This window comes from Pseudorca crassidens, chromosome 4 (genome assembly GCF_039906515.1).
Source record: "Pseudorca crassidens isolate mPseCra1 chromosome 4, mPseCra1.hap1, whole genome shotgun sequence".
NCBI lineage: Eukaryota > Metazoa > Chordata > Mammalia > Artiodactyla > Delphinidae > Pseudorca > Pseudorca crassidens.
Genome location: NC_090299.1, coordinates 119266396 through 119392124, shown reverse-complemented (window position 1 = coordinate 119392124; position 125729 = coordinate 119266396). Strand labels below are relative to the sequence as shown.

Below are 125729 nucleotides of genomic sequence, written 5' to 3'. Positions count from 1 at the left end.
TTTGCAGAAGGTAGTGGGGAGGCTGGGGAATATTAGGTAAAAGGAAAGTTACTGATGAGGGCACAACGAAGTACTGCACACTAGGCTTTTCATTGGTTGGCAGAGAATATTTATTATGATTACATCATATGCAGAGTATAAGACTCCCATCAGGCTCAGCTGCACTACATCCCTGAGAAGAGGGCAGGTTATCCTGCCTCCCTTGAAAGCTGTTTCCCCATTTGTAGGTTGGGGACAGAAACAATACTTTACACTTAGAGTATCTCTAGCCTAATAACCAGAAATTCAGTAAATATTTCAAATGAGAATGCATGGAAAGTACATACTACCCATGAAGTACTTCAGTTTTGATTGGCATTATTTTCACTATTTTGATTAATATTTTCTTGTATTATTTTATTTTATGCCAGGAAAATAGATATTTAAAAACACATAAGAGGGCTTCCCTGGTGGCGCAGTGGTTGAGAGTTCGCCTGCCGATGCAGGGGACACGGGTTCATGCCCCGGTCCGGGAAGATTCCACATGCCGCGGAGCAGCTAGGCCCGTGAGCCATGGCCGCTGAGCCTGCGCATCCGGAGCCTGTGCTCCGCAACGGGAGAGGCCACAACAGTGAGAGGCCCGCGTACTGCAAAAAAAAAAAAAAAAACAACAGCAATAACACATAAGAACACTGAGGGGATAATCAGCCATCATCCTACCACTTAGATAAATCAAGATTCATGCTCTCAACTGTGTGCTTTCAGAAGTTTGTATATATCCACATCTTTATTTTTTTATATGACAGGTGATAAATGGCAGTATATTTTACATACAGTTTCATAATCTGCTTCCCTCTACTTAACATTATATAAAATGGTGTCCTTCACAATCATAAAGTTGTTTCTCTAATAGGAAATACAATTTTTTAAAAAGGGAGTGTATATTGTTTAAAATATGTAGAGGATAAAAAAGGAAGTCCACCAATGCCCCCAAATAATCTCTGTTAATGCATTAATTTAAACCTTTTTTTTTTTTTGCTGCATATATTGTACATTCACAACATAAATACTAGTGTATTTACACATTGTCACGTGAGCATCGAGTAGCACCTAAGTGTTCTTAGTGTTGGGGAAACTGAAGTAAACAAAACCAAGTCCTTGCTCGCCTAGAGCAGCACAGATGAAAAACAAAAACATAAATCTCCTGCATATATGCATGGGACAAAACTGTTTTAACATATTTTTTTAATATCTGACCCAATAAAGTGTCAGGTGATGACAGCTGATAAAAAGAAAAATCAGAATGAAAATTGGTCCAACCACCTTGAAAACCAGTTTGGTTCTTTCTACTTAAGCTGAGTATGCACCTACACAACCCTTCAGCTCAGCAATTCCACTCCTGTTATTTATGTTTAGAAATGTGTCCATTTGTGCAAGGAAGCACATAGCAACACAATTCCCAATAGGGGAAATCTGGAAACAACCCAAGGGCTTTCAGCAACAGAATGAACTAATGAACAGCAGTACAGGCATGCAATGGACTACTATTCACCAAGAAAAGGGATCTGAAAAACAGAAAAATAAGGATGAATTCCCCACCTGTCATATTGAGCTGAAGAGTCCAGAAATACAATAACATACTGTGTATGGCTCCCCTCATATGAAGATCAAAACCAGGCCAAACCAGTGCATGGTTTAGCAGCAGGTGGCGGTTATCTTTGGGGAGGAGAGTGGAGGCAGTGATGGAGAGTGGCCAGGAGGGGAAAGGGAGCAGGTACTGTTTAAATGGTAGGCTTTGTAGGTGGTTACAGGGCTGTGTTTGCTTTGTAATCATTCTCAGGTGATGCAAAACGATGGATGTGTGTGTCTTTATGTATGTACGGTCTACACCCATAAATGTTTACTTAAAAATAGAAACTGTTTCTATTCTGTCTCCATAGGTGAGCCAGGGAATCTGCATTTGCAGCAAGCATTTTGGTGACCCCCAGCCAAGGGAAACGGTGATAACAGGGATGTGCAGTAAGAGGAAACTGAGTTCAGACCCTGGTCACTCACTGGCTGTGTGACCACAGACGTGCATCATGGTGGGGTCCCAAGTAGCCTTCCTTCCAGCCCCACCTCCAAACTGCACAATGTCCCCTGTCCTCTGCCTTGTCCCAGTGACCCTAGGTGTGGCCAGTGTGGAGTGGACTCTGGAACAAGACTCTGGGTTTGAGTTTGGGCTCTGCCAGTTATCAGCTGTAAGCTTGGGAGCACGGGTGAGCTCACCCCGCTGTGCCTCGATTTCATGCTCTGTGAAGTGAGTTGGTGGTAGAACCTACCTCCTCGGGTACTTGAGACTCAAACAAGAAGTGAGAAGACAGAAAGTGCTGTGTCAGTGACTCTTGTCATGAGGACGATTATAATTGCACCTGAAGCAGGTAAATGTCAGTCTATGCTCTGAATCTCAGATGTGAAGAGCGTGGTTCCTGTGAGAGTGGATCTGACACTGGCTCTGCCACTTACCAGCTGTGCTCCTACAGTGCACCAGGCCCATGTTCACACAGTTGTGCTCAGGCCAGGAGTGTGAACACCAGTTTGCCTTACTGGTGGCTGTAATGGTTTCCAACTCTGGTGAGAGAAAGAGCTCTCTCATGATTGAGGGGCTCAGGACACTCCTTGTCATCCCCTCTGTAGTCAGGATGGAGGGGTGACTGGATCTGATCCTGGCTTGTGCATTTTTAAATAAATTTGTCTATGGAAGTCTCACATACATCAAAAAAGTGTAGAATTCATTAGCGTACAGCTTGATGTATTGTCACAAAGAGAAAGCAGGTCTGAAATAAGAAGCCAGGTATTAAAAAACAGGCATTGCCAACAATCTCCCCTCACAAGCCCCCAGTCTGGGGTCAGGATACTTATCCTAATAACGGTAAAGGAGATGAGTTTTTAAAGCAGAGGTGTAATGAGATCAATTTTTTTTTGAAAAGTGCATTCCAGAGAACAGAATGATGACAGGGACTGAAGAGGACCCAGCAAATGGGCCATTTAGGATAATAGAGAAGTGGCCCTGGTGAGAGCTGCTGCCACCCTGATTTGGGAGAGAGAAATGGAGTTGAGGAAAAGTGGTGTGGGCCATTGGGTGTGGAGATATTATTCACTGAAATAGGTAATCCCGTGATTACCTACCTCCTAAGAGGCTAGGAGGGGTAATTAATTCAATGTAAGACAGAGTGAAGTGTTGGCAATTGGGGAAGAGGCATCTAGAAATGGCCAAATGACATTTGGACACAAGACTTTCAGGTAGATCCACCTGAACTACACCTAGAGATTGAGGAACCTTTAGGACACAGCTGGTAACTGTGGCCTCCCCAGTGAGGGGGAGCACATAGAAAGTGTTTGTAAATCAGTTTTAAATTTCAGCATGTGTCAGAATCACTCAGAGATCTTACTGACACATGCATAACTCAGAAAATGTGGGTTTGGTCCCAGACTACTCCAAGAACAGGACTATCACAAAATAGTGAGTCATGTAAGTGTTTTGGTTTCCCAATGTGTATCAAAAGTATGTTTACACTGTACTGTAGTCTATCATGTGTGCAATAGCATTTTGTCTGAAAAACAATGTAATGCCTTAATTAAAAAAATTTTTATTGCCATGCTAACAACCATCATATGAACCTTCAGTGGGTGATAGTAGTAACTTCAAAGATCACTCATCACAGATGACCATTCAAATATAATAATGATGAAAAACTGACATATTGTGAGAATTACCAAAATGTGGCACAGAGGCATGAAGTGAGCAAACGCTGCTGGAAAGATGGCACCAACAGCCCTGCTCGATGCAGGGTACCACCATCCCTCCATTTGTAAATAAGTCACAGGGTGATGAAAGGAGGAAGGCCTGTACACAGACTGCTGAGCCACCCCTGCATGTTCTGACACAGTAGATCCCAGGTGGGACCCAGGAAGCTGCATTTTTAACCATCTCCCAGGTGATGCTGATGATGTTGGTCTGGGAACCACACATTCAGAACAACTAGAGGGCGCTGCGAAGGGACCACATACAGCCTTCTGGATTCTCTAGGTACCTCGTTTGCCACTTCTTCCAGTCACTAGATTTTTACCAAAGAAATGAATCAATAGCACATGTTTTTCAAAAATAAACAAAAGAGACCTAATGGAGCTTAAAAGCTTTTGCAAAACAAAGGGAACTACAAACAAGATGAAAAGACAACCCTCAGAATGGGAAAAAAATATTTGCAAATGAATCAACAGACAAAAGATTAATCTCCAAAATATATAAACAGCTCATGCAGCTCAATAGTAAAAAACAAACAACTCAATCAAAAAATGGGCAGAAGACCTAAATAGACATTTCTCCGAAGAAGACATACAGATGGCCAAGAAGCACATGAAAATCTGCTCAACATCACTAATCATTAGAGAAATGCAAATCAAAACTACAATGAGGTATCACCTCACACCAGTTAGAATGGGCATCATCAGAAAATCTACAAACAACAAATGCTGGAGAGGGTGTGGAGAAAAGGGAACCCTCTTGCACTGTTGGTGGGAATGTAAATTGATACAGCCACTATGGGGAACAGTATGAAGATTCCCTAAAAAACTAAAAATCGAATTACCATATGACCCAGCAATCCCACTACTGGGCATATACCCAGAGAAAACCATAATTCAAAAAGACCCATACACCCAAGTGCTCACTGGAGCACTATTTACAGTAGCCAGGTCATGGAAGCAACCTAAATGCCCATCGACAGATGGATGGATAAAGAAGATGTGATACATATATACAATGGAATATTACTCAGCCATAAAAAGGAACGAAATTGGGTCATTTGTAGAGACGTGGATGAATCTAGTGACTGTCATACAGAGTGAAGTAAGTCAGAAAGAGAAAAACAAATATCATATATTAAGGCATATATGTGGAATCTAGAAAAATGGTACAGGTGAAGCAGTCTGCAGGGCAGAAATTGAGACACAGATGTAGAGAACAAACGTATGGACAACAAGGGGGGAAGCAGCGGGGGGTGGGGGTGGGGGTGGGGGTGTGATGAATTGGGAGATTGGGACTGACATGTATACACTGATGCGTATAAAATGTATGACTAATAAGAACCTGCTGTATAAAAAAATAAATTAAATAAAATTCAAAAAAATTCAAAAAAAAGAAAAGCAAGATGTGGAAAAGTGTGAATAATACAACCCTGTTTCTATAAAACTAACAACAATAAAAATATTTCATATACATGTAAAAAAAAAAATCCATTGGATTTGGCAATTAGTGGATTAACAACGTCATTCTGAAAGTGGTCTTGATAGAGCCAGATGAAGGTGACGTGTCCATGAAGGAGAGTGGCTATTAATCAATGTGATATTGACTATAGATATCAACATTATGATTTTTTTTAAAGTATAAAAAATAGTACATGTTTTTGACAAAATTCAATTAACAATCAAGTTAAGAAGAAAAACGGGAATTTCATTTGAGCCAAACTGAGAATTATAACCTGGGTTCTAAACTTTAATATTTTGAAATAATGATAGATTCAAGGAACTTTTAAAGATAGTACAGAGGGGTCCCATGGACCCACTGTCTACGTTCCCATGTTTCTTAACAATATTATATGAAAACCAAGAATTTGATATTGGTCAAATGAGTACATACAGTTCTGTGACACTTATGACATGCAGATTCATGTAGCCACCACCAAATAGAGAACTATTCCATCCCTATGAAGTCTTATAGTCACAGCCATCACACTCCCACATCATACCAAAACCATGACACCTGTTTTTGGTAAAGTAGTATTTCAGAGTAACATTAAAAGTTCATGACCCCTCATCTATAAGTATTTCATTATGTATTTCCTAAGAACAGAATACTTTCTTATGTAGCTAAAGTGTAATTTTAGAATTCAAGATGGTTAACTATGATATTACTCTTGTCCAATAAATAGTGCGTATTCAAAATTTCCCTTTTGTCCCATACTATCCACTTTACAGCAGTTTTCCTGCCTATCTAGAATCAAAGCTTAAGATCATGAATTTCTCTTAGTTGTTTCTTTAGTCTCTTTTAATGTAAAACACTCCCCCATAATTTCTTTTTCAGTGTCATTCTTGTTTATGCAGTGTTTAAGACCATTGAATGTTCCATGGTTTCAATTTTGGTGATTATTTCCCTGTGATTAGATTTGGGTAATGGTGTGGGGGGCAGAACTGTTCCATATGTGCTGTTTTTCTTCCCATCGCAGGCCATCAATTTATCCATTCATTGGTCAGGAGGTGTTCTCTAGTCTCTACATTGTAAAGCACTTATTTTGTCTCTCTACACATGAACTATAATTCTCAGAGTGATATTTTGAGATTGTGTGAATATATTATTTCCCATGAAATTTTACCTTACAGTGTTTGCAGTCATTGATGATTCTTGCCTGAAATAATTATTATATTGTGATTGCCAGTCTAGGAAATTTTGAAATTAAAAGCTTTTCTCCCCAGTGGAGAGATTACTTGCTTGAACCTGTGGTTAGTTACTTGTAGAAGAAAGTCATTAATGTTAAATCTGGGTGGGCTAATTTGTGATAGAGCTACAAGCAGTGAATCTCCCTTGCCCTTGAAGTTGAGGTAGGTACAGGGGACTGAACATGACTTCGGTGGCTGTCATCAGTATGGCAGTCCAGTGAAACATAAAACTGTTCAATCTGCTATCGCTGGGGGAGGATATCCACTTCTCACTGGGTCTTGAGCTTGAGCAGGCCTTGCCAGAGGGAGCATTCTTATCCACCACTTCTGTTCTCAACTCAGTGGAGTTCGTGACTGCCTTGGTACAGCCACAAGAGGTGTCTAGCTACCCCCATCTGTGTGGATAACTGGAAAGATCCAGTAACCATCAACTGTGGGCACAACTTCTGTCACTCATGCATCAACATGGCTTGGAAGGACCTAGGTGATACCTTCCCCAGCTCAGTCATTTGACTGAAATTGCTAATTTACTCCAGATCAGAAGGAGCACGTGGAAGGGGCAGAAAGAGAGTTCTGTGTGTGAGAAGCACAATCAGTTTCTGACCCTTTTTATGGAAGGATCTAGAGGTTTTATGTACACAGTGCAGTTTCTTCATTCAACAATGGAAACACTACATTTGCCCCATTAAGAAAGCTGCCTCTTATCACAAGAAAATTCTACAGTGTACCGTTGAGCCCTTGAAGAGTGATATGGAACAAGTTGAAAAAGTGATAACTCTGCAAGCCAGCCAATCAGTTGAACAGAGGAAGCAGGTTAAATATAGGAGAGAAGAAATAAATTCTGAATGTGAGCAAATTTAGACTGTTTCTACAGAATCAGCAAGAGGATATTCCCAAGCAGATGGAAGATGAAGAGATGGACATTTTAACAAAACTCTATGAAAATTTTGTAACATTTACAGATCATGCTTCCACATTGAAACATCTGCTGAGGGAGGTAGTGGGTAAGTGTGTGCAGTCAGAACTGGAATTACTGAGACAGGTTAAGAGTATCCAGTGCAAGTATCAAATCCTGAAATGCTCTGAGCATTTTCATTCCAATTAAACAAGTATGGATTTAACCTTCCTCTACAATATTCTGGCATTGATAGAATTACCAAGCCATTTCTAGTAGATGTGATTTTAGACCTTGAAACAGCACATCCTCAACTTATTGTCTCCGAGGATGGAAAAATTGTGCAATATGGAAAGAGAAAGCCAAACTTTTTATTACCCAAGTAGATTTTATCTCTGTCCTGCTGTCCCATGTTGTAATAGATTTCATTCTGGCAGACATTACTGCGAGATAGAAGCGGGAAAAAAGACTGTGCCGAGATTATTTTCCTAGGAACTGGCGAAATCACCCAGTAGTTGAGGGTCCCATCTAGGCAGATGGGTGGTATGTTTAGAGAACTTATGTTGTGTCAAGTCCTAAGAGAAACCATCCTGTCCATGGTAGAACCCAGTAAGATTGGTATTTTTCTGAACTATGTGTTGGGTGAGGTTTCCTTCTACAATTAGAATGATAGATTTTTTCCCTATACTTTTTTTTTTAATCTTTATTGGAGTATAATTGCTTTCCAATGTTGTGTTAGTTTCTGCTGTATAACAAAGTGAATCAGCTATATGTATACATATATCCCCATATCTCCTCCCTCTTGCATCTCCCTCCCACCCTCCCTATCCCACCCCTCTAGGTGGCCACAAAGCACCAAGCTGATCTCCCTGTGCGATGCGGCTGCTTCCCACTAGCTATCTATTTTACATTTGGCAGTGTGTATATGTCCATGCCACTCTCTCACTTCATCCCAGCTTACCCTTCCCCCTCCCTGTGTCCTCAAGTCCATTCTCTATGTCTGCGTCTTTATTCCTGTCCTGCCCCTAGGTTGTTCAGAACAGTTTTTCCCCTTTTTTTTAGATTCCATATATATGTGTTAGCATATGCTATTTCTTTTTCTCTTTCTGACGTACTTCACTCTGTATGACAGACTCTAGGTCCATCCACCTCACTACAAATAACTCAATTTCGTTTCTTTTTATGGCTGAGTAATATTCCGCTATATATATGGGCCACATCTTCTTTATCCATTCATCTGTCAATGAACATTTAGGGTGCTTCCATTTCGTGGCTATTGTAAATAGTGCTGCAATGAACATTGTGGTACATGACTCTTTTTGAATTATGGTTGAAAAAGTACTTTAAATATCAATGGACTAAAAGGTCTGATCAAAAGACATACAGTGGCAGATTGGAAAATAAAACAAGAATCTACAACATGCTGTCTACAAGAGACCTACTTTAGGGCAAAAGACACACATATTTTGGAAGTGAGGGGATGGAAAAAATATTTCATCCAAATGGAAATTACAAGAAAGTAGTGGTATCAATACACATGCCAGACAAAATAGACTTTAAAACAAAAGCCAGAAATATAGATGAAGTAGGACTCTATATAATGGTAAAAGAGTCAATACCTTAAGAGGCTATCAAACTCTATAAATATATGCACCCTGTATAGGAGCACCTAAATACATAAAACAAACACTAACAGACAGAGAAGGAGAAATTGACAGGAATATGGTAAGAGTCAGAGACTTTAACAGTCCAATGACACCAATGGACACATCTTCCAGGCAGAAAATCAATATGGCAACAGAAATCCTAAATGACACAATAAGACAGCTAGACTTAATTGATACATACAGGATGCCACATCCGAAGAAAACCCAGAATACACATTATTTCAAATGCATATGGAATATTCTCTAGGATAGACCACAGTCTAGGACACAAAACAAAGCCTTAACAAATTTAAGAGGGTAGAAATTATTTCAAGCATCTTTTCTGACCTCAGTGGCATGAAATTAGAAATCAACCACAGAAAGAGAAATGAGAAAAAAATGAATACATGGGGACTAAACAACAGGCAACTAAAAAGCTATTGGGTCAACTATGAAATCAAATAGAAAATTAAAAAATACCTTGAGCCAAACAGCAATGGAAACATAACCATATAAATGCTATGGGAAGCAGCAAAATCAGTTCTAAGCAGGAAGTCTATAGCCATACAGAACTTCCTCAAAAAACAAGAAGCACTCCACATGAACAACCTAACCTACCACCTGTAAGAATTAGAGAAAGGACAAACAAAACTGAAAGTCAGAAAAAGGAAGGAAATAATAAAGATGAGAGATGAAATAAATAAAATAGAGATTAATAAAAACAATATAGAAAATTAATAAAACCAAGAGCTGCTTTTTTGGAAGGATAAACACAATTGACAAACCTCTGGCTAGGTTCACCAAGAAGAAAAGAGACAGGATCCATTAAACAAAATAAGCAACGAAAGAGAAGAAATAATAACGGATATTGCAGAAATAAAAAATACCATAAGAAAATATTATGAACAGTTATATGTCAATAAAATGGACAACCTAGAAGAAATCGGCCAGTTTTTAGAAAATACAGCATGGCAAAATGAATCAAGAAGAAACAGATAATTTGAACAGACAGATCACTAGAAATAAAATAAAATTTATAGGAAAAAGAAACTCCCTGCAAACAAAAGTCCAGGACCAGATGGCTTCACTGGGGAAATGTATCAAGTCTACAAAGAATAATTTATACCGATCCTTCACAAACTCTGTAAAAATACTGAAAAGGAGGCAACACTCTCAAAGACATTTTATAAAGCCACCAGCACCCTGATACCAAAAGGAGACAAAGATACCCCCCAAAAATACAATTATAGGTGAATATCTTAGATGAATACAGATGCCAGAATTCTCAACAAAATATTAGCAAACCAAATCCAAGAGCACATAAAAAAGATTATACCAGCAAGCCCACCCCTGGGCATATATTAGGAGAAAACCATAATTTGAAAAGATACATGCACCCCAATGTTCATTACAGCACTGTTTACAATAACCAGGACATGGAAGCAACCTAAATGTCCATCAACAGAGGAATGGATAAAGAGGATGTGGTACATATATATAATGGAATATTACTCAGCCATAAAAAAGAACAAAATAAAGCCATTTGCAGCAACATGGATTGACCTAAAGATTGACATGATGAGAGAAAGACAAATATCATATGATATTTTTTTTTGCTTTTTGTGCATATTCCACTTATATGTGGAATCTAAAAAAAGTGTACAAATGAACTTATCTACAAAACAGAAGTAGAGATACAGATATAGAAAACAAACTTATGGTTTCCAGGGGCTACGGGGGGAGGGATAAATTGGGAGAATGGGATTGACATATACATGCTACCGTATATAAAATAGATAACTAATAAAGACCTACTGTATAGCGCAGGGAACTCTACTCAATGCTTTGTAATGGCCTATATGGGAAAAGAATCTAGGAAATAGTGGGTGTGTGTGTATGTATAACTGATTCACTTTGCTGTATACCTGAATCTAATACAGCACTGTAAATCAACTATAATCCAATAAAAATTTTAAAAAAGAAAGATCATTCAAGATGACCAAGTAGAATTCATCCTAAGTTCACAAGGATGGTTTAACATACACAAATCAATCAATGTGATAAACCACATCAACAAAAGATAAAAACCACCTGACCATCTCAATAGATGCCGAAAAAACATTTAATAAATTTAACATCCCTGCATGACAAAAACTCTCACCAAAGTGGGTATAGAGGGGATATATATCAACATAATTTAAACCATTTATGACCAACGACCAACATAATACTCAACAGTGAAAAGCTGAAAGATTGCTTGCTAAATTCTGGAAAAAGACAAGGATGCTCAATCTCATCACCTCTATTCAACAGAGTATTGGACCTCCTAGTCATAGCATTCAGACAAGAAAAATAAATAAAATGTATGCAAATTGGAAGGAAAGAGGTAATATTGTCAGTATATGCCATTATCATGATATTCTATATAGAAAATCCTAAAGACTCCATGCAAAAACTATTAGAACTGTTAAATGAATTGAGCAAGGTAGCAAGATACAAGATTAACATACAGAAATTTGTTGAATTTCTTTACATTAACAGTGAAATATCAAAAAGAGAAAGTTAAAAAAAAATCACATTGAGGGCTTCCCTGGTGGCACAGTGGTTAAGAGTCCGCCTGCCGATGCAGGGGACACGAGCTCTTGCCCCGGTCCGGGAAGATCCCACCTACCGCGGAGCGGCTAGGCCCGTGAGCCACGGCCGCTGAGCCTGTGCGTCCAGAGCCTGTGCTCTGCAACGGGAGAGGCCACAACAGTGAGAGGCCTGCGTACCAAAACAAAAAAAAATCACATTGAAAAAAAAAAGAAACCCCTCAGAATAAACCTAAGCAAGGAGGTGAAATACTTACATGCTGAGAAGTATAAAACACTGATAAAGGAAATTGAAGATGATTCAAGGAAATAGAAAGATATCCCATGCTCTTGGAAGAATTAATATAGTTAAAATGGTCATACTTCCCAAAGCAATCTACAGATTTAATGTGATCCTTATCAAATGACCCATGACATTTTTCACAGAGCAAGAACAAAGAATCCTAAAATTTATATGGGACCTCAAAAGGCCCAGAATTACCAAGCAAGTCTTAAAAAAAAAGAAGAAAAGTACCCTACAAATTTCAGAGGACTACTACAAAGCTTTAGGAATCAAAACAGCATAGTATTGACACAAAAACAGACATATGGATCAATGGAACAGAATACAGGGCCCAGAAATAAACCCACACACCTACAGTCCATTAATTTTAAAAAGTAGGCAAGAATATACAATGGAGAAAAGACTGTCCCTTCAGCAAGTGATGTTGGGAAAGGTGGACCACTGTATGTAAATCAATAAAGTTTGAACACTCCCTCACACCATACACAAAAATAAAATTTCTTAAAGACATAGATATAAGACATGACAGCAGAAAACTCCTAGAACAGGGCAAAACATCCTCTGACAGAAATCACTGCAATGTTTTCTTAGATCAGCCTCCCAAGGCAAAAAAAAAAAAGCAAAAATAAACAAATGGGACCTAATCAAACTTACATGCTTCTGCACAGAAAAGAAAACCATAAATAAAATGAAAAGACAACCTATGGACTGGGAGAAAATATTTGCAAATGATGCAACCAACAAGGGCTTAATTTCCAAAATATACAAAGAGTTCAAACAACTCAACATGGACAAAATAAACAACCCAATCAAAAAATGTGCAGAGGACTTAAATAGACATTTTTCCAAAGAAGACATCCAGATGGCCAACGAGCACATGAAAAGATGCCCAATGTGGCTAATTATTGGAGAAAAGCAATCAAAACATCAATGAGGTATCACCTCCCACTGGTCAGAATGGCCATCATCAAAAAGTCTACAAATAATAGATGCTGGAGAGAGTGTGGAGAAAAGGGAACCCTTCTACACTGTTCATGGGAACGTAAATTGGTTCAGCCACAATGGAAAACAGTATGGAGGTTGCTTAGAAAGTATAGCATTACCATATGAACCAGCAATCCCAATCCTGGGCATATATCTGGAAAAGAGGAAAACTCTAATTCGAACAGATATGTGCACCACAATGTTCATAGCAGCACTACTTACAATAGCAAAGACATGGAAGCAACCTAAATGTCCATCAACAGAAGAATGGATAAAGAAGATGTGGTACATATATACAATGGAATATTACTCCATAGAAAAGAATAAAATAGAAAGAATATTATAGAATTAAATAGCCATAGAAAAGAATAAAATAATGCCATCTGCAGCAACATGGATGGGCCTAGAGATTGTCATGCTGAGTGAAGTAAGTAAGATGGAGAAAGGCAAATATCATATGATGTCACTTACATGTGAAATCTAAAATATAGTAAAAATGAACTTATATACAAAAGAGAAACCGACTCACAGAAATAGAAAACTCATGGTTACCAAACAGGAGAGGAGGGAGGGATAAATTAGGAGTGTGGGAGTAACAGTTACATCCCACCCTACATAAAATAAATAAACAAAAGGATTTACTCTATAGTACAGTATATATACATACATACACTACTGAATCAGTTCGCTTTACATCTGAAACTAATACAATACTGTGAATCAACTATACTTCAAAAAAGACAAATTAGATATTTTGTGATAGAATTTTCTGGAAGAATCAATAGTGTGAAGTGGTTTTTTTCCTTTCTTTTGTTTTGTTTTTGGTAAATATTACATTTTCAAGGAATTTGTAATAGATTTCCAAACTTTTCACAGGAGAAATGGGGAATTGCAAGTTCAGCATTATAATTTTAGAAAACATAGGCTGAAACATCCTGCATTATGGTAGTTGAAAAATAAAAATGAATATACCCTGCCTGTGGGGATCAGAATATCTGAAAAATAAACTTGGATTATACAGTATCCTAAGGACCATTATGGTCAACCCAGTGAGGCAAAACTCAAGCCACACAAAATTTGATTCTGCTGTCAAAACTGCTAACGCCACAAACACACCAAGAGGGTGTAAAATGGTTTATTTGCACTCACTGAAGCTTCATGTGGAGTCAGGGAAGCCACCGGTCCAAAAATGGCTTGAGAGAAGGGGAAAAAGCCACTAGCTTGGAGGTTTTTGCTGGTTTGGAAGAGCTCCTCTGCAGGCAGGGCCTTCCTGGGTTAGAACCACCCTAAGCCTAGTCAAGGTCAAGCTGCCCTGACCATTTGCCCAGATATGGGGCAGAGGTGAAGCCAGAGGGGGAGGATTAAAAAGACATCAGCAGGGCTTCCCTGGTGGCGCAGTGGTTGGGAGTCCGCCTGCCGATGCAGGGGGCGCGGGTTCGTGCCCCGGTCTGGGAGGATCCCACGTGCCGCGAAGTGGCTGGGTCCGTGAGCCGTGGCCGCTGGGCCTGCACGTCCGGGGCCTGTGCTCCGCAGTGGGAGGGGCCGCAGCGGTGAGAAGCCCGCGTACCGCAAAAAAAAAAAAAAAAAAAAGACATCAGCAGTCAGACATCAAAGATGGACTCAGACTCTTTATTGCAAGGACTTTCCCTGAACACAGGAAGAAAGTAGAACACACAGAATGTCTTCCAAGGGGGCTCAGCACTCATCTTCAACTAGACTTATTGTAAGGGATTTGGAAGAAGGTCCAATAGAGAAATAGGGCATAAGTCTTTCTGTAAATATGTCACTGAATGTATATAAATGAGATCTATCATTCAAATTGTAAAAAGAAACTTCCCCCAACTCATAGTCCAGAAAAACACCAAACCAACAGGTGTATCCTGAATTCCGTATGCCATGAGTAGTACCCCAGAGCTGAATTCGCCAGCAGCCATTGCTTGGGGATGGTGATGATGGAGCATTTCTGGGGAAAGTTTCTTTACACATACCTAAGGACCATTCACCCAGGCCTTTTTCTTTTACCTGCCAAAAATGCCTGCCAGCGTCAAATCCCTCAGAACTCAGGACTTCTAGGTGAGAAGTAAATGCCTCGGGATTAAGAACACAGTTTGGTTCCATCCCTCGAAATGTTGCCATTTTCCTGTCCTGTGAGATGATGAGACTGTGGTGAGCAGTTTCAGGATTAAATGTCAAGTCTACGTGAAATGTGCCGATCATTTTGTGGAGGCCAAAATATTGTTGGGGGAGAGTGAAAACCTCCTCCTTTAAATCATAAGAAAAGCCTGCTGGACTCTCTAAGTTTTCATATGTGCTATGGATCCTTTCAATGTCTATCAGTAAATCCAGGTCAGGCTGCAAACACTTCTCAGTTATTTCATCAAGCAGACTTTGCAACGTGGGTCCGTGGTTTGATATTTGGTTTTTTTCTTCAATTATTTTATCTTGAACACGCTTCTCTTCATTTAGTAACCTAACATGAACTAGATCGTGCTCCATTCCCAAGAAATGCTTAAAGTGTACAACTTCAGAGTACAATTAATTCCTTTGATTCTCCACCTCCCACATCAAGTCAGATGATTTGGAGATTTGCATCTCTAATGCCTTTTCAAGCATCTTCAAGCTGCTTTGTCAGGGGCTCAATGTGGGCTTTGATCCTCCTCCTGGGAGAGGGTGCAGCCTGCTCCATGGGTGCCAGGGGGTGACCACGGTGGTCAGAGGAGACCCTGCACTGGGGACACAGCAGCTCCGGGTCCTTCTCACAGAAGAGGCTCAGAACATGCCTGTGCTTCTCACACGGGGGTTTGTCTTTCTGCCATTTCCTCATGTCCTCCGTGTTGGGAAGGTTCCTCACACAATCAATCATGAGACATAACTGAGTGTTCTTCCTGATGCCCTTGTCAGGGCAGGGCTGGAGGCAGACAGGACAGGGGAAGATGTCGTGGAGACCCTTCCAGCACTGCTGGATGCAGGGGTAACAAGGAGTTGTGCCCAGTCAGTGGTCACTGCATCTCTCAGGTAATCCAGGCAGATGGGGCAGCTGGCCTCTGCTTGGAGCTGTGCCAGGGAAGATGCCAGGGCCATTGTGCAGGGAGGGTTTCTGTCTGAGGAGACTCCCTTCAGAGAAACCTGGCTCTCCAGGGATGGGGACAAATGAGAACCACCTGGCCCTTCAGCCTTCTCTCGGCTCCTTCACGGCTGCCAGTAGGTTTGCCAGGATCTGCAGGGAGCTGTGGCCACTCAGGCCTATTTCTACCTCTTCCCTTCAACCCTACAGCAGCTGCCAGGAGGACTGAGAGCCCCAGTCAGTCTCTGCTTCCTTTGGCACTTCTGTCCCTTTTACTTAATGGGCTGAAATCAAGCTTGCTAGGTGGTCCTCTTCTTCACAGAGAGCCACTGCTCCCAGTAGTGACGAAAATCAACAGCACAGGGACACAATCGGCAAAATCCAGGTGTGGGCAACTCTATGGCACAACTCACCAGGCTCCTTCAAGAAAATAGTAACAAGAGGGAAAAGAATGTATATTACAGAAATAAAGAGCATGTATATAATCAACAATATTTGACAAGGCTTTTTTTCTTAATTGAAATACATACATCCAAACAAAAAGACAATTGTAGTCAGTTGGGACTGTGGACATGTGATAATTTTTTAAAGGTTATTAATGAAAAGACATCCTATACTTGAAAGACACAGAGTACACTATTTACATTGAAAACTCTATGATATGCAGGATTTGCTTCCCAGTGATGAGGAGCAGGGTTGGCTGGGGGCATCACTCACTGGATGTGTACGTGGGATGTTGTGGGCTGAACTGTGTGCCCCCCATGGTCCATAAGTTGAAGCTTAACTCCCAGTACATCAGAATGGGACCCTATATGGTAATAAAGTCTGTAATGTGCTGATTAAGGTAAAATGAGGCTGCTGGGGAGAGGCCCTTATGCAACATTGACAGATGTCCTTAGAAGGGGAAAAGACATCAGGGATGGGCACCCACAGAGGAAAGGCCATGTGAGGTCACAGCCAGGAGGAGGCCACCTGGGAGAGAGGCCTCAGGAGAAAGTGAACCTGCCAGGACTTTGATATTCAACTTCCAGCCTCCAGAACTGGGAAAATGAGTTTCTGTTGTTGAAGTCACTCCAACAGTGTGTGGTGTTTTGTTTTGTCAACACTTGGAAAGGATACATTGGGTTTGTTCTACTATTTTCCCATTAAATTACAAGCATAACTTGTTCTATGTAAAAACTCTTTTCACAAGGCTGACCAGTGTTCTCAGTGTGCTCCTGCCCCAGCCAGACCAGCCAGCTTTTCTCTTCTTTCTTTGAGCCACAACTCTCCCTCATCCTCCATCCTAAAATGTCCACACCCCTTCAGTCTCTGTATCCAAGGGGAAAGTTAGAGATTACAGCAGACTCAGAAGACGTACCAACCTGGGAATGTAATTTGGTGTAGCCAATATACAAAACAGTATGGAGGTTCCTCAAAAAAACTAAAAATAGGGCTTCCCTGGTGGCGCAGTGGTTGAGAGTCCGCCTGCCAATGCAGGGGACACGGGTTCGTGCCCCGGTCCGGGAAGATCCCACATGCCGTGGAGCAGCTGGACCCGAGAGCCATGGCCACTAAGCCTGCGCGTCCGGAGCCTGTGCTCCACAACAGGAGAGGCCACAACAGTGAGAGGCCCGCGTACTGCAAAAAAAAAACAAACTAAAAATAGAATTACCATATGACCTAGCAATCTCACTTCTGGGCATATAGCTGGACAAAACTATAATCCAAAACGACACATGCACCCTTATGTTCATTACAGCACTATTCACAATAGACAAGACATGGAAACAACTTAAATGTCCATCAACAGAGGAACGGATTAAGAAGATATGGTATATATATACAATGGAATTCTACTCAGCCATTAAAAAGAATGAAATAATGCCATTTGCAGTAACATGGATGGAACTAGAGATTATCATACTAAGTCAGAAAGAGAAAGACTAATGCCATATGATACCATTTATATATATAACAGAAGACATGGTACAAATTAACCTATCTATGAAACAGAAACAGACTCACAGACATAGAGAACAGACTTGTGGTTGGAAAAGGGAAGGGGAGGGAGATGGACAGAATGGGAGTTTGGGGTTAGCAGATGCAAACTATTATACATAGGATGGATAAACAACAAGGTCCTACTGTATAACACAGGGAACTGATATAAACCATAATGGAAAAAAAATGTATATGTATATATAATATGAATCACTTTGCTATACAGCAGAAATTAACAAAACATTGTAAATCAACCGTACTTCAATAAAAAAAAAAAAAGATGTACCACCATTACAAGTAATTGACCTGAGCTAGCTGCAAGTTCAAATACATGAAAATAATACTATCATTCTAAGACAGGAAGACACAGACATTTTGGAAAAGGACCTGGGAACAGCCTTGGGCACAACAGGCATTGCAGGTTAAAGAACAAAGTCCCTGGGGCCTGAGTCCCAAAAGAAGAAAAAAAAAAAAAGAAAAAGAAACAGGGCTTAAAAGGTTAACCTTATCTCTGTTACACTAAAACAGATTTCACACAGTTGATTACAATATCAAAGGAAACTGTGTGTATATGTCCTTATGATAGCCAGCAATTATTTATCTTCCATAAAGTAACAACACAGGCACATACATAAAACCTTAACTAGGGAGCCCATATGTTGAGAAGAAAACGGAACAGCTGAGAGCAGGGTGCTTGACACACAGCAGGTCCCAAACCCACACCTGCCCCCCACCCCCAGCCACAGGAGCCCCTGGGACTTGCCCACACCTCCCGCAGGTGAGAGGCAGATGTCAGGTCACATCCACACCCACAGCTGAAGCTTCCTTCCTCCCTATTCTCCTCTGAATCCACAGAATTTTCCACTCTGCCAGCCAGAGAGTCTGTTCCAAATGAATGGAATGAGAACCTCCTGCCCTCTAGGACCTCCCAGACGACCCCAACTTGGCCCTTCTCCACCAGGGTGGGGTCACACAGTGTCCCCTGAGTAGCTTGTTTGTCCCTGCTCAGGCCCACCTGAGACTCTGTCCCCAAGTCCATGCTCGCCTGCTCACGCTTCTCAGTCTTGGCTCTGTGCTGGGGGAGCTGCTCTGTATCCTCAAGGCCTTTGTGGGTATCCTGGCTCCACCCACTGGGACTCTTGGCTTCTTCCCCACAGAGCAGAAGGTCTTCCTCAATCCAGGTCTGGATCCAAGTCTGAAAGCATGAAACAGCCCACCTTCTCTGTTCATTGCTGGGGTCAGAATCTGGCCCCTTGGGCCTCTATAAGCCTGTAGTGAGGTTCCTTCCCTTCATCCCAATGGACAGATTGCAGATGCAATTCGCCTGGGGGGATTACAGGCTGCTGATGACACCTCCCATCTTCCTCTCTGATTGCATCTTCTGTCCAGGGCATGGAAGACACTCTTACCTTAATCCCCTCTCTCTAATCCCATCAATGATCTAGTTTCTGGATCTATGGAAAGTCCTTACTTTTGTTTTTCTCAGGTGAAATTGTTGAACATTCTTGGCCTGTCCCTTCACAGGTTGCTTCAATTCTGTCTACCCCTTAAAGGAGGTGTTTCCAGACTTTGTCCTCTTTCTGTTTTCTAGATTTCCAAAGCCTTTCTCAACCTCTCAGGCCCTAAAGGCAGCAGAGAAGATCTCAGGACCCTGCACAGTCTAAATGGATTTCTTTACCACACATGACCCTCACAACAATAATGGCTCCCAACTGAAAGATGAGAAAATTGAGGGCCAGAGAGGTCATAGAAGGAGAGTGAGATCGCAGCCCAGGTGAGTTCTACTCAGAATCCCAAAGCCTAGACGCCTACTATCCTGCCCTACACAAGGGCAGTGAAGAGCCCTGACACTTCTCTCCCCTGGGCCTGAGCCTAAACGTGCAGGCTGCCCCTGCCCCTGCCCCTGCCTCTGGAAACCTGGGACCATTCCGAATCCCACAGGACCTGCCCCCTCACTACCTCCACAAGCATCCTACACTTTATGCTTTCAGTAGTGAGACAGCTCACAGTTGAGGATGACATTTTCTGGAAAAGTTTAGGGCAGCTTCTTATCCTCTCACCTGAATTCTCCATCATGTGTGGGCTGAGACAAATGTTGTGTTGCTTCCAGTCTGTCCTCCTAGGAGACTCTACCTCCACAAAGAAGGGACTGTTGAATTATATTCTGAGTTGATATCAAAGGAAACATTCAAATACTTCCTGTAACTAATGTAACCCCTCTTTTGATTCATGACTTTTGATATAGAAGGGTGATTTTGTTTTAAATTTATGCTAATTTTTAGTGAAATTTATTTTCTTCACAATATATATTTGATGATTTTTGAATGATAAATTCATGGATCAGTGTGGTTGTATGTTTTCCTATAGAACATTGAACTATAGTGAATATAATTTAATATTTCAGTGATTTAGAAGTGCCCTGAAGATATTTGAATTGCAAGAGCTCTGCATTTTGAAATTTTATCTGTGAGAAACTTTTCAAAGCATACCAATAGTTGTGGTAGTAAACCTATTCTGCTATTCTGGTATGAGAACTGCTATCAATAAAAATGTATTAATATGGTTTTTAAAAAAAGAAGGCACTGTATCTCTCATGTCAGCATTCCATGCATTCAACAGGGCTAGTGTGGGAATTTAATAGAAAGTGATTTTAAATGGTTTGTCAGGAAATATATAGTTTTCCTCACATAAACACTGCACTGTGTATACTGGAAATCAGCTGGAATTCATTATTCATTCAGTACAGTATTTTGCTACTCAACCAGGAAAAATAAAATCAAACACCTAAAATGAAACATAGTGATATTGGTAAATATCTGCCTATCGTAGACAACCAAACGCAAGTGACTTCTGGATCCTGAAGTCCAATATATGTGTGGTCCTGTAAAAACAAATATCAGTCCTGTATTTCAGTAATTTAAATCAATACCCTACTCCAAATGCACTTGAAAGATTCATGTATGATACACATAGATACACAAGCATAGCAGTAAAAGTAGCCATCTAGCAGTCATAGCAACAAAAAGCAACACTTCATATTTTGCCAGGATGCATAAGTATATAAAAAATTTTGTCAAGTGCAGTAGTGTGTGTGCCTGGGTGAGGGAGATTAGGAGTAGGAGGTGAAGATAAAGGGAAAAAGTAAAAATGAAGAGATTACTCTTGCGTAAAGTAATAATGACAGTATACAATGAACTGCAGAAACCCCCAAAACACCTACCAAACAAAAATAAAACAAGCAAGTACATTCAATGAGGATAAATAAATTCCCTGAGTAGCGAAAGCCATGGGAATAATACATTATCCATAGTGAGTGGTAAATTACTTTGTTAACCTAATATCTTTAGAAAATTTTTATTAATTAATCAAATATTGAAGTTTGCATATTTTTAAAAATTCAAATGGTGCAGAAATATATGGGATCAATTTTTCCTCTACCCTCCACATCCTCCACTCCACTAACCCATCTCTTAAAACACAATTTCATCACTCTCTTCAGTGTCAGCTTCTGTTGCCTTTTCATGTATGTTTCTGCCTCATTATTTTTTTGTTTTTATATATTTAGAGACATATGTAACACTTTTCAAGAAATATTCATGTAAAATATGGAAAAAGACAAGGATGCCTACTCTCACCACGTGCATTCAACATAGTATCGGAAGTCCTAGCCACAGCAATCAGATAAGGGAAAGAAATAAAATGTATCCAAATTGGAAGGGTAAGGTAAAATTGTCATCATATACAGATGACATAATCTCTATATAGAAAACCCGAAAGACTCCACGTAAAAAATACTAGAACTGACAATCAAATTCAGCAAGGTAGAAGGGCACAAGGTTAATATACAGAAATTAGTTGCATTTCTTTACACTAACAATGGAATATCAGAAAGGGTAAGTTTAAAAATCCCTTTTAAAATTGCACCAAAAAGAATAAAATACTTAGGAATCAACCTGACCAAGGAGGTGAAAGCCTTATATGCTGAGAACTATAAAGCATTGATAAAGAAAATTGAAGATGATTTGAGGAAATGGAAAAGCGTCCCATGCTCTTGGATTGGAAGAATTTAATATTGTTAAGATGGCCATACTACCCAAAGCAATCTACGGATTTAATGTAATTTCTATCAAAAATGTCGACCCAGGACTTTTTTTTTTTTTTTTTTTTGTGGTACGCAGGCCTCTCATTGTTGTGGCCTCTCCCGTTGCGGAGCACAGGCTCTGGATGTGCAGGCTCAGCGGCCATGGCTCACGGGCCCAGCTGCTCTGCAGCATGTGGGATCCTCCCGGACCGGGGCACGAACCCATGTCCCCTGCATCGGCAGGTGGACTCTCAACCACTGCACCACCAGGGAAGCCCCAACCCAGGACATTTTTCACAGAACTAGAACAAATAATCCAAAAATGTACATACAACCATGAAAGACCCAGAATTGCCAAAGGAATATTGAGGAAAAAGAACAAAGCTGGAGTCATAACCCTTCCAGATTTCAAAGGGATACTACAAAGCTACAGTAATCAAAACAGGGTAGTATTGGAACAAAAAAACATGCATCGATGGAACAGAATAGAGAGCCCAGAAATAAACCCACACCTGAAGTCAATTAATCAAAGGAGGCAAGAGTATATATACAATGAAGAAAAATATGTCTTTTCAGCCAGTGGTGTTGGAAATGCTGGACAGCTGCATGTAAATCAATGAAGTTAGAACACTCCCTCACACCATGCACAAACATAAACTCAAAATGCCTTAAAGGCTTAAATATAAGACATGACCCCATAAAACTCCTAGAAGAGAGCACAGGCAAAACATTCTCTGACATAAATTGTAGCAATGTTTTCTTAGGTCAGTCTCCCAAGGCAGTAGAAATAAAAGCAAAACAAAACAAATGGGACTGAATCAAACTCATATACTTTTGCACAGCAAAGAAACCATTTTTAAAAAAGACAACTTATATAAATATTGAGAGGAAATACTTGCAAACAATGAGACCCACAAGTGCTTAATTCCCAAAATATTCAAACAGCTCATACAACTTAAAAACAAAAACCAAACAACCCAATCAAAAAATGTGTAGAACACCTAAATAGACTTTTCTCCAAAGAAGATATTCAGATGGCCAATAGGCACATGGAAAGATGCTCAACATCCATGATTCTCAGAGAAATGCAAATAAAAACTACAGTGAGGTCTCATCTCACACCAGTGAGAATGGCCATCAATAAAATGTCTACAAATAGTAACTGCTGGAAAGAATGTGGAGAAAAGGGAACCTGCCTACACTGTTGGTGGGAATGTCAATTGGTGCAACCACTATGGAAAACACTATGGAGGTTCCTTAAAAAAAACTAAAAATAGAGTTACCGTATGAACTAGCAATCCCACTCTTGGGGATATATCCAGAGAAAACTCTAATTTGAAAGGATACATGCACCCCAATGTTCATAATAGCACTATTTACAATAGTTAAGACATGGAAGCAACCTAAATGTCCATCAACAGTTGAATGGATAAAGAAGATGTGGTAATATATATGCAATGAAATATTACTCAACTATAAAAAAGACTGAATTATTGCCATTTTTTGCACACATGGATAGACTTAGAAATTACCATATTAAGTGAAGTAAATAAGAAAGAGAAAGACAAATACTGTATGAAATAACTTACATGTGGAATTTTAAAAACTAATACAAATTAACTTATTTACAAAACAGAAAGATTCACAGACATAGAAAACAAACTTATGGAGAGGGGAGCTTCAAGATGGCAGAGGAGTAAGACGTGGAGATCACCTTCCTCCCCACAAATACATCAAAAATACATCTACATGTGGAACAACTCCTACAGAACACCTACTGAATGCTGGCAGAAGAACTCAGACTTCCCAAAAGGCAAGGAACTCCTCACATACCTGGGTAGAGCAAAAGGAAAAAGGAAAAAAAAAGAGAGAGAGAGAGAGAGAGATAAAGGAATCAGGATGGAACCTTTACCTCTGGGAGGGAGCTGTGAAGGAGGAAAATTTTCCACAAACTAGGAATTCCTCTCACTGGTGGGGATGGAAGGGAGCTTCGGAGCCCCAGAGGAAAGTGCAGCAACAGGGGTGCCAACGGAAAGCAGAGAGAATGCTGCACAGAGGATCAGTGCTGACCAGCACTCCCCAGCCTGAGAGGCTTGTCAGCTCACCTTCCAGGGCAGGTGGGGGCTGGGTGCTGAGGCTTGGGCTTTGGAGGTCAAATCCCAGGGAGAGGACTGGGGTTGGCTGCGTGAACACAGCCTGAGGGGGCTAGTGCACCACAACTAGTCAGGAGGGAGTCCAGGAAAAAGCCTGGGCCTGCTGGAGAGGCAAGAGATGATTGTTGCGGGGTGCTTGAGGAGAGGAGCTTACTGCTCCATGCGGTCACAGATGGCAGGGCACCTCCTACATGAGCTCCAGAGGTGGGCACAAGTCGCGGCTGTTATCTTGGACCAGAGAGGTGGGTGATGGCTGCCACTGCAGCCACCAAGTGTCCTGTGCGCAAGCGCAGGTCACTGGCCACACCTTCCTGGGAGACTGCAGTCTGCCACTGCCAAGGGTCCTGCTATCTGAGTCCAACTACCCCAGGAGAATACACAGCATGCCTCGGGACTTGCAACTTTACGCCGGCCTCTGCTGCTTCCCGCACTCCCCACACATCTCAATTGTGACTGCCATATCTCTCCCTCTCCCTGGCCTGCGAGAGGAAATGAGCCTTAATCAGTGCTGCTTTAGCCCCCTTTGCCTGGGTGGGGAAGACACCTGGCCCAGGCAGAGACAGGGCCAAAACCAAAACTGAAACCCAGGGCAGTGTGACCAAAGGAAAATCTCTCCATGCAGCTGCAAAAGCAGCAGATTAAATCCCCACAATCAGCTTGGTAAACCCTGCATCTGTGAAATATATGAATAGACAATGAGTGTTCCCACAATCAAGGCTGTGGACTTTGGGGACAGCTGTAGACTTTGGAGTCAAGTGCATAAAGGAGTAAGGTCAGATCAGAGGCTGAGCAGGCCCCAGAGTGTCCACAGCAGGTCCAGACACCAACCTAGAAGTATTGGAAGATTTCCTGGGGAGGTGAGGATTGGTGGCTCACTGTGCGGGCAAGGGCACTGACAGCTGAGGCCACAGGAAAATACCACTACTATTACTACTATAAATATTTTTTTCCATTTAGTCCTATTGTTGTTTCTTTTTTTATTATTCTTTTAATTTTATGTTTTTATTTACTTTTTCTTTTCTTTTTATGCTTTTATTTTTAATACACTTTTATCTTATTTTTTCCTATTTCCACTGTACTTTTTCATTATATTGTGTTTTTTCCTTTTTTTTTCTAACATTTTTATTGGAGTATAATTGCTTTACAATGGTGTGTTAGTTTCTGCTTTATAACAAAGTGAATCACCTATAGGTATACATGTATCCCCATATCCCCTCTCTCTTGTGTCTCCCTCCCACTCTCCCTATGCCACTCCTCTAGATGGTCACAAAGCACTGAGAGGATCTCCCTGTGCTATGCAGCTGCTTCCCACTAGATATCTATTTTACATCTGGTAGTGTATATATGTCCCTGCCACTCTCTCACTTTGTCCCAGCTTACCCTTCCCCCTCCCCAGATCCTCAAGTCCATTCTGTACTAGGTCTGTGTCTTTATTCCCATCTTGACCCTAGGTTCTTCATGACCTTTTTTTTTTTTTTTTAGATTCCATATATATGTGTTAGCATATGGTATTTGTTTTTCTCTTTCTGACTTCACTCTGTATGACAGACTCTAGGTCCATCCAACTCACTACAAATAAATGAATTTCATTTCTTTTTTATGGCTGAGTAATATTCCATTGTATATACGTGCCACTTCTTCTTTATCCATTCATCTGTTGATAGACACTTAGGTTGCTTCCATGTCCTGGCTATTGTAAATAGAGCTGCAATGAACATTTTGGTACATGATTTTTTTTTGAATTATGCTTTTCTCAGGGTATATGCGCAGTAGTGGGATTGCTCGGTTGTATGGTAGTACTATTTTTAGTTTTTTAAGGAACCTCCATACTGTTCTCCATAATGGCTATAACAATTTACATTCCCACCAACACTGCAAGAGGTTTCCCTTATCTCCACACCCTCTGCAGCATTTATTGTTTCTAGATTTTTTTGATGATGGCCATTCTGACTGGTGTGAGATGATATCTCATTGTAGTTTTGATTTGCATTTCTCTAAAGATTAATGATGTTGAGCATTCTTTCATGTGTTTGCTGGCAATCTGTATATCTTCTTCGGAGAAATGTCTATTTAGGTCTTCTGCCCATTTATGGATTGGATTGTTTGTGTTTTTGATACTGAGCTGCATGAGCAGCTTGTAAATTTTGGAGATTAATCCTTTGTCAGTTGCTTCATTTGCAAATATTTTCTGCCATTCTGAGGGTTGTCTTTTCATCCTGTTTAAGGTTTCCTTTGCTGTGCAAAAGCTTTTAAATTTCATTAGGTCCCATCTGTTTACTTTTGGGGTTTTTTCCATTTCTGTAGGAGGTGAGTCAAAAAGGATCTTGCTGGGCTTCCCTGGTGGCACAGTGGTGAGAGTCCGCCTGCCAATGCAGGGGACACGGGTTCGTGCCCCGGTCCAGGAAGATCCCACATGCCACGGAGCGGCTAAGCCTGTGAGCCATGGCCGCTGAGTCAGTGCGTCTGGAGCCTGTACTCGGCAAAGGCAGAGGCCACAATAGTGAGAGGCCCGCGTACAGCAAAAAGAAAAAACAAAGAAAAAAGGATCTTGCTGTGATTTATGTCATAGAGAGTTCTGCCTATGTTTTCCTCTAAGAGTTTGATAGTGTCTGCCCTTACATTTAGGTCTTTAATCCATTTTGAGTTTACTTTTGTGTATGGTGTTAGGGAGTGTTCTAATTTCATCCTTTTACCTGTAGCTGTCCAATTTTCCCAGCACCACTTATTGAAAAGACTGTCTTATCTCCACTGTATATTCTTGCCTTCTTTATCAAAGATAAGGTGACCATATGTGTGTGGGTTTATCTCTGTGTTTTCTATCATGTTCCATTGATCTATATTTCTGTTTTTGTGCCAGTACCATACTGTCTCGATTGCTGTAGCTTTGTAGTATAGTCTGAAGTCAGGGAGCCTGATTCCTCCAGCTCCGTTTTTTCTCTCAAGATTGCTTTGGCAATTCAGGGTCTTTTGTGTTTCCATACAAATTGTGAAATTTTTCGTTCTAATTCTGTGAAAAATGCCATTGGTAGCTTGACAGGGATTGCACTGAACTGCAGATTGCTTTGGGTAATATAGTCATTTTCACAATGTTGATTCTTCCAATCCAAGAACATGGTATATATCTCCATCTATTTGTATCATCTTTAATTTCTTTCATCAGTGTCTTATAATTTTCTGCATACAGGTTTTTTGTCTCCCTCGGTAGGTTTATTCCTAGATATTTTATTCTTTTTGTTGCAATGGTAAATGGGAGTGTTTCCTTAATTTCTCTTTCAGATGTTTCATCATTGTATGAATGCAAGAGATTTCTGTGCATTAATTTTGTATCCTGCTACTTTACCAAATTCATTGATTAGCTCTAGTAGTTTTCTGGTAGCGTCTTTAGGATTCTCTATGTATAGTATCATGTCATCTGCAAACAGAGACAGCTTTACTTCTTTTCTGATTTGCATTCCTTTTATTTCTTTTTCTTCTCTGATTGCTTGGCTAAAACTTCCAAAACTATGTTGAATGATAGTGGTGAGAGTTGGCAAACTTGTCTTGTTCCTGATCTTAGTGGAAATGGTTTCAGTTCTTCACCATTGAGGACGATGTTGGCTGTGGATTTGTCATATATGGCCGTTATTATGTTGAGGTAAGTTCCGTCTATGCCTACTTTCCGGAGGGTTTTTATCATAAATGGGTGTTGAGTTTTGTTGAAAGCTTTCTCTGCAACTATTGAGATGATCATATGGTTTTTCTCCTTCAATTTGTTAATATGGTGTATCACATAGATTAATTTGCGTATATTGAGGCATCCTTGCATTCATGGGATAAACCTCATTTGGCCATTGTGTATGATCCGTTTAATGTGCTGTTGGATTCTGTTTGCTAGTATTTTGTTGAGGATTTTTGCATCTATGTTCATCAGTGATATTGACCTGTAGTTTTCTTTCTTTGTGACATTTTTTTCTGGTTTTGTTATCAGGGTGATACGGGCCTCATAGAATGAGTTTGGGAGTGGTCCTCCGTCTGCTATATTTTGGAAGTGTTTAATAAAGATAGGTGTTAGCTCTTCTCTAAATGTTTGATAGAATACACCTGTGAAGCCATCTGGTCCTGGGTTTTTGTTTGTTGGAAGATTTTTAATCACATTTTCACTTTCAGTGCTTGTGATTGGTCTGTTCATATATTCTGTTTCTTACTGGTTCACTCTCAGAAGCTTGTGCATTTCTAAGAATTTCTCCATTTCTTCCAGGTTGTCCATTTATTGGCATATAGTTGCTTATACTAGCCTCCCATGATCCTTTGTATTTCTGCAGTGTCAGTTGTTACTTCTCCTTTTTCATTTCTAATTCTATTGATTTGAGTCTTCTCCCTGTTTTTCATGATATGTCTGGCTAATGGTTTATCAATTTTGTTTATCTTCTCAAAGAAACAGCTTTTAGTTGTATTTATCTTTGCTATCGTTTCCTTCATTTTTTTCATTTATTTCTGGTCTGATCTTTATGATTTCTTTCCTTCTTCTAACTTTGGGGTTTTTGTTCTTCTTCCTCTAATTGCTTTAGGTTTAAAGTTAGGTTGTTTATTTGAGATGTTTCTTGTTTCTTAAGGTAAGATTGTACTGCTATAAACTTCCATTTAGAACTGCTTTTGCTGCATCCAATAGGTTTTGGGTCATCGTGTTTTCATTCTCATTTGTTTCTAGGTATTTTCTGATTTCCACATTGATTTCTTCAGTGATCTCTTGGTTATTAAGTAGTGTAATGTTTAGCCTCCATGTGTTTGTATCTTTTATAGATTTTTTCCTATAATTGATATCTAGTCTCATAACGTTGTGGCCAGAAAAGATACTTGATATGATTTCAATTTTCTTAAATTTACCAAGGCTTGATTTGTGCCCCAAGATATGATCTATCCTGGACTATGTTCCATGAGCACGTGAGAAGAAAGTGTATTCTGTTGTTTTTGGATGTAACGTCCTATAATATCAATTAAGTCCATCTTGTTTAACGTATCATTTAAAGCTTGTGTTTCCTTATTTATTTTCATTTTGGATGATCTGTCCATTGGTGAAAGTGGGCTGCAAAAATGTCCTACTATAATTGTGTTACTGTCGATTTCCCCTTTTATGGCTGTTGGTATTTGCCTTATGTACTGAGGTGCTCCTATGTTGGGTGCATAAATATTTACAATTGTTATATCTTCTTCTTGGATTTATCCCTTTATCATTATATAGTGTCCTACTTTGTCCCTTGTAATAGTCTATGTTTTAAAGTCTATTTTGTCTGATATGAGAATTGCTACTCCAGCTTTCTTTTGGTTTCCATTTGCATGGAATATCTTCTTCCATCCCCTCACTTTCAGTCTATATGTGTCCCTAGGTCTGAAGTGGGTCTCTTATAGACAGCATATATAAAGGTCTTGTATTTTTATCCATTCAGCCAGTCTATATCTTTTGATTGGAGCATTTAATCCATAAGAAAATGGTAATCAGAACACACATATCGATACCTACCTTAAATGTAAATGGATTAAATGCTCCAACCAAAAGACATAGACTGGCTGAATGGATACAAAACCAAGACCTGTATATATGTTGTCTACAAGAGACCCACTTCAGACCTAGGGACACATACAGACTGAAAGTGAGGAGATAGAAAAAGATATTCCATGCAAATGGAAATTAAAAGAAAGATGGAGTGGCAATTCTCATATCAGACAAAACAGACTTTAAAATAAAGATTATTACAAGTGAGAAAGAAGGACACTACATAATGATCAAGGGATCAACCCAAGAAGGAGATATAACAATTGTAAATATTTATGTACCCAACATACGAGGACCTCAATACATAAGGGAAATGCTAACAACCATAAAAGGGAAAATCGACAATAACACAATCATAGTAGGAGACTTTAACACCCCACTTTCACCAATGGACAGGGCATCCAAAATGAATATAAATAAGGAAACACAAGCTTTAAATGATACATTAAACAAGATGGACTTAATTGATATTTATAGGACATTCCATCCAAAAACAACAGAATACACTTTCTTCTCACATGCTCATGGAACATTCTTCAGGATAGATCATACCTTGGGGCACAAATCAAGCCTTGGAAAATTTAAGAAAATTGAAATCGTATCAAGTATCTCTTCTGAACACAAGACTATGAGACTACATATCAATTATAGGAAAAAATCTGTAAAACATACAAACACATGGAGGCTAAACAATACACTACTAAATAACCAAGAGATCACTGAAGAAATCAAAGAGGAAATCCAAAAATACCTGAAAACAAATGACAATGAAATTAAGATGACCAAAAACCTATGGGATGCAGCAAACACGGTTCTAAGAGGGAAGTTTATACCAATACAATCCTATCTCAAGAAACAAGAAATATCTCAAATAAACAACCTAACCTTACATCTAAAACAATTAGAGAAAGAAGAACAAAAAACCCCCAAAGTTAGCAGAAGGAAACAAATCATAAAGATCAGATCAGAAATAAATGAAAAACAAATAAAGGAAACAATAACAAAGATCAATAACACTAAAAGCTGGTTCTTTGAGACCATAAACAAAACTGATAAACCATTAGCCAGATTCATTTAGACAAAAACTGTGTAGACTCAAATCAATAGAATTAGAAGTGAAAAAAGAGTAGTAAAAACTGACACTGCAGAAATACAAAGGATCATGAGCGACTACTACAAGCAATTATATGCCAATAAAATGGACAACCTGGAAGAAATGGACAAATTCTTAGACAAACACAACCTTCCGAGACTGAACCAGGAAGAAATAGAAAGTATAAACAGACCAATCACAAGCACTGAAATTGAGACTATGATTAAAAATCTTCAAACAAACAAAAGCTCAAAACCAGTTGACTTCACAGGTGAATTCTATCAAACATTTAGAGAAGAGCTAACACCTATCCTTCTCAAACTCTTCCAAAATATACCAGAGGGAGGAACTCTCCCCAAGTCATTCTACATGGCCACCATCACCCTGTTACCAAAGCCAGACATACCTGTCACAAAGAAAGAAAACTACAGGCCAATATCACTGGTGAACATAGATGCAAAAATCCCCAACAAAATACTAGCAAACAGAATCCAACAGCACATTAAAAGGATCATACACCATGATCAAGTGGAGTTTATCCCAGGAATGCAAGGATTCTTCAATATACACAAATCAATCAATGTGATAAACCATATTAACAAATTGAAGGAGAAAAACCATATGATCATCTCAATAGTTGCAGAGAAATCTTTCAACAAAATTCAACACCGATTTATGATAAAAACCCTGCAGAAAGTAGGCATAGAGGGAACTTTCCTCAACATAACAAAGGCCATATATGACAAACCCACAGCCAACATTGTCCTCAGTGGTGAAAATCTGAAAGCATTTCCACTAATATCAGGAAGAAGACAAGCTTGCCCAATCTCACCACTCTTATTCAACATAGTTTTGGAAGTTTTAGCCACAGCAATCAGACAAGAGAAGGAATCCAAATCGGAAAAGAAGAAGTTAAGCTGTCACTGTTTGCAGATGACATGATAGTATACATGGAGAATCCTAAAGATGCTACCAGAAAACTACTAGAGCTAATCAATGAATTTGGTAAAGTAGCAGGATACAAAATTAATGCACTGAAATCCCTGGCATTCCTATAAACTAATGATGAAAAATCTGAAAGTGAAATCAAGAAAAGACTCCCATTTACCATTGCAACAAAAAGAATAAAATATCTAGGAATAAACCTACCTAAGGAGACAAAAGACCTGTATGTAGAAAATTATAAGACACTGATGAGAGATATTAAAGATGATACAAATAATGGAGAGATATATCATGTTCTTGGATTGGAAGAATCAACATTGTGAAAATGACTCTACTACCCAATGCAACCTACAGATTCAATGCAATCCTTATCAAACTACTACTGGCATTTTTCACAGAACTAGAACAAAAAATTTCACAATTTGTATGGAACCACAGAAGACCCCGAATAGCCAAAGCAATCTTGAGAATGAAAAACGGAGGTGGAGGAATCAGGCTCCCTGACTTCAGACTACACTACAAAGCTACAGTAATCGAGACAGTATGGTTCTGGCACAAAAACAGAAATATAGATCAATGGAAAAGGATAGAAAGCCCAGAGATAAACCCACACACATATGGTCACCTTATCTTTGATAAAGGAGGCAGAATGAACAGTGGAGAAAGGACAGCCTCTTCAATAAGCAGTGCTGGGAGAACTGGACAGGTACATGTAAAAGTATGAGATTAGATCACTCCCTAACACCATACAGAAAAATAAGCTCAAAATGGATTAGAGACCTAAATGTAAGCCCAGAAACTATCAAACTCTTAGAGGAAAACATAGGCAGAACACTCTATGACATAAATCACAGCAAGATCCTTTCTGACCCACCTCCTAGAGTAATGGAAATAAAAACAAAAATAAACAAATGGGACCTAATGAAACTTCAAAGCTTTGCACAGCAAAGGAAACCATAAACAAGACCAAAAGACAGCCCTCAGAATGGGAGAACATATTTGCAAATGAAGCAACTGACAAAGGATTAATCTCCAAAATTTACAAGCAGCTCATGCAGCTCAATAACAAAAAAACAAACAACCCAATCCAAAAATGGGCAGAAGACCTAAACAGACATTTCTCCAAAGAAGATATACACATTGCCAGCAAACACATGAAAGAATGCTCAACATCATTAATCATTAGAGAAATGCAAATCAAAACTACAATGAGATATCATCTCACACCAGTCAGAATGGCCATCATGAAAAAAATCTAGAAACAATAAATGCTGGAGAGGGTGTGGAGAAAAGGGAACACTCTTGCACTGCTCGTGGGAATGTGAATTGGTATAGCCACTATGGAGAACAGTATGGAGGTTCCTTAGAAAACTACAAATAGAACTACCATATGACCCAGCCATCCCACTATTTGGCATATACCCTGAGAAAACCATAATTCAAAAAGAATCATATACCAAAATATTCATTGCAGCTCTATTTACAATAGCCCAGAGATGGAAACAACCTAAGTGTCCATCATCGGATGAATAGATAAAGAAGATGTAGCATATATATACAATGGAATATTAGCCATAAAAAGAAATGAAATTGAGCTATTTGTAATGAGGTGGGTAGACCTAGAGTCTGTCATACAGAGTGAAGTAAGTCAGAAAGAGAAAGACAAATACCGTATGCTAACACATATATATGGAATTTAAGAAAAAAAGATGTCATGAAGAACCTAGGGGTAAGACAGGAATAGAGACACAGACCTACTAGAGAACCTACTTGAGGATATGGGGAGGGGGAAGTGTAAGCTGTGACAAAGCGAGAGAGAGGCATGGACATATATACACTACCAAACATAAAGTAGATAGCTAGTGGGAAGCAGCCGCATAGCACAGGGAGATCAGCTTGGTGCTCTGTGACCACCTGGAGGGGTGGCATAGGGTGGGTGGGAGGGAGGGAGACACAAGAGGGAAGAGATATGAGAACATATGTATATGTATAACTGATTCACTTTGTTATAAAGCAGAAACTAACACACAATTGTAAAGCAATTATACTCCAATAAAGATTTAAAAAAATAAAAAACCTACATAAATAAATCCAAAACAATTTAACAAAATGGCAATAAGAACATAAATATCAATAATTACCTTGAATGTAAACAGATTAAATGCTCCAATCAGAAGACACAGACAAACTGAATGGATACAAAAGTAAGATAGATATAGATATAGATATAGATAGATAGATAGATAGATAGATAGATATAGATAGATATATTTGTTGTCTACAAGAGACCCAATTCAGATCTAGAGACACATACAGACTGAAAGTGAGGGTATGGAAAAAGGTATTCCATGCAAATGGAAATCCAAAGAAAGTTGGAGTAGCAATACTCATATCAGACAAAATATACTTTAAAATAAAGACTGTTACCAGAGACAAAGAAGGATGCTACATAATGATCAAGGGATCAATCAAAGAAGAATATATAACAATTTTAAATACATATGTAGCCAACATAGAAGCACCTCAATATACAAGGCAGATATTAACAGACATAAAAGGAAAACTTGACAGTAACACGATAATAGTGGGATATTTTAGCACCCTACTTTCATCAATGGATATGTCATCCAGACAGAAAATCCATAAGGAAACACAGGCCTTAAATGCCACATTAGATCAGATGCAATTAATTGATATTTATAGAGCTTTCCATCTGAAAGCAGCAAAATATTCATTCCATTCAATTGCACATGGAACATTCTCCAGGATAGATCACATGCTGGGCCTCAAAGCAAAGCTCAGTAATATATATATTTTTAAATGAAATCATACCAATTATTTTTTCCAACCACTATGAGATTAGAAATCAACTATAAGAAAAAAAACCCTGCAAAACACATTGAGGCTAAAAAATATGCTACTAAACAACTGATGACTCCCTGAAGAAGTCAAAGATGAAATCAAAAAATACTTAGAGAGCCTGAAGCAAGATGGTGGAGTAGAAGGATGTGCTCTCACTCCCTCTTGTGAGAACACCAGAATCACAACTAGCTGCTGGACAATCATCAACAGGAAGACACTGGAACTCACCAACAAAGATACCCCACATCCAAAGACAAAGGAGAAACCACAATGAGACACTAGCAGGGGCACAATCACAGCAAAATCAAATCCCATAACTACTGGGTGGGTGACTCATAGACTGGAGAACACTTATACCACAGAAGTCCACCCACTGGAGTGAAGGTTGAGCCCCACGTCAGGCTTCCCAACCTCTGGGTCTGGCAACAGGAGGAGGAATTCCTAGATAATCAGATTTTGAAGGCTAGTGGGATTTGATTGCAGGATTTCGACATGACTTGGGAAAACAGAGACTCCACTCTTGGAGGGCACACACAAAGTAGTGTGTGCATTGGGACCCAGGGGAAGGAGCAGTGAACCCAGGGGAGACTGAACCAGATCTACCTTCTAGTATTGGAGGGTCTGCTACAGAGGCGGGGGATGGCTGTGGCTCACCGTGGAGACAAGAACACTGGCAGCAGAAGTTCTGGGAAGTACTCCTTGGCGTGAACCCTCCCAGAGTCTGCCATTAACCCTACCAAACAGCCCAGGTAGGCTCCAGTGTTGGGTTGCCTCAGGCCAAACAACCAACAGGGAGGGAACCCAGCCCCACCCATCAGCAGTCAAGCAGAGTAAAGTTTTACTGAGCTCTGCCTACCAGAGCAACACCCAGCTCTAGCCACCACCAGTCCCTCCCATCAGGAAACCTGCACAACCTCTTAGATAGCCTCATCCACCAAGGGCCGAGTGCAGAAACAAGAAGAACTACAATCCTGTAGCCTGTGGAACAAAAAACACATTCACAGAAAGATAGACAAGACGAAAAGGCAAAGGGCTATGTACCAGATGAAGGAACAAGATAAAACCCAAGAAAAACAACTAAATGAAGTGGAGATAGGCAACCTTCCAGAAAAAGAATTCAGAATAATGATAGTGAAAATGATCCAGGACCTCGGAAAAAGGATGGAGGCAAAGATCGAGAAGATGCAAGAAATGTTTAACAAAGACCTAGAAGAATTAAAGAACAAACAAACAGAGATGAACAATACAATAACTGAAATGAAAACTACACTAGAAGGAATCAATAGCAGAATAACTGAGGCAGAAGAACGGATAAGTGACCTGGAAGACAGAATGGTGGAATTCACTGCTGCAGAACAGAATAAAGAAAAAAGAATGAAGAGAAATGAAGACAGCCTAAGAAACCTCTGGGACAACATTAAACGCAACAACATTCACATTACAAGGGTCCCAGAAGGAGAAGAGAGAGAGAAAGGACCCGAGAAAATATTTGAAGAGATTATAGTCAAAAACTTCCCTAACATGGGAAAGGAAATAGCTACCCAAGCCCAGGAAATGCAGAGAGTCCCATACAGGATAAACCCAAGGAGAAAAACACTGAGACACATAGTAATCAAATTGGCAAAAATTAAAGACAAAGAAAAATTATTGAAAGCAGGAAGGGAAAAATGACAATATACACGGAAACTCCCATAAGGTTAACAGCTGATTTCTCAGCAGAAACTCGACAAGCAAGAAGGGAGTGGCATGATATATTTAAAGTGATGAAAGGGAAGAACCTACAACCAAGATTACTCTACCCTCCAAGGATCTCATTCAGATTCGATGGAGAAATCAAAAGCTTTATAGACAAGCAAAAGCTAAGAGAATTCAGCACCACCAAACCAGCTCTACAACAAATGCTAAAGGAACTTCTCTAAGTGGCAAACACAAGAGAAGACAAGAACCTACAAAAACAAACCCAAAACAATTAAGAAAATGGTCATAGGAACATACATATTGATAATTACCTTAAACGTGAAAGGATTAAATGCTCCAACCAAAAGACACAAGCTTGCTGAATGGATACAAAAACAAGACCCATATATATGCTGTCTACAAGAGACCCACTTCAGACCTAGGGACACAGACAGACTGAAAGTGAGGGGATGGAAAAAGATATTCCATGCAAATGGAAATCAGATGAAAGGTGGAGTAGCAATACTCATATCAGATAAAATAGATTTTAAAATAAAGAATGTTACAAGACACAAGGAAGGACACTACATAATGATCAAGGGATCAATCCAAGAAGAAGATATAACAATTATAAAGATATATACACCCAACTTAGGAGCACCTCAATATATAAGGCAACTGCTAACAGCTATGAAAGAGGAAATCGACAGTAACACAATAATAGTGGGGGACTTTAACACCTCACTTACACCAGTGGACAGATCATCCAAAATGAAAATAAATAAGAAAACAGAAGCTTTTAATGACACAATAGACCAGACAGATTTAATTGATATTTATAGGACATTCCATCCAAAAACAGCAGATTACACTTTCTTCTCAAGTGCGCACAGAACATTCTCCAGGATAGATCACATCTTGGGTCTATCAATCAAGCCTCAGTAAATTTAAGAAAATTGAAATCATATCAAGCATCTTTTCTGACCACAACACTATGATATTAGAAATGAAACACAGGGGAAAAAACTTAAAAACACAAACACATGGTGGCTAACACTACATTACTAAATAACCAAGATATCACTGAAGAAATCGAAGAGGAAATCAAAAAATACCTAGAGACAAATGACAATGAAAACACGACAATCCAAAATCTATGGGATGCAGCAACAGCAGTTCTAAGAGGGAAGTTCATACCTATACAAGCCTACCTCAAGAAACAAGAAAAATCTCCAATAAATAATCTAACCTTACACCTAAAGGAACTAGAGGAAGAAACACAAACAAAACCAAAAGTTAGCTGAAGGAAAGAAATCATAAAAATCAGAGCAGAAATAAATGAAATAGAAAGAAAGAAAACAATAGCAAAGGTCAATAAAACTAAAAGCTGGTTCTTTGAGAAGATAAACAAAATTGATAAACCATTAGCCAGACTCATCAAGAAAAAGAGGGAGAGGACTTAAATCAATAAAATTACAAATGAAAAAGGAGAAGTTACAACAGACACCACAGAAATACAAAGCATCCTAAGAGACTACTACAAGCAACTCTATGGCAATAAAATGGACAACCTGGAAGAAATGGATGAATTCTTAGAGAGGTATAACCTTCCAAGACTGAACCAGGAAGAAATAGAAAATATGAACAGACCAATCACAAGTAATGAAATTGAAACTGTGATTAAAAATCTTCCAACAAACAAACGTCCAGGACAAGATGGCTTCACAGGTAAATTCTATCAAACATTTAGAGAAGAGCTAAAACCCATCCTTCTCAAACTTTTCCAAAAAATTGTAGAGGAAGAAACACTCCCAAACTCATTTTATAAAGCCACCATCACCATGATACCAAAACCAGACAAAGATACTACAAAAAAAGAAAATTACAGAGCAATATCACTGATGAATATAGATGCAAAAGTCCTCAACAAAATACTAGCAAACAGAATCCAAGAACACATTAAAAGGATCATACACCATGATCAAGTGGGATTTATCCCAGGGATGCAAGGATTCTTCAATATACACAAATCAGTCAATGTGATACACCATATTAACAAATTGAAGAATAAAAACCATATGATCATCTCAATAGATGCAGAAAAAGCTTTTGACAAAATTCAACACCCATTTATGATAAAAACTCTCCAGAAAGTGGACATAGAGGGAACCTACCTCAACATAATAAAGACCATATATGACAAACACACAGCAAACATCATTCTCAATGGTGAAAAACCTGAAAGCATTTCCTCTGAGATCAGGAACAAGACAAGGATGTCCACTCTCACCGCTATTATTCAACATAGTTTTGGAAGTCCTAGCCTTGGCAATCAGAGAAGAAAAAGAAATAAAAGGAATACAAATTGGAAAAGAAGAAGTAAAACTGTCACTGTTTGCAGATGACATGATACTATACATAAAGAATCCTAAAGATGCCACCAGACAACTACTAGAGCTAATCAATGAATTTGGTAAAGTAGCAGGATACAAAATTAATGCACAGAAATCTCTTGCATTCCTATACACTAATGATGAAAAATCTGAAAGAGAAATTAAGGAAACACTCCCATTTACCATTGCAACAAAAAGAATAAAATACCTAGGAATAAACCTACCTAGGGAGACAAAAGACTTGTATGCAGAAAACTATAAGACACTGATGAAAGAAATTAAAGATAATACCAACAGATGGGGAGATATACCATGTTCTTGGATTGGAAGAATCAATATTGTGAAAATGACTATATTACCCAAAGCAATCTACAGATTCAATGCAATCCCTATCAAATTACCAATGGCATTTTTTATGGAACTAGAACAAAAAATCTTAAAATTTGTATGGAGATACAAAATACCCCAAATAGCCAAAGCAGTCTTGAGGGGAAAAAAAGGAGCTGGAGGAATCAGGCTCCCTGACTTCAGACTATACTACAAGCTACAGTAATCAAGGCAATATGGTACTGGCACAAAAACAGAAACAGATCAATGGAACAAGATAGAAAGCCCAGAGGTAAACCCATGCACCTATGGTCAACTAATCTCTGACAAAGGAGGCAAGGATATACAATGGAGAAAAGACAGTCTCTTCAATAAGTGGTACTGGGAAAACTGGACAGCTACATGTAAAAGAATGAAATTAGAACACTCCCTAACACCATACACAAAAATAAACTCAAAATGGATTGGAGACCTAAATGTAAGACTGGACACTATAAAACTCTTAGAGGAAAACATAGGAAGAACATAAATCACAGCAAGATCTTTTTTGACCCACCTCTTAGAGAAATGGAAATAAAAACAAAAATAAACAAATGAGACCTAATGAAACGTAAAAGCTTTTGCACAGCAAAGGAAACCATAAATAAGATGAAAAGACAGCCCTCAGAATGGGAGACAATATTTCCAAATGAATCAACGGACAAAGGATTAATCTCCAAAATATATAAGCAACTCATGCAGCTCAATATTAAAAAAACAAACAACCCAATACAAAAATGGGTAGAAGGCCTAAATAGACATTTCTCCAAAGAAGACATACAGATGGCCAAGAAGCACATGAAAAGTTGCTCAACACCACTAATTATTAGAGAAATGCAAATCAAAACTACAGTGAGATATCACCTCAAACCAGTTAGAATGGGATTCATCAGAAAATCTAGAAACAAGAAATGCTGGAGAGGGTGTGGAGAAAAGGGAACCCTCTTGCACTGTTGGTGGGAATGTAAACTCATACAGCCACTATGGAGAACAGTACGGAGGTTCCTTAAAAAACTAAAAATCGAATTACCATGTGATCCAGCAATCCCACTACTATGCATATACCCAGGGAAAACCACAATTCAAAAAGACACATGCACCCCAATGTTCATTGCAGCACTATTTACAGTAGTCAGGTCATGGAATCAACCTAAATGCCCATTGACAGATGAATGAATAAAGAAGATGTAGCACATATATACAATGGAATATTACTCAACCATAAAAAGGAACGAAATTGGGTCATTTGTTAAGACGTGGATGGATCTAGAGACTGTCATACAGAGTGAAGTAAGTCAGAAAGAGGAAAACAAATATCATATATTAATGCATATATGTGGAACCTAGAAAAATGGAACAGATGAACCGGTTTTCAGGGCAGAAATTGAGACACAGATGTAGAGAACAAATGTATGGACACCAAGGGGGGAGGCATGGGGGCGTGGGGATTGTGGTGTGATAAATTGGGCGATTGGGATTGACATGTATACCCTGATGTGTATAAAATTGATGAGTAATAAGAACCTGCTGTATTAAAAAAATAGAAAGAAACTATTTATCAGGTTTATAGACACGTGTGCAATTAAAAAAAAACACTACTGTTACCTTGAAAAAAGAAGAAAGAAACCTAGAGACCAAAAAAAAACCCCAAAAACATGACAATCCAAACTTATGGGATTCAGTAAAAGCAGTTTTATGAGGGACATTTTAATCAATACAAGCTTACCTCAAGCAACAAGAAAAATCTCAACTAAACAACCTAACCTTAAAACTAAAGCAACAAGAAAAACAACATCAAATGAAACACAAAGTTAGTAGAAGGAAAGAAATCACAAAGATCAGTGCAGAACTAAATGAAATAGAGATGAAGAAAACAATAGAAAAGAGCAGTGAAACTAAAGCTGGTTCTTTCAAAAAATGAACAAATTGGAAAAAATTAAGCCAGACTCACCAGGACAAAAAGGGCAAATCAATAAAGTGAGAAATAAAAAAGGAGAAGTTACAAACAACACCACAGAAATTCAAAGGACCACAAGAGACTACCACAAGCAAATATAAGTCAATGAAATAGACAATCTAGAAGAAATGGACAATTACTTAGAAATAAGCAGTCACTCAAGACTGAACCAGGAAGAAATAGCTAATATGAACAGGCCAATTACAAGTACTGAAATTGAAACTGTGATTTTAAAACTCCCACCAGTGTTCCTGGTTTTAGGCTTTCTCCTGTTTCTCAGAGGATTTATCAATTATGCAAAAGTCCGGAAGATGCCAGAAACTTTCTCAAATCTCCCCAGGACCAGAGTTCTCTTTATTTATTAAAGATGTTTTCTGGCAGAGGCCTTCCTGCATTTATGAATTCTCTCCCAAGAAGCAAGAGAACACCTGCAGGAAGTGAATCAAGAGGTGGAACACAGAGGAATAATCACCTGCTTTAAAAAAATAAAGTACTGTTGACAAAGATCATTTCTCTCTATTTGTTCCTAGATGTAAAATTTTAATAGTTAATGCAAAATTCTGTAATCATTGAATCATTAGTGGTTAATGTTTGAAAAAGCTCTCGCAATCAAGTCTGTGATGTACTAATAATGCCTTATCTATTTGTAGTCATTTTAAATAGCATGAGCCTTGTCCCTGTAGTCAGTAGGGGGCGATCTTGCTTTATTCATCCTCCATCTCAAAATGAATTTGGAATTAAATATTTTAGTGTAAGATATGTACAATGCTGGCCATTTAAAAAAGGGGTTTTCTCAAAAGTATAACTTTTGTTATGACTGCATTTCTGCACATAATCCATTTTGCTGTTAAAATTAATCTAGAAATTTATTTAATTGTACTGTGAACACCTAGAAACAAAATCATAGTGCAAAATACATTTAAGGTGTGGTCAAGAATATGTTCTTAATTGGTAAATGATAAGCATTAATTTTTTATAGTCTGTATTCTAATTTTGCTGTACCTTATTCTGTTGTGTACCTAAGGGATTGTAAAGGTGTTATCACTGTATAAAATAGAAAGGACAAGGACAAATGCAGCATAATTACTAATAAAATGCAATTGGTGATACTTTCTGTGAAAAAAATAAAAAATAAAAAAAAAATAAAACTCCCACCAAACAAAAATGCAAGACCAAATGGCTTCACAGGTGAATTCTATCAAACATCTAAAGAAGAGTTAACACTTATCCTTCTGAAACCATTCCAAAATATTGCAGAGGAAGGAAAAATTCTGAATTCATTCTATTAGGCTATTGTCACTCTTTTACCAAAACCAAAGATACCACACACAAAAAAAGAAAATCACAGGCTAATATCACTGATCATCATAGATGCAGGAATCCTCAACAAAATGTTACCAAACCAAATCCAACAATGCATTTAAAGGATCATACAGCATGATGAATGGGGTATATTGTATGGATGCAACGGCTTTTCAATACCTGCAAATCAATCAGTGAGTTATACCACATTAACAAATTGAAGAATAAAAACCATATGATCACCTCAAAAGATGTAGAAAAAGCTTTTGATAAAATTCAACATCTATTTATGATTAAAAATTCTCCAGAGGGGCTTCCCTGGTGGCGCAGTGGTTGAGAGTCCGCCTGCCGATGCAGGGGCCGTGGGTTCATGCCCTGGTCCGGGAAGATCCCACATGTCGCGGAGCGGCTGGGCCCGTGAGCCATGGCCGCTGAGCCTGCACGTCCGGAGCCTGTGTTCCGCAACAGGACAGGCCACGGCAGTGAGAGGCCCACGTACCGCCAAAAAAAAAAAAAAAAAAAAAATTCTCCAGAAAGTGGGAATAGAGAGAACACAACTCAACATAATAAAGGCTATAATATGACAAACCTACATCATACTCAGTGGTGAAAAGCTGAAAGCATTTCCTCTAAGATCAGGAACAAGGCAAGGATGTCCATTCTTGCAACTTTTATTCAACATTGTTTTGAAATTCCTAGCCACAGCAATCAGAGAAGAAATAAAAAGGGGAGGGGGGTATCCAAACTGGAAAAGAAGAAGTAAAACTGTCACTGTTTTCAGATGACATGATACTATACATAGACAATCCTAAAGATGCTACCAGAAAACTACTACAGCTTGTCAATGAATTTGGTAGAGTTGCAGTATACAAAACTAATAAACAGAAATCTGCTGCAATCCTATACACTAACACAAAATAGCAGAAAGAGAAATTAAGGAAACAATCCCATTTAGCATCACATCAAAAAGAATAAAATACCTAGGAGTAAACCTACCTAAGGAGGCAAAAAAACTGTACTCTGAAAACTATAAGACACTGATGAAAGAAATTGATGATGGCACAACAGATGGAAGGATATACCATGTCTTGGGTTGGAAGTATCATTATTGTCAAAATGACTATACTACCCAAAGCAGTCTACAGATTCAATACAATCCCTATCAAATTACCAATGGCATTTTTCACAGAACTGAAACAAAAAATCTTAAATTTTTATGGAGATACATAAGACATAGAATAGCCAAAGCAATCTTGAGAAAGAAAAATGGAGCTGGAAGAATCAGGCTTCCTAACTTCAGACTATACTACCAAGCTATAGTCATCAAAACAGTATGGTATGGGCACAAAAATAGAAATATAGATCAATAGAACAGGATAGAAAGCCCGTAGATAAACCCACTTACCTATGGTCAACTAATCTATGACAAAGGAGGCAAGACTATACAATGGAGAAAATACAGGATCTTCAATAAATGGTGCTTGGAAAACTGGACAGTTACATGTGAAAAATGAAATTAGAACATTCTTTAACCTCATACATGAAAATAAACTCAAAATGGATTAAAGACCTAAAAGACCAGATCCCAATGTAAATTGGTACAGCCACTATGGAGAACAGTATGGAGGTTCCTTATAAAAGTAAAAACAGAGCTACCATATGATCCAGCAATCCAACTCCTGGGCATATATCTGGAAAATATCATAGTTCAAAAGGATACAAGCACCCTAATGTTCATAGCAGCATTGTTTACAATTGCCAAGACTTGGAATCAACCTAAATGTCCATCGACAGATGAAAGGATAAAGTTGTGGTACATATATAAGTGGAATATTACTTAGCCATTAACAAGAATGAAATAATGCCATTTGCAGCAACATGGATGGACTTGGAGATTATCATACTTAGTGAAGTAAGTCAGACAGAGAAAGACAAATATCATATGATATTGCTAACATGCAGAATCTAATAAAAAATGATACAATTGAACTTATTTACAAAATAGAAAGAGACTCACAGACTTAGAGAATGAAATTATGGTTACTAGGGGGGAAAGGTATGGAGGAGGGATAGATTGGAAGTTTGGGACTGACACGTACCCACAGCTGTATTTAAAATACATAACCAACAAATACCTACTGTATAGCACACAGAACTCTGCTCAATAACCTGTAATAACCTAAATGAAAAAAGAATTTGTAAAAGAATAGATACTGGTATATGTACAACTGAATCACTTTGCTGTATACCTGAAACTAACACAATATTGTAAAAAATAAAATAACATAAAATAAACAACAAGGTCCTGCTGCATAGCACAGGGAACTATATTCAATATCCTGGATTAAACCATAATGCAAAAGTATATGGAAAAGAATATATATATACATATATATATATGTGTATGTGTGTGTGTGTGTGTATATACACACATACACGTATGTGTCTGTGTGTGTATATATATATATGTTTTTGATGTACACCAGAAACTAAAAAAACCTTATCAATCAACTATACTTCAATAAACAATACAAAATAAAAAACAAAGCAATGCAGTTTTTGTCCTGTTTCAGTGTGGATGACTGAGAGAGGGTAAGGCTGTTCTTTTCATCTGGACCACAAATTCCTGTTCTGCAGAATTGTGCACGGAGTGGTGTGTAGCACCATCTGCTGGAAAGTTTTTGTACAACCAAAATACATGAATAGATGTTAAATAACGCAGGGTGTTCAGTGCTTCAGTGGCCACTGCAGCTTGTGTCCAGGATCACGGAGCTGAATGTTTCTAGCTCTAGATCTATCCAGGAGCAGTCTCTGCACATATAGGCTAATGCCAGTTCCATCTTTTAAACCACAATTGAGAGCACAAGTGCTCTCCAATCTAACACATCACCCTTTTTGTTCACAAAACTTAGGGTCTTAGAAATTGTCCCCTACTCACAAAAGCATTTCATTTTGGGGGGTCAACTGTGAGCAACAGCCTAAAAGGAAAGTGCTGCATTCATGATGGGAAAAGAAAGTTTTTAGTGAAAGGGTATCATTTCTGGTACATCAGCACAGTTTAGACCTTGTACACTTATGTGTATCAAACATCCATAAAAACATTACCAGAATTCTCTATTGTAGGAAGAATTGTCTCCCATTAAAAAATGTGGAAAGGGAGACTTACAGTGGTGACTTATTCGGGGCCACCGGGAGGGAATATCACTTCTCTGGGCTGTGACAACAGCCTGTCTCTTTCAAAATACTTAGAGATCTGTACTTTTTACTCCTCCTTGACATGCTCATTCCTGATTTGAGAATACTCTCCCAGAAAACTGTCCAAAAATAATAAAATCATGATTCATAAGGTTTCCATGCAAGGAGAATTTATCAAATGGAAAGATTAGTGATGTCACGTGCAGGGGAAGCAGAATGAGCTTGAGCTTTGGGGTGATCTCTGCTCTCTGCCAAATAAATATAAGACAAAAGGCACATTGATGTTGTTAATAGTAAGTGTAGATGTATATTCTCCTAGTAACAGGCACAAAACAGTTACTCTATATATGATATTAGCATTAGATCAATGCTTCCCACAAAAAGGAAATGCATAAGCATTAGTAGATTACAAAAACTCACAGTACAAGGAGACCTTGGTAATTCTGGGCCCCAAAATCTTACTTCTAGTTTTTTGTTTTAGGTATGTCATCCTCTATAGACTCATGGAAGTGCCTAGATATTTTACTCGATCTGTGCACATCATATGGTGAAAGTTTTTCCCAACGTTCCATTTTGAGGAGGGAGAGTGGGAGCAAAGATGGGAAGGAGATTGTTCTGCATAATTTAATCACATATCTTTATGAGTTTATCATACAAAATAACTTATACATTATGGATGAGTATAATTTTTTTTAATGACTGTATCTGAGTCTGTTCCAACTCTCCATTTCACTTAATTCCATGAGTTGATCTCTCAAGGATCATACACTCCTATTTTCCCACACGCTTTTTAAAAAATAATTTCAACCCTACAGAAAAATGAAAAGAATAGTAAACTTAATACCTATATACCTATCCCTCCCATTGTCCAATGAACATGCTGTCCACATTGTATTATTTCTCTCCACATATCCCTTTTGTTTAATTGTTAAATAGCTCTGCTAAAGCATTTGGAAGTAAGTTTCAGACACCTACTAAATACTGAAGTTTTAACATCCTAAAAATGAGAATGTCTTCTATAGAATCACAATATCATTATTGTAATGAAGGAATATGATTTTAATTCGAACAAAATATTCATTTCTCTATTTGTTCAAAGCCATCTTTAAATTAATTTTCCAATTCATCTCATTAATGTTCATACACTGTCATTTTGCTTCAGGCTTCTTATAATCTAGATAAATTCTGCTGACTCTTTTTACAAATACGTTTATTGAGGTATAATTGACAAACAATAATGTGCACATTAAGGTGCACAATTTCACGGGGGCTGACATATATATAATGAATGAAATTACCGGCATCATCAAGGCAATGAAAACACCCATCCACCCCCGACAATATCTTCAATGTAGAACACTGCTCCTGTCCCTCCCCCTCTTTGTCTTTCATGACATTGACTTTTGTGAAAGCTTCAAGCCAGTTGTCCAGTGCAGTGTCCTCATTCTAGATTTGCCTGTTTCCTCATGGTTTGATTCTGATTGAACATTTTTGTCCAGGACATCACACGGGCAATGTAGAGTTCCTCCCACTGCATCCCATTAGGGGATATAGAACGTCACTTTGGGCACTTGGTTCAAATGGTGTCCTCGGATGCCTCCATGATAAAGGTCCCTTTCCTCTTCATCATCTCAAGTGGTCTGTGGCCTGATACCATATTTCCTAACAACAAACCCAAAGGCATTGACTGGAAGTGATGATTGTTGCTGGCTCAGTGGTGGCATCGTGAGTAGCAGATGGTGGTTCTCTAATTCTGCACGCCTACACTTCACTGCTGGCATCTTCTCTAAGGAAGACCTTTCCTTCCCTGACTCCCCCTCTGGCCTTTTTAAAGGTACCCCTTGGACTCATGAATTCTTTTTTCTCCGTCCGATGTGTATAACCCATTATCTTTCTAGTTGAGGTCCCGACTGCTCTGTGTTGGGTCTGTCGAGCTCTTTGCCCTGCCTCTGCCTCCTTCTGCTTGGTCCTCCCTAGTCTTCCAGAACATCCCTGCTGTCAGACACAAGAGCCTTCAGGGTCATCTTCTTCTTTCCTGAGACCAGACCTAGAACCAACCATTTCTCCACAACATCTTGCTTGCATTTATTGGTGAGTGACATTGGAAAATCAAGATCTAGGGGAGTAAACCTTTTTGAATGTCTGATGTAAAATACTTGAGGGTGTACATGTTAAGAACTATGAAGGACTATTATCTATTACCTGAGACTTACCTTATTTTTGAGCTAAAAAGTTAGCCTGCTCCTATCTCCTGGATGCTGGCCGAAGATGAGACACAAAACACTTTCTTATTCAAGGCACGGCAACCAGCATGTTCTCCATGTTAGCATCAGTTCCTCACGTCCCTCCATCCGTGGAGTGGACCCAGATGGATGCTGTGCACACACCAAATTTGCAGCACAGCCAAGGAACCTCCAGCCCAGTTCATCCTGAGCTTCTGTACTGGGCTGCAGGCAAACCTGCACAGTCTGTCCCTCAAAGGGGGGCATCATTTTTATCATGTTGTACAGCATTCACTCTTCCTCTGCCCAGGAGGGCGATTCTATGTTGATTTTCCAAAGCAGTTCCTCATGCAAGCATCCATGAAAAGACAGTCCAGAACCAAAAAGCAGTCCATGCCTCTGCTCACAGGATGTGCAGAAACCCAAAAGACTCATAGAGAAAATTGTCCTAATATTAAACAGCCAAGAAGAAGGGTTACAATAGGAACTAAGACTATTCTTTGACCTTGGAAACCTGGGTCTTTGATGAGGTTATTATGAATAATTTTGGGAAGTGGGAGGTGGAGGTGTGGAGAAGGTACAGGGAGGACCCCTCTTCAAGCAGGGTCTGCACAGGGTCTTCAAGTATGCTCTCCAGACCAGCAACATCAGGACCATGCAGACATTTATTAAAAATCCGGATCCTTGAGCCCCACCTCCAGCCTACTGAATTAGAAATTCATCGGGTTGGGTGGGGAGTCCAGAAATCAATCTACGTTACAAAAGCTGACCAGGTGATCTTGGTGCACCCTAACATCTGAGAACCATTCATCTGGAAGTTGCATTTGAAGGAAACTAGGATATGTCCCCGTAAAAGTTGTGATTTTGACATAAAAATTATTTTGAGCCAAAGGCAACTAAGAAGCAGCAAACTCAGAAAAACTCCCTTTTTCTGCCTAGAGGTGGGATATAAGTTCTTCTTTTAGTGGAGGCAGATGCTTATCAGCCCGGAGAGGGCACCAGAGGAACTTGCGAACAAACCTCACCATTAATTCTCTTTCGTGGATTTAACTTCCCGCATTTGGCCACCCTTGAAAGCCTAAATCTGCTTCCCAAGCCCTCTTTCTTGCCTACAAATGCACTACCTTTGTTGAAGCTGCTTTATAAACTGGGATTCTAAGCCACCATTTGGGGTTCCTTTTCCTTTAGGTTCGTTCAGCTAGAGGGGTGTTGCTGACTTAATTCACTGTTTTCCTCGTGCTAATTTTTCTGTCTGAGACTCTCAGCTAAAATTAAAGTTGGGTAGAGGATGTATTTTGCCTGGCCCACACATTCAAAGCAAACAATTCTTCCTCACCCTACTGGATAATTCCATCCCCATAAGATGATGAAGGGAATTTGTCACATACAGCACAGGAGAATCCTGGGTTAAAAGAGGAAGTTTTCTGGGTTTTAGTGACAGGATCAGCACTGAAAGTGTAAATTCTCTGCCTGAAAATTGAATATTTGAAAACGGAGTTGTTTTTTAGAGTTAAAAGCAGGAAATGACGGCACATCAGAGAACTCATTGACTGTCAGGTGTCAGCCACTCTGAAGACTTCAACTACATGATCTTTTTTAAAGGGTCTCAAATCAGTGTTTATAGCTTAAACCTCTTCCCTAAATATCAAACCAGTAAAATCAAGTGCAAACTAGATATTTCTATTTCTTCATGGACCAAACACACATTGTGTTCAATCTGAACTCGCTTCCCGTTCAATCCTGCCCTGGCCCAGTGCTTGCTATTTCAGAGGCTGAAGCTCTGGCCTTCCTCTCCATATCCCATCGTTTACTAATCTTGTGGGTCCACTTCTCACCTCATTCCACCACGTGGCTTCGGGACACCACAGTTTCTAGCAAGAGCCCCCTAAGGATCCAACCTGGCAGCTGCATCTTTCCCACCTCATCCACCCAAGTCTAAGAAGCAGCCAGGGAGATCTTTTCAAAAGCATCTGCTGCTCCTGGGGTCCCTCTGCTTGAAATCTGCCAGCAGGTTCCACTCTTCTCAGGGTCAAAACCCAAAATTCCTAACAGGGCTCCAGGCCAACTGTCCCTTGCCTCACTCACTGGCTTCAGGAAGTCATTCTCTGTGCCCTCATTTCAGGAAGAAATGCCACCATAACTTCTCAGTTTGCTAAAGCCCATGGACCTGTGAGAGGAAACATCAGACCTCTGAATTTGCTTCTAACCACACTCTAGGCCCCACAGAAAGAGTCCCCAGGGTCCCCCAAGTAGCCGGATCTCTTAGCAAAACTCCCTGCCTGGTGCTCCTGTTTTGTTCTAATGGTGGGCTCCCTGCGTGATTTACCTTCTGTGTCTTTTTTGGGCCTCCTGTGTCTCTGCTGGTAAGTTGCAGTGGATGCTCTTCACTCCTTCTCCCAACAGCCCTGAGTGCTGGCAGCTTCTTCACCCATAGTGAGAACTCTCCTGGGTGCAGGTGCCTCTCGTGCTGGTCTAAGAGAGACCATAGAGAGTCTGGGCAGTGTACATCCAAGCTGCACTTGACAAAGTTCCCAAGGAGGTTCCAATTGAAAACAGGTGTGAGGATCCCTGGCTGTAGCCTCAGTAAAGATTGGTTTTATGTGATTGGAATGTGGGTAGCAGGGAAGCAGAAGGATAAGAATAATGATTGTGGGCATCTGAGTGACAACATCTGTAAAGTATTTTAATTCTAAAATAAATCCAGTGTTTTACGTGAATATACTCACAATATTTAGAGAACAATTTCCAAATGACAACCAAAACCTTTTTTTAAAAAGGTGAACGTCTTTGACAAATAGTTATTGAGCATAATTTCTCAGCTAGTTGGTGTACTAGACTTTTAAGACACCGTGACCAAGGAAAAAGCAGTCACAGAATGTCCAGTCTCATAGGTGGGAAAGGGGTGAAACAACCACCAGATTCATGAGTCAGCGTGAGGTGCTGGCAGGGAGTATACCCTGGCATCCTAAAGACACTACCTTTGCCAGGAAATCGAGGAAAGACTCCCTGGAGAATTGATGCATGGTAGGAGGAGGGTAACAGGACAGATTTCTGGTTGAGATCTAACCAGAGTTATCACTCTGACTGCAGAGGGGGATCAATGGAGAGGTCCCAGTGGAGTCTGGGGAGGAGCCATGGTTGGGTAGCCAAGTGTGAGGGAGGCTGCAAAGTTACACCTCCCTGAGCAAAAGTTGCAGAAGGTGGTGGGGATCTCGGGGAATATTAAGTAAAACAAAAGTTACTGATGAGGGAACAGCAAAGAAGTGCTGAGCACTGGGTTGAGGTTTATTGGTTGGCAGAGAACATTTATTATGATCATTCATATGCAGATTACATGACTCCCATCAGGCTTAGCTGCATTACATCTCTGAGAAAAGGGCAGGTTATCCTGTATCCCTTGAAAGCCATTTCCCCATTTGTAAGCTGGGGACAGAAACAGTACTTTACACTTAGAGTAACTCTAGCCTAATAACCAGAAATTCAGTAAATATTTTAAATGAGAATACATGTAAGGTACATACTATCCATGAAGTACTTCATTTTTGATTGGCATGATTTTCAATCTTTTGAGTAATATTTTTTCTAGTATCATTTTATGTAATGTCAGGAGAAGAACTATGCTAAAACACATAAAAAACACTAACAGGGGGAATAATCAGGCATCATCCTCCCCTTAGATAAATCAGGATTTATATTCTCAACTGTGTGTTTCCAGAAAATTTATATATCCACATATTTATATTTTTATGTGACAGATGATTTAGCATAAATGGTAGTATATTTTACAAATAGTTCCTTAAATCTGTCCATTTAACATTAGAAATGTGTCCTTCACTGTCATAAAATTACTTCTCTAGCAAGAAATACAATTTTTTAAAAAAGAGTAATATATATTGTTTATAAAATGTAAAGGGCAGAAAAGGAAGTCCACCCATGCCCCCAAATAATCTCTGTTAATCGTTTAGAACTTTTTGTACTATATATACTGTACACTCACCACATCATTACTAGTGTATTTAAACATCCTAACATGAGCACCAAATAGCAGCTAAGTGTTCCTAGCATTGGGAAAACTTCAGTGAACAAAACCAAGTCTCTGCTCTCCTAGAGTATCAAAGATGGAAAACAAAAACATAAATCTCCTGCATATATGCACATGAGAAAAACGTTTTAACATATTTCTAACATCTGGCTCAATACAAACATAATGTGTCAGGTGATGACAGCTATATAAAGGAAAATCAGCATGGAAATAGTCCAGACCCCTTTGGAAACCTGTTTGGCTCTTGATACTAAAGCTGAGTATGCATATATGCTCCCCTATGGCTCAGAAATTCCACTCTTGTTATCTATCTTTCAGAATGTGGTCATGTATGCAAGGATGCTCATAGGAGCACAATTCCCAAGGGGAAATCTGGAAACAACCCAAGAGATTTCAACAACAGAATGGACTAATGAACAGTAGTACAGGCATACGATGGAATACTATTCACCAAGAAAAAGGAATGAAAAACAGAAAAATAAGGATGAATTCTCGATCCATCATATTGACATGAAGAACCCAGAATTAAAATAGAATAGTGTATGCCTCCCCTTATATGAAGATCAAAACCAGGCCAAACCAGCGAATCTTTTAGCAGCAGGTGGCGGTTATCTTTGGGGAGGAGCGTGGAGGCAGTGATGGAGAGTGGCCAGGAGGGGAAAGGGAGCAGGTACTGTTCTATTTGTGGGCTTGGTGGCTTATGGGACTATGTTCACTTTGCAATCATTCTCAGGATATGTAAAATGATGGGTGCATGTCTTTATGTATGTATGGTCTACATCCATAAATGTTTACTTAAAAAAAGAAACTGCTTCTGTTCTGTCTCCATAGGTGAGCCAGGGAATCTGCATTTGCAACAAGCATTTTGGTGACCCCCAGCCAAGGGAAACGGTGATAACAGAGATATGCAGTAAGAGGAAACTGAGTTCAGACCCCTGGTCACTCACTGACTAGTTGTGTGACCACAGACGTGCGTCATGGTGGGGTCTCAAGTAGCCTTCCTTCCAGCCCCACCTCCAAGCTGCACAATGTCCCCTGCCCTCTGCCATGTCCCAGTGACCCTAGGTGTGGTCAGTGTGGAGTGGACTCTGGAACAAGACTCTGCGTTTGAGTCCGGGCTCTGCCATTTATCAGCTGTAAGCTTGGGAGCACGGGTTAGCTCACACCCCTGTGCCTCAATTTCATTCTCTGTGAAGTGAGTTGGTGGCAGAACCTAACTCCTCGGGTACTTGAGACTCAAGCAAGCAGTGAGAAGACAGAAAGAGCTATGTCAGTGACTCTTGTAGTGAGGACGATTATAATTGCACCTGAAGCACATACCCATTAGCCTCTACTGTGAGTCTCAGATCTGAAGAGTGTGGTTCCTGTGAGAGTGGATCTGACACTGGCTCAGCCACTTACCAGCTGTGCCCCTACTGTGTGCCAGCCCCATGTTCACACAGCTGTGCTCAGGCCAGGAGTCTGAACACCTGTTTGCCTTACTGTAGTAACTGCAGTGGTTTCCGGCTCTGGTGAGAGAAAGGGCTCTCTCATGATCTAGGGGTTCAGGAAAATACAAACTCCTTGTCATCGGGATGGAGGGGTGACTGGGTCTGATGCTGGCATGTGCTTTTTAAATGAATTTGTCAATAGAAGTCTCACACATATCAGGAAATTTGCAAAATTCTTTAGTGTCTTATCACAAAGGGAATGCAGGTCTGAAACAAGATCTCATCTGTAAAAACAAAAGGCATTGCCAGCAATCTCCCCCCACAAACCCTAATCTAGGGGCAGGATCATACCCTAATAACAGTAAAAGAGATGAGTTTTTTAAGCAGAGGTGTAATGAGATCAATTTTTTTTGGAAAAGTGAATGCCAGAGAACAGAATGATGACAGGGATGGCAGATGACCCAGTGAATGGGCCACTTAGGAGAATAGAGCAGTGGCCCAGGTGAGAGCTGCTGCTGCCCTGGTTTGGGAGAGAGAAATGGAGTTGAGGAAAAGTGGTGTGGGCCATTGGGTGTGGAGATATTATTTACTGAAATAGGCATTCCTGTGAGTAACAGGCTGAGTGCAGGGGATGGATTCAATGTAAGAGAGTGAAGTGTTGGCAGTCTGGGAAGAGGCATCTAGAAGTGGCCAAATGGCATCTGGACACAAGGCTTTCAGGTAGATCCACCTGAGCTAAAGCTAGAGATTGAAGAGCCTTCAGGACACAGCTGGTAACTGTGGCCTCCCCAGTGAGGGGGAGCACATAGAAAGTGTTTCTAGATCAGTTTTAAATTTCAACATGTGTCAGAATCACTGGGAGAGTTTACTGACACAGGCATAGATCAGAGATATTGTGGGCCTGGTTACAGGCTACCTCAAGAAAAAAAAAAAGAAAACAACTATGACAAAATAGTGAGTCATGTGAGTGTTTTGGTTTCCAAGTGTGTATCAAAGGTATGTTTACACTATACTGTCATCTATTATGTGTGCAATAGCATTTTGTCTAAAAAACAATGTAATGCCTTAATTAAAAGACTTTATTGCTAAAAAAAATGCTAACCCTCATCTGCGCCTTCAGCAGGTTGTAGTAGTAACTTCAAAGATCACTGATCACAGTTCAAATTTAATAGTGATGAAAAACTCTGACATATTGTGACAGTTACCAAAATGTGGCACAGATACAGGAAGTGAGCAAATGCTGCTGGAAAAATGGCACCAATAGCCTTGCTCCATGCAGGGTTGCCACCACCCCTCCATTTGTAAATAGGTCATAGCGTGATGAAAGGAGAAAGGCCTGTACACAGACTGCTGAGCCACCCCTGCAGGTTCTGACTCAGTAGATCCCAGGTGGGAACCTGGAAGCTGCATTTCTAACCAGCTCCCAGGTGACGCACATGATGTTGGTCTGGGAACCACACATTCAGACCCACTAGAGGGCGCTGCAAAGGGGCCACATATAGGTTTCTGGATTCTCTAGGTACCTCATCTGTCACTTCTTCCAGCTACTAGATTTTTACCAAAGAAACAAATCAATAGTACGTGTTGTCCACAAAAATTCAATTAACAATGACATTAAGAAGGGAATTTCAGGGGCTTCCCTGGTGGCGCAGTGGTTGAGAGTCTGCCTGCCAATGCAGGGGACACGGGTTCGTGCCCCGGTCTGGGAAGATCCCACATGCCACAGAGCGGCTGGGCCCAGAGCCTGTGCTCCACAATGGGAAAGGCCGCAGCAGTGAGAGGCCCATGTACCGCCAAAAAAAAAAAAAAGAAGGGAATTTCATTCAAGCCAAACTGAGGAATATAACCTAAGTTCCACCTGTTAGAAGTTGAAGGCATAGTCATGTACGTGTTTGAGACACAGGATCGTCCATCAAAATAACATATGGATATGTTACATAAAGTTCACCAAGGTAAGCACGTACAAAGTGAGCAGCAAGGTCCATGACTCCCTACGGAGCTGGGAAAGAAGGCTATTCTTTTAATAAATCACATTGCTAGCATCAAAGAAAGGGGAAAATATTGATATTTATGTTCAAGCAGGTTCTCCCATCTTTTAGGAGCTGTGGGTTATGTGTGATGCAGAGGCACCCTGCACATTAGGGAGAGAGGGAGAAGGCCCAAAGGGACAGAGAGAGTGAATTTTAGGTTTAAATTTTCTTTTCCTGCCTTAAAATATAAATTTTATTCTATCGATATTGAACATAGTAGGTGAGTCATTGCTTACCAGTGTTCACATAATTATAAATACATTTTTTCTTCATTCTTCAGGATAAGTTCCCTCACTTAGTTTGGCTCTAAAGCCCTCCCAGCAGTTCATTCCCTTGGACATTTTGGGGGCACAATCGATATTTCCACACTAGTGAGGGGCAGACCTTAGTTGGAGCTCCCCAGCCTGAAAGAACTGATGTAAACAGTCAAGTGTTCAACTTTGATGGCCTCATCTGGAATAAATGCCTGAGTTACAGTCATTAAATCCAACTCCCTACATTCAAACTTTCACTCGCTCCTCAAGGTTTCAGTCCTGCCTTTCTACTCAGACGGTTCCTCATGGTGATTCTGTTTCCAACACCATTGATACTTTCATGACCTGAGGGCTCAGGAACTGGACTTCGTCAACCAGTCGCAGGTGCTCTTTCAATAGCTGTATCTGCTTTGTTTTCCTCTTCCTGGCTGCTCTGTGGCTGTGGTCCCTGGGGTTCTGCCCTTGACTCCCTCTCACTTTCCACCAGCGTCTCTCCACCTGTGTTCTGGTCCCACAGACTGCTATGCAACAGAGCACATTCATTTCTCATCCCTGCCCAGTGAACCTCAGAACTGGGGAGGCTGGAGAGAGAAATGCCCACCCCTGCCCCCCATGAATGGGAGCTGGCCTGGCACCCTCACCTAGGTCTTGCTGTTCTCCTGATGAGCGTAAACAACTTCACAGAACAGCAACATCATCCGACAGGGCCACTCTGTGACTTTGATCAACAAGACAAACACAAGACTACTCTTGAAGCAGGTCTGGACACAGACAAAACATGAACATTGTTCAAACCACAAAAAAGACCCAACATCCAGGACAGGACCCACCTCTCTTCGCTAATAGGAGTGACGGCTATTTGCCCATCACATCTTCAGCCTCAGTCTAGTCTTCCCTCCTTCTGCATGAGGTTTATGAAGATACCCTGTCACAGAATGAATCCCCTACTGGCAATATCCTATCAGAGCAATGTCCTTCTTCCTTAGCCTTTTCCTAAACCCCATAACACAACACCACCAAAATAACACTCCCTCCCTGAAATGCTAGAGGGTTCCCCATGGTGTGTCCTCCCTTGCTGAGAGTAGTGAGCCCAGGTGCTAAATAAAAGTGGTTCCCGTCCCTTTGGCTTGAGAGTGTTGACAGGGACAGAGGAGAGATAGATCTTGTGGGGAGAGAAGGAAGAGCCAGGTTCCCTCAGTGTAGGGGGTGCACTGGGGGAGGTGGGCTCATAGTTATGAAAAACAAGATTCTCATGTGTCCAGAATCGCTGCTCTCAAGCCACGACTCCAGCTCAGCTCCATGTGCTGAGTGGCAGGACTGGGTCTACGGGGAGGAAAACATGGGACTCATCTCAGGTGCACAATTTAAGGGGTGCCAAAACACACAGGGATCAAGACCAATACTACTTTAAGTATTTTTAAAAGTTAAAACTAGGGCTTCCCTGGTGGCGCAGTGGTTGAGAGTCCGCCTGCCGATACAGGGGACACAGGTTCGTGCCCCGGTCCGGGAGGATCCCGTATGCCGTGGAGCGGCTGGTCCCGTGAGCCATGGCCGCTGGGCCTGCGCGTCCGGAGCCTGTGCTCCGCAACGGGAGAGGCCACAACAGTGAGAGGCCCGCGTACAGCAAAAAAAAAAAATTCAAAATTAATGCAAGAAATCCATGATGAACAAAATGTCAAAATCTTAAAGATAGGATATGTATTACTGATTTTTCCTTCATAAACAATTTCTTGCCAAATTCATGCATAACTAATTCATGTATTACTAATGCCTGCTATATTTTGTCATATTTGATTCAATATTTTATATTAAGAAAAAAATTAGTGTTACAGATAATTTTGAGGTACCCCAGAATCATTCTTCATTTTCATTCTTCATGTGGCTCAAGTTAGTTTGTACCTTTCAGTATACTTCAAAATTAATTATTATGAAAACTTTCAAAGATACAGAGAAGCAGACACAATTGCATTAAAAAATATTACCATCAACCCACATTCAACATTTATCAAAATTTTGTTGATTCATCTTTTTTCTTCCCTTTATGGTTGCTTTCATACTTGTATACATCATACCTCACTAAAAATGTGGACATTTTTTACTAAAACCTTTATAATACCTAGAAAACAAGCCACAACTCCGTGATATCATTTAATACTTTATAGTCAAAATTCCCCAACTGCCTCATAAATGTCTTTTGTTATGTTGGTTTATTCAAATGTGGATCCAAAGAAGTTTCATGTTTCACATTTAGGATTTTTTTTTTCATTTTCAACACTATTCTTTTTTTTTTTTTTAATGCCAGCATTGACTCATTGACCTGTACAATTTCCCACATTCAAGTGTTGTTTCTTTTAAGGTCATTAACATATTCCTCCTCTACTCCCTACATTTACCATAAAGTGAAAGGATGCTACAAATGCTCATCCAATTCAGATTCAATGTTTTGTGGTTAGATGATTTATAGGTGATGCAGAGTAGCTCAAAAAAACATCAAATAATTGTACACATAATGTGTAGTTGCTCCCGTTTAGTGATGCTATGATTGATCAGTAGGTTAAGGTGCCAAAGCCTTGGTGCTCAAGTGTAAAGTCCCCACCAGAGGGTCTACCAGCTCAGTAAGGAGATGCTGAAAAAGTCTTAAACACTGAAAGAAAGAAAACTGTCATTATTTGCAAAAGATAAAACTGTCTGTTACGAAACTCGAAGAACCTGAAGAGAAATTATATAGCCTTAAGGGGATTTTAGCAAGATTATTGTATAAAGTATTAATACATATTTTAAGTATATCCACATGTGAGAAACAAAAACATAGTGTTTAAAGTGAATCTTTTACAATTGCATCAACATGTAAAATACGTTTGAATGAATCTAAACATGAAATGCAAAAGTTGTATGAACAAAATCATAAACATTTAATGAAAGAGATTAAGGAAGACCTTTATAAATGTAAGATATACCACACCTCCATGGATTGGATGACTCAAACTAAAAGTTTCATGTCTCTCCAATTTAGATTGCTGCCTCAATGAAATCCCGAATAAAATTCACAAAAACACTATTTTAATAATCAAATATGATTTTACATTTTATTTTGTTTATCTATGTTCAGGGACCAAACTAGAGAGGCAAATCATCACTGGAAACATTATTTTTGAGGAGTGGATAGCTTGTAGGTGCTTCATAAAAGTGCTTATTTAAACTATTTCCTGAGTTGTCCTTGACAACACATTTTAAAACAATGAAGTACATGTGCTGATATAGGACAAAAATAAGTGGAAAATAAGCAGTTAAAATGAGATAGATTGCCCTCATTGCAAATATACCCAGGGGAATGTTCTATACACATAAAGTATACATCATATAAACATTGGGGTTTATATGTAGGCTACTTGGGAAGGTTCATCAAAAAGCCATTAAGCAGGATTCCTCTAGAAAGGGAAACAGAGGAAAGGAGGCCCCCATGTGACCATTCTACCCGGGAAGGCTTTTCTGTAATGCACATCCCATCATTTTACCCTTCAACATTTTAAGGAAGATGTTTCTGGAGTGCAGGTATATGTGCTCCTGTTTAAGAAAATCTTTATGCTGTCCTGGGAGTAGATGGCTGTCCTCAGGGAGAGAAGAGGAGCACCTTCATCTGAGACTCATCTCCCTCTGTGGGCACCATAAGTGCCTGCCTGTGGGGAGTGTGCTGGGGTCCTAGTGTCCCAGGCTGCTAATCAGCATCCAGGGACAGGGAGTACTTAGGACAGGTTTGATGGATTAACATAGGAATGATTGAGCCATCAATGAATGGGACATCATGCAGGCATTCATTATATATTAATACAAAGATCCTTAGTCCTCTATGAATATAAAGATGTGAGAAAGATCAAATCTGGAAATGGAGATTCAGGATTACTTCGGAACTTACAAAACATAAGGAGCTCCAGGGAAATGTATTTAAAGTACATTCAAGGCCTCCTCAAGGCAAACTTCTATTTCATTCCATCCAGGGAAGCCTGTCCCTAAACCTGTCCTGGTGCTGCCCCAAGACAGCCCCTCGCCCACCTGCTACAACACTCCCACAAAGCCCCCACCTCCTGAAGGAGAGGTGCAGCTGCAGCTCAAGGAGAGAGCTTGTCTGCTGCCTGAGAGGTTGAGAACTGCAGAAGGGCTTTGGAAATCCAGAAACGGAGATTAGGATACATTTGGGAAACACCTCCTTTAAGGGGCAGACAGAATTCAAATAACCTCTGAAGGGACAGGCCAAGAATATTCAGCAATTTCACTTTAGGAAAAAAAAATGAGGACTTTCCAATGTATTCCAAGGAACCGCTATATTTAAAATGGGTAACCAACAAGGACCTACTGTATAGCACAGGGAACTCCGTTCAATGTTATGTGGAAGCCTGGATGGGAGGGGAGTTTGGGCGAGTATGGATATATATATATGTATGGCTGAGTCGCTTTGCTTTGCACATGAAAGTATCACACTGTTAATTGACTCTACTCCAATATAAAATAAAAAGTTAAAACATTAAAAAAATTTAAAAATAATTCAACAATCAAAATAAATAAAAATAAAATAGACATGAAAATCACCTGTACCTTGAAATATATTTATAATTATTAATCATTATTTTAGAAAATGGTGTGATTTCACATAAGTGAAATGAATACTTAGAAATCTGTGATTTCACATAAGTGAAATGGATAAAACTTAGAATTCATTTGTCATATTACTAGAATTCATTTGCACTGTGTTTTATTTTAATGCATTTGGAAAGACCCATGCTGTAACAGTGAAATTTTCCCAAAAGCAACTGTACTAAAAACCTCAAATAATACAGCACAATCCTGACAGGAAGAAAAGGGAAAGTAATATAATTAGTCAATAGGTTTTTAGTACCTGCTTTATGCCCAGCTGAACCCTGTTCAACAAGTGAAAAATGTATAGGACATGGTCCCTGTCTTAAGAAAACTTATAGCTCATTAAAAAGATGCAACAAATTCCTTATTTAAAAAAATTCAGAACAGTTAGGTATGAAATTTTGTGCTTTGATTTTAAGAACAGTAGATATTCAGAGAAAAAGGGAAAGGGGAAGAAAAGGCTGAATGACAGTCATAAAAGGCTTTTTGAAGGAGAGAGAATTCAGGAAGGTCCAGGAAGGATGGGTATGGTCTGGTTAGAAGAAAAGGAGAGATGTTATTTCAGAAGATTAAAATTGATTGAATAAAGACAATAAGCCCATTAATTTACATTTGATGGGGGAAATGAAAGGCACGAGGAGGAGAGGAATGAGAACATCTGATGGACAGAAGCAACAGAGTGAAGGGCAATAAAGTGAAGATGGGACGGGAACTATAAACCTGTCTCCACTCTGCCAGGCACGTGAACTAAACACCCTGAGTCCATCCAATCTCCAGGCGAGGCTCCCCGGACTCCCTTAGAGGAATTCATCATCAATTCAGAATATCAGGTATCAGGCTTGGTATGGAGTGACCATGAGCTGATGGCTTGGATCTTGTGCTTAACACAAGGCTTCATGTTGAGACACTCCTCCAAAGGGTTATTTTGTTTTAAATTCGGCTCCTCTGGGATTCTATTCTATTCCTCAACTCTCCTAGTGCTTCCTTGGGCCATAATTCACGGATCTCAGGCTCATTAACTAGAACAACCCTCTGGCTCTATCTTTGTTGTGGAAATTGAAGCTAACCTTTCTCATAGTTATATTCTACAAAAGTCAGATAATTTATAATTTGAAACTCTATGAATAGATAATGTGATACATAAATGCTGTGTCTTTTTCAAATAGTTGTAGGAAGTTTGGTATTCAAGGCTTACGCAAATTTACTGAGTTAAAACTGTAATTTATGAGAGGAAACTTCAATCTTTTCTGCTTGGGAGTTTGAAAAGAATGAAGGGGAAATCATTGGAATGAATATGGATTTGTTTTGAACAAAGGAAATTCATATGTGGAAATGATCTACAGGGCATTCACTTTAGCTTCCAGACAATGCTGAATTTCTTCCTACCATAAAAGCTCAGAGGTTAAGTTCAGACTATTTTAAGCTATGATTCAGCTGCTACCAAATGTCAAGGAGAGCTTGTATGAGTCCTGGGCAATATAGTTTAATATAAAGTGGTGGCCTGACTATAGTCAACACTATTGTGGTTTTTTTTTTTTTTGAAATTGTCTTTCACTGCCTCTAGATTCTTCTTTTTTTTTTTTGAGCATAGTTGCTTTACAATGTTGTGTTAGTTTCTGCTGTACAGTAAAGTGAATCAGCTATATGTATACATATATCTCCTCTTTTTTGGATTTTCTTCCCATTTAGGTCACCACAGAGCACTGAGTAGAGTTCCCTGTGCTATACAGCAGGTTCTCATTAGTTACCTATTTTATACATAGCAGTGTATATGTGTCAGTCCCAATCTCCCAATTCATCCCACCTACCCACTCCCCTCCTTGGTTTCCATACATTTGTTCTCTACATCTGTGTCTGTATTTCTGCTTTGCAAATAAGTTCATCTGTGCCATTTTTAGATTCCAATTATATGCAATAATATATGATATTTGTTTTTCTCTTTCTGACTTACTTCACTCTGTATGACAACCTCTATGTCCATCCACATCTCTGCAAATAGCACAATTTTGTTCCTTTTTATGGCTAAGTAGTATTCCATTGTATATATATGCCACATCTTTATCCATTCATCCATCAACAGACATTTAGGTTGCTTCCATGTCCTGGCTATTTTAAATAGTGCTGCAGTGAACACTGGGCATGTGTCTTTTAGAAATATGGTTTTCTCAGGGTATATGCCCAGTAGTGGGATTACTGGGTCATACAGTAGTGATATTTTTAGTTATTTAAGGAACCTCCATACTATTCTCCATAGAGACTGTATCAATTTACATTCCCTCCAACAGTGTAATAGGGTTCTTTTTTCTCCACATCCATTTATTGTTTATAGATTTATTGATATTTTTCATGATGGCCATTCTGACTGGTGTGAGGTGATACCTCATTGCAGCTTTGATTTACATTTCTCTAATAATTAGTGATGGTGAGCATCTTTTCATGTGTTTGTTGGCCATCTGTATATCTTCTTTGGAGAAATATCTATTTAGGTCTTCCACCCATTTTTTGATTGAGTCGTTTGTTTTTTTGACACTGAGCTGCATGAGCTGTTTGTATATTTTGGAGATTAATCCATTGTCAGTTGCTTCCTTTGCAAATATTTTCTCCCATTCTGAAGGTTGTATTTTTGTCTTGTTTATGGTTTTCTTTGCTGTACAAACCTTTTAATTTTAATGAGGTCCCATTTGTTTATTTTTGTTTTTATTTTCATTACTCTAGGATATGAGTCAAAAAAGATCTTGCTGGGGTTTATGTCAAAGAATTGTTCTGCCTATGTTTTCCTGTAAGAGTTTTACAGTGTCCAGGCTTACATTTAGGTCATTAATCCATTTTGAGTTTATTTTTTTGTGTATGGCATTAGGGGGTGTTCTAATTTCATTCTTTTACATGTAGCTGTCCAGTTTTCCCAGCACTACATATTGAAGAGACTGTCTTTTCTCCATTGTGTCAATATATTATTGTCTCCTTTGTCATAGATTAGGTGACCATAGATGCGTGGGTTTATATCTGGGCTTTCTATCCTGTTCCATTGATCTATATTTCTGTTTTTGTGCCAGTACCATGCTGTCTTGATTACTGTAGCTTTGTAGTATAGTCTGAAGTCAGGAAGCTTGATTCCTCCAGCTCCGTTTTTCTTTCTCAAGATGGCTTTGGCTATTCGAGGTCTTTTGTATCTCCATACAAATTTTAAGGTATTTTGTTCTAGTTCTGTGAAAAATGCCACAGTAATTTGATAGGGACTGCACTGAATTCAACTGCATAAATGCAGTTGAATCTGCTTTGGGTAGTATAGTCATTTTCACAATATTCATTCTTCCAATCCAAGAACATGGTATATCTTTCCAACTGTTTGTGTCATCGTTGATTTCTTTCATCTGTAACTTATAGTATTCTGAGTACAGGAATTTTGCTCCTTTATGTAGGTTAATTCCTAGGTATTCTTTTTGTGGTAATAGTAAATGTGATTGTTTCCTTAATTTCTCTTTCTGATATTTTGTTGTTAGTGTATAGGAATGCAAGAGATTTCTGTGCATTAATTTTGTATCCTGCAACTTTATCAAATTCATTGATGAGCTCTAGTAGTTTTCTGGTGGCATCTTTAGGATTTTCTATGTATAATATCATGTCACTGGCAAGCAGTGACAGTTTTACTTCTTCTTTTCCAATTTGGATTCCTTTTGTTTTTTTCTTTTCTGACTGCCATAGAGGGGACTTCCAAAACTATGTTGAATAATAGTGGTGAGAGTTAACGTCCTTGTCTTGTGCCTGATCTTAGAGGAAATGCTTTCAGTTTTTCACCATTGAGAATGATGTTTGCTGTGTGTTTGTCATATATGGCCTTTATTATGTTGAGGTAGGTTCCCTCTATGCCCACTTTCTAGAGAGTTTTTATCATAAATGGGTGTTGAATTTTGTCCAAACATTTTTCTGCATCTGTTGAGATGACCATATAGTTTTTATTCTTCAGTTTGTTAATATGGTGTATTACATTGAGTGATTTGCATATATTGAAGAATCATTGCATCCTTGGGATAAATCTCACTTGATCATGTTGCATGATCCTTTTAATGTGTTGTTAGATTCTGTTTGCTTGTATTTTGTTGAGAATTTTTGTATCTATATTCATCAGTGATATTGGTCTGTAATTTCCTTTTTTTGTAATACCTTTGTCTGGTTTTGGTATCAGGTGGATGGTGGCCTGGTAGAATGAGCTTGGGAGTTTTTCCAAGCTTTCTCTGTAATTTTTTGGAAGAGTTTGAGAAGGAAGGGTGTTAGCTCTTTAAATGTTTAATAGAATTCGCCTGTGAATCCATCTGGTCCTGGACTTTTGTTTGTTGGAAGATTTTTAATCACAATTTCAATTTCATTACTTGTGATTCATCAGTTTATATTTTCTGTTTCATCCTGGCTCAGTCTCGGAAGGTTGTACCTTACTAAGAATTTGTCCATTTCTTCCAGGTTGTCTATTTTTTTGGCATAGTGTTGCTTGTAGTAGTCTCTTATGATCCTTTGTAGTTCTGCAATGTCCATTGTAATTTTTCTTTTTCATTTCTAATTCATGGATTTGAATCCTCTCCCCTTTTTTTCTTGATGAGTCTGGCTAAAGGTTTATCCATTTTTTTTCTCTTTGCAAAGAAACAGGTTTTAGTTTTATTGATCTTTGCTATTGTTTTCTTCATTTCTATATAATTTATTTCTGCTCTGATTTTTACAGTTTCCTTCATTCTATTTTTGGGTTTTGTTTATTCTTTCTCTAGTTGCTTTAGGTGTAATGTTACATTGTTTATTGGGGACTTTTCTTGTTTCTTGAGGTAGGATTGTATTGATATAAGCTTCCCTCTTAGAACTGCTTTTGCTGCACCCCACAGGTTTTGGGTCATGGTGATTTTGTTGTGATTTGTTTCTATGTATTTTTTTATTTCCTCTTTGATTTCTTCAGTGATCTCCTGGTTATTTAGTAGCATATTGTTTAACCTCTACGTGTTTGTGGGGTTTTTTTTTTTCTGTAGTTGATTTCTAATATCATAGCATTGTGGTCAGAAAAGATGGTTGATATGATTTCAATTTTCTTAAATTTACTGAGGCTTGATTTGTGACCCAAGATGTGATCTATCCTGGAGAATGTTCCATGTGCACTTGAGAAAAAAGTGTATTATGGTGCTTTCAGATGGAATGTCCTGTAAATATCAATTAAATCTGTTGGGTCTATTGTGTCATTTAAGGGTTGTGTTTCCTTACGGAGTTTCTGTCTGGATGACATATCCATTGATGTAAGCAGGGTGCTAAAGTCCCCCACTATTATTGTGTTACAGTCAAGTTTTCCTTTCGTGTCTGTTAATATTTGCCTTATATATTGAGGTGCTTCTATGCTGGCTGCATATGTATTTACAATTGTTATATCTTCTTCTTTGTTGATCCCTTGATCAGTATGTAGTGTCCTTCTTTGTCTCTTGTAACAGTCTTTATTTTAAAGTCTATTTTGTCTGAGATTAGTATTGCTGCTCCAGTTTTCTTTTGATTTCCATTTGCATGGAATATCTTTTTCCATCTCCTCACTTTCAGTCTGTATGTGTCCCTAGGCCTGAAGTGGGTCTCTTGTAGACAACATATATACAGGTCTTCTTTTTGTATCTATTCAGCCAGAATGTATCCATACTGTGTCTTTTGGTTGGAGCATTTAATCCATTTATATTTAAGGTAATTATCAATATGTGTGTTCCTATTACCTTTTTCTTAATTGTTTTGGGTTTGTTTTTATAGGTCTTTTTCTCCTCTTGTGTTTCCCTTTTAGAGAAGTTCCTCTAGCATTTGCTGTAGATCTGGATTGGTGGTACTGAATTCTCTTAGTTTTTGCTCGTCTGTAAAGCTTTTGATTTCTCATCGAATCTGAATGAGATCCTTGCTGGGTAGAGTAATCTTGGTTGTAATTTTTTCCCTTTTATCACTTTAAATATATCCTGCCACTCCCTCCTGGCGTGCAGAGTTTCTGCTGAAAAATCATTTGATAACCTTATGGGATTCCCTTATATGTTCTTTTTTGCTTTTCCCTTGCTGCTTTTAATATTTTTTCTTTGTATTTAGTTTTTGTTAGTTTGATTAATATGTGTCTTGGCATGTTTCTCCTTGGGTTTATCCTGTATGGGACTCTCTGTTCTTCCTGGACTTGATTATTTCCTTTCTCGTGTTAGGGAAGTTTTTGACTGTAATCTCTTCAAATATTTTCTCAGACCCTTTATCTTTTTCTTCTTCTTCTGGGACCCCTATAATTTGAAAGTTGGTATGTTTAATGTTGTCCCAGAAGTCTCTGAGACTGTCATTTCTTTTCATTCTTTTTTCTTTATTCTGCTCCTTGGCAGTAATTTCCACCATTCTATCTTCCGGCTCACTTAATCATTATGCTGTCTCAGTTAATCTGCTATTGATTCCTTTTAGTGTATTTTTCATTTCAACTACTGTGTTGTTCATCACTGTTTGTTCTTTAGTTCTTTGCCTTTGTTAAACATTTCTTTTATTTTCTCAATCCATGATTCCATTCCATTTCTGAGATTTTGGATCATCTTTACTGTCATTACTCTGAATTCTTTTTCAGGTAAGTTGCCTATTTCCTCTTCATTTATTTGGACTTGTAGGTGTTTACCTTGCTATTTCATCTGTACCATATTTTTCTATAGTCTCTTTTTTTTTTCTGATGGGTGGGGCTGTGTTCCTGTCTTGCTGGTTGCTTGGACTGAGGCATCCAGCACTGGAGTTTGCAGGCAGTTAGGTGGAGCCAGGTCTTGGCACTGAGAAGAGGACCTCTGGGAAATCTGACATCAATTAATATTCCTTGGGGCCTGAAGTTCTATGTTAGCCCAGCAGCTTGGACTCAGCGTTCCCACCACAGGAGCTCAGGCCTGACCCCTGGCCTTGGAACAAAGACCCTGGTCATGCGGGGATTTGTCCCGTCCTCTTCGGTGCCTTAGGTCCCCTACCGGCACCCATTACGTGCTCTGCAAGAATTGCTCTGATGCATTTTTGTTGTACTTGTGGGGAGACGCAAACTTCACATCATCTTACTCCACCACCTTAACTCCGCCTGCCTCCAGATTCTTAACTTCTCGTGGGCAGGAACCTCATCCCAAACAGCCAGGGATTCCAGCAACCAGCACACACCTGGTGTGGCAGGTGCTCAGAACTGCTCACTGAATGAAGATGCACTGTCTGTCCGTCATATTCACATGAGACTTTCAGCTTTCACGGGACATCATTTTATTGGTACTTTGATTCAGACACTGAATCTTCCAGTTCCTTGGTGTCAGATTTCCTAGCCTCCAGAACTACCAATCCATGAAATTCCGTATGGAACTTGGCACCCAAGCAGGACAGCCAGTGGGAAGGGAACTGCAGATCAGTGCCCTCAAGCCAGCCGGGTCCAGCGCCCCTGCCCAGGGAAGGCAGCCTGTGGGCCTGTATTGTATATTTGAAAGTTGCTAAAAGAGTAGATCTTAAAAGTTCTTATCACAAGTAAAAATAAAAATTCTAACTATGTGAGGTGATAAATGTTAACTAAACTTATTGTGGTGATCATTTCACAATATATATGTATATCAAATTCTTATGTTGTATACCTTAAAGTTATATGATATTATATGTCAAATATATCTCAATAAAACTAGAAAAAATAAATAAACTTATGGCCTTCTTCTGGGGAAAAAAAAAAAAAAGTATTCCAAGGAGCCAGAAACTAGATCACTGATAGAATTAGAGAGAGGGGATTAACGTGGAGTGTCTGCCACACCCTGGACAGAAGATTCAATCAGAGAGGAAGATGAGAGGTATCATCAGCAGTCTGTAATCTCCCAGGCTGATTGCAGCTGCAGTCTGTCTAATGGGATAAAGGAAAGGAGTCTCCCTACAGGCTTTTAAGGCCCAAGGGGCCCGATTCTGACCCCAGCAGTGAATAGAGAAGGTGGGCTGTGTCGTGCCTTCAGACCTGGATCAAGACCTGGATCGAGGAAGACCTTCTGCTCTGTGAGGAAGAAGCCCAGAGCCCCAGTGGGTGGAGCCAGGATGCCCCCAAGACCTTGAGGACACAGATCAGCTCCCGCAGCACAGAGCCAAGACTGAGAAGCATGGGCAGGTGAGTATGGACTTGGGGCCAGAATCTCAGGTGGGCCTGAGCAGGGACAACATAGCTGCCCAGGGGACACTGGGTGACCACACTCTGATGGAGAAGGGCCAAGTCAGGATGGTCTGGGAGGTGCTAGAGGGCAGGAGGTTCTCATTGGATTCATTTGGAACAGACTCTCTGGCCAGCAGAGTGGAAAATTCCATGGGTTCAGAGGAAGATGCAGTAGGGGGAAGGAAGCCCCAGGTGTGGGTGTGACCTGGAATCTGCCTGTCACCTGGTCCATACCTGTGGGAGGTGTGGGCAAGTCCTAGAGGCTCCTGTGGGATGGACCTGCTGTGTGTCAGGCACCCTGCTCACTGCTGTTGCATTTTCTTCTCAATATATGGGCTCCTTAGTTAAGGTTTTATGTATGTACCCATGTGGTTACTTTATGGAAGATAAATATTTGCTGGCTATCATAAGGACATATATACACACAGTTTCTTTTTATACTGTATTCACCTGTGACATTTGTTTTAGCATAATAGAGATAAGGTCAATCTTTTAAGCCCTGTTTCTTCTTCTTTTTTTTTTTCCTCCTTTTGGGAATCAGACCCCAGGGAGTTTGTTCTTTAGCCTGCAGTGCCTGTTTTGCCCAAGGCCATTCCTAGGTCTTTTTCTAGAATGGCTGTGCTCTTGTCTTCCTGTCTCAAAATAATAGTATTATTTTCATGTGTTTGAACTTGCAGCCAACTCACATCAATTACTTGTAATGGTGGTACGTCATATTTTTTTAATTGAAGTAGAGCTGATTTACAATACTTTGTTAATTTCAGCTGTATAGCAGAGTAATTCACATTACATATATATACATTCTTTTTCATATTCTTTTCCATTATGGTTTATAACAGGATATTGAATATAGTTCCTTGTGCTGTACAGTAGGACCTTGTTGTTTATCCATTCCATATATAATAGTTTGCATCTGCTAACCCCAAACTCCCACTCTGTCCCTCTGCCACCCCCTCCCTCCCCCTTTAGAACCACAAGTCTGTTCTGTATGTCTGTGAGTCTGTTTCTGTTTCAGAGGTAGGTAGGTTAATTTGTGTCATATTTTAGATTATACATGTAAGTGATATTATATGGCATTTGTCTTTCTCTTTCTGACTTACTTAGCATGATAATCTCAAGTTCCATCCATGTTGCTGCAAAAGGCATTATTTTGTTCTTTTTAATGGATGAGTAGTATTCCACTGTATACATGTGCTACATCTTCTTTATCCATTCCTCTGTTGATGGACATTTCAGTTTCTTCCATGTTTTGGAGATTGTGAATAGCGCTGTTATGAAAATAGGGATACATGTGTCACTTTGAATTATAGTTTTGTTCAATATGTGCCTAGGAGAGACATTGCTGGATCATATGGCACTTCCATTTTTAGTTTTTCTGAGGAAACTCCATGCTGTTTTACATATTGGCTACTCCAACTTACATTCCCAGGTTGGTACGCCTTTTGAGTCTGCTGTAATCTCTAAATTTCCCCTGGAGATAGAGACTGAAGGGATGTGGACACTTTAGGATGGAGGGAGAGGGAGAGCTGTGGCTCAAAGAAGGAAGAGAGAAGCTGGCGTGGCCTGGCTGGGGCAGGAGCACACTGAGAACATTGGTCAGCCTTGTGAAAAGTGTTTTTACATAGAACATGTTAAGCTTGTAAATTAATAGAAAAATAGTAGAACAAACATAATGTATCAGTTTCCAAGGGTTGCCACAACAAAACACCACACATCAGGGTGACTTCAGCAACAGAAACTCTGTCCCAGGTCTGGAGACTGGAAGTTGAATATCAAAGTCCTGGCAGGTTCACTTTCTCCTGAGGCCTCTCTCCCAGGTGGCCTCCTCGTGGCTGTGACCTCACATGGCCTTTCCTCTGTGGGTGCCCATCCCTGATGTCTCTTCCCCTTCTAAGGACACCTGTCAATGTTGCATAAGGGCCTCTCCCCAGCAGCCTCATTTTACCTTAATCAGCACATTACAGACTTTATCACCATATAGGGTCCCATTCTGATGTACTGGGAGTTAAGCTTCAACTTGTGAACCGTGGGGCACACAATTCAGCCCACAACATCCCACGTACACATCCAGTGAGTGATGCCCCCAGCCATCCCTGCTCCTCATCACAGGGAAGCAAACCTAGATATCATAGGGTTTATATGTAAATGGATCTCTTTTCATTAATAAAATCACATTCAGTAACCTATAAAAACATCATCAGAGCTTTCCGAGGACAGCGACCGAGTCTGTGGAGCCGCCCCAGGAGCCGGAGCTGTCGCATCCCCTCCTCTTCCACTTCCCGTTGCAAACAATAAAAGCCGTTCGTACCGTTAAAAAAAAAAAAAAAAAAAATCATCAGAGACCCACAATCCCAACTGATTACAATTAGATTTTGTTTGGAAGTTTATGTATTAGAATCCAAAAAAAAGCTTGGTCAAATATTGTTGATTATATACATGCTCTTTATTTCTGTAATATACATTCTTTTCCCTTTTGTTATCATTTTCTTGAAGGAGCTGGTGAGTTGTGCCATAGAGTTGCCCACACCTGGATTTTGCCGATTGTGTCCCTGTGCTGTTGATTTTCATCACTACTGGGAGCAGTGGCTCTCTGTGAAGAAGACGACCACCTAGAAAGCTCGCTTTCAGCCCATTAAGTAAAAGGGACAGAAATGCCAAAGGAAGCAGAGACTAACTGGGGCTCTCAGTCCTCCTGGCGGCTGCTGTAGGGTTGAAGGGAAGGGGTAGAAATAGGCCTGAGTGGCCACAGCTCCCTGCAGATCCTGGCAAACCTACTGGCAGCCGTGAAGAAGCAGAGAGAAGGCTGAAGGGTCAGATGGTTCTCACTTGTCCCCACCCCTGGAGAGCCAGGTTTCTCTGAAGGGAGTCTCCTCAGACAGAAACCCTCCCTGCACGATGGCCCTGGCATCTTCCCTGGCACAGCTCCAAGCAGAGGCCAGCTGCCCCATCTGCCTGGATTACCTGAGAGACACAGTGACCACTGACTGGGCACAACTCCTGTCACCCCTGCATCCAACAGTGCTGGGAGGGTCTCCACGACATCTTCCCCTGTCATGTCTGTCTCCAGCCCTGCCCTGACAAGGGCTTTGGAAGGAACACTCAGTTATGTCTCATGATTGATTTTGTGAAGCAGCTTCCCAGCACAGAGGAAAAGAGGAAATGGCAGAAAGAGAAACCCCCGTGCGAGAAGCACAGGCAGGTTCTGAGCCTGTTGTGTGAGAAGGACCTGGAGCTGCTGTGTCTTCAGTGCAGGGTCTCTCCTCTGACCATCGCGATCACCCCCTGGCACCCATGGAGCAGGCTGCAGCCTGTCACAGGAGGAGGCACAAAGTCCACATTGAGCCCCTGAAAAAGCAGCTTGAAGATGCTGAAAAGTCATTAGAAATGCAAGCCTCAAAATCGTTTGAGTTGGTGCGGAAGGTGAACAATCAAAGGAGGGAATTGCACTCCGAAGTTGAATGCATTAAGCATTTCTTGGGAACAGAGCATGAAGAAACTCATGTTAGGTTACTAAGTGAAGAGAAGGATGTTCAAGATAAAATAATTGAAAAAAAACACCAAATATCGGGCCACGGATCCACGTTGAAAAATCTACTTGGTGAAATAAATAAGTGTTGCAACCTGACCTGGATTTACTGACAGGCATTGAAAGGATCCACAGCACATATGGAAACCTAAAGAGGCCGGCAGCCTTTTCCTACAAATTAAAGAAGGAGGTTTTCACTCTCCCCCCACAATATTTTGGCCTCCACAAAATGATCTGCACATTTCAGGTACATCTCACACTAGATGCTGAAACTGCTCACCACAGTCTCAAAGTTTCACAAGACAGGAAAACTGCAACATTTCGAAGGATGGAACCAAACTGTGTTCTTAATCCCGAGGCATTTACTTCTCACCTAGAAGTCCTGAGTTCTGAGGGATTTGATGCTGGCAGGCATTTTTGGCAGGTAGAAGAGGCCTAGGTGACTGCTCCTTAGGTATGTGTAAAGAATCTTTCCCCAGAAATGCTCCTATATCACCATCCCCAAGCAATGGCTCCTGGCAAATGCAGCTCTGGGGTAGTGCACCTAACACAGGGGATTCAGGAAACCCATGTCGGATTGGCGTTTTTCTGGACTATGAGTTGGGAGAAATTTCTTTTTGTAATTTGAAAAAGAGATTTCCTTTATATTTATTCAGTGACATTTTTACAGAAAAACTTAAGCCCGATTTCTCTATTGGACCTCTTTCAAAATCACTTACAATAAGTCTAGTTGAAGATGAGTACTGAACCCCCTTAGAAGACAATGTGTATGTTCTATTTTCTCCCTGTGTTCAGGGAACATCCTTGTAATAAACAGTAATAAACAAAAACAAAAAAACAAAAAAAAGTTACTTCCTCGGGGAGGCCAGGCATAATCTTCACCCACCCAGAAGCAACTGATCCGAAGAGGTGACTGATTGTTCTTAGGTTTCAGAAACAAAACTACCCCTCGCCCACTGCACCCTGTGACGCCAGCCCACCTGAAGCCTTTGGAGCTGTGCTCTTCACTCCTCTACTGTGCAGGGAAGGAAGAAGACGCAGTGGTGAAGCTTTTCAAACCAACCTCAAAGCACTAATAACGTGAAAATGTTGCTCCGGAATTAGAGGATCAGCAGAAGCCAATGACTGCCCAGTCACCTGGGAAACGACCCCTCCCCACCATCTTGCTCAGGCTCTTCCGGGTCCCCACCCTTAGACATTGAGCATGCGCAGGCCCATCCGCGCCCACTTCCAGTGCACCCACCCATCACCGTGGCCCAGAGAGTGTTTCCAGGGACTGGTCTCTTAGGGGCCAGAGGTGTGAGCCTTGCCCTGGAGCCTCCAGACTCCTCAGAGCCTTGGGCCTGAGAGGGCTGAGCCACCTGCTCCAGGTGAGCCGGGAGGGCCCTGAGGAAGGGCGGAGGGAGCTTAGCTGAGCAGGGGGCTTTCTGGGCATCTCCTGGCGCCAGACTTAGTGGTCTCTTAAGAAAAGTCACAGGTCGAATCTTGAGAGCTGGGAATCCGCCACAGGTTTAATTTCTTAGCCTGATGTTTATTGAGCGCACGCTAGCCGAGCTTTTCAACAGCCATAAGAATGGAGTAGATAATCAGTTTTGAGGAAAAATAGCAAAGAATTCAGACCATGAACCATACACTCTAGTGTCATTAACCAATGGCTGACAAAAAATAAATGTAAAATCTTAAGTGGGTTTGTGGCGTGACAGATGTGTGGTGGCAGGGCGAGCAGAGGGGCCGGAGGGCCTCATCCTCAGGATCTCACTGTTTTAACGGTAATGAACATTGGAGAGTAAGAGGATTACATTTGAGTGTAGAGTGCTGTAGAGTTATGGAATTGATGGTCGGCATGGAGTAGAAGACGGTAGTCAGAATAGTCGGCCTCTGTATGTAGCCTGGACTGGAAAAGTGTCCCCCAAAACTGTTCTTTTCACTCCAAGGCCTGAGTCTGGAAGGTGGGTTTGGGGAGATAAGTATGGGGGAGGGGAGAACCCATTAGGAATATGTGTGGGAACGCCAGGGCACCTGCTTAATTTAAATGAAATACTCTCTATGAAACAATAGAATGTTTCTTTCTGGTTCCAGAAATTTCAGTCTTTTTTTTTTTTTGGCTGTGCTACACAGCTTGTGGTATTTTAGTTCCCTGACCAGGGATTGAACCTGGGCCCCAGGCAGTTAGAGTGTAGAGTCCTAAACCCTAGACTACCAGGGAATTCCTTTTTTTCTTATTTTTAGTCTTTTTTTAATTGGAGTATAATTGCCACAATGTTGTGTTAGTTTCTGCTGTAACAATGAAGTGAATCAGCTACATGTATCCATATATCCCCTCCTTCTTGGACCTCCCTCCCACCCCAACCCTCATCCCACCCATCTAGGTCATCACAGAGCACTGAGGTGAGCTTCCTGTGCTTTATAGCATGTTCCCACTAGCTACCTATTTTATGCATGGTAGTGTATATATATCAATCCCAATCTCTTAATTGGTCTCACCCTCCCCATCCCCCACTGTGTCCACATGTCCATTCTTTATGTCTGCATCTCTGTTCCTGCCCTGAAATAGGTTCATCTGTACCCTTTTTCTAGATTCCACATATATGCATTAATATATGATATTTGTTTTTTTTTCTTTCTGGCTTACTTCATTCTGTATGACAGACTCTAGGTCTATCCACATCTCTACAAATGACCCAATTTCTTTCCTTTTTATGGCTGAGTAATATTCCATTGTATACATGTGCCACATCTTCTTTATCCATTCATCTGTTGTTGGACATTTAGGTTGTTTCCATGTCCTGGCTATTGGAAATAGTGCTGCAATGCATATTGGGGTACATGTGTCCCTTTAAGTTATGGTAGTCAGGGTATATGCCTGGTAGTTGGGTTGCTGGGTCATATAGTAGTTCTAATTTTATTTTTTTAAGGAACATCCATACTGTTCTCCATAGTGGCTGTACCAGTTTACCTTCCCACCAACAGTAGAGGAGGGTTCTGTTTTCTCCACACCCTCTCCAGCATTTATTGTTTGTAGATATTTTGATGATGACCATTCTGACTGGTGTGATACCTCATTGTAGTTTTGACTTCTATTTCTCTAATAATTAGTGGTGTTGAGCATCCTTTCATGTGCCCCTTGGCCATCTGTGTGTCCTCCTTGGTAAGATGTCTATTTAGGTCTTCCACCCATTTTTTGATTGGGTTGTTTGTTTTTTTGATATTGAGCTCCATGAGCTGCTTGTATATTTTGGAGATTAATCTGTTTTCTGTTGCTTCATTTGCAAATATTTTCTCCCATTCTGTTGGTTGTCTTTTCATCTTGTTTATGGTTTCCTTTGCTGTGCAAAAGCTTTTAAGTTTAGTTATGTCCCATTTGTTTATTTTTGGTTTTATTTTCATTACTCTAGGAGGTGAGTCAAAAAAGATCTTGCTGTGGTTTATGTCAAAGAGTGTTTCTCCTATGTTTTCCTCTAAGAGTTTTATAATGTCCACCCTTAAATTTAAATCTTTAATCCATTTTGAGTTTATTTTTGTGTATCATGTTAGGTAGTGTTCTAATTTCATCCTTTAACATGTAGCTGTCCAGTTTTCATAGCACCACTTATTGAAGGACTTGGCCATGGGGGATGGGGCTTATGTGGGGGGCAGGGCTTTGGCACAGGCGGGGTGTAGGTGGTGGCCTATGCTTAGGACCTAGCCAGAAAAGACCCTGGGGGATGGGGGGGGGCAGGGCTTAGGGTCATCTGGAGGGGCCCTTAAGTGCCTCAGGCCTTGGAATGTGGATGATCAGGCCCAGGAACCCAGCAGGCTCCAGTGGGTGGGGAAAACGCCATCCATGCCTTCCCTCCCCACCATCCTCAGATCCCAGAGGGTCCCTCCCCATCTGCCCCTCCTCCGTTTTTCCCCCCTCTCTCCCTTCTATGCCCCTAGGATCTCTGCCGCCAGAGGGGGCCCCAGAGGGTTGAGGACACCCCCGGTACCCCAGCAGGCTTCCCCAAACCTGATTGGGCAGGGGAAATGCCAGCTGCATTCCCCCCGATCGTCTAAACCCCCGAGGGTCCCTCCAGGTGTGGGAAGCCCTCCCTCTCCCAGCCACCCCTCAATGGCGCCAGTTCCATCTGGCCTCCACCCCTCCTTCTTGCTTGCTACCCCCCATGTCCTACCCGGTCACTCAGGAGTTCCTCCTATATCCCCTTGGGTGTCGAGGTCCCCCCCAGCATCTGGTTGGTGCCCTAGTTGTGGGGAGACACAAACTCTGCATCCTTCTGCTCTGCCATCTTCTTTAGTCATACTTGTAATGTACTACCTGTATAGCCTTGGGCAATATTCTTAAAACCTTATATATTTAATCAGCCAAAATGCATTTGTAAAATATGGAATTTTAAACAAGGATTAGGAATCCATGACATGACAGTGTTATTTATGAACATTAGATTGGAAGGTCAGAAGACACATTTTCATTACTTTATACATTTCTTTTTATACCATAGAGGAGGAAAAATATTTTTCCCTCTACTCTGCTGGGTTCTTGGCTGAGACACCCATCTCCCCTTCCATAATTAAAGATTAACAGGAGAAAAAACAAAACAACTTTAAATACATATGGTCATGTCGGAGCTCCATAAAAGAATGAGACTCAAAAGGCAGCCTGGCAACTGAGGCTTATATACCAGACTGGAAAGAGCAAAGGGATAGGGGCCTGGGTTTCAAATGGGAGGAAGGCAATTCACTGGAAGGTGAGGAGAGGAAATTGTTGGTAAAGTTTGCTCTGCCATGCAAATAAGTCAGGTAGATGAGTGATCTCTGGAAATAGAGCACTGCCAGGTACAGTCTCCCTTTCTAATATAAATTTCCCTAAATTCTACTCTGTTTTCTGAGCTTCTGTGTCTACAGTTTCTCAAAATAGTCTGCTCAAAATCATCCTTATGCCAAATGGGCATATTTTGGGGTGGCATATTCTGTTATCCTTTAATTACAATGTAACAAAAAAGAATTTTAATGCACTAATACCTTACAGCTCCTTCAAAACTAGATGCATGCAAACTTTCTTTGCCAAACTACTGCCATGAGCAGTTAACACCTTTTCTTCTCACTAAAGATTTAGCAGTACCAAAATTTATAGTAGCTTTTAGACTGAAATAGTGCTATCGTATATACTTTAATACAATGTTACATGATATAATAAAAATCTAGGCAGTTGAGATAGATTTCTAAGAGCTTTTTTCACTTTGAAAATGTATAAGATCTTGTGTCTAGGAGTCCCCGAGACCTAGGTAGAGCTATTACTAGGGGGACTCAGAAATCTCAGGGTAAAGGATATTCAGACCTGTGATTGATTATAGTGAATGGATACAGCAAAATCAACAAAGGGAAAAGATGCATGAGATGAAGTCTCAGGAAACCAAGGCAAACTTCCAAGAATCCTCTCCCAGGAGAGTCACACAGACCCACTTAACACCTCCAGCAACAAGTTGTGACAACATGTGTGAAATGTTGTTACCAGGGAAGCTCTTTAGAGGCTTGTTGCCCCCAAATCTGGGGGGAACAAGTCATGTAGCCAACCTCTGCCTAGAATGTATCAGATCTCCAGATTCCCAGAAGGAATACTGGTGGTTAGCATAAACCACATCATTTGTACCTACACTTTAGCACAGTGAGCCATTATCAGGGAATGGTGGTAACCCTTACAAAATCCAAGTTCCCAGACAGGACCCAAGGGCCAGCCTTTTAAGCAGGCCTTTCTAAGGACAGCAGTCTTAAGCCTGCTCTTTTAACTCTTTTTTGTACAGTGCCACTTATTGAGCATCTGTTCTGGGTTAGGTACTGCATGTCATCCCCAAAGCACCATGGTGTATTCATCAGAACCCAGAAGTTCTCTGAACCCTAACATTCAGGGGGGTTTTCTTGGTTTTATTTTTTTAATGGAGGTTTCACTATGTTGACATGGTTTATTAAGTCATTGGTCATTGGTGATTACCTCAATCTCCAGTGCCTCTCCCCAGGAAGTCACAGGTTAGGACTGAAAGTTCCAACACTCTAATCGTACCTTGATCTTTCTGGTGACTTGCCTCCATTCTGGTGCTGTCTATGGGTCCTTGGCCATCACTCATCTCATTAGCATACAAAAGACCCTCTTAACACTAGGGAGATTTCAAGGTTGTTAAGAGTCCTGTGTCAGGAACCTGGGATAAAAACTAAATATATATTTATTAGGTACAGAAGTAACAAGAAGTACAGTGTGCTTAATGGTTTAGAGTTTTATGCTACTGGGAAGTTAATAAGTTAGCCTGTTAATGTTTCATAGTTGGTGCCAGATGACACAAACTCCTAGGGTCAGAGACAGAGGACTCTTACTATTGGCCCAGCCAGAAGCATGAGCATCATGATGTGTCAGTTCCCCATACCTCCCAAGTCCCACAGAGGTGATGTGGAGGGGCCACGTGGATGCTGTGCACACTGTGGGTTTGCAACACATTCAGAGATCCCTGAGTTTGGGGGATCCCCTTTCATAGCAAGCCTGTTTCTGGTCCCACAGGGAGACTTTACCTCCCCTTTCAAGGATGCTTTCTGCAAACACAACCCTGAGAAATGGCCCCAATGGTATAGGTATATTAGCGTAAACTGGGTACAATAAAGTTTTGTAATAAAAAAGGAGACTGTCCATATTCTCAAGAAATATTAGTTTAAGTATTTAAGGGAAAACTGACATGATGTCTATAATTTAAACTGTTTGAAATAATATATTCTACACACGTATATATTCATACACACTCTTGCCCTCACATGTAGTGAGAAATACTGGTCAGCCCAAATCTTAAAAACTGGACACTCTAAGCAAGGGAATAAGGGGGTTGACTACATTATTGTTTCAGTATTGCTGTAGTTTTGAAGACTTTCAAAAGGAAAAGTTAGAGAAACCTCTGGCTGGTTTATTCTGTCCTGTCATGCCTAATTTCCAGGCAGAGTTATTCTCTCAAATAGTGGCTACTCAACCATCAGTACACTATTCCTTTTCCTTCTCCCCCACATTATCAGGCACCATTTTTTAACTTTTTCTGCTGTTCACATTTCACATAAAATGATGCTTGAACATAGTAAAATTGTCATGATTTCACATTTAATGCTGGATTTGTGCTTATAACCAAGGGGAAATTACCCCATTCTGACTCATCACTTCTACGCTATCTTATTTCAGAATTATTAAAATGTGAAAAAAATATGCATCTTAGAATTAATAAAATATGGTTGTATATACTTGTCATGCATTTTATCGTCCCTCCTTGCCCATTATAATCCAGCTCACTTTAGGAGAACATTGGGCGTAGGGTCCTGAAGGAGCTTAAGCCAATTGGACTGTGTATGGCCTGCCTTCCTGAATATACATGCAGGTAATCCTCTTCCACAGGTAAATCACACTCCTCACCCCACCCCAGCTAACACTTACCTTGAGTAGGAATTACTTGCCAGATATTCTGGCCACTGTTATCCGCATGTGTGTGTTTGGACAGCAGCGTTTGTATGGTGTGTGTGAATGGTAGGAATGGGCTGGTAGAAGGTGGGTTTTCAAGCACAGACTGACTCACAGCTCCTGTCTCCTTTTCCTCTGATCTAGCAGGGCTCAGTATTTCTGAAACGCTTCTATGTTAGTGTCTCGTCTGTATAAATATTATTCCGTTTGACTAGGTGACCCTTTCCTTACATTTCCCTGGGTTGAGTTGAGACTTTGTGGAAGGAGCTTGAGTCCCCTTCTCTGGTAAGGTTTGCTGTGCGTCAGGCACTGTGGTAAGTGCCTTCCACACAGTCACTGATTCTCAGTTAAACCCTCATACCAACTATGAAATTAGTGCTGGGAGAGGAATTTCAACATAGGCCTTTGAAGTCTATTATGTATGCCAAGAATGCAGGGCCCTGACTGCCCTTCAACCAGGCCATCTAATACCAGTTCATGTATAAATATTCTCAGTTGCACCTACAATGTCCTTTATAACTTTTTCTCTCTATTCCCAGAGAAATTCAGATTAGATTTGGTTGTCTCTTCTCTTTAATTTTTTGTAATTGAACAGTCTCCCCACTTCTGTCTTTTATATAACATTGACATTTTTAATATTAATGTTTTTTAGGGTTTATTCATTTTGTATTCATTATTATTATTTATTTTTTAATAAAAAGCCCTTCTTGAGTATCTACTACAGGCCAATGAGCAAGGTAGACTAAGAACCTACTTATCTTACTATTGATGGACAAAAGAGAAAATAACCAACAAAAACACACATGAGGTAGACAATTTTAGATTATGATTGCATTCTATGAAAGAAAACAGAGGGGATAGCAAAGAGAGTGCAGGGAGAGGAAGACAGTCAAACTATGTGAGTAGAAACTGTTTCCTCGAGGAGATAACATTTGAGAGAGGAGACCTGAAAGAAAACACAGAGGTGTACAAAGATTCCTGCGGAGAATGCTTAACTCCATAGCAATGACCTCAGCATCGATGAAATAAAATTTATATTTTAAGGCAGGACAAGAATATGTAAACATAAAATCCTCTTTCTGTGTTTGTTTGGGCCACCTCTCTCCCTCCCCAATGTGCAGGGTGCTTCTGCATTACACATAAACCAGAGCTCCTCAAAGATGGGACTGCCTGCTCAACCTTAAAGATCAATTGTTTTCCCGTTCATCTGACCCTAGCAACTTAACTTCTTAAAAGAATAGCATTCTTTCCCAACTCTGTAGGAGTCATAGTGACTTGCTGCTCACTTTGGACATGCTTACCTGGACTATGTATCCTTCATGAACTTTATGTAAAATATCAGTATGTCATTTTGATATAAGATTCTTTGTCTTGAAAATGTATACGACTTTGCTTTCTAACTTCTAACAGGTGGAACAATTCTTTCTGTGAGTCTGTCTCCCAGGTTATAATCCTCAGTTTGGCTCGAATAAAATTTCCCCTTTTTTCTTCTTAACTTGATTGTTAATTAAATTTTGTAATCACCATATTCAACCAAAAACAGTTAATTTTTGCTGCAGTGTACCAAGGAAGAAAGAAAGATAGGACTCAACCTCAAAGTGACTAGTCAGGATCAGTACTTAAGATTTTGTATCATGTTGAGTTGAGGTTTTAAAGTGCATTCAGACACTGGAAAAATTTAATCACTGGGAAGAGAGGATATAAGTTGTCTATTCAATGGAAAATTTTGATTACTGAGTGGGAATGGATGCAAGGGAGCAAGAGTGGAAGCAGGCTGACCAGGTAGAAGGGTGGTACCATAACCAAGTGGAGAGCTGTTGGTGGCTTGGTCTAGGTTAGGCTTCTGTACTGCACTCATATATCTCACAAGGTAGGGGACTGCCCCCAAAATGTACAGAACAATAAATGAGTAGAAAAAGCAAGGGATATAATGATTTATATCCCAGTGTACTACAAAATGAGTGAGACCACTTCCATTTAAGTTAACCATTTGTTTGAGCCTGCAGGTGATTTTTCTAAAACTTTAATATTTTGAAATAATGATAGATTCAAGGAACTTTTAAAGATAGTACAGAGGGGTCCCATGGACCCACTGTCTACGTTCCCATGTTTCTTAACAATATTATATGAAAACCAAGAATTTGATATTTGTCAAATGAGTACGTATAGTTCTGTGACACTTATGGTATGCAGATTCATGTAGCCACCACCAAATAGAGAACTATTCCATCTCTATGAAGTCTTATAGTCACAGCCATCACACTCCCACATCATACCAAAACCATGACACCCGCTTTTTGTAAAGTAGTATTTCAGAGTAACATTCAAAGTTCATGACCCCTCATCTATAAGTATTTCATCATGCCTTTCCTAAGAATAGAATACTTTCTTATGTAGCTAAAGTGTAATTTTAGAATTCAAGAAGGTTAACTATGATACCCTTATCTAATAAATAGTGTATATTCCGATTTTCCCCGTTGTCCCATACTATCCACTTTACAGCAGTTTTCCTGCCTATCTAGAATCAAAGCTTAAGATCATGAATTTCTCTTAGTTGTTTCTTTAGTCTCTTTTAATGTAGAACACTCCCCCATATTTTTTTTCAGTGTCATTCTTGTTTATGCAGTGTTTAAGACCATTGAATGTTCCATGGTTTCAATTTTGGTGATTATTTCCCTGTGATTAGATTTGGGTAATGGTGGGGGGGGGGCAGAACTGTTCCATATGTGCTGTTTTTCTTCCCATCACAGGCCATCAATTTATCCATTCATTGGTCAGGAGGTGTTCTCTATTCTCTACATCATAAAGGCACTTATTTTGTCTCTCTACACATGAACTATAATTCTCAGAGTGATATTTTGAGATTGTGTGAATATATTATTTCCCATGAAATTTTACCTTACAGTATTTGCAGTCATTGATGATTCTTGCCTGAATTAATTATTATATTGTGATTGCCCGTCTAGGAAATTTTGAAATTAAAAGTTTTTCTCCCCCATAGGAATGATTGCTTTCTTGAACCTGTGGCTACTTACTTGTAGAAGAAACTCATTAATGTTAAATTTCAGTGGGCTAATTTGCAATAGAGGTACAAGCAGTGAATCTCTCTTGCCCTTCAAGTTGAGGTAGGTGCAGGGGACTCAGCAAGACTTCAGTGGCTGTCATCAGCATGCCGGTCCAGTGCAACGTAAAGCTGGTCAATCTATGATCTCTGGAGGAAGATATCCACTTCTCACTGGGTCTTGAGCTTGAGGCAGGCCTTGCCACAGGGAGCATTCTTATCCACCACTTTTGTTCTCAACTCAGTGGAGTTCGTGAGAGCCCTGGTACAGGCACAAGAGGTGTCTAGCTACCCCATCTGTGTGGATAACTTGAAAGATCCAGTAACCATCAACTGTGGGCACAGCTTCTGTTGCTCATGCATCAACATGACTTGGAAGGACCTAGGTGATACCTTCCCCTGTCCTGTCTGCCATTTTTGGTTTGGAGACAAGAACATCAGGAGCAAACCCAGCTCAGTCACTTGACTGAAGTTGCTAATTTACTCCAGATCAGAAGGAGCACATGGAAGGGGCAGGAAGAGAATTCTGTGTGTGAGAAGCACAATCAGTTTCTGACCCTTTTTTGTGGGAAGGACCTAGAGGTTTTATGTACACAGTGCTGTTTCTCCATTCAACACCAGAAACACTACAATTGCCCCATCATGAAAGCTGCCTCTCATCACAGGAAAGTTCTAGAATGTACCGTTGAGCCCTTGAAGAGTGATATGGAACAAGTTGAAAAAGTGATAACTCTGCAAGCCAGCCAATCAGTTGAACGTGAGAAACCAGGTTAAATGTAGGAGAGAAGAAATAAATTCTGAATGTGAGCAATTTAGACTGTTTCTACGGAATCAGCAAGAGGATATTCTTAGGCAGATGGAAGATGAAGAGATGGACATTTTAACAAAACTCTGTGAAAACTTTGTAACATTTACAGATCATGCTTCCACACTGAAACATCTGCTGAGGGAGGTAGGGGAATCTTGCCATGACATACGAACAACCACTCTGCAGATGTGGTTAGACTATCCTTGCAAACTTGTTTGTTCTTTTTGTTCACCTATAAACTCTGGCTAATGTATTTTGTCAACTCAGCCAATTTATAAGCATGAAAGTTACCAGTATGGGAAGACATGGCAAAACTGAGTCCTGATCATTAACTTGTAATGAAATGTTATCTAAAAGAATAATTTGGAATGAAAATATTAATTCAGATTATTGACAGTAAGAAGAAATTTGGTGTAATGTCACAAAGTGCAGAAAAAATACACTCACTGTTAGCTTTCATATATATGTCTAAAAACAAATTCACTCTGAAGTTCAAAAATATAAAATTCCTTTAACACACTCAAGATCATTAACTATGAGTTTTAATATATCCCTGCACTTCTGGTTCACTTAAGAAAAATCAGAAAATACAGTTTAGTAAAAGAAAAAAAAGAATATTTACTGATAGTCTCACCACACAGAAATAACCATGATAAGCATTTGTTATCATTTTTTAGGACATTTTAAATGTAGATATATAGTCATGCATTGAAAAAAATTGCATACGTAAATTTGCTTTTTTTTAATTTAAAATGAACATATTGCTGTTAATAAATATATATGTGCAACATCATTTTCAATTCTTGCATGGTATATATGTGCCACTGTTTATTCAGTTTATCCTTTATTGTTGGATAATTTATTTTTCAGGGCTCTTTCAGTTGCAAGGAACACAAAACTTAAACTGCCCCAGACCAAAAGAGGAAAAGTCTTAGGTAGGCTGTCCTCTGTTGGCAAGATAGCTACCAGCAGTTCTGGAATAATATCCTTTCAACTCCAAGTTCAGCAGGTGGGGGAAAAGCCATGCCTTCAAATGTTCTAGTTCTAGAGTTCACTCTAACTAGACCAATTTGTATTCGATCACTGTATGGAGAGGAGGAGCTGGGTGTAATCCGACAAAATCAGAGCGATCTTACCAGAATGAGGGAATATGAATGCTGATGGGCAAAAACAGCATCTGTCCACTCCAGACATTTTCAGTGTTTGCAACTATTTGCCTTCATGGACTATATACCCCAGGGACTATCCTTGAACATAAATCTTTAGAAACATGATTGATTATTTCCTTGGGATATATACTTAAAAGAGAAATTACCAGATCTAAGAGCATGATATATTTTTAATGAATTTTATACCTTTTGCCAGATTGCCTTCCAGAAAATGCTGCCAATTAACCTGTGCTTTAGAAAATAGGAAGTTCTGTGGAAATTTCTCTCTCACTTATTTTTCTTAAAGCTTAGACATATATTTATGGCTTTAAAAGATTGCCAGTTCAATCATGTAGAATGAAAGTATTCTGTACATTGAAAAACAACTCAAACAAATAAAAAGTTTCCTCATATCCTTACCATTACTGCTAGGCAAAAATTTCATCTTTTTTTACTTTGTATTTATATTAATTACTCCTAAAAAAATTTATATACATATATCTATTGGTATTTTTATTCTGTAAACTTTCTGCTAATGTCCTTAGGCATTTATTCATTAGAGTATTGTCTTATTCATTTATAAAAGTTGTCATGTATTCACCCTTAATCTTTGTCCTATATGTTGCATTTACCTCTTAACTTGGTTAGGAGCTAATAAAGTTTAGAGTATATAATATAGAGGCCTGGTTTGTTGCCCACGTTTAAAGCCTGTTTCCACCACTTTGTTTTGTGTCTTTGGGCAAGTTCTATAACCCTGCCTCTGCCTAAGTTTCCTTTTTGGGAAATGGAGATCATAAATAGTATTTATTTCACAGAATTGCTGTGAGGATTAAATGAAATAATGCATCTGAATAACTGAGGACAGTGTCTGGTATATAGTGATCAATTTTAGATATTATTTTTGTTTGTGTTGTTTTTCAGTGTATAGAAGATTTACATTTTATGTAACTGAATCTAGCAATCTTTCTTTTAAGCCTTCAATAAGTGTCTAAGCTTTAAAAAAAAAAAGATAAAAGAGAACTTTCCACAACTTTCTATTATCCAAAGCACAGATTAATTGGCAAGAATTTACTTTGTATAATTGCTAATCTGGGGACTTCCCTGCTGGCGCAGTGGTTAAGAATCTGCTTGCCAATGCAGGGGACATGGGTTAGATCCCTGGTCTGGGAAGGCCCCACATGCTGCGGAGCAACTAAGCCCATGCGCCGCAACTACTGAGCCTGCGCTCTAGAGCCCGTGAGCTGCAACTACTGAGCCTGTGTGCCACAACTACTGAGGCCCGTGCGCCTAGAGCCCACGCTCCGCAACAAGAGAAGCCACCATAACGAGAAGCCCATGCACCACAGCGAAGAGTAGCCCCTGCTCGCTGCAACTAGAGAAAGACCACGCACAGCAACAAAGACCCAATGCAGCCAAAAATAAATAATTTTTTAAAAATTCATTTAAAAAAATTGGTAATCTGTACAGACTTAGAGAAAAACAATCTATCTGGTAATTAATGCCACTGAATTATACACTTAAAAATAGTTAAAATAGTAAATTTTATATTATAAATATTTTGTATAATTTAAAAAAATTAATAATGTAATATTCCAAAACCCATTGAATTGTACACCTAAGTGAGTGAATTATATGGTATGTGAATTTATATCTCAATAATGCTGCTTTCTTTAAAAGCCTAGCTGGAAAAGTAATGTCCACTTAGAATATGACAAATTTCCCTTCTCTTTCCAAATGAAGGCACTATGACAATAAGAATTGCTTTGCATTTTGATTCATTCATTTGACAAATATTTACTGAGTACCTATTATAGGCCAAGCACTGTGCCAGCCCCTGGGGATTCATTGGAGACCAAAACAGTCATGGAGATTATTATAGTAAAGGTATGGGGGCCAGACATTAAAAAAATTCACCCAAATGAATATTTAATTACAAGTCCAAGATGTGCTTCTTGGAAAACTGAAGATTACCATATAATGGGAAAATAATTTAGACTAGGGGTCAGGAAAGGCCTCTTTGAGGAAATCAAGCTAAGGCTTAAGGGAAGACTAGGACTTATGCTGGAGAATTTCCCAATGAATTCCATGAACATACTATAGTAAATAACGAACAGCCTATAGCAACATTAAATTTTAGGGGAACAGCTACAACAAAAACAAACACCCTACCAATTTTCCTAACAAGACATTTAAACCTACTCAGTTCTTACACTGATAAATGATGCTGGGATGCAGTAAATGTTCTATGCCAGCACTTCTTAGACTTTGCTGTGCCTATAAATTTTCCTGAGGATCATCTAGAATGCAGATTCTGATTCAGTAGGTCTGGGCCAGGCCCTGAGACCCAGATGTGGCCATGCTGCCTGGCAGAGCACCACATTTAACTAAGGAAAACAGACATTGCCATTAAATAGATGCAGCAGCTTTCCTGAATTATCTTGTGAACTCTCTCTTGAACTGTTTATTTTCAGTTCAAGCAAGTTTGCTGCTGTTGGATTTCATAAAGCTTTGACTGAAGAACTGGCTGCCTTAGAAAACACTGGAGTCAAAACAACATGTCTCTGCCCTAATTTCATAAACACTGGCTTCATCAAAAACCCAAGAACCAGGTAAGTTGAGACAGAAATGGACAAAAAAAGATTGGGGATTGCTATGAATATCAACAATTCTGTGGGTTTTCCTAAGTATTTTAATCATTGAAACACCTGATATTTGAGGCCTTTACCTCATCTCAGTTTCAGCTTCTGTAGACTGTGGGAAAATAGGTGGAGAGACAGAGAGAGGGAGAGAATGTATATAATTATAGATATGAATGACACAGTGAAGTTGCTAATCCTTCCTTTAGGTCTGGTGGTTCTCAGACTTAAGTGTACATACATTTCTCCAGGAGCGCTTGGGAACCATGTAGGGGTCCCACCCCACAGAGATGTTGATTTATTTGCTTTGGTTGGGATTCAGTAGTGGTGGGGAAGGGAGCCTGGAACTCTGTATGTTTAACAAGCCTCATAAGTAATTCTGATAGAGGTGACCCAGGACCACAATGTAAAAAAAGGCCTTTCCTTTGGTAATCTAGAGATTATCCTCCAAAATAAGTAGCAGACCATAGTCTGTCCTTGGTTAAAAAATAAAATTACAAAGGATCGGTGCTGAGGTTTATTTTTAATGTTTCCTCTGGGAATAGCTTTAACGTTTTTGTAAACATGATGCATACTTTTAAAAAAAAATTCCAACATACACAAAAATACAAATAAAGTTTCTTCTTAAATTTCCTTAAAACCCTCTATCCAGTGGAAACTACTTTCAACATTTTGAAGAACATCAATTTGGTCATCTCTTTATGTACAGATTAAAGGTATAATTTCATATAATTAGCATATGTTACATATGGGCTTCTGGAAGCAGTAAGTAAACTGCTTGCTTCACTAAGCATTATGATTATAGATAACAATACTGTATTAAAAAGTTCAAAGTTGCTAAGATAGTTCTTTTTTAACATCTTTCTTGCAGTATAATTGCTTTAAAAGGTTGTGTTAGTTTCTGCTGTATAACAAAGTGAATCAGCTATACGTATACGTATATCCCCATATCCCCACCCTCTTGCATCTCCCTCCCACCCTCCCTCTCCCACCCCTATAGGTGGTCACAAAGCACCGAGCTGATCTCCCTGTACTATGCGGCTGCTTCCCACTAGCTATCTATTTTACATTTGGTAGTGTATATATGTCAATGCCACTCTCTCACTTTGTCACAGCTTACCCTTCCCCCTCCCCGTGTCCTCAGGTCCATTCTCTACATCTGTGTCTTTATTCCTGTCCTGCTCCTAGGTTCATCAGAACCATTTTTTTTTTAGAGTCCACATATATGTGTTAGCATATGTTATTTGTTTTTCTCTTTCTGACTTCACTCTGTATGACAGACTCTAGGTCCATCCACCTTACTACAAATAACTCAATTTCGTTTCTTTTTATGGCTGAGAAATATTCCATTGTATGTGTGTGCCATATCTTCTTTATCCATTCATCTGTCGATGGACACTTAGGTTGCTTCCATGTCCTGGCTATTGTAAATAGTGCTGCAATGAACATTGTGGTACCTGACTCTTTTTGAATATGGTTTTCTCAGGTATATGCCCAGTAGTGGGATTGCTGGGTCGTATGGTAGTTCTATGTTTAGTTTTGTTTGTTTGTTTGTTTTTTGCAGTATGTGGGCCTCTCACTATTGTGGCCTCTCCCGTTGCGGAGCACAGGCTACAGACACACAGGCTTAGCAGCCATGGCTCACGGGCCTAGCCGCTCCGCGTCACGTGGGATCTTCCCGGACCGGGGCACGAACCCGTGTCCCCTGCATCGGCAGGTGGACTCTCAACCACTGTGCCACCAGGGAAGCCCCTATGTTTAGTTTTTTAAGGCGCCTCCATACTGTTCTCCATAGTGGCTTTATCAGTTTACATTCCCACCAACAGTACAAGAGGGTTCCCTCTTCTCCACACCCTCTCCAGCATTTATTGTTTGTTTATTTTTTGATGATGGCCATTCTGACTGCTGTGAGATTATACCTCATTGTAGTTTTGATTTGCATTTCTCTAATGATTAGTGATGTTGAGAATCCTTTCATGCGTTTGTTGGCCATCTGTATATCTTCTTTGGAGAAATGTCTGTTTAGGTCTTCTGCTCATTTTTTGATTGGGTTGTTTGTTTTTTTGAGATTGAGCTGCATGAGCTGCTTGTATATTTTGCAGAATAATCCTTTCTGAGTTGCTTCATTTGGAAATATTTTCTCCCATTCTGAGGGTTGTCTTTCCGTCTTATTTATGGTTTCCTTTGCTGTGCAAAAGCTTTGAAGTTTCATTAGGTCCCATTTGTTTATTTTTGTTTTTATTTCCATTTCTCTAGGAGGTGGGTCAAAAAGGATCTTGCTGTGATTTATGTCATAGAGTATTCTGCCTATGTTTTCCTCTAAGAGTTTTATAGTGTCTGGCCCTACATTTAGGTCTTTAATCCATTTTGAGTTTGTTTTTGTGTATGGTGTTAAGAAGTGTTCTAATTTCATTCCTTTACATGTAACTGTCCAGTTTTTCCAGCACCACTTATTGCAGAAGCTGTCTTTTCTCCATTCTATACTCTTGCCTCCTTTATCAAAGGTAAGGTGACCATATGTGCGTGGGTTTATCTCTGGGCTTTATGTCCTGTTCCATTGATCTATATTTCTGTTTTTGTGCCAGTACCCTGCTGTTTTGATTACTGTAGCTTTGTAGTATAGTCTGAAGTCAGGGAGCCTGATTCCTCCAGCTCCGTTTTTCTTTCTCAAGATTGCTTTGGCTATTTGGGGTCTTTTGTGTTTCCATACAAATTGTGAAATTTTTTGTTCTAGTTCTGTGAAAAATGCCATTGGTACTTTGATAGGGATTGCATTGAATCTGTAGATTGCTTTGGGTAGTATAGTCATTTTCACAATTTTGATTCTCCCAATCCAAGAGTATGGTATATCTCTCCATCTGTTTGTATTGTCTTTAATTTCTTTCATCAGTGTCTCATAGTTTTCTGCATACCGGTCTTTTGTCTCCTTAGGTAAGTTTATTCCTAGGTATTTTATTCTTTTTGTTGCAGTGGTAAATGGGAGTGTTTCCTTAATTTCTCTTTCAGATTTTTCATCATTAGTGAATACGAATGCAAGAGATTTCTGTGCATTAATTTTATATCCTGCTACTTTACCAAATTCGTTGATTAGCTCTAGTAGTTTTCTGGTAGCATCTTTAGGATTCTCTATGTATAGTATCATGTCATCTGCAAACAGTGACAGTTTTACTTCTTCTTTTCTGATTTGGATTCCTTTTACTTCTTTTTCTTGTCTGATTGCTGTGGCTAAAACTTCCAAAACTATGTTGAATAATAGTGGTGAGAGTGGACAACGTTGTCTTTTTCCTGATCTTAGAGGAAATGGCTTGCAGGCTGTAGAGCGCAGGCTCAGTAGTTGTGGTGCACAGGCTTAGTTACTCCGTGGCATGTGGTATATTCCAAGACCAGGGCTCAAACCCATGTCCCCAGCCTTGGTAGGTGGATTATTAACCACTAGGCCACCAGGGAAGTCCTGTGTCCTTCATTTCTTTTTCAGTTATTTCTGATCTGATTTTTTTTATTTCATTCCTCTGCTAACTTTGGGGTTTTTTGTTCTTCTTTCTCTAATTGCTTTAGGTGTAAGGTTAGATTGTTTATTTGAGATGTTTCTTGAAGTAGGATTGTATTGCTATAAACTGACTCTTAGAACTGCTTTTGCTGTATCCCATAGGTTTTGGGTCCTCATGTTTTCATTGTCAATTGTTTCTAGGTATTTTTTGATTTCTTTGATTTCTTCAGTGATCTCTTGGTTATTTAGTAGTGTATTGTTTACCCTCCATGTGTTTGTATTTTTTGCAGATTTGTTCCTATAATTGATATCTAGTCTCATAACATTGTGATTGGAAAAGATATTTGATATGATTTCAGTTTTCTTAAATTTACCAAGTTTTGATTTGTGACCCAAGATATAATCTCTCCTGGAGAATGTTCCATGAGCACTTGAGAAGAAAATGTATTCTGTTATTTTTGGATGGAATGTCCTATAAATATCAGTTAAGTCCATCTTGTTTAATGTATCATTTAAAGCTTGTGTTTCCTTATTTATTTTCATTTTGGATGATTTGTCCATTGGTGAAAGTGTGGTGTGAAAGTCCCCTACTATGATTGTGTTACTGTCGAGGTCCCCTTTTATGGCTGTTAGCATTTGTCTTATGTATTGAGGTGCTCCTATGTTGGGTGCAGTTTACAATTGTTATATCTTCTTCTTGGATTGATTCCTTGCTCATTATGTGGTGTCCTTCCTTGTCTCTTGTAACATTCTTTTAAAGTCTATTTTGTCGATATGAGAATTGCTACTCCAGCTTTCTTTTGATTTCCATTTGCATGGAATATCTTTTTTCATCCTCTCACTTTCAGTCTGTATGTGTCCCTAGGTCTGAAGTGGGTCTCTTGTAGGCAGCATATATAAAGGTCTTGTTTTTTTATCCATTCAGCCAGTCTATGTCTTTTGGTTGGAGCATTTAATCCATTTACATTTAAGGTAATTTTCGATATGTATGTTTCTATTACCATTTTCTTAATTGTTTTGGGTTTGTTAGTGTAGGTCTTTTCCTTCTCTTGTGTTTCCTGCCTAGAAAAGTTCCTTTAGCATTTGTTGTAAAGCTTGTTTGTGGTGCTGAACTCTGTCAGCTTTTGCTTGTCTGTAAAGGTTTTAATTTCTCCATCATATCTTAATGACATCCTTGCTGGGTAGAGTAATCTTGGTTGTAGGTTTTTCCCTTTCATCACTTTATGCCACTCCCTTCTGGCTTGCAGAGTTTCTGCTGAAAGATCAGCTATTAACCTTATGGGGATTCCCTTGTATGTTCTTTGTTGTTTTTCCCTTGCTGCTTTTAGTAGTGTTTCTTTGTATTTAATTTTTGACAGTTTGATTAATATGTGTCTTGGCGTGTTTCTCCTTGGATTTATCCTGTATGGAACTCTCTGCACTTCCTGGACTTGATTGACTACTTCCTTTCCCATATTAGGGAAGTTTTCAACTATAATCTCTTCAAATATTTTCTAAGTCCCTTTCTTTTTCTCTTCTTCCTCTGGGACCCCTATAATTCGAATATTGGTGCATTTAAGGTTGTCCCAGAGGTCCCTAAGACTGTCCTCAATTCTTTTCAGTCTTTTTTCTTTAAGATGATCTGTGGTTGTTATTTCCACTATTTTATCTTCCAGGTCACTTATCTGTTCTTCTACCTCAGTTATTCTGCTATTGATTCCTTCTAGAGAATTTTTCATCACATTTGTTTTGTTGTTCATCATTTTTTGTTTGCTCTTTAGTTCTTCTAGGTCCTTGTTAAATGTTTCTTGTATTTTTTCCATTCTATTTCCAAGTATTTGGATCATCTTTACTATCATTACTCTGAATTCTTTTTCAGGTAGCCTGCCTATTTCCTCTTCATTTGTTTGGTCTGGTGGGTTTTAACCTTGCTCCTTCATCTGCTATGTGTTCCTCTGTCTTCCCATTTTGCTTAACTTACTGTGTTTGGGGTCTCCTTTTTGCAGGCTACAGGTTCATAATTCCCATTTTTTTTGGTGTCTGCCCCCAGTGGCTAAGGTTGGTTGGTTCAGTGGGTTGTGTAGGCTTCCTTGTGGAGGGGACTGGTGCCTGAGGCTAGATTTGTCTTTCTGATGGGTAGGACTGTGTCTGTTGGTGTGTTTTGGGGTGTCTGTGAACTTCTTATGATTTTAGGCAGCCTCTCTGCTAATGGGTGGTGTTGTGTTCCTGTCTTGCTAGTTGTTTGACATGGGGTATCCAGCACTGGAGCTTGCTGGTCATTGAGTGGAGCTTGGTCTTAGCGTTGAGATGGAGATCTCTGGGAGAGCTCTCACCAATTGATATTACATGGGGCCGGGAGGTCTCTGGTGATCCAATGTCCTGAACTCAGCTCTCCCACTTCAGAGGCTCAGACCTGTCAGCCACATGGCTCAGAAGGGAGGAAAAAAAGAAAGAAGAAAAATAAATAAATAAATAAATACAATAAAGTTATTAAAATAAAAAATTTTTTAAATATTATTAAAATAAAATTTAAAAAGTAAAAAAATAAAAATAAAAGAGAGCAACCAAACCAATAAACAAATCCAACAATGATGACAGGTGCTAAAAACTATACTAAGATACACATAAAAATCAGAAACTAGTCAGTAGCATACAGCAAACCCCAAGTCTACAGTTGCTCCCAAAGTCTACCACCTCAATTTTGGGATGATTCATTGTTCAGGTATTCCACCGATGCAGGGCACATCAAGTTCATTGTGGGTACTTAATCCGCTGCTCTGGAGGCTGCACAGAGAAATTTTCCTTTCTATTCTTTGTTCGCACAGCTCCTGGGGTTCAGCTTTGGATTTGGCCCCGCCTCTGTGTGTAGGTCACCCTCTGGCGTCTGTTCTTCACCCAGACAAGAAGGTGGTTAAAGGAGCGGCTGATTAGGGGGCTCTGGATCACTCAGGCCGGGGCGGCAGAAGGAGGGGTACAGAATGCGGGGCAAGCCTGCGGTGGCAGAGGCCAGCGTGACACTGCAACAGCCTGAGGCGCGCCATGTGTTCTCCCAGGGAAGTTGTCCCTGGATCACGGGACCCTGGCAATGGCGGGCTGCACAGGCTCCCAGGGGGGTGTGGATAGTGACCTGTGCTTACACACAGGATTCTTGGTGACTGCAGCAGCAGCCTTAGCGTTTCATGCCCATCTCTTGTGTTTGCGCTGATAGCCACGGCTCACGCCCTTCCCTGGAGCTTGTTTAGGTGGTGCTCTGAATCCCCTCTCCTCACCTGAAACAATGGTCTCTTGCCTCTTAGGCAGTTCCAGACTTTTTCCCCCCCGGACTCCCTCCCTGCTAGCTGTGATGCACTAGCCTCTTCAGGCTGTGTTCACACAGCCAACCCCAGCCCTCTCCCTGGGATCGGACCTCTGAAGCCCAAGCCTCAGCTCCCAGCCCCGCCTGCCCCGGCGGGTGAGCAGACAAGCCTCTCAGGCTGGTGAGTGCTGGTCGGCACCGATCCTCTGTGCGGGAATCTCTCTGCTTTGCCTTCTGCACCCCTGTTGCTGTTCTCTCCTCTGAGGCTCCGAAGCTTCCCACCCGCCCACCCCCCATCTCCACCAGTGAAGGGGCTGCCTAGTGTGTGGAAAGTTTTCCTCCTTCACAACTCCCTCCCAGAGGTGCAGGTCCCATCCTTATTCTTTTCTCTCTGTTTTTTTCTTTTTTCTTTTGCCCTACCCTAGGTACATGGGGAGTATCTTGACTTTTGGGAAGTCTGAGGTCTTCTGCAAGCATTCAGTAGGGGTTCTGTAGGAACCGTTCCACACGTAGATGTATTTTTGATGTATTGGTTGGAGAGGAAGGTGATCTCCACATCTTACTCCTCTGCCATCTTGAAGGTCCTCCAAGAAGATAGATCTTAATTGTTCCCATCACAAAACAGAAATAACCATGTAATATGATAGAGGTGTTAGCTAATGCTAAGGTGGCAATCATATTGCAATATATAAATGTATCAAATCAACTGGTTGTACACCTTAAACTTATATCATATGATATGTCAGTTGTATCTCAATAAGTATTATTTAATTAGTTAATTAATTTTAAAAAGAGTTCACTAAAACTGAAAGATGTTATCTAAGGAGGAAGAGAGTACCATCCCCAAGGATAAAATTTGCCAATATTTAGACACTAAAATAATATATTTGAGTCAAGTTTTTCACTCAGACTGTCTTGCAGCAGTTAAAAACAGACATGATATTGAATATGTTTTTTAATTATAATTGAATTTTTTACCCTTGCCCCCAGAAGAATCCGGCACAAAGCTAACCTTCATGTGGGCAAGGGTGCCCTCTCCTGGCAAAGCTTTACTAGTGCAATTAAAAAATCACTGGGACGCTTGCTGTGGGGGGTGGGGAGGGGAAGTATAAATAGAAGTTGGCCTGATTCTAGCCTAATCACAGGAATATAACCTGGCTAAGAAAGGGTCTGGGGCTTGTCCTGCCACACGAAGCCCTTTGAAGATAAGCTGATATTAGAGTGGATGCCAAAGGTGAAGTTAGTTTTAATATAGAAACTTAGTTTTAATTAGAGAACAGAAAAATTCTTACTTTAGTTTGTATTTTGGACCCTATATAAAATCTGTAATTTTCTTAAACCTCACAACAATACTTTGCTTAGAGAGATAAAGTAACTTGACTTAAATTGGCAGAACTGAGATTCAGACTAAACTTTCCTTTTTACACAGAGGGATAGCCTTTGAGGAAAAAGGAAACAACCTCTAGATGACCAATTCAAAATAATTTGTATTATATTAATGTTGGAACTTAAATTCTCTTTTAAAGTGCCTCAGAGATGTAGTTCATTGGTTATATTTACACATCTAACCAACTGCAAAGAAATTGGTTTACTGTGTTATAATGCAGCATAATAATACAATGAGTTTATTGGAATTAAGTATAATCAGGTACTCCAAGTAATTTTTTTGACAGCTAAGAGTTATTTTTGTTAGATAAACTTGGATATCAAGAAATCATCTTATTAAAAGCATTTATTAAAAGCCTACTAGATACCACATACCCTACTAAGGTACCTAACATAAATTACCTCTAATCTTTAAAACAAGAGGTCTAGATTTGGACCCACACCATAGTTTGCCTACCCCAGCTCTAATCCTTATAACAATCTGCAAGATAAGTTTTACTATGCTCATTTTATGGAGAAAGAAACTGAAACTTGGAGAAATTAAGAAAATTGCCCAAGGTCACACAGTCCCAGAGCTGCAGACTAGAATTCTTACCTAGGTCCCTGACCCCAAAAGCCTCATTATTCCTAGCTTTATTTTATTTTATTTATTTATTTAGTTAGTTAGTTAGTTAGTTAGTTAGTTATGGCTGCTTTGGGTCTTTGTTGCTGCACGCAGGCTTTCTCTAGTTGCGGCAAACGGGAGCTACTCTTCATTGCGGTGCGTGGGCTTCTCATTGCGGTGGCTTCTCTTGTTGTGGAGCATGGCGTCTGGGCGCGCGGGCTTCAGTAGTTGTGGCACGCAGGTTCAGTAGTTGTGGTGCATGGGCTTAGTTGCACCACAGCATGTGGGATCTTCCTGGCCCAGGTTTCGAACCCATGTCCCCTGCATTGGCAAGTGTATTCGTAACCACTGCACCACCAAGGAAGTCCCTTCTAGTTTTATTTTTTTAACATAATTTTTTTAAATAAATTTACTTTTTTATTTTTGGCAGGGTTGGGTCTTTGTTGCTGCACACGGGCTTTCTCTAGTTGTGGCGAGCGGGGGCTACTCTTCCTTGCAGTGTGCGGGCTTCTCATTGCAGTGGCTTCTCTTTGTTGTGGAGCACGGGCTCTAGGCATGTGGGCTTCAGTAGTTGTGGCACACGGGCTCAGTAGTTGTGGCTCGCAGGCTCTAGAGTGCAGGCTTAATAGTTGTGGCACACAGGCTTAGTTGCTCCGCAGCACGTGGGATCTTCCCAGACCAGGGTTCAAACCCATGTCCCCTGCATTGGCAGGTGGATTCTTAACCACTGCACCACCAGGGAAGTCCTTAATTTCTTTTTTTTAACTGAAATGTAGCTAATGAACAATATTATGTTAGTTTGTGGTTATAGTGGTTACTATATTGTGATTTGACATTTACATACATTATGAAATGATCATCATGATAAGTCTAGTAACCATTTGTCCCTATACAAAGGGTATAGGGATCATATTCCTTATGCTGTATATTACATCGGTATGTCTTATTTATTTTATAACTGGAGGTTTGTCCAGTTCACCTATTTTGTCCCCACTCCTTCCCCCTCCCCTCCGGCAACCACTTATTTGTTCTCTGTATCTATGAGTCTGTTTTCATTTTATTTCGTTTATTTGTTTGTTTTGTTTTTTAGATTCCACATATAAGTGAAATAATATGGGATTTGTCTTTCTTTGTCTGACTTATTTCACTTAGCATAATACTCTCTAGATCCATTCACGCTGTTGCAAATAGCAAGATTTTTTTTAAGGGCTGAGTAATATTCTGTTGTATATATATATACCACATTTTCTTTACCCCCTCATCTATTGATGGACACTTAGATTACTTCCATATCTTGGCTATTGTAAATAATGCTGCAATGAACATTGGTGTGTACTGTTATTGATTTCTAATTTCATCCCACTGTGGTCGAAGAACATAATTTTTATGATTTCAATATTTTTAAATTTAATGAGATTTGTTTTGTGGCCTAATATATGATCTGTCCTGGAGAATGTTTCTTGTGCCCTTAAGAAGAATACATATTCTACTGTTGTTGGATTAAGTGTTCTATGGATGCTCTTAGGTCCAGTTGATTTACACTGTTGTTCAAGTTTTATATTTCCTTGCTGATCTTCTGTCTAGCTGTTCAGTCCATTGTTGAAAGTGGGATTAATGTCTCCAACTCTTACTTTTAAACTGTCCATATCTCCCTTCAATTCGATTATTTTTTGCTTCATCTATTTTGGGGCTCCATTATTAGATATACGAACAATTTTTAATTAAGTGCTTTTCCCTTAAATAAGTTATTTTTTTCTTTTCTGTTAGTGTATAAATAATGCAGCATAATCTGGATTTATTAGATAACAAAAATTGTATGATCTGATTCATCCTCTTAAAATGTCTACTCTCCTATATGTAATATACATAACAAAATTTATTTTCTCTAAAAATTTAGCTTTTGTGTGTGTGCTACAGAAAGATATTAGTTTTCATTGGCTAGTACCGTAAAAAAAGTTGTTATATAAGGAGGTGACAAGTAACATTTGTATAGTATAACTGTATAAGTACTTATATGTACATTTCCCATTTAACCATCATGTTACCCACAGAGTGCTAAAGCTGGCTTATATTCATTCAGTGACACCATGTTGGTAGCTTGAAATTGGCTATTTTGGTGGGAGTATTTATACCATAGAAACTGGAAAATGCTACAAAACTGGTAATTCTGTCCCCAGGAGAGCCAGTTGTTACACATTTACCAGCATACCACTGCATTATCTCCATTTTTCATATTAAACAAAACAAAATGTTTGTTTTGTTATGTTTTGTTTTATATGTTTTTCATATAAAAACAAAAACCTGAGCTTTAAAGAGTAGAGATGTCATCCCCAAAATTATTCAGCTACTTAAGTGGTAAAATTAGATAATCAAACACAGTTCTTCTACCTGAAAGTACTCTTTCTCCCTAAGTATTCTTATGATCCTACATGAATTCTTCTTCTCAACCCCAGCAGATTGGCCTGGAGTGATTTTGGATAGTTTCTACAAAATCCGTTACCTACATTTATTTAATAGGATTTGCAACTCTTGTTAAAATTAGACTATCAGGGAATAAAATATTTCCACGTACTGATATTTTAATGATTAAGATTTTAGTCTGCCAAGAAATTGAATTTTTTCTGGAAGACTTTTCTTTTGATCTTTTTAATATCATGATATTGGACAGCCTTTAAGTTTAATGAAAATTCTTCTGACAGAGGCTAAGACCTTAGGTAAAGAGATCAAGTAACTAAGGAAAGTTCAGTAAATGCAACACCATTGGATTGGTAGGTTAGCAAGGCCACAGTGTGAATTCGAGAGAGTATGCTATACTGTTTACACAGGCGTTTGTGAGCTTTGATGGAGCTTGGGAATATTGAAGTCTGGTAGCGATATGCTTGAAAGTGAATTTCCCTCTGAACACTTTTCAAGGCACAAGTATCCTTCAGCTTCTAGAGTCACCCTCCTCAACACCCATTACCTTCTTATCCCACAGGCTAAAGGACTGCTTAGTCTTCTTCAAGTTTCCATTGCCTTTCATTTTTGCCTCTATTGAGCCAAAAGCCATCGCTTTCATTATTATATTTCCTCTGCAGTGACATCTCCAAGCTTTTCATATGTAATACTGTTGCGTCGGGGTGCTGGGGTGAACACAGTGTTCTAATAAATGACTGACCTATGCTGAGAATGAAAGATTATATCATGTATGTTTTAAGCTCTGCTCTCCTTCATGTATCCAGTTATCATGCTCACTTTTAAGTACAATACTACACTTTCCAATTGTCCCAGTTTTACTTTACTACATGTTCTTCTTTCTGAATGAACTATTCTGTATTTGTTCCTAAAGAATCTCATCCAATTTTTTTGCCTTACTTCTCTCAACTAGTGGCACACATTTAAAATCTGCCTCCCCAAAATGTTAATCACCCAGTTTGGTGACATTAGCAAATTTCATGAATAAATTTGATTATGTATCTTTTTTCTAAGTCATTAAAAAAATGTTAGGGACTTCCCTGGTGGCGCAGTGGTTAAGAGTCCACCTGCCAATGCAGGGGACACGGTGAGCCCTGGTCTGCAAAGATCCCACATGACGCGGAGCAGCTGAGCCCATGCGCCACGGCTGCTGAGCCTGCGCTCTAGAGTCTGCGAGCCACAACTGCTGAGACCTGCGTGCCTGGGGCCCGTGCTCCGCAACAAAGAGTGGCCCCTACTCACCGCAACTGGAGAAAGGCCCGCGTGCAGCACCAAGGACCCAACGCAGCCAAAAGTAAATAAATAAAATAAATAATTTTTTTTAAATGTTAAAAACTCAGGACCAACTCTTGTGCAACTCCATCCTAAGTGCCCTTATTCTAACACCGAGATAACAGAGGCCACTTTTTAGGGACTACTTGCTACTCAGTAGTACATATACCAGGATGATTACACAGTAAAGATGTAACATGGAACAAAGTAAGAAAGCTGAAAATTAAATCAAGACCTAAGAAATACAAGGGTTACATACGGAGATCAAGGACTTAGAGCTGAGCATATTCCTATATTTTAATTCCTCTGATACTCTAGAAATTGTTCATTAAATAGTCTTAATAGGATAATAAAACTTGCATAATGGCATCTGACTTCTTTCCCAAGACTTCTAGAGATTTAAAAGTGAAATTTGTCAGTCCTAATCTAGCTAAATTATTTTCGGGTCCTAGTTACTTCTATAGTTCTCATTTGCAAAATAGGGACTATAGTATCTCCTTCATAGAGTTGTTGGAAAACTTTAGTGAGATAACTTATGTAGATTGTTTAACACAGTGTGCAGTACATGATAAGCACTAAATGGGAGGGGGGTTTTGTTATTTTTTTATATATACTGCAATTTTATTTCAATCGCACAAATGAAGTTAGCATGTAGGAAATTTAAATGAAACAGTACGGTAAAAATAGCAGAGAACCAAAAGTTCTAATAAGGAAGTACAACTAAAGCATGAGAATTCAACATTCATTAGTTTTTCAGTTTTGATTGACACTTGATGCTTGCAAATTTTGAGACAAACTTTGAGATCATGATGAGTATTCTGAAGAGATTTCATCACCAGCACTAAGATTTGTACATTCAGTTGGTTTGCAGTTGACTTGTTAGCCATTTACATAGTGTATAGTACAGATTTGTCACAGGTCAGATCACAGTGTTGAAGGAAAGAAGTACCTTCCTGTAATTAGAAAGGATCCCCTAAACTGCACTCAGCTTAAGACAAAAGCACAAAAACCATCATAATATTGTGGCTCCAAGAAATATAGTTTTGATAAGGAAAATAACCTAAGCTTCTGTTTCCCATTTTAATTACTGAAATCTCTAACAATGACAAAACTGTCACATAGGAGAGCAAATGTATACAGTAATTCAATCAAACTTCTTGGAAAGAACACATTTAGCAATCTGGGATAACGCAGAACGACAGGAAATAAATGTGATTCAACACTGGTTCTTTTTGTCATTTTACACAGACATCATGTTAATATTAGACCCAGGCACAAAACGTTTAGGGCATAAACCAGTTTCTTTTTTAAGATCTAGCATTTTTACCGTAGTCTTTTACCTTACTTTGGGACACTTGTACCCAGTACTCTATCCTACTATAGACTGTTTAACTTAATCAACAGAATTAAAAGTGATTTCTGACCAGATTTATGGGGGACATAAACATTTGTATCATCAAAGTGTTTGCGTAACAAAAGTACAATAGTAAAGATGAAAATGCCTCCTATTTCTTTTAGAAAGTAGTACTTCATAAGCTTGCCTGCATCTTTAATGTCTTCACTATTGGATGACAATGAATAGTTGATAGAAAAAAAAAAGAACTGTATACTTGAATTATGATAGCTCATCCATCACAGATCTAAAAATGAAGTTTCTACAGAAACAGAACTATTTTAACAAGGGGGAAAAATTCCCTCATTCAAACCTCTTTGAGTGGTAATGGCTGCAAACTTGCAGCACTTAGAATTCTAACTACGCTATCAACAAGTTCTGTCTTACGAACTTAGATTAAGAAATCTACAAAGCAAATGAAAGTGGATTATTTCTTCAAAATTTTAGTAAAACTACTGGTAAAGGTTTCAAAGCAAATATGGCGCATAACAACTCAAGCATAAATCAAGATGGAGAGCCTGGAGAATTTTGATTTCCTAAAATTTCAAAAAATTCTATCATTGCAACATACAGGATTTCTCCCCTATTTTAATCTTAGAAGTTTCAAAGAAAAGAGAGTGGATAACATACACACACGTGAGTGCCCACACAAACACGCACGCACACACACACATGGTGGTAAGTAGAGTATCTAGTTCCTTCTTCCCACCACCTAAGTCTCACTTTATTAAAAGAAAATTATGCGGGACACCCCTTTGTTGTTTTCCCTTTATCTAATGATTTCTGTGACCTTAATTGCTGTCATCATTGTTACTTTTCTAGTCTTTCAACATAACAAGATTCAAAAGCAGCTTTGTAGTCAGGAACGTGTACCTGAACACCTGTATAACGCAGAGTGCCAAGGTAATAACAACTGCCAAATTCAGGGATGGAACTTTTGAGTTCCACAGTAAGATGTAATTCATGTGAAGCTCAGAATCATGTTTCAGACCATTGAACTTACTCAAGTTAAAATACAATTAGGTGAAGACATGAAGTAAAAGATTAAGTACTTGGTGCTGTTAACATATTTACCAATAAAAGTCACAAAATATTCCTCATTATTATTCATGCAGGTAACTGAGAACGAAGATAGTGCAGAAATTAACTTTAAATAAAAAATTATTCCTTCCCTTCCTCCCATTCCCCTATACTCTACAAAATGTTTTCCCTGGGACTAGGCCTTGAAAAGGCCACTACATATTAGTTTGACATGCATTACCGTCTGCAATTTAAAAAGCTAATTTTGTGGTGATTGTAATTACATTATAAAAATGTCCACATGCGGGCTTCCCTGGTGGTGCAGTGGTTGAGAGTCCGTCTGCCAATGCAGGGGGACACGGGTTCGTGCCCCGGTCCGGGAAGATCCCACATGCCTCGGAGCGGCTGGGCCCATGAGCCATGGCCACTGAGCCTGCACGTCCGGAGCCTGTGCTCCGCAACGGGAGAGACCACAACAGTGAGAGTCCCGCGTACCGCCAAAAAAAAAAACAAAAAAGTCCACATGCATAAATCTAAAAAAGGTTGAAAACCTACAGTAAATCTACAATATTCTGTTTTACATTTGACCACCGGTTTGTGTTATGTAGGAGTCACAGATTTGGTAAAGCATTGTAACAATTTAGGAAGCCATCTAAATCTTTAAATTCTGGACAAATTTTATGTTTGAATCTACAAAATTGCATGAAGGCTAAACTCGAAAGACTTCTTATCATTCTAAAATTCCTCACTCCGAACAAATCATTTTTAGGACACTTTCTTATAAATATCACCTTTTGAAAGCACATACAATTCCATTTGTTCCACATTTTATGAACTTAACCTACATAGGGCTGAACTTAATTATTCATGGAATATCAAATATGATAGGAAGACAAACCTGAGAGAAACATTTACAATACAATAGCATAACTTGCTAAATACCTCATCACCATTCTCTGAAAAAAACTTCTCAAGCCTTTCTCCTCTTTATTTTAGCAATGGATTGTGGAAAATGTGCGATTTTCTCTTGACATGAAAATATTTCAATGCACGGTGATCTTGCCTGACGGATTCAGTATTTTCTGCATAACTGATACAGGAACTCCCATACGACTCTCTTCCATCGTGTTGTAAAGGTCAGAAAAAAGCAGCAAAATGGGAGGGAAATAGCTTACTGCCAGAGTAGTGATGCCTGAAGTCTTTCAAACTGTGCTGGTTTTTCCCTCCTTCCGACTGTTTGTCTCCGTTTTCTTCTTACAGCTCACAAAATGTAAGGGTTTTGTTGTTGGTAACACAGTTGTTCTTTGTAGGTTTTTTTTTTCCTTTCTCCAGATTAAAGTCCTATCTCTCCTTAGTTTGATTCTCTATGCAGTATTTGACTTGCTCAGTTCCTGCCTGATTGCATCAATGAGCTCTTCTTTTAGCTTAGTTAATTCTTTTCTCATTTCATCTAACATGTCCTGCTTCAGCCTGTCATAGTCCAGTCCCTCCATCTGGACTCCATTGGCACTGGGCTGTGACAAGGGCACAGATTTTGGTCCGTGTAATGAATCATAGGACCTGTTGTCAAAAACAACCTGATTTTAACCTTGGAGAATCCCATCTGGAAATAACAGGTGACTTGCTGCCACTCATTGTATTTGTTCTTTCCCAAGGTTTTCTTGTCGGTTCAGGTGTACTTGTTGAAGAGGTCTTAGAAGTTATAGGCTCTGAATCTTCATTTTTGTCCTCCTTTTGTTCTGTTTCTATTGTTGATCCCTTTTTTAGCAATTCTTCTCCTCCTGGCCAGCAGGGCACTCATTTCTTCCATTAAACCACTACCCTCTAATGGAAGGGGTCCATTTCCACCACCCGTATCTGTTTTAGAGGAGGCCAAATTCACACCAATGGTATTCCCACCACCTGGGAAGGAGGCATCCTCCATCCGTGACACTTTCCTAAGTTTTGCTCCAGCAATTGCAGCTTAAAGGGCCATGGTCTTCAGACATGGATCCCGAAAAAACGCCAGCTGCAGGGAGGGGAGGAGCAGGAGGTGGGGGGAGGGGGGTACCTGATTAGGAAGAGGTGGTGGAGGAGGCAGAGGGGGGGGCCCTGAGGACGGCAGTGGAGGGGGTGGAGGGGGCCCTGGGGGCGGAGGGAGCGTGGCTGATGCCTGGGCAGGACCTGGTGGGAGTGGAGGAGGGGGTGGAGGTGCAGGCGGTCCCAAGACAATGTCCTGTTGGGCTGGAGATTCTGCGGCTGAGAGGCTGCCTGCGAGCCTGGGTCAGAAGCAGAGGAGTCATCTCCACAGAGGCAGGGGCAGCGGCATTTGCCATTCTTGGCTCTCGCTCCCATTCCAGCTGCTCCCTTTCTAGCCGCTCTTGCCGCTCTCGTTCTGGCCTTTCCCGGTCCAGCCTCTCCAGCCTCTCCCCTCCAGACGATCCTGACGTTCCCTTTCTTGTCTCTCTCTCTCTCCAGCTGCTCCTGTTCTAGTCGCTCCCTCTCCAGCCTTTCCCTTTCTAACCTCTCCCTCTCCAGTCTCTTCCTTTCCATTCTTTCTCTCTCCAGCCTTTCCTGCTCCAGCTCCTTTTGTCATTGCTGTTCTTGTAGTTGCCTTCTTTGAATTTCCAGCTCTTCTTGTGATGGGCCATTCTGAACTTGGGCAGGTAGTTGTGAATTTTGTCAAGGCAATATTGGCCCCGTTTCCTGTGAATTCAACACTTCTAAGGCATGTGTCATGGCACTTGTGAAGACATTGGCATCTTCTTTGCTGCCAAAGTTGAGACCAGACACCTGTCTAGCAACCCTTTAGGAATGGCACAATTTATCACGACCTGATGGTACTGAATCTTCCCGCCCACAACTCTGAATGTGTTGTTGCCTGTATGATGATATATATGAACTCTGCTGAACCTGACTGAACCACCAGCTGGCACCCACTTTTTATTGGCATCATCATAAACCATCACAGCAGCTCTTGCATGACAGATACTCTGTTCACGTCTCATTGTGCTTTCTTCTTTATGCCTTTAGATGTAGAAGATCTTTGTAGGTTCCAGTCTTTTTTATCGATGGCTGTTCAGATGTTAGTTGTGGTTTTGGTGTGTTCATGAGAGGAAGTAAGCGCAAGGTCCTTCCACTCCACCATCTTGAAAGACTCCTCCTGTTTTTGTTATTATTAATGCTAAAACAGCTATCACTTTTGAGCATCTGTGTTGGGCTAGATGCTACAAGTCAGTTATGTTATGGTTTCTATGGTAACTTAACTTACTCACTTAGCACCAAATCAAAGCTAAAACGTCATTGAAATGTTTTGTTTCTGAAGACTACTTCTGATTTCAGTTTGGGACCCACCCTGGAACCTGAGGCAGTGATAAACAAGCTGGTAGATGGGATCCTGACTGAGCAGAAAATCGTCTTTATTCCATCTTCTATAAGCTTTTTAACAGTGGTGGAAAGGTAAGCCACAGTGATGTTTGTCAGCATTATAAACAAAGGTTATCTATTACATGTTTTTACTCAGATTTAAAACCAGGCATTTGATAAAACTACAATTAAATGTAATTAAATTAATAAAAATAATAGGCTTAAAGAATCCATCCATTTTTAAAACCACATTTGTTAATCATTCAAGCAAGATTGGTATAGCTTGGGTAAAGGAACTGAATAATTTCCATGTTTTTTAAGTTTTTTGTGGTTTTGTTTTTTGAAGAAAGAAATTTGTATAATTCTGGAAGTCCTGTCTTATAAATGAATGTATATGAAGGAGGATAGTTTTTAAGCATTATTACATGATGGAATTATGGGACAATGATTTTGGAGGAGACCATAGTCAGGTTTTAGATATTCATTTAAATATACAACAGATAATCACTGAGCTCTTACTTTGTGCAAAATTATACTGAAGCATAGGTATTGCTAAATAATCTTTTCTAATTTTAGAGACCCTTGAGCCTTGCTACTTCAAATGTGGTCCATGGACCAGCAGCATCAGCATCACCTGGGAGTTTATTGGAAATGCAGAGTCTCCTGAATCAGAATTTGTATTTTAATATGACCCACAGGTGATTGTATGCATATTCAAATTTGAGAAACATTTCTTGGGAGCAGGAGCTCTCAACTTTGGTGCCCATTAGAATTCACCTGGGATTTTAAAAAATGCTAACGCCTGATACCTGCTCCCAAGATTCTGATCTAAATGGTCTGATCTAAATGGTCTGTGGCCTGGTCTCTGAGGGATACATCCTTCTAAGTGATTCTAATGTACAGCCAAGATTGGAAACTGCTGGTTTAAAGGCTGTCTCATCATAGCACATTACCCCATTACTCTTCTGGGAGGAAGGCTGTGTGGCAGTGAGTCTGGTCAGGGGAAAGTGAAGAGGTGCCTTTGGTCAGGAAAAGAAAAAAAGCCTCCTCCTGCCTGTCCCTAAAGTCAGGCTTCCCCGACATGGATCACTTGGGAAGTCAATTTAAAAACTAGGGCTTCCCTGGTGGTGCAGTGGTTGAGAGTCCGCCTGCAGATGCAGGGGACGCGGGTTAGTGCCCCGGTCGGGCAGGATCCCACATGCCGCGGAGCGGCTGGGCCCATGAGCCATGGTCGCTGAACCTGTGCATCCGGAGCCTGTGCTCCGCAACGGGAGAGGCCACAGCAGTGAGAGGCCTGCGTACTGCAAAAAAAAATAATAATAATTAAAAAATAAAAAATAGAAAAATCTCACCTCTAGAGATTTTAATATAGGATGTTTGAATTGGGATCCAGGAATCTCTATTTTAACAAGCAACTGTCACAGGCATTTGGTTCAAAGATCATACTTTGAGAACTACTGACCTAGAGCCTTAAAAAAAAATTCAGGAGATCAAAAGCATTAAGTGGCTTGTGTCAGGCTTTTTAGCCCCTTCTTCTAGGAACTATGGTTGAAACTACCTTAAAGGTTTAGATAGTAAAGCTCAAGGATCTTCATGGTGAATAAATGAATTAAAACCTGTGAAGTGTTTCACATTTGACTTATCACATTATGTAAGCCCTCAGTGATCACAGTCCTTTAGAAGGTAACTCTCTGAGGGAAGTAATTTTGCCTGGTTTTCATCACTATATCCTCGCACTTTGTTTGTTTTGTTTTGTTTTGTTTTGTTTTGTTTGCGGTACGCGGGCCTCTCACTGTTGTGGCCTCTCCCATTGAGAAGCACAGGCTCCGGACACGCAGGCTCAGCAGCCATGGCTCACGGGCATAGCCGCTCCGCGGCATGTGGGATCTTCCCGGACCGGGGCACGAACCCGTGTCCCCTGCATCGGCAGGCGGACTCTCAACCACTGCGCCACCAGGGAAGCCCTATATCCTCGCACTTCGAAGAGTTGATGGACACATAGGAGGCACCAAAATGTTTGTTAATTAAATAAAGATTACCTAGACCTTTAACATAGAGACTCACAGTTTGTGTTCTGGAGTTAGGTGAAGTTGTGTTTTTCTGACTTGCTCACTACATGAACATGGATGAGTTATCTAACTTCTTTGAAGCTCAGTTTCTTCATGGAGACAACACATCTTTATAGGGCTGTGAGGAATAAACAAAATAATACATTCAAAATATTCAGTATACTATATTATATAAGTAATATAATATATACTATATATAGTATATATGTTGTATATACTATAAAATATTATAGTATACTATAAGTAATAAATGTTATGCACTACTATCATTGTAATTATCACTATTATTAATATTGCCCTGATATTCCTCCGACTACAAATGTTTGGTGCTCTATATAGTTACACTGACTTACATATTCTGTTTAGTTTCCCTCAGACTCATTGGAATGTGACAAGTTCCTCAAAATTCTTAAGTATAGGGTGGGGAGAAAAAAATTAAGCCTACTGTGTGTCCATCACCATTTAAGGCATTTATGTTAACACATTGATTCTTCACAAGAACACTCTGGGGTATGTGTTAACTCTTTCGTTTACATGTAAGGAATTTAAACGCTTTTGTTAATTTATTCAGCATTATGCTCAAAACCAAGTATACTGTTTGCATTTTCTTTTAGCAATTCTGCTTCCACAGTCTCTTAGTGGAACATTTTATTAGTTTCTGGATTATAAAGTATAAAATTATTTCCTATTCTTATTTCCTTTCCAATGTCATGTTTCTTTTTTTAAGAGCCTTTAGCATCTGAATTATTCAGTTCTATACACCTTGTATCTTAGATCTTTTGAAGAATATTCAAGTATATTTATTTTGAAGACTAAATCTTTCAAGTCACTCCTACCCTAAAGAAGGCTAAACTTCCTTCCTTTTCCTTTTCAAAAGGAAATGGATTTCATTGGAAAGAACATATAATAGTGACTCAGAGTAAATGTTCTTAATCTTATTTAAGATGAACATAGACAAGGTATATGATAAATATAAGTATTCTTAAAGATATTTTACAAATGTACTTAATATTAATTTCCTAATGATTTTCATGTATCTTTCTTTTAGGATCCTTCCTGAGCATTTCCTGGCAATTTTAAAATGAAAGATTGATGTTAGGTTTGATGCAGTTATTGGATATAAAATGAAAGAAAAATAAGTTCTTGGTCTTTTGAAAACTAATTTACAAAGTTTAAGTTGATTTCATCTAATAGTAATCAGAATTTTAATGTTTGGACTTCTGCTTTTCCTAATTACCTTTTTTTCTTCAATACCATCTTTTGAGGTTCTGGCAGGTCCTAATTTCATATAATACACAGAAATATATGAGGAACTGATTTTGTGAAAAAATGGAGAAAAAGAGAAACAGTTTTACAATAATTCCCAAGATTTTGTGGCTCATTGAAGGCTCTGCAAGGTTTGTACTAAAAATATTTAAGATGTATTTTTATTTTTAATTACACTTAAATTTTATATAATTCACATTTCCTTTTCTATTCTACATCAAAATGGAAACTTCAAACTCGCTAAATACAATGAAGGGCTATATCTAGTGGTATTTCATAATGAATCTCATGCGATATAAGAAACATTGCTCAAACATTCCAGCCTATACATTACTACTGTTTTCTGAGAAATACCTCACATTCCAATGCCAAACATTTCAGCACAAGGAAATTAGAGATGAACACATGTTGCAAGGATAAAATCATCTTTGGGATTTGAGGCAGAGAATTGGGAGAATGTACCCATAAGTAGCAACAATAATAGATGGACCAAACTTAAACTTTTGGTGTTTCTATCCTTTTATTTTGAACAGAACATAGCTTAACTTTCAAATGAAAGGAAAATGGATTATGTGATCAAGGTCTTTTTCTTTTTCTCTTTTAGTATCTGGAAATCTGTTTAAGGAAAGTTATACTATAGATTCTGTAACATATAAGTAAATTTCATCTGAAGGTATTTCTACAATAAATTTCTCCCTCTTTCCCATCAACTAACTTCTAATACAGAGAATCAAAATTAAATGTAGAATATACATCAAAATATATATTCTACATTTACTTGATGTAAGTATATATCAGAGTCAAAAATGCCTGCTTTCCAGGGACTTTCCTGGTGGTCCAGTGGTTAAGACTCTTGCATTTTCATTGCAGGGGGTACGGGTTTGACTAATATCTGGAATGCCACATGGTGCAGCCAAAAAAAAAAAAAAGGTCTGCTTTCCAAAACATCATTATATTGAATATTGTAACTTGGAGTCCTCTCCATACTCTAGTTCTACTAGAGTATCTGTGAATCGCCAGCATTTATGGATTTACCTAGACCCTATTATGTTAGCAGAGAATGACACGAGAAGGTGGAGAGTCCGTTATAGTCATCTTCTAACTCATTTTGAAACAGATTGTTTATTCTTTTGATTAAGTTATACCTGTTCCAGCTTGTCAAGTGGCAGATTTCAACAGGCTAGGAGAAAGCCTTTAGTGAAACTTCAGTAAAATAACTGAGGCCCAAAATGTACTGACAACTTTCCTCTTTTCACAATAAACTTGGTTTGGCTCTTAACACACTTGTCTAAAATTAGCACTTGGATGAATTTTGGCATTGACCATTGTGAGAAATAAGTACTGCTTCTCTTTTTTGCGAGGTACTTCCTGGATATTATGCTAACTCTGAACCCACTTCTCAATAGTTTAATGGGAAAATCCATCTTAGCCATCAACCGTGCTGCTTGTAAGGGTCACACCAGAATCAGAGAGGCTTACATTGTTTTCAGGTAAATACAGAAAGACTCCCAATTGTCAACTGTCATGGTACCCTGTGGTCCTAAACTAGGACTTTGAAGACCGATGGCTCTCTCCTTTGCAGGGTACAGAAATCCTGACTGTGGCGGTGAGCCACCCTCCCTGGACACACCCTAAAGCCTTCTTCTGAGCCCTTGCTATCACGCTGGGGCTCTGCCATGGGACTGCTGAGGCTCACCAGCCTCTCTCCTATTCCCTTTGAGAATATTCCCATGCTTGCTTCAGAAACAGTCTTCCCCACCCCTGCCCCCATGCCACCATTCTCACTTGCCAGAAATCTACACTTCTTAATGGAAATGAGGGTTAGAAAGAGTGGGGGAATCAGACCAAAGAAAAGGGTTAAAACTGGCCCTCAATACCTTCTCAGCACCAACCTGGCTAGTGAGTAAATGGCCAGTAAGTATTTTACAGTGGGGAAGGGGAGCAATTAAGAGCCTCCTCTCCCAGGCTGGGTGATAGATTTACCTCCTTGGACAATTCTATGTGTGTGACATCATTATCCCCATTTCAAAGATGAGATAACTATAGACCAGGGAAGTTCACCAAACACGTAACATCACATGGCTACTTAGAAGTCAAGCTCAGGATTTGAACCCATGTTTGCTGACCTCACTATCATACAGCCTCAGTGGAATTCTTGGAGAGTTGAACCATCACCCTATACAAGCTCTACTTTTACTCAAGCTTTCCTTTATGTTTAAACAATATTCCAAAATCAGCCAATGAAAATCTCTGATGGCAATTGAAGCTATTCAATCTGGGATTATTTTAAAGTAGAATAAAATGCTACAATGCGGATGCCCAATTATTCCACCTAAAACAATCCAACCAGGCCTGGCCCCAAATCACCATAGTCTAAAGTTTCCTGAAATTGGGAATTCCCTGGTGGTCCAGTGTTTACAACTCTTTGCTTTCACTGCCAAGGGTGCAGGTTCAATCCCTAGTTGGGGAACTAAGGTCCCACAAGCCACATAGATAGATAGACAGAGAGATAGATGATAGATAAATAGATAGGTAAAGTTTCTTGAAATTAAAATACTGAGCCTGAAAATATTGGAATAGTCATAATCTACACTGGACATCAAATCCTTCCCCCAAATAGATAGAAGTTTCCACTTGACCTGAGAGCCAATCTGACCACTTGAGTTCTTTGGTTTTGGGGGGTTTTTTGGTCTAGGGATGACTAGGTCAACCTCAGAATTGGGGAGATGTGCCTTTTACTTTTATAGTCGTCCCTATAATTACAGGCACCCTAGAACTGCAAAAAGAGCACTGGTCAATGTAATTCAAATTAGCTCTTCTGAAATCTCAGTTTTTTCATCTATAAAAGGATCAAATTAGATTACATAGGCTCTTAGATTATCTCCAGTTCCAGTTAAATAGATGTTTTTAAATCAACACATGGAAAACCTAGCATCTTCTCTACCCCATCTGTGTTCCCTAACAGAATGACACTTTTAACAAGTGTCTAAGCCAGAATCCTGGAGCTATACCTGCCTCCTCTTCCCTCACCTTCATCTCTCACCTCACCAACATCCTAATCCCCAGCACACACATTCAATATCAATCATCATTCCCACATTTATACTTCCAGCCCAAATCTTCCCTCTGAACACCAGACAGATATCCAATGCCCTCTTGATATCTCTGCCCATATGGCCAATAGGCATTTCAAGGTAGCATTGCCGAAAGTGAGCTTTTAATGTTCTCCCAAACCTGTTCCAAACCCCATTAATTAGTTGCTCAGGCCAAAAAGATTCGTGTCATCCTCAATTCCTCTCTCTCACTCCCATATCCATCATGAAAACAATTCTGTTTGCTCCACTTTGAAAATATATCCAGAATTCTGTCACCTCTTTTCATCCCCACTGCTACCCCCAATCCATCTCCCTCACCTCTTGTTCCCCTTTCTGCTACTCCAAACACAGCAGCCAGATTGACTCTTTGAAATATGAGATCATGTCATGCTTCAGCTCAAAATCCTTCATTAACTTCTTATCTAAAAGCTAAAGTCCTTACCATGACCTACAAGGCCATATGTTGTCCAGTCTTCTTACCTGCTACTTTACTACCTTATTAGTCAGGGTTCTCCAGAGAAGCATAACCAGTAGGAGGTTTTATATACATACATACTGGCAGACAGACAGAAAGAGACAGATGTATTTCAAGGAATTGAGGAATCGGCTTATATGATTATGGAGGCTATAAAATTTGAAATTTGTAGAGGAAGCTGGCAGGCTGGAAACTCTTGGGCAGAAGTTGATACTGCAGTCTTGAGGCAGAATTTCTTCTTACTCAGGGTGTCTTAGTTCAGGCTGCTGTAACAGAATGCCAAAGACCAGGTGGCTTATGAACAACAGAAAATTATTCTTCACACTTCTGGAGGCTGGAAGTCCAAGATTAAGACACCAGCAGATTCAGTGTCTGGTGAGAGCCTGCTTCCTGGTTCACAATCAGCCAGCCTATCTTCTCGGTGTGTTGTCACAGGACAGAAGGGACAGGGGAGCTCTCTGAGGTCTCTTTTTTTTTTTTTTAATTTATTTATTTTTGGCTACGTTGGGTCTTCGTTGCTGCGCACAGGCTTTCTCTAGTTGCAGCAAGCGGGGGCTGCTCTTTGTTGCGGTGCACAGGCTTCTTATTGCAGTGGCTTCTCTTGTTGCAGAGCATGGGCTCCAGGCGCACGGGCTTCAGTATTTGCAGCACGTGGGCTCAGTAGTTGTGGTTTGTGGGCTTAGTTGCTCCGAGGCATGTGGGATCTTCACGGACCAGGGCTCGAACCCGTGCCCCCTGCACTGGCAGGCGGATTCTTAACCACTGTGCCACCAGGGAAGTCCCGTGAGGTCTCTTTTATAAGACACTAATTTCCTTCATGAGGGCTTCCAAAGGCCCCAAGTTATGATGGCCAATGTCAACTTCAATATTAGTTGTTTTGAAACGGCTGGTATAGAACTGCAAGTGTGTTAGAGTGATAAATTAAGTGTGGTCCTTTAAATAAGGAATCTTGGAGGCAGCATCCGCAGGAAGAGTTCATTGGAACAGGAGTAGCTGATAGAGACAAGACCCCCTGGGGCATAATCGTTACACCCCACTTGCACACTCCTTGAAATGAACCCACTGAAGGCTCTTCACTAGAGGACCCGATACCCCCTGCTGAGAGCTGTTCTAGACGGACAGCTGCTGGAGGCTCTGTCAGAGTAGAGGGCGACTTCCGCTCACAACCTGCGGCAGGACCAGAGACCACTGCTTGTGCTAAGATGCCTCCTTCCCAGACTTCTCCTTGGAGTGGTTCTTAACCTCTTTCCTATTTTCCCTACTTTGACTAACCTGTGTTTTGTGCAAAAACCAAGTGATTTGTGAATTGAATATTGGCTACATTTTGTATAGCTCTAATGTCATGATTCTTTGCTGGACCCTGAGACAAACACCACACTTCCAAATACCATTACATTGGAGATTAGATTGCAACTTGTGAACCTCGGAGGGACACAAACATTCAGTCTATAGCACAGAGAAAGCTTGGTTTTGCTTTCAAAGGCTTGCAATGGATTCAGTGAAGCCCATCCACATTATCAAGAATAATTTCCTTTTATTTAAAGACTGCTGGTTGTAGATGTTAACCACATCTACAAAATATCTTCACACTCAACAACTGTGCCACCAGGGAAGCGCAGTCCCTTTTTTTTTTTTAATTTATTTAATTAATTTATTTTTGGCTGCATTTGGGCTTCGTTGCTGTGCGTGGGCTTTCTCTAGTTGCAGTGAGTGGGGGCTACTCTTTGTTGTGGTGCTCAGGCTTCTTATTGCGGTGGCTTCTCTTATTGCGGAGCACATGCAGGCTTCAGTAGTTGTGGTACATGGGCTCAGTAGTTGTGGCGCACGGGCTCTAGAGCACAGGCTCAGTAGTTGTGGTGCACGGGCTTAGTTGTTCCCCGGCATGTGGGATCTTCCCGGACCAGGGTTCGAACCCGTGTCCCCTGCATTGACAGGCGGATTCTTAACCACTGTGCCACCAGGGAAGCCCCATACTAGTCCCTTGATGTTTCTCAACCCACCAGACATGCTCCCATTTCAAGACCTTTGTACATTACTCTTTTCTCTCCAGAACCTTTTCCTCCAGATATCCACATAACTAGCTCCCTCTTTCCTTTAAGTCTTTTTCCTTAGGTCTTTTCAGAATTTCTCACTCCATACCTAAAACTGCAACCCTGCTTACACAGCCTACACACATTTGCATTTCTCCCTCTGTTCTCTAATCTTCTCATTGGCACTTATCATTATGGAGCATGCTACATATGTTGCTTACTTATGCTCTTTATTGTCAATATTGCCCTTAGAGTGTAAGCTTCCCAAGGGAAGAGATTTGTTTTGTTTTTAATATTCATTTATTTATTCATTCATTCATTTGGCTGCTCTGGGTCTTAGTTATGGCATGCAGGATCTTTGTTGCCACGTATGGGAGCTTCGTTGCTGCACGCAGGATCTTTAGTTGCGGCATTGGGGGATCTAGTTCCCTGACTAGGGATCGAACCCAGGCCCCCTGCATTGGGAGCTCGGAGTCTTAGCCACTGGACCACCAAGGAAGTCCAGGAGGTGATTTGTTTTTATGTATTTTGTTCACTGCTATACCCCCAATGCCTGGAACAGCCCATAAAACGTACCAAGTATTTGATATATTTTTTTGCGTTACGCGGGCCTCTCACTGTTGTGGCCTCTCCCGTTGCGGTGCTCGGGACGCGCAGGCCCAGCGGCCATAGCAGCTCCGCGGCGTGTAGGGATCCTCCCAGACCGGGGCACGAACCCGTGTCACCTGCGTCGGCAGGCGGACTCCCAACCACTGCGCCACCAGGGAAGCCCCTGATATATTTTTTTAATGAATGCATATTTCTTCCATGATTCTAGCTCCTAAATATCTCCTTTGTACTACCCTCTTTCAGACCGCCATCATTTCTGACCTGGATTACTGAAAAACCTCCTAACTGGTCTCCCTTCATCTCTTCTTATCCTTCTTCCAATGCAATCTCCAGCTTGCAGCGTTTCTAAATCTGATGATAGCAGTCTCCCACTCAAAACCTTTTACTAGCCCTCACTGTTGTTAAGACTCTGAGAGATTAAGCCTTTGCTGTGTCTCTATCTTCTCTCTACCTGACACTCTGTGCTCCAAGACAGAGCTTCCTATTCCTTGCATGTGCCATGATCTCTCACCTCCTGGTACCCATACACCTGGTTTCCTATGTCTGGAACATTCGTATCCCCTTCATCATCCAGCTAACCCCTTCTCACCTTATCAATTTGGCAGTACACAGAAAACTTGATGGTGAACTAATGAACCCCTCCAGAAAGGGGGGAAAAAAGTATTTATTTGAAAAGATTACATTCTTAAACTTCTACTTGGCAGATTACTATAGTTAGACTAAACAAACTGTGGATTAAAACAATGTGCACAGGTTCCATAACTTCCTCATCTTATGGCCTCCAAAGGAATAATGGCTTAGTGTTGATCTTGCTTTACACCATGATATACCACCTACCCATCATCAATTACAATATCATATCAACTCTTCTGAGCTCTACAGTGTGCAAGTGACATTCACAGAATGGCTCTGCTCAGAAGGTAAAGTCCAACTCGGATGATACCTCTGCCAATGTTCTCTCCACATTCTCCTTTTCCTTCCCTTTCTTTTGCTATGTAAATGCTATGATTAATATTACCATCATTATTATCTGTGTTCCAAATTATAAATCGCTAGTTATGCTATTCCATCTTTTTCCCTTTCTGGTTATCATTACTTGTGTAAAAATCATTACATTTCTAAAATTGACAGTCAGAGGGGTGGCTCTCAAGAGGGATATTAATTTAAAAGAGAAAAAAAAGCAGACTAAATTCAAAAAATATTTCAGTTTAATAAGAATCTAAATGTTATAGATGGTATTAGTTTAGTCAACAAAATTTTTCCAAAAGCAACTCATCCTAAAATGTAATGCAAAGAGAAATTAATGATAAACGTGATGTGCCTTCATTCATATCAGTAGGAAAAAACTGATGTAACATGTGATCAGAGTAAACTAAATGTTTTTACTTGTTACGAAAATTTGTTGAAATGAAGCCAATGATGTCATGAAGACATGCAAACAAAACTCTTCAACTCTTAAAAAAAAAAAAAGCAAGGGGGGTAGATTCTATGTTTCTAGCATTTGTTGAGAAAGTTAAACCTGTATTTGAGGAATATGAACATTCTCACCCCAAGATAACAAAAAAAATAATAAAAGGTAGTTTTCCAGGTGATCTCAGTCTGAATGAAATTTCTCAGCATCCAAACTATTTGAGCATAATGTGAACTAAGTAACATTAACAAAGTGATTTTCACTTTCTCAAAGTTTCTTAGTTCTTGGATAATACAGATATCCCAGAAGGTAAAAGAATCTAGATCCTGCTATAAAATTTTTCATTGCCTTTTAGAATTATATCAGTAGTATATGAATTTGCATGGTGTGAGTCCTCTGGTCTGGCCCACTCTGAGCAAGTGAAATATTGAACTTAGAGGCATTCAACCTGAAAACGGATTCCTGATGTTGCAGCCAGCATAAAGTCTGATCTAAATCACCTATGTTAACATTTAAATATTTAAATGGATCCATATAAACATCACTGCAAACCTGCATGCAGACTGATATAGTCAAGTACTCTTTTTTTATAAATACACTCAGGGTTAAAACTTAAAGAGCCAATTATACTCTCTCCAATGCGATATAATATAGCCTAGGTCAGGATGCCTCAACCTTGGTACAACTGACACTTGGGGCTGGATAATTCTTTCCGTCAATGCACAGGGCTGTCTGTGGATTGTAAGTTGTTTAGCAGCATCCCTGGCCTTTACCCACTAGATGCCACTAGCATGCCTGAGGTGTGACAACCAACAATGTCTCCAGTCATGGCAAACTGTCTCCTTTGGGGCAAAAGTATCCTTGGTTGAGAACTATTTGGCTGGTTGGTTTTAACTTAGTTGGTCTAAGTTAAAAGTTGGGGCTCTGCAATCTGACTTCCTGAATCCTAACTCAATGTCTTACTGGCTATGTGACTTTAGCAAGTTACTTCACTTTTCTTTCCATCAGTTTCTTCATCTGTACAATGCTCATTCTAATAGGACCTACCTCAAATATTTCCTGTGAGGATTAAATAAATTGTTACATAAAGCCCTTATATCAGTCTATGGCAAATAGTAAGCACTTAATAAATTTAAGCTATTACTATTATTATTATTTGGTTTATATAACCATTTACTACTTGAAAATCTACTTCATATACATGCTCTCTCATCTGAGTCTCATATCCCCCTTGTGTGTGGGTATGTGAGGAAGCTTGAACTTATGATGTCTTGGTAAAGGTCTGTGTTGGGTAAAAGCATTTTACCCAGAAGCATTTATTTTTATCATTATTTTCCAGATAAGAAAAGTGAGACATAGAAAAAATAAAAAGAATTGCTTGAAGTCATGCCACTTTTTGTGTGTGTGTGTGGTAAAATATACATAATATAATGTTTACTACTTTAACCATTTTTATTTGTATTTTATTTTATTTTATTTTTAAATCTTTTGGCCATGCAGCATGTCGGATCTTAGTTCCCAGACCAGGGATCCAACCTGCCCCGTGCATTGGAAGCATGGAGTCTTAACCATTGGACCGCCAGGGAAGTCCCTTAACCACTTTTAAAAGTAGAGTTTAATGGCATTAAGTATATTCATGTTGTTGTGGAACCATCACCACCATTCATCTCCATAGCTGTTTTTAAACTAAAGTATAGTTGATTTAAGATACTGTGTTAGTTTCAAGTATACAACAAAAAGATCCAGTTATACATATTTTTTCAGATTACTTTCAGTTATAGCTTATTATAAGATATTGAATGTAGTTCCCTGTGCTATACAGTAAATCCTTATGTTTATCTATTTTATATATAGTAGTGTGTACTATTAAACTCATACTCCTAATTTATCCTTCCCTGTCCTTTCCCCTTTGGTAACCATAAGTTTATTTTCTATATCTGTGAGTCTGTTTCTGTTTTGCAACTAAATTCATTTGTATTATCTTTTTAGATTCCACATATACATGATATCACATAATATTTGTCTTTCTCAGTTTGACTTAATCCACTTAGTATGATATCCTCCAGGTCCTCCATGTTGCAGCAAATGGCAACATTTCATTAGTTTTTATGGCTGAGTAATATTCCATTGTATATATTTATCATGTCTTCTGGGGATAGGCCCTTTATCTAAATTCTTTAGGCAGCTTATGGAGAAGTAAAAAGAAAGACTTCCCAAGTCTTCTGTTTCTTAAAAATAATCAGCCTAAATTAATCTTCATGCCAAGGAGACACATTTCGGGGTGGAAAATTTTGTTCCCTTATTATGCATATATCACATTTTGTTTATCCATTTATCCATTGATGAACACTTAAGTTGTTTCCACTTTTGAGGTATTGGAAGTCACACCCCCTTGTAAGTGAATACTTCTGGCTCTTGGTCTAATGCTCTTTTCCAAATTATCACAAAGGGAACTGATATAACCTATAATCTCCCGCAAACACAAGAGGTTTTCGGGGAAATGGGCATCTCATGTAAAATGATTAGCAAATTGAGACGTATTGAGCTTTTATGAATAAATCAATCAAACTAAGCATGGTGAGTCCATGCTTTAAGATTCCTTAAGATAATATCTCTACTTTCTTCTTTTCCTTCATTAAAAAACAAAACAAAATCAAAAACATTTCACAGAGAGATACCAAGCAACCATTAGCTGATGCAGTATCTCTAGGATTATTTCTAGAGGTAAAACTTCATGGTTGTGGACAAAGAATTGTTGCCTGCCATTTTGTAAACAATAAATGTTGCTTTCCATCAAGCCATCAGCCACTGCAGCCGCCCAACCATGCACCTTGAGGGGAATTCAGGATAGAGAAAAACAGGATACTGGCCCAAAATAGTTAAGATGCATATCAAAGGAATAATGTCAAGGAGCCCAGATTCTTGCATCTTCCCATACATAGAAAAGCACTAAAATTATTAACTTGAGATGTCTATTTTGTGTGATTAGCAATAAACTTTGATGTTTGACTACATTTTTTTCCCCAGCAAAAACTACTATATATCCTGGCTCTGAAACCACGGAAATGCATCTCGGCGGCAGGGGGCTCGGAGGAGCTCTGGCTCTTTTTGTCTCAGCATAAAAAGAATTCAGTAAAAGGCAAAGTGATAGTTAAGAAGTGATTTATTAGAATAGGACACTTGTGAGCTTACAAACAAGCAGGCAGGCAAGCAAGCGTTAGTGGGTTACATTTTTATAATCAAAGGAAGAGCGGGATTGGGGGGGGAGACCATCTTCTTCCTCCTTCTTCGAGTCTTCCATCAACTCCTCCTAACTGTTGGGTGGGGGAGTTTTTGGCACTATGTGGCCCATCCGGGACTGTCATGGTGCTATGGAAAAATTATTTCAGGTCTCAGTATAATGACGGTCTTTCACTTTGAAGTGTCACCTTTCCCAAATTACTGCTTGTTATGTGTGAAGAGAGCATGTCCTAGGGGGTCATTAACTTGTTGACATTCACTGGGCGGGATGTAGGCCTTATTTTTCCACTATTGTTTTATTGTCTTCAGGCATGACTCATGCCTCCATTGCATGGTTTTGTTGCTAAGCAAGCCTGTCTGGCTTTGCTGCTAAGCAATTTGCTCTGTTTCACAAGTCAAGCAAGCCCACAAAGTTTCAAGATTTTCCCATTGCTTTCTTGAGTGATCGTTGACTTGCTGTGGTTTCCCAAAGCCCCCTAAAGTTCCCTCTCTATCTACAGTCCCCTAGTGGGACTTCTAATTTTTTTTTTGGCTGCACCATGCAGCATGCAGGATCTTAGTTCCCTGACCAGGGATTGAACCTGCGCCCTCGGCAGTGAAAGCACAGAGTCCTAACCACTGGACTGCCAGGGAATTCCCTAAACTAACTATTTGATTACCCTACTCTATCCCTATCAGCTCCTCCTTTACCTCTTTGGAGCAGTACACTGTCTGAGAGGGTATAACATCAGGCTATAGTCCTCAGGCCACCAAATAAAACATAATTCTCATTTTTTAGGTTGTGCATCTTTTTTTCAGTTGCCATGGTGAAACATAGAACAGAACTGCTTCTCAGAAAGTAAGTCCATATTATGCCAGAGAGCTGCTTAAGAATGATAAAAGAAAGGTGCTAATGTTTCTCCTGAATTTAAAAAAGTGAGTTTTTTTATTAGCAGAATAAAAAGAATTGGTCCTAATTAACTTTGGGCAAATAAATCAGAGTATTGATTTCACTACAGTAATAAATATTGATTTTTTTTAATAAATTTATTTTACTTTATTTTTGGCTGTGTTGGGTCTTTGTTGCTGCGTGTGGGTTTTTCTCTTGTTGCGGAGAGCAGGGGCTACTCTTCGTTGCGGTGTGCAAGCCTCTCATTGCGGTGGTTTCTATTGTCGCGGAGCACTGGCTCTAGGTGCGCGGGCTTCAGTAGTTGTGGCGCATGGGCTTCGTTGCTCCGCAGCATGTGGGATCTTCCCAAACCAGGGCTCGAACCCGTGTCCCCTGCATTGGCAGGCGGATTCTTAACCACTGTGCCACCAGGGAAGCCCCAATATTGATCATTTTTCTTCAGAAACTGAACTGCAAGAAAAGTGTGCCTCTTGAAAGTAGAGGAAGTTTAAAACTATGCCTTTACTGTGGAATGTAATAGCAATTAGCACATGGGAATAGGCATGGACGATGGAGGTACAAATGTAGAGAAATGGAATGATAGATACAATAAGAGGGCACCATTTCATTGAACTGTTAGCTACCATAAATCCCATGACCTGATTTCACTCCAATGATAAATGGTTTACTTTTAAATAACTTATGCCCTATACTATGCTTGCATTCATTTTAAACTTAATTGAGTATGAGCTGAATACAAAATAAAATATCAACTTTTAAATCAAGGTATATAGATGTCAAATCAGTGCTTGAAAACTAGTAAAATATAGTATTAAACAACAACAACCAAAAAGAAAATCCAGAGAGGACTTTCTCTTGAGTTCCCTTGTCCCCGTGCCAAGTTTTTACTAGCAATTGATACCACTTCAAAAGCTCAAAGTGCATCTAATGCATTAGAACACATGGACAAAGCCTGCCTGCAAATCTAGCTTACCTCTGCCAGTCCCATCAACACCTGGAACACAGCTCTTCCCTGGAGCTCTCTAAAGAGGGTGGCTCTTTGCTGGGACTAGACAGAGACTAAACCAGAGGAGAAGAGTACAGAGCAGAGCCATGAATATTATCTTGGATCTCCTCCTGCTTCTGATCATCATCATCTACTCCTACTTAGAATCCTTGGTGAAGGTTTTCATTCCCCAGGGGAGAAAATCTGTGGCTGGAGAGATTGTTCTCATTACAGGAGCTGGGCATGGAATAGGAAGGCATACTGCCTATGAATTTGCAAAACGGAAGAGCAGACTGGTTCTGTGGGATATTAATAAGGTACTGGATTCATTTACCCACCTTTTAAAGTTACAAGTGAGACAGGTGTTTAAAAACTTATTTGACTTGGGGCTCCCCTGGTGGCGCAGTGGTTGAGAGTCCGCCTGCCGATGCAGGGGACACGGGTTCGTGCCCCAGTCCGGGAAGATCCCACATGCCGCGGAGCGGCTGGGCCCGTGAGCCATGGCCGCTGAGCCTGCGCGTCTGGAGCCTGTGTTCGGCAACGGGAGAAGCCACAACAGTGAGAGGCCCGAACTTATTTGACTTAACATTTGCTTATATTTGTATTTGTCTTTCTCGAAGTTTGGTAACTAAATTCCCTGGAGCCTTACTCTACATATGCATCAGGATGGGTTTTTTGTAGTAGTTGTTGTTGTTTAAAGTACAAGTGCCATATTACCCATCACATCTAGTTGCGGAGAGCGAGTTGGAAGAGGACTATGGTCATGGCACCCAATAGCTTTTTTTTTTAAGATTTATTTTTTATTTATTTATTTATTTTTGGCTCTCCAGGGTCTTAGTTGTGGCATGGGATCTTCATTGAAGCATGTGGGACCTTTCATTCCTGCGTGAGGGCTTCTCTCTAGTTGTGGCATGCAGGTTTTCTCTCTCTAGTTGTGGTGCGCAGGCTCCAGCGCTCATGGGCTCTATAGTTGTGGCGCATGGGTTCCAGGGCACGTGGACTCTGTAGTTTGCACGCAGGTTCTCTAGTAAAGGAGCACGAGCTCACTAGTTGTAGCGCAAGAGCTCAGTTGCCCCTCGGCATGTGGGATCCTAGTTCCCTGACCAGGGATTGAACCCGCGTCCCCTGCATTGGAAGGCAGATTCTTTACCACTGGACCACCAGGGAAGTCCCCACCAGGATGGTTTGATGAAGGGAACATAACTGAGACCTTAGCAGTGATTTTTATGCCATGATATGCAATTTTGATAACATAGACTCAGGAGCCAGGGCACTTCCAAACTGTTTAAATTGAGCAGACAATTTCTCTCAGCCTCAGTTTCCTTATCTGAAATGGGGATAATATTGGGTTGGCCAAAAAGTTCGTTCGGGTTTTTCTGTACGATGTTCTGTAACAGAAAGAACATCTTACAGAAAAACCCGAATGAACTTTTTGGCCAACCCAATACCTCACAGGATAGGCAAGAACAGGGGTTAGCAAACTACAGCCAATGAACCAAACCTGGCCCCAGAGCAGACTGTTGAGCTAGGAATGTATTTTTTAAAGGTCTGGCAAGACAAAAACCAAATAAAAAAGAAGAATATGTGACAGAATTTCTTCGTGCCTTCTCTCACATGCACGCAATCCTAAAATTTTTACAATCTGCTAGGTGCTTTACTGCCTATTACATAGTTGGTGCTCAACAAACATATGTTAAGTATATTGTTGAGTATTCTTCTCCATACTCAAACATCTCCTTTCATGATACCACAAAGAGCAACATCTTTCAAGCATGTTCTTTAAGCTATGAGAATGTAGCAAAACAAGTGAAAACTCGTGAGACTTACATGAGCCTTCCCTGGCAGAAAAGCCAGGTATAATCTCTGCGAGTTAGGCAAGCGGTGCCTCTCAGGAAATTTGCTTACAAACAAGTGGGACATTTTGGACGTGAATTTTAATCTTAAAAAAAATTTCTTCTCCAATGCTTTCTCCCTCACTCTTGTCCCCTCACTGACCTACATCTTTTGGAATTTGCTTTTTTCCAATTACAGCATGGCGTTGAGGAAACTGCAGCTGAATGCAGAAAACTAGGGGCCATTACACATGTGTTTGTGGTAGACTGCAGTAACAGAGAAGAGATTTATGACTCTGTAAACCAGGTGAGACTTCAGAATACAAATTTCTTCCCATAATTTTGTGTCCCCTTACATGGAATATGAAAAGGTTCTTTGTGACTGCCTAATTTAAATTAGATTTGTTTTTTTTTTTTAGCCTCTGCTAACTGAGGTAGTTGTGTGAACAAGGAAGGACATAAACCTTTTCCTTCCATATAATCCACTCAACTCTGCCTATTAATTAATTAATTAATCGATTAATTAATCGATTTCATTCTGGTTAGAAGTTTGAGCAGCTGCACAGAGTGACAGAGAAAAGATTTATCATCAGGGAAAAGGATAACTTTCTACTTTCATTTTAGTCCTATTACTTTTGCAGTAATTCCTTTATTTTTTCCTTTAAATATTTCCTCTTTGAGATTTTATTTATGTTGGTGCCAATCTAATCTTCTATAGAAAATATAATATTAATAATTATTATAACAATTTTTAAGGGTAAATATCAAATACAATGGACAAAGCACTCTGAAAATGGTTGTACCCTTTGATTTAATCCCTACAATAACCCTCTTAACCTCACTTGACAGGTGAGCAAACAGATTCAGAGGGTATAAGCCAGACCAGGTCATGTAGCTAGTAGGTGGCAGAGCCAGGATTACTCAATTAGTACTTTAAAAATATTTGGTAAGAACTGATATGTCAGACTAAGGTCATGTAGCTAGTAGGTAGTGAAAACAGGATTACTCAATTAGCACTTTTAAAATATTTGGTTAGAACAGATATATCAATCAACACAAATATTAATTTCATTTTATTGGTAAGTTTCAAAAAATATCTATGATGTACTGGGTACTGAAATTTAGCTGTTAAAAAAAACAGTTTACCCCAGCTTTATGACAGTGTCTTCTTGGCCAGCACTCTTTGGACTAAAGCTCTTTCCTGCCTGAACTCTGAGAGATATCATCAAACAGAATAAAGAATCTAATCCCTGGATGATATCAGCCCCAAAACTTTAAGTTTCGATACTACACCCAATGAACATGTTCTTTCTATTTCAACAGGTAAAGAAAGAGGTGGGTGATGTAACTATCGTGGTGAATAATGCTGGGGCAATATATCCAGCTGACCTTCTTAGTACAAAGGATGAAGAGATTACCAAAACTTTTGAGGTCAACATCCTAGGACATTTTTGGGTGAGCGTGAATCAGAAATATTCCTAGTTTGTGTATGTCTGACAATTCCTCTTAAGGTACATGAAGTTCATAATTGAGTTCACATCCTTCTGGATGGGAAACTCCATATCTTTGCCTTAAAACAACAATCATCCAATATTCATGTCTCTGACAGAAGGGCACAGATTTCAAGGGGACGTGACTCACCAGAATGTAGGCTAGTTAGTCTGCCTTATCCACCAGTACCTAACACAAATCCTGGCATGTACTGGGCACTCAAAAAATATTTATGGAGCTTTCCTAAGGATTGTCAGTGTACACCTTTTCAGTGCTTTAGAGAAAATACATACAGTGTACATTCACTTGTGACCTCATGTCATGGAATTTTAGAACAGAAAGGACAAAGAACTCACTACTTGGGTTATATAGGGGTTGGGGGTTCTTCTGGCTGGAACTCTGAGCAAAGCTCTAGGTCAGGCTGGAGCTTAGAGTTAAGGCTCTACAGACCTCTTATAATTATTTGGTTTTGTGAGAGACTGAAATATGTCTTTGTAGAGAGCATTTATATGAATTAATCTTCCAGTGCCTCAATATTAGTGCAGAACATAGGACAGATCTGGATTCTGGAAGAGAGAAGAAAAAAAGAGATGTATTCCCCCATTTTCCCAAGCCCCTCACACATGCTAATGAGAATTAATTATTATGCCCACCAAACTACTTAGAGACCCCATGTATTCGTTGTCTACAGCTGCATAACAATTATATCAAAACTTAGTGGATTAAAGCCAGAATAAATGTTCATATTCCTCTCACAGTTTCTGTGGGTCAGGAATTTGGGGGTGGCTTGGTTTGGCAATTCTGGCTCTATGAATTTGCACAGGGTCCATAGGGTGCATTTATAAAATAGTATTGATATTTCTCACCAAACAGTAAAGCTTTTTGGAGGTAAAGAAAGACTTTTTGTTTCCTGTAACATCAACATATAATGCACAGTATTACAAATAGGGAGATACTAATCTCCCTAATCATGGTACATAATGACCATGGGTCAGTACAGGACTCAGCTTTTTCTGCTCAACTTGATATAGGTACACAAGATTTTAACTCTTCTCATTAGCAAGATGAAGCCCCAAACAAACAAACAAAAAAGTACATGATACCAGATTACCATACGAAATTTTCTCAGCTCTGAAAACTCTGAATTTTTCCCTTAATAATATTGTTTAGATGATGGATCCATAAAAGAGATTTTTGATTCCCTCTGAAGGGAAGAAGAGGGATTTTAAGATGAGTTCTTGGCATG

At 39.7% G+C, this 125729-nt stretch overlaps 2 protein-coding genes and 2 pseudogenes across 2 annotated transcripts in view; 3 read left to right on the top strand and 1 right to left on the bottom strand.

Annotated features, from left to right (window-relative positions):
• Positions 1 to 6635: 6635 nt before the first annotated feature.
• Positions 6636 to 59614, top strand: LOC137223034 (tripartite motif-containing protein 60-like; annotated as a pseudogene).
• Positions 59615 to 71512: 11898 nt separating this feature from the next.
• LOC137223032 (tripartite motif-containing protein 60-like) lies at positions 71513 to 94112 on the top strand. The gene is given in 6 exon segments (XM_067734640.1): positions 71513 to 71819; positions 82510 to 82713; positions 82716 to 83029; positions 83031 to 83263; positions 86692 to 86829; positions 94043 to 94112. Coding segments are annotated over 6 exon segments (1266 nt in total).
• An 8151-nt stretch (positions 94113 to 102263) lies between these two features.
• Positions 102264 to 104720, bottom strand: LOC137223239 (protein enabled homolog; annotated as a pseudogene).
• A 16401-nt stretch (positions 104721 to 121121) lies between these two features.
• Positions 121122 to 125729, top strand: part of HSD17B13 (hydroxysteroid 17-beta dehydrogenase 13) — a 14000-nt gene continuing 9392 nt past the window's right edge. Inside the window, exons 1-3 of the mRNA XM_067734738.1 lie at positions 121122 to 121477; positions 123192 to 123299; positions 124316 to 124447. Coding sequence (XP_067590839.1) covers positions 121268 to 121477; positions 123192 to 123299; positions 124316 to 124447 — 450 coding nt within the window. The 5' untranslated portion in view covers positions 121122 to 121267. The remainder of the gene's footprint in view (positions 121478 to 123191; positions 123300 to 124315; positions 124448 to 125729) is intronic.